General features: G+C 38.6%; 1 protein-coding gene across 6 annotated transcripts; it reads right to left on the bottom strand.

Annotated features, from left to right (window-relative positions):
• Nucleotides 1-41,527: 41,527 nt before the first annotated feature.
• Nucleotides 41,528-93,351, bottom strand: SPOPL (speckle type BTB/POZ protein like). 6 transcript variants are annotated; one of them, XM_040228525.1, is made up of 12 exons: nucleotides 93,087-93,351; nucleotides 65,138-65,297; nucleotides 62,603-62,739; nucleotides 62,300-62,421; nucleotides 61,874-62,025; nucleotides 59,879-60,006; nucleotides 53,699-53,876; nucleotides 53,563-53,618; nucleotides 52,460-52,582; nucleotides 49,313-49,455; nucleotides 49,170-49,223; nucleotides 41,528-45,811 (listed from the first exon to the last, which is right to left on the bottom strand). In XM_040228525.1, the coding sequence occupies exons 2-12, from the start codon at nucleotides 65,139-65,141 to the stop codon at nucleotides 45,667-45,669; spliced, it is 1,242 nt and encodes a 413-aa protein (XP_040084459.1). In that variant the 5' UTR covers nucleotides 65,142-65,297; nucleotides 93,087-93,351; the 3' UTR covers nucleotides 41,528-45,666. The 6 variants fall into 6 exon arrangements, with proteins under 6 accessions (XP_040084459.1, XP_040084463.1, XP_040084461.1 ...); XM_040228529.1 differs by lacking the exon at nucleotides 93,087-93,351 and adding an exon at nucleotides 58,139-58,235 and having other exon boundaries at nucleotides 65,138-67,385; XM_040228527.1 differs by lacking the exon at nucleotides 49,170-49,223.
• Nucleotides 93,352-144,179: the final 50,828 nt, after the last annotated feature.

Raw genomic sequence — 144,179 nt, 5'->3', positions numbered from 1 at the left:
CCTCAGGAGCAGAGTCAGCCCGTTTGTGAGTGCTAAGTCACTTCAGAGTCCAATTCTTTGCCACTCCATGGACTGTAACCCACCAGGCTCCTCTGTCCATGGGATTCTCCAGGCAAGAATACTGGAGTGGGTTGCCATGTGCTTCTCTAGAGGATCTTCCTGACCCAGGGATCAAACCCGTATCCCTCAAGACTTCTGCCTGCTGATTCTTTACCACTAGCGCCACCTGGGAAGCCCGTCTATTGACTAAAGGGACTGCCCCTTAAGCTGCTGTGAGAAGTAAGTGTGGGTGATTGAGAATGAGATCAAGGGAAATCTGCGGATGTCAACAAAGAAAATGTTGTCCCAACAATTTTCAAGGAAAGAACATGGAAATCAGAAAGACCAGGTTCAAATTCCAGTGCTGGCACTATCTACTTGACCTTCAGCTGGGCAATCTTCATGGCTGCTGAAATGTGTTCTCTGAAGCTTTGGTTTCCTTAGAGATATGGTGTGGGTGGGGGCATTGTGAGAAAGTGGCCACATGCATCAGGCCTGGCAATCTTGCCTCATTTCATTCAAAACAGTTCTGTTTTTATCTTGTTGGGAGTTTCCCATAACATCTCATTTGAACAAAATTTTTCTTGCTCTAAATTTGGTAAAAATTCACTAGACAGATCATTTCTGAGATTTCTTCTGGCTCAAACATTCTAAGATTCAGTAATTTCTAGACTTCGAGAACATGAAATTAATATTTCAGACTCCTGAATTTTCAAATCCGTTTCTTCTTTGGCTTTGGAATTAATCATTATCTAGAAGTGCCATCTATGAGAATAACATTCTCATACTGGCACTCTAAATGCACATAGGCATAAAAACCTTAATAGTTTTTCATGATTTACCAGGAAAATCAATCATTCTCTTTTCTGGTCAGATTTGTAAAACAGCAAGTGGGATTTGCTAGGCATATGAATGGCCTACAAAATCTTACTTTCCCAGCGAAAATTTCCAGTGAAAATCAAAACGTGGAAAATATTTTTTGCTTCCCACAATTTTCCAACAAGCAGAGGAGGAAGCACACTTTTCTGATAGCTCCCCCTTCACTTCATTTATAGATAACAAATGAGAGAGACGCTATCCTAATAGAAATCAGGAGACTCAAGGATTAATGATTGATATTTTCCCTGGAGCTGACTCCCCAACCCTGTTAGAGGCGGGCTCTCCCTCCAGCAGCTCTCCTGCATCTCTGATAATACTGCCTCACCCAGAGAAATAGCAGCGGCTACAGTGGCCACTCTCGTTTTCAAATTCTCAGATACTAGGACTTAGTGAAAATTGAGATTCCTGAGTGTTTTGGGAGGCATAGTGGACCAGCATCTAGGACAACTGAGTTCTGGCTTTGGTTTGACTGTGTGACTTGCTTTAGTCTCGGAGATGGGAATAATGATCCTGGCTCTACAAAGCTCAAGGGGTCACCATGAGATGAGATGCAAGAAGTTTCATTTCTGTAGGTTGTCTTGGCACTTGTGACTCTAACAAAATATTGGAGACAGGCAGTGTCTTAAACAATAGTCATTCACTTCTTTTCAGTTCTAGAGGCTGGAAAGTCTAAGATCAAGGTGATGGCAGATTCAGTTATTGGTAAGGGGGGGAAGGGCTCTCCTTCTGACTTACAGAAAGCCATCTTTTTGCTATTCCTTCACATCAAAGGAGAGAGAATGTGTGTGTTCTGGTCTCCTCTTCCCAAAAGGACACTAATCCCATCATAGGGCCTTCACCCTCATGACCTGATCTAAATTTAATGACCTCCCAAAGGCGCCATCTCTAATAATATGTTTTTAAATGTATCTTGGCTCAATTTGTTTATTTTTATTTATTTACTTTTTAGCCACCCACATGTGGGATCTTAGTTCCCCAACCAGGGATCGAACCCTTACCCGCTGCAGTGGAAGCTTAACCACTTAAAATGGAGTGATTAAGCAGTTAAACATAGAGTGATTAAGCCAACTGGACCATCAGGAAAGTACCAGCCCCAACTCTAAATATTATCACTTTGGTGGTTAGGGCATCAACATATAAACTAGTGGGGCAGGGACAGCAAGGATACATCGAGTTCATACTCAAGGCAAAGCACTGTAGAAATTACCCATATGTTGAAGAGTGTGGAATGATCTCATCAGCATTTATCCCAGCCTCTCTAGGATTCAATACTGTACTGTAGGTCCTAGAAATTAAAAATGACATGCCTCAGATAACCTTGCAACCAGTGGTCTGGTGTGATTGGGTTTTGCCAATCACATACATTTATGAGAGACTTGAGCACGGGATTGGTTGTAGTTAAGAGCCTGGGTTTTGCTGGTGCCAGCTGTTACAGGAGTGGCCTAGTTTTGCAGCAAGCAGCTAGAGAGGCAGCCTCTGGATGAGAGAGACAGTTTAATAATTGTGGTTGATCAGCTATTCCTTTGTCAGCCTGATTCTGGACTATGGCCTTGGGAGTCTCCTTGGAAGCTCTGCCTATAGTGAGTTCCCTCCATCCTCCCAGTGATTCTGTAAACTATGTAACAGTCAGCTATGAATCCTGCCTTAAGATCACTAGAGTCAAGAGATAGTTCTGCTTTTCCTAATTCAGTTGCTAGGAAGAAACAGGACTTCAGAGGGAGGTGGAAAAAGGTCTACCGATTTTCATATTGACGTTTAAAAGATGTTTAAAAATTATGTATGAATAAGCGCAGAGTGTCTCAGGACAGCCAGGCAGAATTAGAGTGAGGAAGTAACCTATGGATAAATCTTAAAGATCCTTGTATGTTTTACTAAGATCATTATGCCCTTAGTTTGCAGCTGATAGAAAGCAACAGAGTCATGTGTGTGTTTCTGAATGGTCAGCCAGGATAAGCTAGAATTACATATAACCCCAGAATCATAGTGGCTTATAATAGGGAAGGCTTATTTCTCTTGCATTCTTTCCACCTGTCTGATACAGTTAGGCTCGAGCTAGGACCCTTTAATAGAGCACCTACTACCTGGAACTTTGCAGGTCTCATAGCAAAGGGGAAAAGAAGTTAGAAAAACCCACATGGTTTGTGACAACAGGTCATGATACCACGTGAAATAAACCAGACAGAGAAAGGATCTAAAAAAGGTAATGACCTGTACGGAAAAAGAATCTAAAAAAGAGGGGATATATGTACATGTGTAACTGATTCACTTTGCTGTACAACAGAAATTAACACGGAATGGTAAATCAACTATGCTGCTGCTGCTGCTAAGTCGCTTCAGTCGTGTCCGACTCTGTGCAACCCCAGAGACAGCAGCCCACCAGGCTCCCCTGTCCCTGGGATTCTCCAGGCAAGAACACTGGAGTGGGTTGCCATTTCCTTCTCCAATGCATGAAAGTGAAAAGTGAAAGGGAAGTCGCTCAGTCGTGTCTGACCCTCAGTGACCCCATGGACTGCAGCCTACCATGCTTCTCCATCCATGGGATTTTCCAGGCAAGAGTACTGGAGTGGGTTGCCATTGCCTTCTCCGTATCAACTATACTCCATAAAAATTAATTTTTTAAAAAAGAACTGCATGTTGAAGTCTTGCTAACCTTGTTTAAAAGTCCTAAAAATAATTGCACCCAGTAAAACCTCAAATAAATATTCATACATTTTATAATTAAAAAAGAGAAAAGATTGAAGAGATAACATACTAACATTGAATTCTTATTCATTCCACAATACTAAGCACTTGTTATTCACCATACATCTTCTGGACTGGCTCCAGCATGGAGTGGTCCAGAAGATGGACAAGGTCTTTGGTTTCATGGAGTCTTTAGGTTAATAGGTACTTATTACATGCCATGTGCTGTTATAAACACCTTTCCATGTATTGTCTCATTTACTCTTCCTAATAATATTAGCCATAGCTTACAGATTAGTAAATTGAGAAGTAAAATACTTTGACCAAGTCCAAACAGAAAGTGGCAGACCAAATCTGCACCAAGGCAGAATTCCACTTGCTGACCCTTCATAGTAAATCATCACTCAGTTGAAATCATACTAGGCAAGCATGATGGAGACCTGTGGGCTAGAGAGAGGGGTGGGGGATGGGGGGCCTCAAGAGAGAGAGAACAAGGAAAAATACCTGGGTTTGATTATAGAGTAGATATGAGTAGTGAAGGAGATGGATCTCAGAGGTGTTAGGACACTTGGCAGATGAGTAAATGGATTAACTCCCCTTTAACTAACATAAGTGCATCAGAGAAAGCCCATTTGTAAGGGACAATAGTGACCTTGATGTGGGACACATACATTTGAGATTCCTATGTGAGGCATCTAGATTTATTTTGGAAAAGCTAGTTTAAAATTTAGGGGTGGCAAAGTGAGAAATAGAAGTATAGGGTAACTTGGTTGTGTAGGATTTTCACTGATGTCATGAAACAGAGAGGAGATGGTCTCCCAGGCATATGTGTGTGTATGTGTTCATTTGTGTCCAACTCTTTGTGATCCCATGAACTGTAGCCTACCAGGCTCCTGTCCATGGAATTTTCCAGGACAGGAAATGGGTTTCCATTTCCCACTCCAGGGGATCTTCCCCACCCGGGTCTCGAACCTGTGTCTTGCAACTCCTGCCTTAGCAGGTGGATCCATTACCACTGTGACACACAGATCAGTTTAAAAAGGTTAAAGAGTTGATGCTTAACTGCTATAGCCAGAGGAATATGTCCAATTGTACAAATCAGAGAGTAACTCAGTGGATTTTTTCCTATAGATGGGGACCCGAAGGGACTGAAATATCAGGTTTTTTAAAAGCTGAAAACCTGTTATGTTTTGGTTCTTCACAGTTTTTCTGCTATGTTGGTCCAGAATCTATCTTTATCCTTGGCGCCTATCTTCTCTCTTTCTGGAAATGACCCTTTTCTGTCATGCAAATGTCAGATAAGTATCCAAATGGTTTCTTTAGGAGAGTCTAGAGATCAAATTGCCAACATCTGCTGGATCATGGAAAAAGCAAGAGAGTTCCAGAAAAACATCTATTTCTGCTTTATTGACTATGCCAAAGCCTTTGACTGTGTGGATCACAATAAACTGTGGAAAATTCTGAAAGAGATGGGAATACCAGACCACCTCACCTGCCTCTTGAGAAATCTGTATGCAGGCCAGGAAGCAACAGTAAGAACTGGACATGGAACAACAGACTGGTTCCAAATAGGAAAAAGAGTACGTCAAGGCTGTATATTATCACCCTGCTTATTTAACTTATATGCAGAGTACCTCATGAGAAACACTGGACTGGAAGAAACACAAGCTGGAATCAAAATTGCCGGGAGAAATATCAATAAACTCAGATATGCAGATGACACCACCCTTATGGCAGAAAGTGAAGAGAAACTAAAAAGCCTCTTGATGAAAGTAAAAGAGGAGAGTGAAAAAGTTGGCTTAAAGCTCAACATTCAGAAAACGAAGATCATGGCATTCGGTCCCATCACTTCATGGCAAATAGATGGGAAAACAGTGGAAACAGTGTCAGACTTTATTTTTTTGGGTTCCAAAATCACTGCAGATGGTGATTGCAGCCATGAAATTAAGATGCTTACTCCTTCGAAGAAAAGTTATGACCAACCTAGATAGCATATTCAAAAGCAGAGACATTACTTTGCCGACTAAGGTCCATCTAGTCAAGGCTATGGTTTTTCTAGTAATCATGTATGGATGTGAGAGTTGGACTGTGAAGAAGGCTGAGAACCAAAGAATTGATGCTTTTGAACTGTGGTGTTGGAGAAGACTCTTGAGAGTCCGTTGGACTGCAAGGAGATCCAACCAGTCCATTCTGAAGGAGATCAACCCTGGGATTTCTTTGGAAGGAAAGATGCTAAAGCTGAAACTCCAGTACTTTGGCCACCTCATGTGAAGAGTTGACTCATTGGAAAAGACTCTGATGCTGGGAGGGACTGGGGGCAGGAGAAGAAGGGGACGACAGAGGATGAGATGGCTGGATGGCGTCACTGACTCGAGGGACGTGAGTCTGGGTGAACTCTGGGAGTTGGTGATGGACAGGGAGGCCTGGCGTGCTGCGATTCATGGGGTTGCCAAGATTTGGACACAACTGAGCGACTGAACTGACCGACTGACTTTATGTAGCAAGGCTTGTATGTAGACTGAAATACTAAGTAAAAAAGTTGGGCTTTCCTGGTGGCTTCAATGGTAAATAATCTGCCTGTAATGTGAGAGATCCAGGTTTGATCCCGAGAACCTTGAATGTAGCAAGGCTTATATGTAGACTGAAACGTTAAGCAAACAGACTAGTAATATAAATTCTATGTTTTGGCAAAGAGTGTCCCTGAATTGTTAAATAAATTCTTCACCCTAAAGCAAGAATAGAATTGTCCTGTACTTGGAAACTATGGCTCGTTCTTGAGAGATGCATGTGAATTCTCATCTAAACAATTATTCATAAGAGATTGATGCTAAAACTCGGCCTCAGTGCAGAAAAGCCAGGTTGAATCTGAGACAGTTTTGGGTGAAGTAGAAAAGAATAGCTTTGTTGCTTTGCCAGGCAAAGGGGGACACAGGGAGCTCTTGCCCTCAAAATGTCCCATCCTGGGGGAATTTGGTGATTATTTATAGCAATGGATCCAGGGTGGGGTTGCTGATAAAGATGATGTGTGTGCAGGGCCTGCACTCCTTTAACCTGGCCTCAGATGGTCTCCTGATGAGCTTCTGTGGTTCCAGAGGTTATCAAACTATGACATTCTTTCTGGAATGAAGAATGCCTCAGTAAGCAGTTAACTAACATCTTCCATTTGTTGGGAGTTTTAGTTTTTCAGAAGAGCTCAAAGATATTGTTATGTATATCTCTTGAGGAGGAACCAGGACCTTTCTCCCAAGGCTGCACTAGAGTTTCTTGACTGCCCCACCCTTGTCTCTGCATCCCCTCCCTTCCCTGATTAGTAAATGTTTGTTGCTGTTCAGTTGTTTGTTATTGTTCACTCTGACCCTTTGCAACTCCATGGACTGTAGCATGCCAGGCTTTCCTGTCCTTCACCATCTCCTGGAGTTTGCTCAGAGGCATGTCCATTGAGTCAATGATGCCATCCAACCATCTCATCCTCTGTCATTTCCCTTTCCTCCTGCCTTCAATATTTCCCAACATCAGGGTCTTTTCCAAAGGGTTAGCTCTTTGCACCAGGTAGCCAAAGTATTGAAGCTGAAGCTTCGGCTTCAACATCAGTCCTTTTAATGAATATTCAGGGTTAATTTCCTTTAGGATTGATGGTTTGATCTCCTTGCTGTCCAGGGGACTCTTTAAGAGTCTTCTCCAACACCTCAGTTTGAAGGCAGTACATGTGCAGAGGCTTAGCCACCAGACCACCAGAGAAGTCCTTCTCTGTGTGCTTTTTAACAGACTTAGGTCTGGAGAAGCAAGCGGGGAGGTACAGGGAAAGAAACATTTATTGAAGATGAGAAAACTTAGACTATTTATACCCTGTTCCAGATCTTCTTTATTATTTCACTTTAAACATGTTGATTAAAACTCCCATTTTCCATTTCTCTTTGTGTAAAATTTTTTAAAGCTATAAAGAGATAGTTCTTTAAAGATATAAAGATATTACATTATACAATTATTTAAATATGTAAAAATCTGAAAGAGCTTTGAAATTATATAAAACTTACTGATGAAAGGCATTAATTTCATCTTCATATATTTATTTACCAAATCTACGGGAGTGCTTCTGCTGGCAGGAATGTGGACTTTATTTACACTGAACTTCCAAAGGCTCCCCAAAGCAGTTGACCTTTCTTTATACTATTTGGCATCAACATGAAAAAAAATGTGCACACAATAAATATTTAACTTTCAAGTCATATTTTTCTTTTGATGTTTATCATAATTTCTGGGAGAAAATGTTTAGACCATGTTTTATCCTGAGTTCCCAGGTGATAGAGCCAGAGGCAAAACGTATGGACTAATATTTATCAAAGATTAAAATCTCCAGGGAACAGGAATAGAGACGGGGGTGGGGGGTGAAGGGGAGAAGCCAGCCACGACCTGCTCCATCTCAAGGGTACTTTTCCAAGAAGTGTTTCAGAAGACGGACACTCAAAATTGTCCACTACGTGCAGGAGAAAGGAAGAAGACTGTACTGCTTCTCCACTTCCATTTCTCACTGGTCAAAGGTTTGCATCTGAGTTTTGTGTTTACCTCCCTCACTGGCAGCTGTGCCTGCCTGAGTGGTCCGAGCATCCCCAGCTCTGCCAGGAGGAAGCCCAGGCAGTGCAGAGCTGTCAGATCACACCTGTGTGAAGTGAGATGGAGCACAAACAGCCTCTGGGGCCAACCTAGTGCCCCAAAGCCTCATGGGAAGGCCAGGCTCCCAGGAACTTAAGTGGGACTTCCTGGTAGTCCAGTGGTTGAGAATCTGCCTGCCAACGCAGGGGCACAGGTTCAATCCCTGGTCTGGGATGATTCCACATGCCACTGGGCAACTGAGCCAGTGTGCCACAGCTACTGAAGCCCACACACCCTAGAGCCTGTGCTCCAAGAGAAGCCACCACAGTGAGAAGCCTGTGGACCACAACTAGCAAAAGCCCATGTGCAGCAATGAAGACCCAGTGCAGCCAAAAATAAATAAAAATTTTAAAAGCCTTAAAAATTATTTAAAAAAAAAAGAATTTTAAATGGTGCTTAGAGGTGTCAGCTCAGAACGTAATATGTAAGTATTTCAGGGATTATTTTACTTCACAAAAATATGGGTATATTTTCTGTATTACTTTTCATGAAAATATAGTCCAAAACAATCCATCAAAATGGCACACTTATGAATTCTTGTAGCATCTATAGACACGAGACACTAAAAAAACTATTGTTGACTGAAAAAATAAATGCAAAACTTACAAGGGAAAATTATGCTTTATTCAATGGACTTGCTGAGGACTCAAGCTAGGGAGACAGCTTTTCAAATAGCTCTGAGGGACTGCTCCAAAGAGGTAAGGGAGAAGCCAGGATATAGGAGATTTTGCAACAAAAACCAGGTAGTTGGAACATCAATATTACTGTTGATTGAAGAAAACTAGACATCACATGTCAGTGAACTTAGAGCTTTTCGGTATATGGAAAGATACAAGAATCTAGGTTCATTGAAATCATTCCTTTCATACACACCTTAATTTTCTAGGGCCAGGACCTGCTTTTCAAGTCCAGAATCCCCTGGGGTGCACATTCCGGGGTGGCTTCAGGTGCTGCTGGCTACATGGCCCCAACATCCTTTGCTTTTGGATATGGCAGGTGACCTTCTTCATCCACACCATCTAGCCTTGAGTTCCCCAGATGCTGTGTCCATGTTTGTGGGCAGTGGCATTTCTGTATCACTCATTCATTCATTCAGCAATTATGCTATTGAGCCTCTACTCTGTGCCAGCCTCTCTTTTAGGCTCTGGAGATAAATGATGAATGCAGACAACTCCTTAGCTCTTGTAGTGCTACATGCTAAGGGAAGAAGCAGTTAATAACCAAGTACACTCATAAAAAAATAATTTCAGATGATGATACAAGAGAAATGTAACGGGGTGATCAAATGGTTTTGTAGGCTCTGAGATTCTAGATATGGGTTAACTTTTTCATGGCTGGTCACTGGTTTTCAACTCTTGCTATAAGTACAAGAGCATTGGCATGTCAATGCCTTTGCATTGAGGGGTGATTTTATCTTTTGCATCCTCAGTGTCTTCCTAAGAGTCCATTTAAGTATGTATGTTACTAAGAGACAGTCTTAGTCCAACAAAATAATGTCTTCTTGAGGAAAAGTGATATGATCATCTGAGCCATAAAAAGCCTTCTTTCAACACCCCCTCCCTACATCATACAAAGACTGAAGTTTCTACCCAGGAAGGTGCCCTATGAGGTGCTCTGTAGTAAAAGTTCAATAGTTTCAGAAGAAGAACTTGGCCTGTCCATTTTAACCAATTTTTTCTTTCATTATTAGTTGTTGTTTAGGTGCTAAATTGTGTCCAACACTTTTTCTACCCCATGGACTGCAATCCACTCGGCTCCTCTGTCCATGGGATTTCCCAGACAAGAATACTGGAGTGGGTTACCATTTCCTTCTCCAGGGGATCTTTCTGACCCAGGGACTGAACCTGGTTCTGCTGCACTGCAGACAAATTCTTCATCGCTGAACCACTGGGGAAGCCCTAGATAGATATTTGGAAAACAAAACTATCACTAATTCTAAATAGTCTCTATTTTTAGACTTTGCTATTTTCCCTGCAGTGTACTCCTCACACTCTCAAAGGAAAGAGCGACTCTATAGACTAGCCCACCAGGCTCCTCTGTCCTTGGGATTTTCCAGGCAAGATTACTGGAGTAGGTTGCCATTATCTTTACCAGGGGATCTTCCCAACCCAGGGATCGAACCTGTGTCTCTTGAGACTCTTGCTTTGACAGGTGGAGTTGTAACCACTGAGCCACCAGGGAAGCACCACCCCATCCATAGTTATGATTATTTCTTCTTGAAGTTGTCATTTTCACGAGATAGCTTACCCAAAATGTAAATGTTCTCTGAAGCTGTTTTAAATACTTTCATGACAAGTTCTGGAAATAAAACCAAATACATAGGTGCCAATAACCCATTTCCATCATTTGTGAGATGGCTATAAGTGTAAGCATGTTGACTTTTATTTCATCTCTCATCTTATTACATTTTCCTCAGATTCAGAGGAAGCCACGATTGAATACTCACCTTAAAAAACAGGAGTCTGGCTTCAGGCAGATTCTGCTGTGATAAGAATAGGCTCTGAAAACTACAAAGCACCCTTCTCAGAGCCCTGCTCTTGTGGCTGAAAAAAAGAAGAGAAATTCTGTGTGTATGTTTGAGAATATGGACAATTAGCATCACAACCTTTTGCCAATTCTTCCATCATTGTTCCTCCACATTAGGATGATAAGCCCTAATTGGAAATTTCTGGAAAAGAAGTGGATTAGGGTAAGGGAAGAGATGGAGGTGAGAAAGTGTGCCCATTCTCAGGCTAGTGCCTGCTGAAACCATGTTCTCCTCCATTCTTAGGCTCTCATGAATGTCTTTCATTCATTCATTCAACTAATATTAATGGCCAGTATTAATCCCTATGAAAACCACCGAGGAATCAACGGTCAGTAAAATGAACTTCATCCATGCTCAGGGAGCTCTGTCTTGTGTGGGCACCAAGTGGTGCACACATCACTGCAGAAACGAATCTATAACTTGCCAGTCTCAGAGAACAAATGGCTTGTTTGTTCTCAGAGCTATTTTCTGCTCTTCCCCTGATGTGCTGCATTTTCTCCGCCCTCTGGCTTTCTAGTCCATTCAGATGACAGAAGGTGCAGACTGGCAGGATTGAAGGGTGGGAGGAGGGGAAAAGCCACAAGCTGCTTCTTTTCACTCACTCTGTCTTCCCTGGCTAGCCGGGGCTGTCACTCTAACTGCCCGACGTGGCTTCTCACCAGAGTTCCCAAGCTGCTGCAGCTCCTCAGCTCTGATAACCTTATCCTTCCTCATCTCCTCTCCAGCCCCAGGGATGTCAAGGGCTTCCCATAGTCACTTCCCCTGTGTGAAGCATCTCTGGAACCATTCCCTTCATTAAGTTCCTTCCAGCATGAGTTTCCTTCCTGGGGAATCACATAATATACACCCTGATGATGGTCCAGAAAAGACATTTTGTACCAAGAGGCTATACAATGAGAACTCTGTCATTGTCATGGTCAGAGCAAAGATTGTTGGAGAAAGTGATGTTTGAGCTGAGATTTGAAGGCTGAAAACAGAGTTAAATAGGCAAAGGATGTGGGTAAGAGAGTTCCTAGGAGACAGAGCAGCCCAGGCAAAGACCCTGGGTCAGAGGAGCTAAGAGCCATCTAAAAACATAATTAAGAACAGTGGTACCTGAGTGTTGTTGGCTGGTGGCTCAGTGGTAAAGAAGATGTAGGATTGATCCCTGGATCAGGAAGATCCTCTGGAGGAGAAAATGGCAATCCCACTCCAGTATTCTTGCCTGGAGAATCCCATGGACAGAGGAGCCTGGTGAGCTGTAGTCCATGGGATCACAATAGAGTTGGACGTGACTTAGCAACTGAACAACAACAGCAACCTGAGTATAGGGGGCAGCAAGAAGAAGGATGGATCCACAGAGTTAGAAACAGATGGGATCATGTTGAGGACCTCATTTGACAATGGGAAGCAACATAAAGGATTTAAGCAAAAGAACCATATAATATGCATTTTTAAAAAAAGTTTTCTAGTAGCCACATTTTATTAATTTAAAAAATTATCTATTATTTGACTGAACTGGATCTTAGTTGCAGCCTGCTAAATCTTTAGTTGTGGCATGTGGAGACAGCAGCCCCGGCAAAATGATTTAGTTCAGTTCAGTTGCTCAGTCCTATCTAACTTTTTGCGACCCCGTGGACTGCAGTACTCCAGACTTTTCTGTCCATCACCGACTTCCAGAGCTTGCTCAAACTCATGTCCATTGAGTCAGTGATGCCATCCAACCATCTCATCCTCTGTCATTCCACCATCTCATCCTCTGTCATCCCATTCTCCTACTGCCTTCAATCTTTCTCAGCATCAGGGTCTTTTCCAGTGAGTCAGTTCTTCACATCAGGTGACCAAACTATTGGAGGTTCAGCTTCAGCATCAGTCCTTCCAATGAATATTCAGGACTGATTTCCTTTAGGACTGCCTGTTGGATCTCCTTGCAGTCCAAGGGACTCTCAAGAGTCTTCTCCAACATCACAGTTCAAACGCTTCAATTCTTTGGCACTCAACTTTCTTAATAGTCCAACTCTCATATCCATGCATGACTACTGGAAAAATCATACCTTTGACTAGATGGACCTTTGTTGGCAAAGTAATGTCTCTGCTTTTTATTATGTTTTCTAGGTTGGTCATAGCTTTTCTTCCAAGGAGCAAGAGTCTTTTTATTTCATGGCTGCAGTCACCATCTCAGAACATGAACTCCTTATTGCAAAATTCAGACTTAAATTGAAGAAAGTAGGGAAAACCACTAGACCATTCAGGTATGACCTAAATCAAATCCCTTATGATTATACAGTGGAAGTGACAAAGAGCAAAGGATTAGATCTGATAGACAGAGTGCCTGAAGAACTATGGATGGAGCAGAGAGTAAGAGAGAGAAAGAAAGAAAGAAAGACACGGGGTGAGCAAGCTTCGGTGAGCGAGGCCTGTAACTTTATTTTCAAAAATAACTTTTATACCTTGACTTGTACATAGAGGGAAATGAAAGATGCAAGGTCATGCAGAATCAGCCCAAACACTCCAGCAGTTTTGCCCTTATTGAAACCAGAATTTTTTCTGCATACCTTTCCCATAAACAATGTTGTGTACATTATCTTCTGGCCTTGGAGGCCTGTGGACATTTTATGACCCTCTTTTGATAAAGGCTGCTCAAACAGAAAACTTATTTTCCCTTGAAGTGTTTTTTCTTTATATTTCTCATCTATGTCAGCCTCAGAAAGTAAAAAACAGAGTTATATTTTCACAGAGCAAAGATGCAGTGAGTTACAAGAAAGAACCAATGAGCTCAAAGGTCTGATGTAGTTAATTCCAAGGTTACTGCTTGTTTTTCTTAAATTCCAACTATGTTAACTAATGCACTCCCAGGTCCACAATGGATAACGGGTATGGGAACTTAGCAGCAAGCATTGGCTCAACAGTGAAATCCTACACCAGCATTACTCTAACAGTTTTTAACTCTTTGAAAGGCTCTATATTTTTAGGCTTCCCATGCCTCTCATAGTGGGGAGGGTGTGAATAATCATATGCGTAGCTTTAAGAGTCTGGATAAACCTGTCAGGCAAGCTAGAATGCTAACGGGGGGGTTGATTTGAAATATTCCTTTCATGTCCAGGAGACTTATTAGCTAGAGCCCTAAGTTGATTTTCTCCAGAGAATGGTGGTCAGGGATAGCCCCCTGTTAATGTCAGAAGAGTTGGTGAAAGACATAAAATAGTAAGACAGACAGATTCCGGTTTTGGGGGTAGATGCTTGGGCAGGTCTCTTCCGCATGACCTTGTCATGGGTGGGATCGGCCCAGGGAGTCCCTCGAGTCCTGAAACCTTGCTTATCAGGTTTCCTTCACATGACCTTGTCATGGGTGGGATCTCCCGTGCTGGCTCCCAGCAATCAAGATCATTCCCAAGAAAAAGAAAGGCAAAATGGTTGTCTGAGGAGGCCTTACAAATAGCTGAGAAAAGAAGAGAAGCAAAAGGCAAAGGAGAAAAGAAAGATATACCCATTTGAATGCAGAGTTCCAAAGAATAGCAAGAGGAGATAAGAAAGACTTCCTCAATGATCAATGCAAAGAAATACAGGGAAACAATAGAATGGGAATGACTAGAGATCTCTTCATGAAAATGAGAGATACAAAGGGAACATTTCATGCAAAGATGGGCACAATAAGGGACAGAAATGGTATGGACCAAACAGAAACAGAAGATATTAAGAAGAGGCAAAAGGATTAGAAATGGAGAAAAGTGAATGGACTTAAGAGACATTTAGGAGATCAGTCAACAGGATCAGGTGATTGATGACTTAGGTAGGGTGATGGAGAGAGGGACTCCAAGGATGACTTCTGGGGTTTGGCTTACATTGTGGGGTAGATGAATAGTGTGCCATTCACCAGGACAGCAAACACTGGAGGGAGAATGGGCCTTGTAGGCACAGATAGGGTGAGGAGAAGTCAGATCAAGTGTTTGGTTTTGCTCACATTGAATTTATAAGTGCCTTCATTTCAGTTCAGTTCAGTCACTCAGTCATGTCCGACTCTTTGTGACCCCATGAATTGCAGCACGCCAGGCCTCCCTGTCCATCACCAACTCCCGGAGTTCACTCGAGTCCATGATGCCATCCAGCCATCTCATCCTCTGTTGTCCCCTTCTCCTCCTGCCTCCAATCCCTCCCAGCAACAGAGTCTTTTCCAATGAGTCAACTCTTCACATGAGGTGGCCAAAGTACTGGAGTTTCAACTTCAGCATCATTCCCTCCAAAAAAATCCCAGGGCTGATCTCCTTCAGAATGGACTGGTTGGATCTCCTTGCAATCCAAGGGACTCTCAAGAGTCTTCTCCAACACCACAGTTCAAAAGCATCAATTCTTCGGTGCTCAGCCTTCTTCACAGTCCAACTCTCACATCCATACATGATTACTGGAAAAACCATAGCCTTGACTAGATGGACCTTAGTCAGCAAAGTAATGTCTCTGCTTTTGAATATGCTATCTAGGTTGGTCATAACTTTTCTTCCAAGGAATAAGTGTCTTTTAATTTCATGGCTGCAATCACCATCTACAGTGATTTTAGAGCCTATTTCCCATGAAGTGATGGGACCAGATGCCGTGATCTTCGTTTTCTGAACATTGAGCTTTAAGCCAACTTTTTCACTCTCCTCTTTCTAGCGATATCCAAATGTATTTGTCTCTAGTAGGTAGATGGATAGATGGGGCTGGAGCAAATTGGTGACAGATTTCTATTTCTTCACTCCCTTGAAATAGGATTTTATACTCACGCCCTTTGCCATGTAACTTTGAAGTGACTCTCCCAGAGGGAGGAGCTGTTTCTTTCACTGATCTTGGCCTTGGCCATGTAACTTTTTTTGATCAGTATAATTTTGGTGGACAAGCTATAAACAGAGACTTTCACATTTGGCTTGACTTCTTGTGTTCTTATGATCTAACATGAAAGAGTATGTTTGGGGGATCCCTGGCCCTCCAGTCTAAACCCCAGAATGAAGCCATATGGAGTTGACCTGAACACAACCTGAAGCCTGGGTCCAGCCTGACTCAGCTGAGCACCACCTTGCTCAGCTGATCTGAAGACCTGTGAGCATTGCTGAAAACCACTGAGATGTTGAAGTTGTTATGCATCAGAAACCAAAGAATATTGTTCAAGCAAAAGGACCAGACACGATTCAAATGGACATGTACATGGTAATTATAACCATGGTATAGATGAGAACTTCCAGGGATCACATCTATTATGGAATTTGGGGGCATGTTCATTTAGGATAAGGCTGGACAAAGTTTTCTTTGACTGTACTCCAACTAGGCTGATCATCAGGTACTCTGGCTCCAAAAGTGTCACTGCATTCACACCCAAACCCTGCATTCTTTATCCATCTTTTGACTTACACATTTACAGTGCATTCTAACCGACCATATATCTTTGAGTGGTAATGGCTCTGCCTTTCAAATATTTGCTTTTTTTTTTTAATTTTTTTTTGTGGTAAAAATCTTATAATATAAAACATACTACTTTAATCATATTTAACTGTACAGCTCAGGGGCAATAAATGTATTCACAATGTCTTGCAACTCTCACCATCATCCAACTCTCAAATTTTTCACTATCCTAAACTGAAACTCTGTTCCCATTAACCACTAACCACCCATTCGCTTTCTTCTGACTCTGCCCCTGATGTCTACTAGTGTGCTTTCTGATTCTATGAATTTGACTATTACAGAAATCTCATATATGTGGAATCAAACAGTATTTGTCTGCACCAAATGTATATTGAAATGCATTTTTAAGATAATCTAACAAACATTTGCTTTTTCTTTAAAAAAATTGGGGGGGGGGTGCAAACACACACTGCTTTATTCATTTATGTTTGGCTGCACTTGGTCCAGCAATGGTGTCAGGAGTTCTCTGACACAAACTATTGTGTGTGACACATCTCTACAATTCAATTCGATTCTGACACTGTCTCTTTGGAGAGGAGATAACATCAGATTCCAGTGGGTAAGGGCTCAGTCCCATGGGTCTGTCCCCCCATGCTCAGATGCCAATTGCCAGGTCCAGGTTGTCACCTGTGCAAGTTCCAACAATCCTCTCCTTGGGTTTGATTGATTTGTTAGAGCAGCTCCCAGATCTCAGAGAAACATTATACTTACAAGATTACATGTTTGTTGGAACTTCCCTGGTTGGTGGTCTGGTGGTTAAGAACCCGCCTTGCAATGGCAAGGGATATAGGTTTGATCCCTGTTCCAGGAACTAAGATCCCACATGCAGTGGAGCAGCTAAGCCTACATGCTGCAGCTACTGAGTCTGCATGCCACAACTAGAGAGTCCACGCTCCAGCAACTAAAGATCCCACGTGCTGCAATTAAGACCCAAGACAGCTAAATAAATACATAAATCAATAATTTAAAAAATATATTTGTTAAAAAAGTATATTTTTTATAAAATACCTAATAACATAGCAAATACATAAACATAAAATACATAACAAATAACAAATGGCTATGTGTTATAAAATACATAAATAAATAAATCTTTTTTAAAAAGGTTTTCTATAAAAAGGTTATAACTCAAGAACAGCTGGATGGAGGAGATGCATAAGTGCAGGGTGTGTGAGAAGGGGTGCAGGGTTTTCAGGCCCTCTTCAGGCACCCCTCTTCCCAAATTTCCTTGTATTAACCAACGCAGAACTTCTCTGAGCCCCATCCTTTTGGTTTTTTATGCATGCATGCATGCTAAGTCATTTCAGTTGTGTCCGACTCTGTGTGACCCCATCCATAGATGGCAGCCCACCAGGCTCCTCTGTCCACAGGATTCTCCAGGCAAGAATACTGGAGTGGGATGTCATTTTCCTCTCCGTTTGGTTTTTTATAGAGACTTCATTATGTAGGTGGGCTTCCCTGGCGGCTCAGACAGTAAAGCGTCTGCCTGCAATGCGGGAGACCCGGGTTCGATTCCTGGGTCGGGAAGATCCCCTGGAGAAGGAAATGGCAATCCACTCCAGCACTCTTGCCTGGAAAATCCCATGGACGGAGGAGCCTGGTAGGCTACAGTCCATGGGGTCGTAAAGAGTCGGACACGACTGAGCGACTTCACTTTCACTTTCATGATGTAGGTAAGATTGATTAAATCACTGGCCTTGACAACTGATTCAACCTCCAGCCCCCTTCCTTCCCCAGAGGTTTCAGGTTGGACTGAACCCTCTAGTCAACTAGACCCCTCCTCAGGTCCTTTTCAAACGCCATTTCATTAACATAAATTCAGGTATGGTTGGAAGTGAGGGATTTGTTATAAATACTAAGATACCTTTATTGCTCTTTTCACGTGGGAATTCCAAGAGTTTTAGGAGTTCTGTGCCAGGAGAGGGGGTGAAGACCAAATAAATATTTCTTAATATATATATCACACAATGTTCAGACTCTCCTGGTGGTCCAGTCCTTAAGACTCTGCGTTCTCAATGCAGGTTTGATTCCCGGTCAGGGAACTAGATCCCACATGCCACAACCAAATAAATATATGAATAAATAAGGTGCCTTAAAACAAATAAATAAATCACAGTATCAAGCATCTAATATTTCCCTTTTGAGAAGGTTCAGTGCTTCCAGAGGTTCAGAACTTCTGTTTGTCCAGAAAGAACAGCAACCAAAAGGGAGAGACTGTGTCAATGATGAGAGCCGAGTGCATGCTGTGTGTCTTCCTCCGGGTTGTTTCCCCCCAGATTGAAATTAGGTTACAGCTCCAAGGGAATCAGGAGATTCAGTCAGCTCCCTAAACAGAAGCTCTCTCTGCACACGGTTCTTCTCTTGATCTAGGTTATTAAGTCCTGTGACTCAAAGTGCAGGCTCTAGAGTCAGGTAAGTGGGCAGAGTTGAATTCTGACTACTTTTCTAGTGTTGGTCTTGGGCAAGTTAATTTTTAAAACCCTCCTATTACTCATTTGAAAATGGAAACAACTGTCTTATTCATCTTGTATCACTATGAGGATTAAATGGAAAACACTCAAGACAATAGCTGACACATAGTAACCACTCAGTAAATAGCAACTCATTAACATTAGAGAGAATCCTAAAATCTTTCAAATTTATGGATTCCCCAACACCATCTCAACTGCACCTTAAAGATCAAAGATCAAAGTTAACACTGAAAGTTACACTGAATAATGAACTCCTTCTATATGCCTCTAAAAGTGAATTGCATGATCTCTCTTTTCTTTAATTAATTATTGATTTATTTTCAGGCTTCCCAAGTGGCTCTGTGGCTGCCATGCAGGAGACACAGGAGACTTGGGTTCGATCCCTGGGTTGGGAAGACAACATGGAGGATGACATGGCATCCCACTCCAGTATCCTTGCCTGGAAAATTCTATGGTCAGAGAGCCTGGCGGGCTACAGTCCATGGGTTGCAAAGAGTCAAACACAAGTGAGCACACACGCACATAGTGTGCATGTGATTTTGGCTGTGCTGGGTCTTTGTTGCTGCTTACAGGCTTTCTCTAATTGCAGTGAGCTGGGGCTACTTTCTAGTTGTGGTGTGCAGTGTTTAGTAATTGCGGCATGCAGGTTCAGTTGCCCCTCGGCATGCGCAGTCTTCCCAGAATAGGGATCAAACCAGTGCCCCCTATAGTAGCAGGCAGAATCTTCCACCAGTTAAGGCCCACATGATCTCTTGCTGAAATCCATCTTAGACTCTCTGTAACTATTAGTGTTAGAATTATAAAATCTCCCCTATATTTACTAAGGCTTATAAAGAAAAAAAATGATGTCATTCTCCAATTTGGCGATCAGTCCTGATAATGTGTTCAGTAAGCTCTTGACAAATCCAAGTTACAAAGACAACAGCTTTACAGCCATTTCTTTTTATCTTGTTTGTAATATTGCCCATTAAATAGAAGATGTCCACTGCCAGGTCTTGTTCATTTCAAAGCAAATTATAAGAGGTGACTCAACTGTGCACCGGGAGAAAGAATCCAATGTTTGACCAGTGGGCCACAAAGACATCTGCTTGACAAGTTGACAGATCGAAGAATTGAAACTTGGTGAATCTTAATGCCATCTGTCATCTTCCACAGTGTTCTTCATTTATTTCTTTGTGAAGGAATGACTAATGATAATTCCAACTAGAGGGCCATTTGCATATTCAAGCTCAAGTGTTACATAGAGTAGAAGAGATGTCAGTTCGTTGAGAGGACAAACTCCTTCCCTCCAGACTACAATGCTTCTTTTCTACCCACTGTTAATATTAGGCTCCCTACTGAAACCCAGGGAGACAAAATAATCATTCGAGAGCTGAGCCCAAATCTATTTGCTCGTTTCCAAGAACAAGAAAAAAACAGTATCTTTTTCTCCTATTTTAGACTAGATTTTTTTTTTCCCTAAATGTGCTCTGTTAGCTGCCATTGTTCATAGGGAAAAATGATCTGGATAAAATTGGCCTAATCAGCTCTTAATCTGTGTGTCTAAGTGACTGATTACACCTCATGTTACCCACAGAAGCAGCTGCTGACACCTGGGTCCTTTTGAAAGTGCTGCTTCTGACATCAGTGCCAGGTACATGGCCCTGGAGACTCCAGCCTCCGGAGCATAGAGAAGCCGAGCCATTGCATCTGGTGGAACCAATCATAGCGCCAAAAGCCTGTTCTGTTCTCCAGATGAATGAGCATCAAGATAGCCATCCTTCCTAGATTGTGAGCAGCTGCTGGCCAACACTGCCACCTTCCAAAAGGAGAGATTTGGAAGGAATGAACCCAGGCTATGCCAGTCTGATTTGTTAGACAGTTTGATCCCGGGAACAGATTGGGAGGACTTGCTGCTGCTGGGAGACTGCACAGGGCTCTTCCTAATTACAAGGGAAACAACGAGCTGATTGGAGGTTGGAAGAAGCAGTATCACTCTCTAGCTGGCCACATGCTATCTTCAGCTCTCCCTCTGCCAGACTGAAGCCAATATTCCTCTAGGCTGTCAATAAAGTCCACTTGGAAGAGGTGAGTGGGGTGTGAAGGATGAATTGGAAGTGTCCAAGCAGGTAGAGAGGAGAGTGTGTTTTTGGTAGAAAAAAATCTCTTAAGTCAGGCCAAAACACCATGATGCTTGGGTAAGTTTCTGAGGGCAGCAGTAACAAAGTACTGCAAGCTGGGCAGACAATAGATCTGTTGTCTTGCATTTTTGGAGGCTAGCAGTCTGAAATCAAGGGGTACTCAGGGCCACAATCCCCAAGAAGTTTGTAGGCAAGAATCGTTTCTTACCTCTTCCAGCTCCTGGTGGTTCCTGGTATTCCCTGGCTTCTGACCGAGTCACTCCAACCTCTGCCTCCATCACCACTTGGCCTTTCTCACTCTGTCACTCATGGCCTTCTTACAAGGACAGCAATCATCACATTAGGGTCCACCCTCATCCCGTAGACCTCATGATCCCTTGAAATATTCACAATGACTTTACTTCCAAGTAAGGTCATGTTCACCCATGTCAAACTTTGACTTTTTTTTTGGAAGACAAAATTTAACCACAACATTGGTACATGAAGAATGAATAGGAAGCATCTAAGTGAACAAGGAGGAGAAGATATTTCTGGTAGAAAGACTATCATAAGTCAGGCCCAGAGGGACTTGTAACACCATGATGCTTATGCAGAAAATAAGCATTACTCAGCCATGAAAAGAAACAAAATTGGGGCATTTGTAGAGATGTGGGTGGGTCTAGAGAGTGAGGGTCATACAGAGTGACGTCCAAAAGAGAAAAACAGATATTGTATATTAACACATATATGTGGAATCTAGAAAAATGGTATTGATGATCTTATCTGCAAAGCAGAAATAGAGACACAGACATAGAGAACAAACGTATGAACACCAAAAGGAAAAGGGAAAAGGTGGGGTGAATTGGGAGACTGAGACCGACATATATATACTAGTGATACTACCTATTTATACCATGTATAAATAGTATAAATAGATAACTAATGAGAACATACTGTATAGCATAGGAAATTCTACTCAATGCTCTGTGGTGATATAAGTGGGAAGGAAATCTAAAAAAGAGGGCATCTATATATATACATAGAGCTGATCCACTTTTCTGTATAGTAGAAAGCAACACAATATTGTAAAGCTACTGTATTTCAATAAAAAATTTTTGAAAAAGAAGAAAAGCAATGCAATAGTCTGGGTTCCCCCCCTCATTCTTCAGTCTCATCAACTCCTCTCTTCCCCTGTGCTGAGACTTAGAATACTTGTGACTATTTGTCCAGTGTGCACATAGGGGTCACTAATATAATCACAAGTCACCAGCCCACCCTTAATATTTTGCTGGCCTCAGGATAAGATGCCAAATAGAGAGCCACATATCATGTGTCTAATTATTTAAAGTTACATTTTAAGCTACAAGTTTCAAATATTCATAAGTTATATTGTCCTATTTTGACAAATATTCCTTCATTACTACAAGCTTTAAAAATAAATTGGAAAGCTATCGTTTTGATTTAATTGAAAATTGGCAAAAGATCGAAGAAGATCTGCCTGCATGTTCTGTAGAAGGGTTGATGATGTTAGATGAGCCATAAAATAAAACATTTGTAATTCATAAATTATCATATATTTATTCCACAGAATTTCTTTTTCTTGCCTTAATTTCAGAAAATATACTAATCATGTTGCTGTTATCAAGCTTTTCACATAACTTGTGTTTTATTGACAGTATTGCCAAATTAGACCAATTTCTTGGGTGATTATTGTTCTTAGGTAGTTTAATATTAATCTTAAGAAACTTCACTGAGGTATGAGCAACTGGAATTTTCAACAAAATGCTTAAACAAATGCCTATATTCAGTTATGAAACATTTTCTATGTGGCAGGAACACTAGAGATTTACCTTCTTGGCAAATTTCAAGTGTTTAAGACAGTACTACTAACTATAATCAACATTTTACACATTAGGCTCCAGAACTTATTCATTATTTTAGTTAAAACTTTGTACCCTTTAACCAACATCTCCCAATTCTTCTGACCCAGAAGCCCTGGAAACCACCATTCTATACTCTGCTTGCGTGAGTTTGACTTTTTTAGACTCTCGAGGATGCGGAAAAGAGGTAACACTTGTTACTGTTGGTAGGAACGTAAACAGGTGCCGTCACTAAGGGAAGCAGTATGGAGGTTCCTCAAAACATTAAATATAGAAATAACAGGACTTCCCTGGTGGTACAGTGGATATGAATCCACCTGCCAACGCAAGGGACATGCGTTTGACCCCTGGTCTGCGAGGATCCCACATGCCGTGGAGAAGCTATGCCTGTGTGCCACAACTACTGAGCCCACTCGCTGCAACTAGTGAGGCCCATGCGCCTAGACCCTGTGCTCCCCAACAAGAGGAGCCATCGCAACAAGCAGCCCATGCACTGTAACTGGAGAGTGGCCACTGCTCTCTGCAACCGGAGAAAGCCCGTGTACAACAATGAAGACCCAGTGCAGTCAAAAATAAAAGAAATAAAGAAGTTAATTAATTGAAAAAAGGATTTTTCATAGAAATGTCATGTGGTACAGCAATAGGTAAATAGGTAAAATAATACAGCCTAGTTCAAGTTTCCTTTGGTAGACTAGGAATTCTGGAGACTATAAGTCCTTCAGCAAAAAATATTGACTAAAATAAAGTACCAATAATACCTCTTAATCCAGAAATTCCACTTCCCATTTTCTACACAGAAATATACATGAGGAGGCAAAATATACATGATATCCATACTTTATAACATAGAAAAATCCAAGAAATCAAATGTATATTTTACCCTTCCTTTACTGAGAAGCTGAGGTAAAGCTATATTACAGAATTCATCAAGGCAATTTTAAAAGGATGAAATAGGCATATGAATATTCATAATGCAAGATTTTCAATACATACCTTACATAAAATAAAAGGCAAATTGAAATAAAATTGATTTTTATTTCAAAGTTAATGCTTGGGTTATGTTACAATTATATCTTTTGTTTAGGATATTGGGCTATACTTCCTGTTCCTCTACATCTTTCTGAACAGTTCAGTTCTGAAGTTGCTAAGTGGGACAGAACAAGGTAGGCAGCCACACCAGAGAAAAGAGCAACTATAGTGGCCCAGAGTGTAATGTTAGGGTCTGAACGGGGCAAGGAAGATGCCCATGTGAACTTGAGGGGGTGGCAGAGATAGGAAATAGAGTACACTCTGGAAAATTGATCTGGGGCTCTCTGCTGGTTCAGAGGTTAAGAATCTGCCTTGTAGTGCAGAGGACATGGGCTTGATGCCTGGTTGGAGAATGGGTGCTACTACTACTGAGCCTATGTACTGCAGCTAAGACCTCATGCAGTCAAATAAATAAAAATAAATATTTAAAAAAAGGAGAGTGATCAAATAAGTATATTAAAGATAGTGGGAGATAGGTTTATACTAGCAAAAAGATGGTCTGTAACTATGAAAGGGAGAATACTAAAATGAATCCTATGGTTTAGTATTGGATTTGGAGGTATCAGTGTGAACTTGTAGTGTTCAAAATACACAGATAAACACAGAATAAACACTGAAAAAATATGTAAATATATATGTACATGTGTACATGAATATTGATTTTGATTTCAAAGTTAATGTTTGGGTTATGTTACAATTACATTTTTTGTCTAGGATATTAGGCTATACTTCCTGTTCCTCTACATCTTTCTGAACAGTTCAGTTCTGAAATTGCTAAGTGGGACAGAACAAGGTAGGCAGCCACACCAGAGGAAAGATCAACTATAGTGGCTATAGTACACAATAAATGTACATATGTACATATATATATATTCCCTCACTCTAATCCTTAAAAGCATCTCAGCCTTTCCAGTAGCAATAAGCATGCCAAGTACTCAGATCCTGCCTTCTAAATGCTATTTTCCACTAAAAGGACCTGGGATTCCTTGAAAAAAATGCTTGATTCTAGGCTGAAGCAGGAAGAAAAAGTCAGAAACATCTCCCTGTATCAGGAAGCAAGGAAATGCTTAAAGACTGCTGAGACATGAAAAAGAACACAGAGGTCAGCTTGGTGAAGGAAGCCCTCACTGGGCAAAATCAGGGACACTGTGACCATCAAAAGAAATAATAATAGTAATGGATTATAACCCATTGCATACAATAGAAAATCATGTTCATATAAATATAAATAAATACATAACCAACCAAAAAAGTCTCATGAAGCATGGGATACTTACATGCTTTCAAAGTAACTCCTCACAAAATGTTTAGTTTCAAAAAGATTAAAAAGCTACCTTTCAGTGGAAAAGCCCTGCTGACAGCACATTATTAAATAATCAAGGTGAACATAATGGGATAAATGGGAATCATGTGTCACCAAATATACAATGAGAAGAACCCAGATTTACTTCTGTGATATTCCTGCAGTGTATTCCTGCATATAACTTCAATTTAATCATGAGAAGAAGAAAAATTCTAAACCAACTTAAAAACTCAAATTGAAAGACATTCTACAAAATAATTGGCCATGAATCTTCAAAACTGTAAAGGTTATGAAACTCAAGGAAAGACTGAAGGAGACACAAGACACATTGTTACAATCAAATGCGACATGCAAAGCTGAAAGGCAAACTTTCAAACTTTTGTCATAAAGAACATGATTATGACACTTGGCAAAATGAGAATGGGGTATCAGTTTAGATGGATTTAACGTACTGATGTTGATTACCTGATTTCAATGGTGCTATTGGCTAGCATCCCTGATGTAGGGAATTCACATAAAAGTATTCAGAGTTATGGATTATCAGGTCAGTAACTTCCTCAGAACAATGCAGGAGAGTAAATTGTTTGTTCTGTACTTGGAACTTCTAGTTTGCAATTGTTTCAAAAATATTTTCTTAAAGATAATTATACAAAATAATAGTACATAAAGTCTATTCCAAATATAAAAATAGAAAAACAAAACTATGTATAACTTTACATATAGACTTATGGAAATATGTAGAAAGAGCTTTAGATGTGAACAGTGGTTATTATATATTTGGGAAAAATAGTTGGTGGGGGAAGTTAGGAAGGATTCTTGTTTGTGATTCAAAATATTTCTGTATTGTTTAAATTTTTATTCAATGATAATATATTGCCTGTGTAAAATGAGAAGGAGGAGATAAAACTATCGCTATTTGCAGATGATATGATTATTTACTTAGAAAGCTAAATTAACTTGAAAACTTCCTCATGCATGCAGTAAGAAAATTCAATAAGGTAGCAGAGTAGAAAATTAATATACACAAATCAATGCATTTCATATATACCAGAAACAAGTTACAAAATGTAGTAGAAGAAAAAAATCCCATTTCTAATTCAGTCAAAGAAGGATATAATTTATAGGGGGAAAAAATAACAAGATGTCAGTACTCCCTAAATTGATTTAGAAACATAATATAATTGCAAAAATGCCAACAAGATACTTTTTAAAAAACTTCAACAAGTGATGCTAAAGTTTACATGGAAAAATAAATGAGAAAAACAGCATGAAAAGTTCTGAAAAAGAGAAGCATTGAAAACGGTCTAGAACTATAAGATGCTAAAACAGATAATAAATTCTTCATAATGAAATAAAGACAAGAGAACACTTCCCTGGTTGTCCAGTGGTTAAGATTCTGTGCTTCCTCTGCAAAGGTGGAGGGGTAGAGGGGGTGGGGGTGGGGGGTGGGGTAGGGGTTGGTTTGATCCCTGGTCCAGGAAGATCCTGTTTAGGGCACAGTGCAAAAAAAAAAAAAAAAAGACAAAGGAACAAAATAAAAAATAGAACAAAATAAATATTCAGAAATAGATCTATATAAAGATGGCATCTGTAATGAGAGGCAACAAAATCGGCTTTCCAGTAGGTGATGTTGGAACAGCTAAAAAAAATTCTGTGAATCAAATAATTCAATATTAAAAAATATATAAAGTTACTAGAGGAGAATATCAGGAAAGTCATTTGTAAACTTGCAGTAAGTTCTTTCTCCCTGAATCAAAATCTAGACACTATTAAAGAAAAGATGGGTACATTCATCTCCATAAAAATAAAAACTTCTACTCAGTAAAGAAAAAAAAAATACAAGAAAAGACAAAGTATAAGTGATTAAAGTATTTATTGTCAATTTACATTAGTGCTAATTCTTCTAATACATAAAGAGCTTTTACACAAATGATGAGATTACAATCTACACAATCTACAACATTAAGTAAAAGAGGAGACTGAAAAAGCTGGCTTAAAGCTCAACATTCAGAAAACAAAGATCATGGCATTCAGTCCCATCACTTCATGGGAAATACACGGGGAAACAGTGGAAACAGTGTCAGACTTTATTTTTTTGGGCTCCAAAGTCACTGCAGACGGTGATTGCAGCCATGAAATTAAAAGACGCTTACTTCTTGGAAGAAAAGTTATAACCAACCTAGACAGTATATTCAAAAGCAGAGACATTACTTTGCCGACTAAGGTCCGTCTAGTCAAGGCTATGGTTTTTCCAGTAATCAGGTATGGATGTGAGAGTTGGACTGTGAAGAAGGCTGAGTGCCAAAGAATTGATGCTTTTGAACTGTGGTGTTGGAGAAGACTCTTGAGAGTCCCTTGGACTGCAAGGAGATCCAACCAGTCCATTCTGAAGGAGATCAACCCTGGGATTTCTTTGGAAGGAAAGATGCTAAAGCTGAAACTCCAGTACTTTGGCCACCTCATGCGAAAAGTTGACTCATTGGAAAAGACTTTGATGCTGGGAGGGGTTGGGGGCAGGAGAAGAAGGGGACGACAGAGGATGAGATGGCTGGATGGCATCACTGACTCGATAGATGCAAGTCTGAGTGAACTCAGGGAGTTGGTGATGGACAGGGAGGCCTGGTATGCTGCGATTCATGGGGTCGCAAAGAGTCGGACACGACTGAGCAACTGAACTGAACTGAACTGAAAGGGGAAAAAGAGATATATATGCTTTTTATGGGGAAAAAAATGTTCCTTAAATGAAAAAAAAATTAAGCTTTATTCATATACATATCTTCCCTGGTGGCTCAGCGGTAAAGAATCTGCCTACCAATGCAGTAGACCCAAATTTGATCCCTGGGTCAGGAATATTCCCTGGAATAGGAAATGGCAACCCACTCCAGTATTCTTGCCTGGAAAATTCCAGGGACAGAGGAGCCTGGCAGGCTCCATGGGGTTGTAAAAGAGGTGGACAAGACTTAGTGACTAAGCAACAATAGAAATATAAATTAATACCATACTAAAATAAGACTTTAAGCATATTATGTTGGGAAAATTCCAGCCATTTAACAATGTATCATGTTGGTGAAGCTGTAGGGAAACAGCACTTTGATTCATTGGCAGAAGCACGAATTACTCCTGTGGAGGTAACCTGGCAATTAACTATCAATCATGCTGCTGCTGCTGCTAAGTCACTTCAGTCGTGTCCGACTCTGTGCGACCCCATAGATGGCAGCCTACCAGGCTCCCTCGTCCCTGGGATTCTCCAGGCAAGAACACTGGAGTGGGTTGCCATTTCCTTCTCCAATGCATGAAAGTGAAAAGTGAAAGTGAAGTCACTCAGTCATTTCCAACTCTTAGCGACCCCATGGACAGCAGCCTACCAGGCTCCTCCGCCCATGGGATTTTCCAGGCAAGAGTACTGGAGTGGAGTGCCATTGCCTTCTCCATCAAACATGCAGATGTATTTTACCTTGACTCAGCAACTTCATTTCTGTGTATGAACTGTGGATTAAACATAAATAACAATGCAGGTTGGACCTCAGGTTCAGGCGACTGGAGAGGTATATGATCTAATCCATGGTTTTTCAGTTTTCTGTACCATGAGTATTTTCCTAAAATGACATTTTATGCAGGATGAGGGTGCTAGCTTCCCAGAAGAAAAGAGATAAACTCTATTTCACAATTCTGAGAAAATTTCCCTTTCCAAGCTGACCATCATTCACTGTGTATTGCTCTGATTTCAACATTGGTTACAATTCAGTATAAGATCCAGTGGTCTCTAAGCAGAAGCTGTTTTCTGTCTGATGTCACCTGTAGTCATCTTGTCCAGAGCGACTGAGTCCCCTGCAGGTCCCAGCAGAGAGGATGAGAGCCATGAGTAATTTCTCTTGCTTTCAGCCTTCCCTGAATGACAATGAAATCAAGGGGAACTGATCAGGGAGAAGAAAAGGATAGAGGACTAGAGAGAAAAGGAGTAAGAGAAGATGAGCTAAAAAATATAGGCCTAAAGACTGGTAGACAGAAGGTCACTTAACCTGAGGCAATTTGAAGAAGAAATTCTCAGCCTCCTTCTCACAGAACAAACTCAAAGCCTGAAGAGGTACAAACATTGGACAAAAAGCTAGGAAATCACTAAACTTGAATGTAGACAAGAATCAGAGATACATTTTACTATACCTAGAGCTGCAAAGGAATAAATATAGCCATCACATAAAGATCTTCCTGCAAATCTGAAAATCAACAAACGTTTTGGAGAGGAAGGGAAGGGATAAAACGCTACCTGGATGGAAAACACAAACGAGCAGATGTCTGATCCAGGAGGAAGGAACACGGATCATGTGAGGAATGCTGACTTTACAGGTTAACAAAACGCTCACTTTCATCTGTTTGCTCTGTGGGCCTTTCATTTCCATGGCTTCTAGTTCAGGAAGTTGGTTCAACATTTTTTTTAAGAATCAAGAAACCAAAGCATGGGTCTTCTTATTTTAAAAATCTATTGTTTCAGAACTTATGGTGGCCACAGGGAAGGGATAGTTAGGGAATTTGGGATGAACATGTACATACTGCTATGTTTAAAATGGATAACCAGCAAGGACCTGGGCTTCCCTGGTGGCTCAATGGTAAAGAATCCACCTACAATGTGGGAGATCTAGATTCAGTCCCTGAGTTAGGAAGTTTCCTTGGAGGAGGGCACAGTAACCCACTCCACTACTCTTGCCTAGAGAATCCTCATGGACAGAGGAGCCTGGCGGGCTGCAGTCCATGGAGTCACAAAGAGTTGGACACTACTGAGTGACTGAACACACAGCATAAGCACCACAGCACATGGAACTCTGTTCAATGTTAATGGCAGCCTGGATGGTAGGGGAGTTTGGGGAAGAATGGATGCATGTATATGCATGGCTGAGTCCTTTTGCCGTTTATCATAACTATCGCAACATTGTTATATAGCTATGCTGCTGCTAAGTCGCTTCAGTCGTGTGCCACTCTGTGCGACCCCATAGACAGCAGCCCATCAGGCTCCCCCATCCCTGGGATGCTCCAGGCGAGAACCTTGGAGCAGGTTGCCATTTCCTTCTCCAATGCATGAAAGTGAATTGCCATTTCCTTCTCCAATGCATGAAAGTGAAAAGTGAAAGTTAAGTTGCTCAGTCGTGTCCAACTCTTCGTGATCCCATGGACTGCAGCCTACCAGGCTCCTCTATCCATGGGATTTTCCAGGCAAGAGTACTGGAGTGGGGTGCCATTGCCTTCTCCACAATACAAAATCAAAAGTAAAAAAAAAAGAAAAAAAATCCATTGGTTCAGCCTCAATAAAAATGAAAGTCAAATTGAAAATAAGTAGCTCTTCCTTAAATTGATCTGACCTGGTCCATCTCCTTTTACTATACTATGGTATTGGAAGTCATCCTTTCTCCTAGGGAAGCACCAAGGTCTTTGCTCCTAGGACATGAGAGGTTATAATTGCAAAACTGAATAAAGGAGATCATAGCAAACTACACAAGGTAAGATGACAACTGTCCCTTAAGTGAGAACTGATCCTACTGTAAATTGGTCTATCAGACTGGCTTGCTGAGGGAAAAAAAAAAACAACAAATAGTAGAAAGACTTTGCTTCTTAACTTTCACTTTTCAATGTGTACTTAATGACAAGGTCTATAGATAGAAGTTTACAGAGACTTTTGAAGGTTAGTAATGCAGAATGAGTTAAACAAATCCTTAAAAGCAGTTTGCATTTAAATTACAATGTGAATATCCACAATATCAATATTTCATTTGTAATCATTGCAATAAAGAGCACCTGGTTTTATCTCAGAAACAATTCTAGCCCAATTTTGGATTTGCAAGACATAAAGAGGGTTTCCCTCCACTGGAATAAAAACAAGGAAGAGAGAAACTAGGATGCACTCTTTACCTATCGCACTAACAAAGAAAATGTCACAACTTTTCTTTTGGCATCTCAAGGTCCTGTGTCCTGGCTGCCCCATTTTGCTGGGAGGAAATAAGAAGACTTGAGAGATCTCTTGCTAATTTCAAAGAGAAAGTCATTAAGCACAAAGGTACCCAACAGTTTTGGCCAACATCTGCTCTAGGAGGCAGCTGATCCATTATGGAGAATTAAGAGTCTGTAGCTAAGGAACTAACAGAAAAGTCAGTTTTTGAGAATAGTCCCATCTGTGGAACCATTCGTTTCATGATTAACTGGAGATTCTTAGTGGTGCCAGCAGTGAGCTAACATCCCATTCTAGAAAAACTGTTCTATGCTGTACTATCTAACTTGTCTGGGGGTGGTGTCAGGTTTGAGAGTTTTTAGGTTTATACCACTTTGGCAGGGGCCAGTGGGGGAGTCTTTAGGCAAAAAAAAAAAAAAAAAAAAGAACTAAATTACCACTGCCACATTTTCTAGAAAAGTGAATTTTTATTTTGAATGAGAAATCACACTAAATTACAAACTTTTAAAAGGTGATAAATACAGACATCACAAAATCAATACAAACACAATGCTTTTTATTAATTAATGGCCTGACATATTATATTTTTCTTCTTCCCTACAGTTTGCATAATCTTTGAATACTTCTTCATATTGATAATTCTGTAATATATTATCTCAAAAGAAGTAACAGAAACATAATTAAGCCTGAAAAATTGCTGATGAAACCTATGTTATCATACTGATAGCTTTTTCAAAAAAGTTCAGCCTCACAACTTGTTAGTAATGAGATGTTGTTTGGATGCATAAAACACGACTTAACATGGTTTTACTGCATCTGTAGTACTGCTACTGGTTTTGTGTCCCACACACCATAGAAATTTTGATGAATTTTATACAAATCCATCAAGAAAGAAAAAAATGACTGTTTATTGATAATTACATATGGGGCATTCATTATAAGGTACTATGTTCTTCTGGAATACAACTTCCATTATTCCTAGGTGTTAACAAGAACCAAATTCACCTCTCAAAAATTTATGCATCTGAGGGTTGGGAGACTTTCCCACAGGTCACGTGACTCTATACACATCACATATTATTTCTCCTTTATGACCTATATATGGGTTTCCCTGGTAGCTCAGCTGGTAAAGAATCCGGCTGCAAAGCAGGAGACCCCAGTTTGATTCCTGGGTCTGGAAGATCCCCTGGAGAAGGGATACGCTACCCACTCCAGTATTCTTGCCTGGAGAATCCTCATGGGCAGAGGAGCCTGGTGGGTTAGAGTCCATGGGGTTGCAAAGAGTCATACATGACTGAGCGTGTCAGATGCTAAGCCCAGCACAGCACATTACCCATCTATTTCAATGCCAGGTGCAGTAGGACATGTTTATATCAGGATACATTTAACCCTACACCTTCTTTTTACACTGTTTCTGGGAAGTTGGCATGGTGGGCCATAGGATTATTCCTGGAAGTCATTCCTACACCAGAACCAGTTAGCAATGATTAACTTTTGTCACCCTCCTCCAAAGATCCCACAAAACCCAAACTAAATGTGTTCCTAACTCAATCTTTCCCTGGTTTGGAGGCTGCCTAGGGCCACTCCAATACAATACCACCCCACCCAATACAAGGGAAAGAGTGTTAGAAAGTTGACGTGAAAAGAAACAACAGTCTTAACCAATTGCAGTCCGAACATCTTATTTTGCAAATTTTATGAAAACACATGAATATGCAATCAAATTACACTCTATCCCAGAGTGTTGGAAGGAGCTCATGGGTACAAGTGAGGGGCTTTGAAGCAGAAGATTTATTAGTTTCATGGGAAACTCACATTCACACACTGGCCATATTAGCACAGTTTGGAAATACTGAGTCTACCACTATGTCCATTCTCATGGCCATCGACCCGGTTAGGGGCTCAGCATCTTCGTTCTGCAAATGTTCTCAAACTGTTCTCTCCCTTTTCCTAGCTTTCCACATTAGCCTCATCTTTCTCCATTTTGTTTTTCTACTTCCCATGTCAGGATCTTAAACTAATGGCCAACTGTCTCATTGAAAGGTGAAAACTCTTCATTCTCCAAAAGTAAATTTCTAAGAGTTGGTGTTCAGTTTAGCTAATGATGGATCCTGTGGTGGTGATGAGAGCTACTTTCTCCTATAGCCAAGTATGTGCCTGTAGGTATGTCAGTGTAAGAGTTGCATTCACATGCACTCTGTCATTCAATCCTTCGAACATTCTTATAAGGTAATAAAGTTATTAACATTTTAAACAATGGGTCATTAAACTCAGAGTTTAAGTAATTTGCCCAAGAACACACAATTGGTAAGCAGTGGAGGATCCCATTTGACTCGCAGTTGCTTAATTAAATCTGTGTGTGCTTAGGAAACTAAAGCTGTTTGGCGGACCCAAGTTCTAATCATATGGCCTAGAATGAGTATCTCTCCAATGTCTATGCAGCTCTCTTCAGTCACTGTTATCAAGTTTACTAAATCCTTCCTCTAGGTCCAAAGTGTGTCTATCTAGCTCCTTAAGGCAGAAAGTTACACATAGGAGACTTTGTGCTATACACCCATTCAATTTCTAGCTTCCTTCCCGTCTTGACAATACACTTTCCGAAGCACAGGAGATAGGGAATTACAGGGAGGATATGGACATTTAAGATTTTTCTTCAGATGTTAACAGCCCTCTGATATTTATAAATAAAGCACATTTTGAATATTCAGAGAGAAGGAAAAGAACATGTCTTCAAAATACTACAAATATCTTTCCAAGGGAATAAACCTGAGACCAAGCTGATGAAAAAATTATGAAAGAAAATACAAATAAAGTAAACTGAGAAGTAAAGTGTCAGGCTATAAGAATGAACATGATGACAAAAAAATATTAATGGAAATTTTTAAATTTTTTATTTAATTTTTTGACCTCACTGCATGGCATCTGACATCTTAGTTCCTCAACCAAGGATCAAATCTGTGCCCCCTGTACTGGAAGCAGGGGAGTTGTAACCACTGGACTGCCAGGGAAGCCTCAATGGAAATTTTTAAAATGATTAACAAAATCCCCTTGTCTTCATCCCTGCTAGGCCTCAGGGAAAAGCTGTTGGTACTTGCATTTTATTCTCCTGCTAACTTTTTATAGCAAATCGAACCAGGATGCCCTTGTTTCCTACCACCAAATGTGTAAACTTAACCATCATCTGCTCTGATTCCATTTCCTTCCCTCTTGTTAAACAGACCAGAACAAGTGTCTTTTTTTTATCTATTTAAGGTCAATTTTATGTTATTGAAAATCATCCCAATGTGTATAGTCAGAAATCTTACATAGTCCATTAACTTGATTCTTATATATTCATGTTTTCCCACTCACTGAAATATTCCCATTAGCTTAACAATTATTTTGTTATCAGAGTAGTAGATGTACATTATACAAAAAAGGCAAACAGTAAAACTTGTGAGAAAGAGCAGCTCCTACTTAACTGCCACTCCTGCTTCCCAGAGGCAAACTCAGCCAACTCTCAACTCCTCCTTCTTTCCTATTCCAAACTTGCTGTTGCAGCTATTTATTCTTTCTTTTTTTTGGCTGAATCTTGGCATGTGGGATCTTAGTTCCCCAATCAGGGATTGAACCCGTGCTCCCTGCAGTGGAATGACAGAGTCCAAACCACAGGATTGCCAAGGAATTCCCCTATCATTTCTTTTACTTTTTAGTTTCAGACATTATCTATCAATTTCTCACTAAGAAAGATTAAGAACATCACAGTTTGTAGCTATGGCAATATTCAATGTTTACATATCATGGTACTTCCCAGTTAAACTACATAGTATGATTTGACTACATTTCTTCCCTGGAGGATTATTTCTGTTCCCTAGAGTTAACAAACGTTTTTGTATATTTGCTTAGTTTCTAGTTATCAAACATTAACTTACTCACTAACTTTGCACAGAATTCTCTAAATAAGTGCAAAAACAATAGAAGAAAATTCAGATCTAGGGGAATAGGTAAAGAGAACTGAAATTGCAAATATGCAGTTAAATGGAAAATATTTTATTTTCCTTCTTTTAATTTCTTTAAAAGATATTGGCTGTTTAGAACAATAACAATAACATGATAATTTTGGGGCTTATAAGGTATATACACTTGGAGGAAGAAATGGCAACCTGCTGCAGTATTCTTGCCTAGGGAATTCCATGGACAGAAGAGCCTGGGGAACTACAGTCTATTGGGGTCACAGAGAGTCAGAAATAATTGAGCAAACACAAAACCACCATAACATATATAGAAATAAAGCACATGACAAGGGTGGCACAAGAGATGGAGGAGGTAATAAATGAAATTAAATAGCTATACTTTTTTTTATAACTTACATGAAATGATGCAACATTAATTATAAGTAGACTGTGATAAGTTAAGAATATATATTTTAAGTCTAAAACAACTACTAAAAATGCAAAACAATAAAGCCTAAAAAGTAAATAGAGGAAATGAAATAGAATATTAAAAACCTTTTTTAAAAAGGGTGAGGAAATTTAACTTATAGCAACTACAAAGAAGGAAATAAAGTAGGAAATCAATAAAATAGAAAATAACAATAAAAAAGAATATTCAAAAGATTATTAAAAAAACAAAATTTGATCTTCAAAAAGATTAATTAAAGCTGATAAACTCCTCCCAAGATAGTCAAGAAACTAAAGGAAAATAAATACCAATATTAAGAATGAAAAATGGGTATCACTACAGATTCTATAAACATTAAAAGGATACAAAAAGGAAACATGATGAGAAAAAAAGATGAGAAACAATTCATGCCAATTAAGTTTGACAACATACATAAAACCATCATAAGTAAAAAAACACAACTTACCAAAATGTTCATGAAAAGAAGTAAAAATCTGAATTGCTTTATATTATTAAATAAATTGCATAAAAATAAAATTTCTAGAGAAAATTTCTGGTCTAGATAACTTCACTGGTGAATTCTTTTGAACATTTAAGAAGGCAATACTGCTGTGTTACACAGTCTCTTTCAAAAAATAGAGGACAAAGGAACATCACCTAACCCATTTTAGAATAATTTAGCCAGAATAATTGTAATACCAAAACCTAATTCAACTACTACAAGATAAAATGAAACAAAACACACATATACATACCAAAATGTCTCACAAACACACACACACAATTCCTTAAATACATACTGGCAAATTTAACCAGTAAAATATAAAGAGTATCTTATAGCCAATTTGGGTTTATTCCAGAAATTCAAGATTGGTTTAAACAATTTGAATTTTTCAATGTAATTCACCACCTTAAAAGAATAAAAGAGAAAAACATGTAATCATCTCAACAGATAAAAAAAGAATATTTGCCTAAATTCAACACCTGTTCATGAGAAAACCTGCAAACCTGGAATGGAAGGAAGCTTGTATTTGCTAAAAGCATCTATGATAAGTTGCAGATAACACCATACCTAATGGAAAAATAGTAAACTTTTCCTCTTTAATTCAGCAAGCTGGGAACTACACTCACTCTTTTCACAACTATTCAACATTGCACTGGGGGTTGTAGATAGTAAAATAAGCCCCCTCCTCAAAACAAAACAAAAAATATAAAGAATAGAAAGGAAAAAGAAAAACTTTATTTGGTTCAAAAAGATAAAAATTTATGTTGAAAATCATAAGGAATATACAAAAAAACAAAAACAAGTGATTCCTGCAAGAGAAATCAGCAATGGAGGAAGAAACAAGTGGATGAGATAAATATCAATATGGGAGAGTTAAACCCAAACACATCAACAATCATACTAATTGGAAATAGAATAAACACTCCAAGTAAATTGCAGAGGTTTTCACACGAAAAAACCAAGATCCAACTATGTCCTCTTTATAAGAAATATGCTTAAACATAAAGACAGGCAGTCTGAAAGCACAAAAAATGGAAAAAGATATACCTTGAAAACAGAGTAAGAAAGCTGATGGGATGATGTTAACCACTAAATCTATGTCAAAAGGAAGAGTAACACTGTAGGTAAAGATCTTTTATGAAGATAAAGGATCAACCTAGCAAGAATATGGGCTCTCCTGGTGGCTCAGCAGTAAAGAACCCACCTGACAATGCAGGCGACATGGGCCTAATCCCCTGCAGAAGAAAACGGCAACACATTTCAGTATTCTCGCCTGGGAAGTCCCATGAACAGGGGAGCCTGGTAGGATACAGTCCATGGGGTCACAAAAGTTGGATGTGACTTAACGATTGAACAATGACAATTGGGATCTTATTTCTCATAAATGATTCCTGCCACGACTTATTATATTGCAGATTGTCTCCAGATTTTCTTAGCTATTTTACTAAACTAGCATTAAATTTTAAATTGAATTTGGGTCTTTTAGGAAAGCAATTATATGTACCTTTCAAATATAGGTTTCCTTTCCCATACTTCGGAGAAGGCAATGGCACCCCACTCTAGTACTCTTGCCTGGAAAATACCATGGACGGAGGAGCCTGGTGGGCTGCAGTCCATGGAGTCGTGAAGAGTTGGACACGACTGAGCGACTTCATTTTCACTTTTCACTTTCATGCATTGGAGGAGGAAATGGCAACCCACTCCAATTTCTTGCCTGGAGAATCCCAGGGACAGTGGAGCCTGGTGGACTGCCGTCCATGGGGTCGCACAGAGTCGGACACGGCTGAAGTGACTTAGCAGCAGCAGCTTCCCATACTTAATATTTCTTCATAGCTATTTCATTGCTTAAACTTTCTAGAATAATTAAAAACAAAAACATATTGTCAAACTACTTGTATTTTGGCCCTGATTCTGGGGAACTGCCCTAATGTGTTGTCCTTGTGAAGTTTTTGGCTAATGGTGTGAGGGTGAGGTCTCAATGGTTTTGAAAAATCTCTCTCATACTAGGTTTCTGAGAATATCTTGTGCAGAATTCAATTAGAGCATTATATCATAATACTGAACCATCCTCAGAGTTTTAGGTTAACCTTAGGTGACTTGGTTTTTCATTACTGCTTTCTAGCTCTTAGGATTTTATTCAGGATTTTCTTATGTTTATAATACAAATGGGTGTGTAAGCCTCACTTTTGGGTTTTCTCTTAGTAAAAGGGGGAAAGACACTAGGAACTAGCATTTACTAGGCTATTGCTACCACTAGGATAATACATTAGTATCTTACATATACTCATTTTTTTTTTGCAGTTTTGTAAGGATTTCTGGTTTCATATTACACTAGTTTGATTAATAAAAGTATTGCTGAATTTATCTTTCAGTATTTACTTCAATGCACATATCATGGGAATTATGAACTTCCTAGAAAGTTCAAAGAATTTCCATATAAAGTCAACCTATTAATAGTTCCAAGACTTTTGTGGAGGTAATTATAATTGTTTCCATTTTTTCCCCTTGATTGTCAATTTGGCCAGTAAGAGCTTAAAAGGCCTTTGCTGACTGCAGTCCTATGTATTCATTCAGAATTCTCACTTGTATTCATTCTTACTCCCTTCAAAAAAAGACCTGCACACAGAGGCACAACACGTAAACAGAAAGCACTGCTTTTCATCTCTACTGAATTTCAGTAAAATCACCATCTCCTCTCACCCCTGAGCCTCCATACTTACTCCCTTATAAAAACTCTCTCCTCTCTGCCTGGCTAGCATAACTATTGTTGAGATGTACTACACAATACCCACTGCTCTCCTATTCACAGGCTCATATTTTATTATTGATTTTATTTAACTCCATAGGAACAGGGATGTCTCTTACACACCACAAATGAGATAATCACTGAATAGGTTTATCTGATAGTAGATACATTTTGTCATACTACTTCTGCTAGATCTTTGTGATGTTCTTTGCTTTCTTCCTTTTTCATTTCCTACTTGGTTCTTTCCCCTGACTTTGCCACACACACAGTATTTTGTGCTTTTGAGAATACATATTAAATGCTACCAGTGGATAGCTTAACTATTTTTAAAAAGTGCTTAAATGTTTATAACTCAGTTTACAAATGAGAAAACATTTTAAATTCTCTATAGAATTTTGCACTTTTATTTCCCAATTCCAGCCCCTTGTTTCTCTCATCTAGTTTCCTATTTACAGTAAGTGATCACCATCATGTTTTACATTTTATATTTGTGAACCAGCCGTCAGGGTTCATCAGTGAGGGAAGGGAAGGAGGACCTTCTGTAGGGTTGTGGGTCAACTTTAATGTTTTTATTTGTAAGTTCAGCTCAGCTCAGCTCAGCTGCTGCAGGCTCAGTCTACCCCATGGACTGCAGTACCGTATTTGTAAACAATGTTACAATTGCTCAGACTTCCTTCTAACTGTTTAATACTCATGGCCAATCCTTTTAAGCCTCAACTTGCTACCCTTGAAATTCTTTTGATCACTTATCAGCATTTCCTGTGCTTGGGTACTATGTTAATACACTGCCCCTGTATAATTTGTGTTAACTTTAGAAGTGAATTACTAAACAGCTAAGAAGGCTTGTTCAAAATTTTTTTCACTTAAAAAGTATTGCCTAAGAAACACATTTTAAATTTTATTTAAATTTATTGCTTACTTACACTACTTTTGTTAGAAACATTAATCACTCCTTCTATTCCAATTATTTTTGAATCAAGTATGCAAACTCCTCTGTAAAGTCATGGCTGCTCCAATTTCAAGTGGGCCATCAGGGTTTTCCTTCACATCTGCTATTTCAGAACTCCTCTGCTCTTCTCAAATTTCTGAAATCAGCAAACTATAGCAGGGAAGTCAAATCCAGCCCCTTGCCAGCTTTTGTATAGTTCTAATGGAACAGTCACCTTGAGTTTACATCTATGGGTGCTTTCACATTGCAGTGGCATGGCCAGTGAGTAAAATATTACTACCTAGTCCTTTAGAAAGTCAGTTCTTTGTCTGTGTGCATGCTCAGTCATGTCTGACTCTTTGTGACCCCATGGACTGGAACCCACCAGGCTCCTCTGTCCATGAAATTCTCCAGGCAAGCATAATGGAGCTGGTCGCCATTTCCTACACCAGGGGATCTTCCCAACCCAAGAATGGAACCCACATCTCCCGCATTGGCAGGCAGATTCTTTACCACTGAGCCACCTGGGAAACCCAGGCTCCTAGGCTTTTTCAATTGCATGCTACTTTCAATTTTTCTTATGCTTGCAAAATTTTCAAATGACCCCCACATACTTCAGGCATTATAAAGTACACATTCTAAAAACCTGTTGTGTCGGTTATATCAGTCTTCATGACAGGGGCTGCTTTTGTGCGTGTGTGCATGCTGCAGTTGCTATTCGTAAACCCTGCAATGTTTTTTCTTTGCACTTACCCATTAAAGCCAGGTCTGAATTTGGACAAGAGGTAAGATTAGATACCAGAGGAATGGTTTGGCTCTGATGTTACAGACTGGTCAGAACTATACCTGGATCCTTTAAAAATGGGAATTAAGGGGAGAGAGCAAGAGATGGAGGGAGAAGGGGAAATGAAGTACTCAAAACAGGGATGACAAGCTCCTTTGCCACTATCCACTGCAGATGCATGCAAACCTCAGCACAGAATTTAAGAAGGTAGCAATAATGTAAATGCCTCTATTAATGTCTTCTATCTAAAAATAGTGATCAAAGCAAATACCAGTCTTCTCTTAGAAAAGAATGAGGTGACAGAATGAGGAAAACACAACATTCAAGAGTTCTAAAGTAAAGCATGAAGGGGGCCAACTGCTGCAGAATAAGGGAGAAGGTCATATGACCACTTGTCCTATCTTACTGTAGCTGTATAGGTAGTATTTAAGTGTTTCAACCCTTTTATTATTTTAAGGATAATTCAGTGTGCGTGTGTGTGTGTGTGTTGAGTATATAGACTTTTCACTGTATATTTCTGTCACTTTGGCCATATATGTGTGTATGTTTGTATGTAAATTTTTGGCCACATTTGGTGGCATATGGGATCCTAGTTTCCTCACCGGGGAGAGAAGCCACGCCCCCTGTATTGGAAGGCAGAGTCTTAACCACTGGATAGCTAAGGAAGGTCTTGGTCAAAATTTTTAAGCACTAACTATGTTGCTGTTACCAAGTTGGTCCAGTAATACGCTGTCCCAAAGTTGCTCTTTTTGACAGCAGCAAATAATTAGCTGAAATTAAAAAGGGATAGGAGGATCAGGGAAAGGAAATATTTAAGTGCTACATTAAATTACATAATATGAACATTAAGTCACTCAAAAAAGGTGGTGAAAAATGAAAGTTGCTTAGTCGTGTGACTCTTTGTGACCCCATGGACTGTAGCTAACCAGGCTCTTCTGCCCATGGAATTCTTCAGGCAAGAATACTGGAGTGGGTTGCCATTTCCTTCTTCAGGGGATCTTCCCTACCCAGGGACTGAACCTTGTCTCCTGCAAAGAGAGATTCTTTACCATCTGAGCCACTAGGGAAGCAAGTACATATATATACAACATCCCCAGATCAAGGAACAGGTCTTTAGTAGGTTCCAAAAAAACACTAACCTCCCTATGTAGAAAAGACAGTTACTATGCATAATTCTAAAGGTTACCACATCAAACACATAGCTCTTCTTGTAAAGCATCACAGTAATCTGAAAAAAGAATCATTCATACTTTTCAAATAAACACAAAATAAACCACATAATTCTGAATAAGTAGTAACAACTTTATTTTAACTCAACGTGCTGAAATGCAAAAAATATTTTCAGCAACAAGATACAAAAAGTATGTATCTCATCATTGACATCAGCTGATTAAAAATGAGGCTGAAAAGTTCAATGTGTCTTTATACATTTGAATCTTGAAAATCAATTCCCCCCAGAACTAATTTTTAAATAATTTCAGCAGACTTTTATTTTCAAAAATGGGACTCAATTTATATTTTCATTCTAAAAAACTGAGGGCAAAAATTAACTGGGTTACAGTATACAATGATAAACTCTAACAACAGAAAAAGATTTAAATATAAGAATTCTTTTTCAAACGTAAAGTCCACATACTGCAAACAGAAGACACGGTGTGGTGATTTCATTCTTAGTGAAGAGGAAATCTCGCATGGTAGGCACTCAATATTTGTTCAACTGGACCTAAAATTTACATCATTCCATTTTAACACATAAACAAAGTAGAGCTCATAATCTGTATAAAAGAGGTTTGCAAAATACTCTTTATGTGTGCTGAAAGTGCTGTCTTTATAATCTGAAAACACTAAAACCCACCCACCCACCTTGTTTTGCAAGAATACACTGAATATTTTCATTTTACCCATCAAAGAGCATGAACATCCAACTCAGAATAATTCACCTCTTCAAGCAGACTTGGCTTTGAGAAAAGCTTGCTGAGTTGGACTTAAAACAACTTACTGAAGTCCCTAGTGTTCTATTTTAGTTAACACTAGGAAGCATACAAAGATTCTGCTTAGATTTTGAATTTATGCACAAAACTTAAATGGGTAAATAAATTAGTTAATTACATGTCTGGCAATTTAAGCTCTAACTTAGTTTAAAAATAAAACAATAATGTTCATGACAAATTTTTAAGAGATCTTCATTAATATTTTTAAACTCAATTTCAAAACTGATGTCCTAAAAAGGCACTGTTTTCACATTTCATCATGCAGTAAATTGGTCACATTTTTGAGAATTATAATTTCCTCAATTGTCCCCCCAAATAAAGCACATTTAAATGGAATACATTTCAACTAACCTAAACTTTCAACATTTAACTGAGTCCTATTTTCAGAAATTCACTTTTGAACATACCACACACAAATCCAAGCAAATATACATATACACACATACACACGCACACACACATGCCTAATGACCACATAATACATGCAAGGATCTCCAATTACTATTTCAAGACAATGACACATGAGTATTCAAGGAGGTAACAATGGCAGGCCATATGTGATGGCACCTTCATATTTGTGCTCCAAGTATCGATACACACGAAAATTAAAAAATGAAAAAGGCACAAATATAGTGTTTCTGTATCTCAATCTAAAGAACAGTTCTCCAATGGTTACTTTTATAATATGTAACGTTTAAGACCAGTAACTACTTTTCTAAGAAAGAGCTGTTTAGGTGACAAAAGGGAAACAGGAGCAGGCTTTAGTTCAAAAGGCAACAACACTGCTTTGAACAAAATCTGTGTCTACTGAAAACCATGTGTATAGTTTAAAAAAAAAAAAAGGCTATTAGAACACTCATTTCAGAATACATTAACAGTTTTACATTGCCTCAAGAACCCACAATACCAAAAATATACAAATAAATAAAAAAAAATCAACTACCATGTGATTCTGTTAATATAATTGGTAGGCATTATATTATCTGCAAAGTGGACATTTCTACAAACGTGGATATCCTTACAGCACAGTGTTTGACATTTTTGGTACAAAATGTGTTACCAAACCAAAAAAAAAAAAAATCTTTATAATAAAACCCTTCAGATTTGCAATAAACACAAAAGTAAGGGTAAGCTGAAATGTACATTATAGATGTTACCACTGAAGTCACTATGGTTAGAAATGTAGATTCAAGCAGTGAATTAATTCACAATGCGTCTGTGTGCATTTGATATAAATGGATATACCAGTATTTTTTTTTTTTTTTAAATATGTGACAACAAAATTCTAGGGCCTGAGAGGGGAATTTTTTTCTTCTAAGACCCTGGCAAAATCTCAAATCCTTAAAGTGTATATGTATGTGTGTTTTTTTTTAAGCTGCACACTGCAAATTTAAAAGGCTCAATCTTATGGTTTAGTTAAGAAGTGAATTTCTGCTCCTTATAATACTCTTACGTAGTTTTCTACTTCCTATAATACTCTTACATAGGACAGAGTCCACTCATATGTAAGAATCCTTCTTCTATCCCAAGGTAGTCTTTCAATATTAAATTTAACTTAATACAACAAAGACTCAAACTACAAAAGAAGAAATGAAGATATCTGAAAATACCATCTTTTCAAACTTCAGTTTGATGTGGATAACAAATGATTATTTGACAGCGTTTGTTCAATGTAAATATGAATCATTCTTGGCATATTAGGATTCAGTAAATACCTAATAGATAACAAAAATAATATCTATTTTAAAACTTTAGCTTCATTTTTTTTCCTTTTGCCCTAACTTCAAAAACTAAATAAACAAATTATACAAATTTTAATCTGGAGAATAGTTACATAGGTAAATATATAGATATATGCATTCTTTTTTTCCAGTGACACACTTTTTCCCCTTATGGTCAAACACAAATCTTGCCCAAGAAGCATACTGCCACTGTTAGAGGAAATCTGATGCAGCACTTGACAATGATCATTCCTGCTTCGCCATGACAATGCACTAGAACAGACCTCTGCTGTGAACAAACTGAAGATATGTATGTGTTTAAAGCTAAAATTCATTTATAATAAAGAACTGGCCTGTGAAAAGCAGTTTAGAAACAGTTTATCCTGTTCACATTATGCATTATTTCAATTATCATCCACAATGTTGGTACAGTTACTGAGACAGACAGGAGAAACCTAGGGAGGAAAAAAGGTTTCAGAGTGTAGCCTGACATATTTCTAAGGGTCCTCTCCTTTGGTCTTCAAATAATAGTTCATTGTTTTTAGAAGGAGAGTAGACTGTCTAGGATTCATTTACTGTTCAGGTGCCTTCTCCAAAGTGTGATAAAACAGTAGTAAATTCAATAATGAATATCTGAAAGTGAAACCAATGTAACTATAATTGGGAATATCTTTCTTATCTATTATCACAAACATCCCAGTTGCCTCCATCTTTCTTAAAAAATTCCTTCAAAAGTTAAGACAATTAATTATACCACATCAATTCCCTCAAAAGAAAGGAAAAAAAAAAAAAAAGAGTACCATTTAGCATATAAAAATTACACATTAAAAGTGCATATATATCTTCTTAATTGGCCCAGTCATTAAATTTATATTTGGTCATCCTTACTTTTAACATATAGAATTCTTCATGTAAATGTAGGTCACTACAAATTAAAAAAAAAATTAATTCAGCACTAAACATCCTTTCTTATTGAAATCTTAACCTCAATCAGTTCTCAATCATTGTAAACTTGGATAAACTCACAAAGAAACACAAGTAAAGGTTTGTTATGCTTCTCTTAGTTTGCTGGACAATTAACATACAAACATCACAAATTTCACTAAAAATTTGGGCCAACTCATTGCATATTTGCCCCCTGAAATGAAAAATAAATTAGAACTGAAGCAGTGTATTGCCATAACTTACCTTGAAGGTAAGCAGTTTCTCCTGTATTTATAGAACTTAGACTAGAAACATTACCAGTCATCTCCAACACAAGTGCTTTTTTAAAAGAAAACCTAGTTTTAAACTTTTAGTACAGGACAAACCCTACAAAATTCATCTGCCTTTCTCAAACTAATGGAAGATCCTTTTGAAACTTACTATCTTCAGTTATCAATATTACTGCATTATGGAGCTAGTGCAATCCTGCATAGCCTTGGTCACAATGACAAGGCACAATAAAAAAATTAAAGTATTATATGAACAAGAGAAGTCACTGAAGATAATTTAAGGCCTTGAAGTGAATTAGAGTATAATCAGTCTAATTTAAAGCTGAAGAATAAACCATAAATTATCCACCTGAAATGCAAGCAATATGCTTTTTCAGCTTCTGTTCTGTGGACAAGACAACAGAAACAACTCTTGCTTATGGTTTGTGTATTAGAATCCTTCTGGACCTGGAGGAGTTTAGTCAATTCCATTTTTCTACAGTTCATGGAGGGTTTCAAGACTGTTTTAGCCGTTTTCGTGGAATACCAAACTGTGGACACTGTGCAGATGCTAGTGCTCGGAAGGCTTCTGCTACCAAATGTGGGTGAGAATGAATCATGGACTTCCACCCGGATGTTTCCATTATGTCCGCTGCTTGGCTGAAAAATAAAAGTAAGAGATGTTTACTAAGAAGTACTTTGCAAAACGCATTGTTGCACTGTCATTTTTTTTTTTAAATTTACAGATTTCAAAATTCTGTCTCCTATGTATTCACACCACTTGAATTCATTAAAATATCATCTTTACCTTATTGGTATTTTCTGTTGTAACTGAAACTTTTCAATTTTTCTGCAAATTCTACTCTCCTGAAGTGTATGACACTGGTCTGCAGAGCTCTACTCCCACTGTTACCATTTCTACACTCACTCTTTCAAGAGCTCCTTTCTCTGGCTCTTACACACAGGTTTTCTCTAGAGTTCCAAGTTTTGCCCTCTACTTTTCTTTAGTATTCATTGTTCATCTTATCTCAGCCACTTTCACAATTTTAACTATCACACTCAACAATGATAAACAGTGATTTGCTAAGTCCTAGGCCTCCCACAAGGTCTGTCCCCAACCACCTGTTTTCTTTACTTGGACATGCCTTGAACGCCGTAAATTTCAGAATGAGGATGAGAACTCAACATGTCTAATCCCCAAATTCTTCCTCTCTCATTTCCAATAAGCTAATGCTTCCACCATCACCCAGTGATTCAAGTTGGAAACCTGGGAGTCACCCTAGATGCCATCCTTTCTAATCAATAATTAAAGCCCTATTTGAATTCCCAAAGGTATCCTGAATCAAGTAAGGCCCACATCTCATGCTTGAATTATTATAAGTCTCCTAATTTGTCTTCTACTCTCCTATCATGCTCTTCTCAAACCAGCTTCCATGCTACCTCAGGAATAAACACCTTAAAAAGGTCTTCTTCTGTTGTTCTCCAATGCTAGTACACAGCTTCTTTAGAAAGAGAAATGAGAAACGTTTCCCAGTTCTTCCCTCTAGCTTTCTACCGCCCATTCCATGCTTTGGCACTGTGTATAATATCAATAATAATAGTAACAACAACAATACTGAACTGTTTATTGTTAAAGGATGTACAACACGCTCTGAGTTAACACAATTACTCAAGCAACAAATCTAGTTATCCTTGCTCATCTGTCTTCTCTCCTTTGTACCTACCTACCATCCAAATAATACACAAATATTACAGAATGTCCATTCAAAATATATATGCTTTTATTTCCTTCTAGCCCCACTATCACTAATCAAGTCAAATTTTTATCTTCATCTCTTGCCTGAACTACCTTCAATAACTTTCTAACTGGCCTACCTATACATAACCATTCTCCTTAATTACCACCACCACCACAACCTCCCCACACTCAAGCATGTGGAGAGACTGCTAAAACAAACACCTGATCACATCCTCCTCTAGGTTAAACTCTTTTACTGTATGACCATCCTCTTTGAATAATGTCTAAAAGCCCTAATGTTATTTAGATCGCCTTCCATGATCTGATCTTTGCCTTTTCTCTCCAGCTTCTCATACTCCTCATCCCCATACTGTTCTTTCTTATCTTCAAACTGTTGTACACCTGTATCTTTTTTTTTTTCTGGGACATACCTTTCCACTTCTTCCCTCTTCTTCACCGAGGTAAGTCCTACTAATACTTCAGGTCTTTATACAACAATTCTTCAAAAGGACTTTCTCTGACACTTAGGTCAGGTCTTTTTGCTATATGCTCAGATGTGTATGCTCTGCCTTACCTATTATTACACTTTATTTCAACTACTTTGTTTAGTTCCTATATATCTCCTGCTAAACCATAAACTCTACGAAGGCATGAAAAACATATCTGTCAAATGAATGATCGACTATTGCTTCATGCATCTATACTTGGATTCAAGTGATGCTTTCTGTCTGCAATGCCTTTTATTTCCTCCTCAGTTCTGCTTATTTCTATTCAGATTTTAAGACAAAGCTCAGTCATGTTTACATCTAAACCTCCACCCTTAGTTGTGTCCTGCACATACCCTTCTTTATGACATTACTTACCATATTATAATGAAATATGCATGGATGTGTTTCTGTCATTAGATAAATTTCTTAACAAGGATTTTTCCTCATACTTGTTTCTGTATGCAGCACCTTAGCATAGTGCTTGACACAAAACTGATGCTAGGCATTCAGTTTAGTTTGCTGAACTAAACATTAGCTGATAACAATTAAAAAATTTGCCTGACATCAAATTACCAGTGTACTTTCACGTTTATAATTTCAACTCGCTGTTTAGAATCATAGAGATTGTTAATATACCTGATATTTTCATTGATTTAATTCAACAAGTATCTATTGACAGTCTCTATGTACACCATAGTTTCTACATGGGATACAGAATAAGCTTATATTTTTTTGACACTGTAAAATATTTTTACAGACTATAGAGATTGAATGTGGCAAAGTACGAAGCATCACAAAATTATTATTCAATTTTTCTAGGAACACATACCATAATATATTATCTATCACAGACTGACCAATATATATATATAGACTAGCTAGTATTTTAAAAGTATTCACTCATTTTTACCTTTAGAAAACAGAATTCACGAACTATTAAGAATTCAGTTAACCAACTTCAAATCTATCAGAACAGATGAAAGCAAGGGAATCATAAGTCAAACATTCATTTTCTTGTCTTTGACACAATCTTTTTTTAATTTCTTACATCAATTTTTGATAATTTCCAAGAACAGAGTTTAACGGTATATAGGCAAAAACTAATCAAAAGCAGATGCAAATTCTTCAACCTACTGACTCTCGTTTTGATTCTGAGTAACTGCAAAGAGTAAAAAAGTCACTCTAAAAGTGAGTGAAGAAGGGGGAGAAAAAGGGAATAATAAATTCTCATGCTTATGTCATTCTGAAGATTCAGGCTTAGAAAGATGTCATGACTACCCTGTTCCTTAGGGTTTTACCAGGGGAAAGATCAAATTGCTACCATTTCTGGAAGGCTAGGTAATTAACCTAATGCAGATGTGATGCAAGGTACCTGGCTGCCCTAAGAAGCAGTGGCATTCAAATGTTAAGACTTCCCAGGTAAATCTGGAGGGTACATTTCCTCATAGGATAAAATTAATATTTCCTACATATTTAGAAATGCTTTCTGAAGGGGAAGGCACAGGGTCTCTAGGAGTCACTGAAATACCTGGACTGAGCTACATGCTAATGTGAACATATATGCTTAAGAAAAGACAGTGTCCATCCCAGTTCAAATTACAAGCTGATCTACAAGGGAGCATAGCCTCAAGAATCCACTACATGGTTAAATTATTTTTTTTTAACTGGCAGTTTGGTTCATGTCATTAATATCTGGATTCATACTTATTGTAGATGAACAAAAGGCTATGCAACAAACACTTAATTTCATGTATGCAGATCAACTTTAAGTCAGAAACTGATGTCATCTTACTTGCTGTTCCAGTTTTTCCCATCTTTACACCCAAGCTGTCGAAGTACACTGCACCTGCATTGAAGATTTAAACACACTTAAGAAAAAGTCAGGTGAAAAACTGTTGAAGGTGTCATGTCCACTGAAATACAAGCACAGCTTACCTATTAATAAAGTCTATGGCTTGTGCTTTCAATTGCTCTGCACTGTGCAAATCTGCAAGGACAAGGGTATCAGCAACATTTTCTACTGAGAGGTTACTACACAAAGCTTCTTCACACATGACCTTCAGCCGTTCCAGTGCATACTATCCAGAAAGGAAAACACAACATTAAACATTTATTCAAACTACCAAGTTCTAAATACATAATATTTATAACTTAGAAAATGAAGTTAAAGCATAATATACATCGAACTGAGGGTACTTTAAAAGTCTTTATTTTAAATATAAAGAAAGTATGAGTTCCCGCATTCAAGATAAAGACCAATTTCTCTGAAGAAATTTCTATCTTAAGAAAATTTCTATCTGAGTTCAAGATAGAGGATGAAATGTCAACCCACTCCAATATTCTTGACTGGAGAATCCCATGGACAGAGCAGCCTGGAGGGCTGAAGTCCAAAGGGATACGACTGAGCACACATGCAAGGTACAGTGTATTTTTAAAACAGAGGCTTCTTTAAAAACCTGTTAGTACTCAACAAACAAACAAAAATACCTTTATTACTTAATATTCTTAATGAGTATATTTCTCTTTTCTAATATTTTAAACACCAGTCAGGACACAGCATATTGTCACTACTTAATCCTGAAGAAAAATGATAAAGCTTAATACTCATAACCATAACTTGTATTTGACATACATGTGAAGAGAACATACTTGGCAGCTTTACTGAGGTATAACTGACATACAATAAAATGCACATATTTGAAGTTTATACAGCCACATAACCATCATTAAATCAAGAGTGAACACAGTCATTATCCCCCAAATTTCCTTCTACCTCTTTGTAATCCTCCTTTCTTACCCCACCTCAGGCAAGACCTCTGATATGTTTTCTACTGCTAGAATTCACATTTTCTGAAGTCTTCTATAAAAGAAATCATACAATTTGCACTTGTTTTTATCTGGCTTCCAGTCATTATAATTATTTTAAGATTCATGCATGCTGTTGTCTGTGTATCAATAGTTCTATGCTTTTTACTGTTCAGTGGTATCCCATTGATTTGTTGATGAACATTTGGGTGTTTCCAGTTTCTAGCCGTTACTAACAAAGCTGCTACAAACATTCATATAAGTCATTAAACGGGCATATGCTGTCTTTTCCCTTGAGTATAAACCTATAAATAAATGCACTGGATAATATGGTTAAATGTAAAACTTAAAAAAAATTGCCAAACAGTCTTTCAAAGTGGTTGTATCATTTTACACTCTCATAAAGCAGTATATAAGAGTCCATATCCTTGACCATACTTGGTGTGGTTTTAATAATTTTAGTTGTTTTAACAGTCATAGATATATCTCATGGTGGTTTTAACTTACACTACCCTAACGAGGTTGAGCATTTTTTGATATACTGAATGGGCTACTGAATGGACACTATTTTAAGAAGTATTCAAATATTTTTATTTTTAGAAATAACTTTGTTTACTTATAATTGTTTTGAGAGTTCTTTATATAGTCTGAATATGAAAGACCTTTATCGTATATATTCTGGATAAAAGTTGTTCATCAGTTATGCTTTGCAAATATGTTCTTCCAGTGTATTCTGAAGAAGTTTTAAATTTCATTGAGACCCAATTTATCATTTTTCCTTTTATGTATATTTAGTGTCATAGCCAAGAAGTCTTTGCCTAGTGTAAGACTATGAAGATGTTCTCCTATATTTTCTTTTAGAAGTTTAAGATTTTTTTGGGTTTATAATCTATTCTGTGTTACTTTTTGTATATGATGTGAAGTACACACACAGAATTCGATCTTTCCAAGAGTTCAACCACAGTTCATCTTTTTGGGTACAGACTACCAATTCCTATAGCACCATGTACTGAAAAGACTATCATTTCTCCAATCAGCTATCCTTGCACTTTCTTATAGTCATACACGTGACAGTCTATTTCTGTACTGTCTATTCTGTTTCAATGAGTTGTCTATCTTGTCACCAATACAACAGTGTCTTAAATACTAAAGCTTTATGAGTTCTCCATTTTATTAATAATCTTTTTCAAAGTTATCTGGTTATTCTAGGTCCCTGCACTTGCATATAAAATTTTAAAACAGCTTGTCAATTGGTACCCCTCATCCCTGCAAAGGCAGGTTAGGATTTTGATACCAACATGCTGGTTCTCCTAATCAAAAGAGAAGTGACATTTTAACAATGTTAAAATTTCCAGTCCATTAATAAGACTTTCTCTCCATTTACTGAAGTGTACCTGAATTTCTATTATCAGTATATTATAATATTCAGCATACAGGTCTTGACCATCTTTTGTCAGACTCATGTCTACGTGTTTTGTATTTTTCATTCCATTATAATGGCATTTCTACATTTAAATTCTGAGACAGTTACAGATTTGAATAAGCTGTAAGAAATAAGATTCCATACACACTTGTCCCAGTTTCTTGCTTTGGTAACATTTTTTAAAATGAGTATAATTATCACTGTAAATACATATTCATAAATACACATACAGACATACACATGGACAGAAGTAGCATGGATATTAGTACTTTTGGAGAAAGCTCCCAATGGGCTTTAGCGTTTTCAGGATTGAGAACTACTGACTTTGAAATGTCCTGCCACTTTTACACTGTTTCCCTATCTTCAAGAATTTAGCACTGTAAAAGAACATTACAAAATAAGATGTTTTTTTCTCTACATCCTGTATTAAAAAATAAATCTATGAATATAGGATTAAATTAGAAAAAATATACAATATTTTCTTTTTTATAGATGAACGTCATGCACTGTATCTTAAGACTATCTCAAAATTGCAATAAATTATATGCACTACTGCGTGTTCTCATAAAACACACAGAGAGTAAAGATACACTCAAAACTACTGAGTCTGAAGTTAACATTCCATTTGTTCCATATACTCTAAATCAGCTCAAGATACTTTTATGTCTTATTGATTTAAAATTTTTCATTTCCATATTATCCCACTGTGTTATTTCATAATACTCAAGAGGCATCCACAAATAGTATAAATTAATTCAATACTTCAAGTTATTGAGGGTTCTCATTTGATGATAGCTTTCTAGATATGTCAAGCTTGAGGACATTTTTCATCTCTTTAAGACCTAATTACTTACTTTGTCTGCAGCTGCCAACAAGTTGTCAGCCATTTTGTCAAGGTTTGGCGCTTTCCCTGTGTAAATGAATCTCATCATTTCTTTAAAAACCTCAGGGTCTACATCATTTATTTCCACTCGATTCTGGTATTAAAAACACAGAAAATGTTGTATTTCAAAAAAAAAGCAGATAGACAATGAACCAGAGCAAAACTAACAATAGTTTAAAAGCCCCGAATCAGCACTTAAGCAATGTACAACTCAAATATTCATTAAAGTGTATTTTAAAAGTTAAGCAGGCAGGTCTAAGAAGAAGTATAACAAGTCAAGCACTACCATGTAGAAATAGAAACCCCAGTTTCTCAGTTAAAAAGTCAAATACAAATTAAAAAAAACAAATCTGTAAGGCCAAACTAAATCTTTATTCAGTTTCTGACCTCTATCTTAGAGGAAGATGGCTATTAACTTTTTTGGTTTCTCTAGTTCTGCAGAGACGAGAAAGCAGAGCCATGTAAATAAACTTAGGAAGGAGTTGCCCAGTTGGAGCAATAACGCTCACATGTAATACAACCAGCAAAAATCTATCTCTGGTCTTTAGTCTGACTACATTTCAAAATGGCAGGTAAAAGAGAAATATCTGGGAAAACCAAATGGGTAGTATTACAGTTCAAGTAGACTAATAGCAACACAATTTATGTCCTTTATTAAATATAATATACTTACTCTTATTATAGTGGTAAAAAGAATATACGAATTGTTTCTGTTCTAGAAAACAAATTCCAAAATCAACTCAAACAGTCTAGAAAGAAGGAATATACACCTTAACTGGAGAATTCTCAAATAGGTATGGATCAGAACAGTCCTTTCAGATAGTTATTCTTTTTAAATAACAACTATCCACTTATTTTGCTATTGTGACATGCCACAATAGCAAGAGCTGTTATTTGGAATGTTAGCCCACATTAAGCTACATCTATTTTTCTACTATAGAACCCATTTCACCCCATCCTCTTATTTCTTTCTAAAATCCTAACAATAAGAACATGCACTGTTACTTTTAAAATATACATTCCAATATTCTACATGTATATAAATTAGATGTGAGCCCTTTAAACAAGGTTTACCTTTTTGCTTTCTTCCATTTCATGTTCAAACATGGCATTAAAAACTGGGGATCGAGCTGTAACAAGATTAAGCATCATTATTTAAAGCAAAAATTTATGAAAGAAATGTAATGTATTACTCAAAAGTAGAAAGTACCTGCAAGAACAGATTTATGAGCTTTAAATTCTTGTCCTCTCACAAAAAAACTGCAATCTGTAAATCTTGTGTTTTCCCAGAGATTACCTAAATCTTCTGCTAGTCGGCATTCAGGCACCTTTAACATATTTGTATTAGTATGTCCTGATATATTTACTGAATCTTGGACCACACTCACCTAATAAAAAAAGGGACAGCAAGAATAAATACTTTCATAAATTAATATCAGTAGTTAGCTACTAAGTTTCAACCTAAACTTATCATTAAAATCATATAGAAAATTCAATGCACTCCTTATCAAAAATGCTAACATTTGGGAAGTGAATTTAAAGCCACAAATTAAAGGAGAGAAATAACACAGAAAAAAAAAATTGAAACAAATTGGACAATTTTAAGTGATATTTTAAATAAATAAATGGCTTACTGATTCCTGAGAATGCTGTTATTAAACTAATCACAAAAACTATTTCTCAACAACAAAAAAAGTCATAATATGATTCCAAATTCAAATAGGAGAAAATAGTTTTGTGAGGAGAAAGAAATTTAATTTTCTCTTTTATTTCCTCACATTACAGAACTATCAACATTTAAAGTTTATTAAACATATAATAAACACAGCATAACACTTATGACATTTTAGAATATGTTTAAAACTACAGACTATAATATGCAATTTGCGTGGCATTTTAAGTGTTGTCCCTACATATTTCAATGTTAATAACACTGATTTAAATATCTAGTAATACTAATTTAAACTTTAAAGTATAAGAATTCTCACAAAACAATGTAATTATTAATGTTCATGGAAATCTTTCATTTAAAGAAACAGTAAGAACAATATAACCTAGTTCAATTTGAAGACCTTTAATTTACCTATGAAATAATCAATAAATAAAAGTTGGTATGATTAAAACCAACAGTGGAAACAGTGTCAGATTTTATTTTGGGGGGCTCCAAAATCACTGCAGATGGTGACTGCAACTGTGAAATTAAAAGACGCTTATTCCTTGGAAGGAAAGTTATGACCAACCTAGAGAGCATATTCAAAAGCAGAGACATTACTTTGCCAACAAAGGTCCATCTAATCAAGGCTATGGTTTTTCTGGTGGTCACGTATGGATGTGAGAGTTGGACTGTGTAGAGAGCTGAGTGCCGAAGAACTGATGCTTTTGAACTGTGTTGCTGGAGAAGACTCTTGAGAGTCCCTTGGACTGCAAGGAGGTCCAACCAGTCCATCCTAAAGGAGATCAGCCCTGGGTGTTCTTTGGAAGGAATGATGCTAAAGCTGAAACTCCAATACTTTGGCCACCTCATGCGAAGAGTTGACTCACTGGAAAAGACCCTGATGCTGGGAGGGATTAGGGGCAGGAGGAAAAGGGGATGCCAAAGGATGAGATGGCTGGATGGCATCACCGACTCAATGGACATGAGTTTGAGTGAACTCCCGGAGTTGGTGATGGACAGGGAGGCCTGGTGTACTGCAATTCATGGGGTTGCAAAGAGTCGGATATGACTGAGCGACTGAACTGAACTGAACTGATGATTAAAACACTGCTTTTACATGGAGCCCAACATAATATGGATTAAATTATTTCTCATTGAACTGAACTGAAAGATGACTATGTTTTGAATGAAATCTTAAAATAGCACTAAGTTTGGCACAAACTTTAAGAAAAGGAATACAGTATTAATATTACTAGAAATTTCATATTATATTTAATAAGTGGAAGAAAATACTACCTCAACTAGGAAAGCAAATGTTTCAGAGTACATGAACCATCTTTCACAAAAAATGCTGTTTTGGTTACCTATGTTTTAAACTGCTAAGTTTTGTGGTTGCTTATTATGCAACAATAGATGACTGTGAATTTAAAGCCGTATTTCATAAGGTTTTCTTTAATTAATAGTATGTATGTACATGGACAAATAAATTATGTAGAAATTGTACACTAGAAATGGATAAAATGGACCAAATTACTAACATGCTAAGAAAGTATAATAGTCTAATATAAAATGCTTGAGAATATTAAGTCTCATTAGTCCTTACTCATCTAGATGTAATAACATCTATTTCATATGAATGAACAGACACTTCTAAAAAAAAAGCTTTATTTTCTGAGGATATTCTCATTAACCATTTTGTTTTTCTGATTTTATTAATCTTTTTGAAATCACATGCCATAAAAATCATCTAATCCAATCACCTTATTTTATTAAAAAGTTTGAAAAAGTGAGATCCAGAGAAGATAACTGAAGTGTCTTAAATCCACTGCTAGTCAGTATCAGAGGAAGACTAGACCTACATTCCCAGGTTCCCTTTTTTAGCATTCTTTGTACTATACAGTAGGAGAAAGCAATGGCAACCCACTCCAGTACTCCTGCTGGAAAATCCCATGGAAAGGGGAGACTGGTAGACTGCAGTCCATGGGGTCGCTAAGAGCCAGACAAGACTGAGCAACTTCACTTTCACTTTTCGCTTTCATGCATTGGAGAAGGAAATGGCAACCCACTCCAATGATCTTGCCTGGAGAATCCCAGGGGTGGCAGAGCCTGGTGGGCTGCCGTCTATGGGGTCGCACAGAGTCGGACACGACTGAAATGATTTAGCAGCGGCAGCAGCAGTGTTAATACTTTAATGCAGTTATGGCTCTAAAGGGATTTATTGCAACAATCTTGTAAGAAGTTTTTTCAAATACAAGAGCTAAGACATTATGCATACAAACAAGTCCTCCAATAAAAACTCTTCTATTAACTTTTAATTATTCAAATTGTTTCTAAAATTTTACAAATTACAAAACAGGGGAAAAATCTTCAGTAATTCTTACCTGATTGCTGTTATATTGTACATTATAACTTAATGATACTTAAATAAAAAATACTGGTATCACTATTCAGGGTTTAGTCAAGGGTCACAAAGACACTATTTACTTATTCATATTAGCACTGCTCTTGTAACTTCTAGTGAGCAAAAGCTGGAGTGAACTGAACAGTTCAATTACTTGCATAAAGTATGTAGGATGTAGTGGAGTCATAAGAATATGATCATATTTAAATTTAGGAGAGGATTTCTTAAGTTCTATTTATTGTTTAATTATCCTAACTCAAAACAATATATTTAATGTGAAAGTTCCACAAAAATCAGGTGATGGAAAAAAGATTTAAAAAAAGATATTTCATAGATATTGATGTTATATTTGACTATATAATCATAATTCAGAAGAAATTATATTATTGGCATACACATCTACATATAATTATCACAGCAGCCACAAATTTTAAGTAAGACAGAATTAATATTTCATATACTCTGAAGAGTATTCAAGGGACTACAGAGCAGAAATTAATGATCTAATTTAAACTGTTATGCAATGAGTTGTGATGATTATTTTTTCTAATACCTATAATCAAGAAATTGGTAAAATTTTAGCTTTTTCTAGTACATATTCAAATACAGGTAATGAACATTCTTATGAATGGAACTTAAGAGTAAAAAAAATTCAGAAGAAAGGCTGAGATTCTTTTCTGAAGTGGTTGTTCTTTTAAAAATAAAATGACAAATGCACAATACTCAAAACTGACAAATGCTGCAAAGTAATACCTCAAACCCATTTGACAGCTCTTTTTCAAATTTGCTTTTGGCTCAACTCTGAGGATATAATTCAGACTAAAGATGAACATGTGCAGGCTCTAATCAGCTATGACTGTCCTAGAAATCTGGGTCTCCTCTAGTGTGGAATTAAGGTGACTACTGGTTCCTATTTTTAAAACTTTCTCGATTCTCTAAACAAATTGTAAAGACTAGCTAGGAATTTACAAAGGTGCATAGTACTACAAATCTTGATGCTCTAATCAACTATTGAACCATCCCTCACACTGGCTCCAAAATGAGAAACTTCTAAGTAGTCCAATTTCATACCATTTTCCTGAATAGTGGGTCTTAGACTTTCTGGCTTTCAAATACCGGTATCCTTTTTTACCAAGTGGGTGATAGAAATATGGTCGTTCAGTTTTCCATTTTGTCATTTTTAGAGAATAAAACACAACTCCCATCCATTAACAAAAGTATATTTAAACAGAAAGGATAACTTCGTAACAGAAAAATAAGAGGAACAAATGTTCTAAATGAATTAATTTAATTTTATGAAAAATTCATTACCTATATTATCTGTTTGTATATAATCTTCTGTTTACCACAGACTAGCATGGCTCTATAGATTGAGACTATTTAAAATCTGTTGGATTGCAAAAGATAAATTAATCTAACCAATTTTTTATTTTTCCTACTTATTCTTCAATTCCTGTTTTCTGCATCACTTTGGAAAAGAAGAGGCAGAAAGAATTGTTTACACTGACAGAAATTTCTAGCTCTGGCTACTTGATTCATAGGACTTGCAAGATTACTTATGTCTTGCACAAAAGGGTAGCACCAAACTGCCTTACCTGTCTACAGCACCACTTGCAGGGGAGGGGGAGGAGGCAGTTCTTTAGGTAGGGCAGTGCAATGCTTCCTCCTCTTCTGCAAGCAGTGCTGGAGATGCTGTAGAAGGAAGGGCATCAATGAGAGGTATGGAAGAAATGGTGGAGGGCGGGAGGAAAGTTTGTTCAAAGCCCACCTATGTTAAATACAGTGCCCAAGGTATGAATGTCTGTATCCGTAAAGGTATCTATTATAGTATCTAACACTAAATGTGATCAACTTAAAATGTATGTCACTGGTGGGTTTTATTTTTAGGAGGTGACTAGCATGTAAAATTTAGCATGTGGATAAAAAATACACTTCAAAAACATGTGTCAAAATAAATCTTAGTTTCAGCCTTCATTCTGAATTTTTTAGTTGTCTAGGTTCCAATAAAATATACTTAGGGAAGCATACTTTAGTAAACAATATTTCAATTCTAAAAACAGAAACATTTTCTTAAAATTCACAAAAAGACTTTTAGCTGCAGTAGGTACATTTTTTTTTCCTTAACTGGATTACATAGCCTTTAATGTCCTTTAAATTCTATGATTATGTGATTAAAATAAATTAATATGTTGAACTACTAAAATTCTGAAAATACTCTACATTAAGAATGCTTAAATAACACACCCTATAATTATTTAGAATACTACTTAGAATATTTCTCTATTGGCAACAAATGCTTTAGTGTATATTTTTATCAAATTATTTAAATGATAAGCTCTGCTCAAGACACTTGTGCTATGTGCATTATCAACCAAATAATAGTATTCATAACAAATTCATCTTATAGTTCATTTAACCTGTCTAAGTGAAAATAAGATGCATTCTATTTGCACTATGTGGTCTCTGGGGCCATATTTCAATTATTCTTCTGACACAGCATAATGACATATAATTAGTTTATAATCCTGCCAAGAAATTTTACACATTTTCTATAAGAAGCGTCAAGCTAATTCAGTAGCAGTTAAGTAAGTTATTGTGCTTTTAAGACACTCATCTGTCTACAATAACCTACTGAAATATATTTAATGTTGAGATTACCCTATCATTTCAACAATTCATATAGATAAAGCTATATAATAACAATGACAGAAGCTAGTTCAAGCCTCAAATTAAGACAAATCATAAAGGTAAATTATTGGAAGGGGCAATGCTAGCAACTTTCTAAAGACGGCATTTCATGCATATGATTATATCATACATTTGTCAACAAAGGTATAGCTTAAAAATTTTTAGATGCCATTATTTATAATGCTAACATCTGTTTGAATAAATGAACAAAAAGCTTCCCAATCTTTTCTCAGGCACTTTCACTACCATGCAAGTATGGATTCAAACTGATAAGCCATTATATTTAATATCATCAATCTGAATATAACAAAAAATGCTGACCATTTAGAATTATTCAGAATGAAGAAGATATTTAAAAATTTTCATTTAAAATCATACACATCCAGAGTCTTTGTATGAGGAAAGTATGTGATAGTATAACTGTATAAACAATTTATAGCTAACGATAGGACTTTTTTCAGGCTGGCTACTATACTGATTTCTAAGAACTTGTCAGCTTTTACTTTTAGAATATTTATATAAAACCTCACCAATTATACCAGTTAGTTGATTTAAAAAGTGCAATCAATATTGTTCTAGTGCATATTTTTGCTTTACTACTAAATATAAACAAACACTGAGTTCCTTGAATAAAAAAATGTACCCACCTCACAAAATAATGTAAGCTTGTCATCTGGTAAAAGACCATTAGCTTCATCAAGCAAAAAATCTCTTCGAATGAATTTTTTAAAACCCCAGTCCTTCCCTTGTACAAATCGATATGCTCTTTGGCTTTCTGGTGGAAAACACAATATAAGTTTAAATAAAACAAGTATTCAAGAAACATTTTGCTAATAATAACAATTAAATGAATGTGCAAAAATAGGACTTGACAAATACATCTATCATAAAAATTACAGATATGTGTTTTCATAAGTAAAATGGTAAGAGTTACGCTACCTAGAACCAGATCATCTCACAGTACTACCACAAATTCTGGTTAACTATCAATGAGCTCACTTCCAGATTCCTAGATATCTAAGTAGAAGAAAAGCCAGATCAAATCTCAAGAAGTAAGAGATCTTTCAAACAATCTAAGCCCTTTAGTAATAAAGTATATCAAAACACATTGGCAAAGGCATAGTATTCACTATCTAATATCAGAACCAGACTAGAAATATTAATTTCTTGCTTCTTCCTTTAAAAAAAGGATGCTCTAAATCACCAGGGCATTCTATGAGCTTTCCTGGGATAACCATCCCACTGATATAAGTTTTATGGAACTAGAGAAAAATCCATTAACTGGAGAAAAAAGCTAAAAAAAAGTCCCTCATCATTTCTTAGGTCTTTAAACATAATCCCATTACCTCTAAAAACAATTTTCATCAAGGTCCACAAGATGGTTTTAGTGTGGTTGGTAAAATATTTAATAAATGTCTAAAGTAAATGTTTCTTATGCCTTATATATACTGGTTAATAACTATATATTATGAAATAAACAAGGTCCTTTATAGAAAGTATTCACTATTACTATACAAATTGAAGGTAGAAAACCAATAGTATATTCAATTGAGATACTCCATTTTATGGACTAAATGTATACCATTAAAAGTTTTATGTTGAAACCCTACCCACAGTGTGATGGTATTACGAGGCCAATGACTAGGATTAGATGAGATTGTGAGGGTAGAGATCCTCATGAATGGGACTTGTGAATTGAGACCCCACAAGCTCCTTTCCACCATGTGAAGACACAATGCAAGGTTGGCAGGTCTGTAAGTAGAGTCTTCACTAGAATCTTGACCATACTAGAACTCTGACCTTAGATTCTTGGCCTCTAGATTTGTAAGAAATAAATGTCTGTTGCTTACAGGCCATCCAGTCTTATGCTTCTTTCTTACAACAGCCCAAACTAAGACATTATTTTATCTTACATGTCAGAATTATAAAAATACATGTGAAACCATGTATTACTTCAGCAAGGAGATATATTATTTAAAATGTGTTTTGGAGAGTTTTTTTGTAATGATGTTACTTGATTTTGTTAATCCCTTCTAGAAATCACTTAAAATTTAATGCACAATGTATTTTCCTACTATATACACTGTACATTTTCTACAATGATCTTTTACTATGAAGTGCCAGGCTACATTTTCAGCTGGCTATAATTCAGAGGCTTGAACTGAATTTAACAGGTTCTAAAACTAACAAAAACCATTTCCTTTCAGTCACTGTTTAGCCCACTGCTCAAAAAAATTACAGTGACAAAATATCAGGGCATTGAAATATTATTATCTGGCAAAAATGGCAAGGAAGAAAAAGAAATGCTTTCTGAACACCTATTATATATGCCAGGCACTGAACCAGGTACCTTGTCCTAATAGCAGCTATTTTTACAAGTGAAAAATGAATGTCATTTTAGGACATGAAAAATTTAAATTTTAATATGATTGAAAACTAATTTTACATGTCTTATGAAGACTTAGTAAAACAACTGTAACTTTACCCTGGCATTTAAGATTACCAGCCAAAATGAAACGTTTTTGATTAAGCAGATTTTAGGGAAAAAAAATCCTAAATTTTTCTAGGTAAAAGTGCAAAAGTCACAGTACATCTACACAGTTACATAAAGATGCCTTTCAGTCAGTTTGGAAATCACTTACCCATTGCTTTTGTTTCTTCCCTTTTAGCATTCAGAAGGGAAAATTTGAATTTTGCTCGAACTTCACTTTTTGGACAGCTGACTAAAAGCAAATATAAGGACAAGTAGTCTTTACTTTCATCATCTAATCCCTTTGGATTTACTCTCAGGCACCTAAAATAAAACAACAGGCTCACATGGAGGAAGATAATAGTTTAAACATTCAAGAGAGACGCAATACTGAAATCATCTGTTAAATAATCTAAATAATACAACAGATCTCCTGTCAATATTCTCACAGTTCTTTATAATTCTCTATACTACTAGGAACTTATTATAAATCAAATGCAAAATCTGACAAATATCCATTTAGAAACTGTAACGATGAAACTATAAAGTGCTAATGATTACATCAAAAACAAATATCCGAAAAAACCAAAAATCTTACCATTTCATTTTGTCACTGGGGCTAGATGAGAATGTTGAACTTTTTAACACTTCACCCATTTCTTCTCGACAAAAACTGAAGTTATTAATGGTCCACATATAGGAAAATTTTACTACTTTAACCTGGAACATTCAGAAAAGGACTTTTATGATGATGACCTTTACATTCTTGACTTGTCACATGTTGAACATCCTGTGACTCATCTCCTAACACTTCTAATAACAATGCTAAAGTGCTTCATAATATTCTCAAAATAGTATACAGTATCTAGCATAAAGTAAGGCATTTTTTAATAACATGTACCTGTGTATAACACCAGCTTTCTGCTATAGGACCGATAGACATATCTCCAGAGAGAGGTGGGGTGGGTTCCCGAGACATTGCCACTTTATTGCAGTCTTCTAAGATGTATGCAATATCCCACACAGGTGAGTACTTTACTACAAAGAAAAGAAGTTTCATTTAATAATCACTAAGTTTAACTGAATCAAGAGGGAAGAAGTATTTAAACAGTCATAAAACAATTACTTTTTCAAATTACATGATGAGGAAATGTGATTTCATTTAAATTAATGAAAAATAATTTTTAAGAAATAAATCATAAGCCTTTATGCCATGTAATATTTGAATCTAAATGAAATTAATACTTACAGAAGCTATTTTACAAAGGCATACTTAAATTATCACAAATCAAAAATAAAATACTGTAACAGCAAGATCATAAACATAAAAATCACATGGAAACTTACTGACAGCATTGAATATTTGATTCACTTTCCTTCACTTTGCTATTGACATATATGTGAAAATCAAAAGGGTTAGAAAGTTAGAACAGCCCTGGAAACTACAAATATCACTTACTGATCTGTCAGAGCCCAAAGCTTTGATCAACTATAAACAAAGAATGTGACCTAACAGGCAATGCTGAAGAACTGTATTTCACAGAACTCTACCTCTATCTCAGACACACAGGTTCTCTGATAAGACTCTGTCCACATCAGTGTTTCCTACCAGATAACATCTACTGTATCATAAAATTTCTTCCCAATTAGCTCTTCTTGAACTATATCCGTTTGGACACACAATTAATCACCATAACCTGGCCAGAACATTAGTAACTAGATGATGCTTTCCAATTTGGAAAAGTCTATAAAAGAAAGAAGCAAAATCCAAAAGATATACATAATTATTGTACTTTCAGGGGTATGGATGGTTTCAAGATTACGCTCTAGTACAAAGATTCAAGTCTGGAGAACTCTTTTTCATTTAAGAATAATTTATAAGCGAAGAAAATCGTATGAGTCCTATAAGAAGAAACTACTAAAGGGAAAAAGGGAAGGATTTCATTTAAAATGCAGAATATTTGCTCTGAGTATCATGTTCCATTAAAGGAACAAGAATCAAGATGCCCCCATTCTTCTTCTCATTGTTAAAATACATATAGAAAAGAGGATTAATTATTACAGAGTTCTAAGGAGAAAGGGGCTATAGCAAAAAGATTCTACACTATGTCAGGTTTTTATTCCTTTATGATTAAATTATTTCCCCTTTCAATAATGGCATCTATACTAAATACTGACCCAAATGTTATTTATATAGGTTCCTCACATACGGAAGAGTTCCTATCGTTCACATACTTGCAGCACAATGCAATAAACTAGGGAACCAGCAAAGTAGCCAGACAAGAAAGTCAGGATGATAACACTGGGAATGTTCTATGAGGAGCACTTGTAAGTCACAACGACCATTAAAGGAGAGGTGAAGAGTGAAGGTGAAGATGCTCCTTAATGAAGCAAGAAGAGAGGAGGTAAATGGTTGGAGGTAGTCAGAGTGCCTCAGTGAAAAGTGAACACATAATTTAAGAGTATTGTATACTGTCACTTTAACAATTATTCACTTCTACATAAAAATTAGGTACTTCTATTAATGAAGTACCTCCAGTTGTTGTCTTCAATTACTTTTATAAACTACAATTGGTTATTTACGTTTGAAAACAGAACAGCAGACTGACAGTCACAACAGGGAGCTGAGATCACTAATAAGAGTAGTTGTTTTAAAGATGTTGATTCCCCTTCCACATTTAAACAGTTTTATTGTGGTATAATTTACATATCACAAAATTCACTTATTTTAAATGTACAGATCAATGATTTTTAGTGAGTTTAGCTATATAGCTGTGCATTCATATAGTTTTTTTTAGAGTACTTCCAGTATCCCCAAAAGTCCTTCCCACCCCCCAATTTAGGGAGCCACTAATGTGTTCCCCATAGTTATATGTTATCTAGAAATTCCATGTAAATAGAATTGTACAACATGTAGCTTTATGTCTGGCTTCTGCTTTTTTCCCTGAATATGTACCATGGTTTCCAGTTTCTTTGCACATCTCATAATACTTGGCTGAAAGCTGGACTGCAGCAACTCTGCATTATGATTTATTTTTCTATGCCTGGCTGTTTTCTTCTTAGTAACTTGCTAGGACTTCACTGCAGTATCTATCTCTATCATAGAGTGTAGTTGTTGCTGATACCTGTTTGGCTTTTCATTCTTTTTTTTTTTTGGCCTGGTTTGCAAAGCTGCAGGCTGTCCCCTTTCTTTCAAACCAAGTTTGCTACTTTTAGTTGACAAAGGCATGGTCTTCCCACCCTCTCCTGGCCCCAGATCAAGTCCACCTCATCCGGCAGCAAAGCTCTGACTTTCCTGGCTAGCCCCATTCTAGTAAAACTACCACTGTCGTCTACTAGGCTAAAGGTAGAAACAGGAGCAGAAATATGAGTTGGATATTTCTAAGAAAATTCACAGTTAATAAATGTACCAAAAGGGCAATGATTATTGACTTACCCATGTGAAAAGAGCCCGATCCTAGTCAATACTTTTGCCAGTGATTCTGAAGCAAGCTAATAAGCCACCATGACCAATCTTGAAATCAACAAACCAACAAAAGTATTTGCAATGCATAGAGCACAAAAAGGGGATAATTTCCCTAATATTTAATGATTTCCTAAAAATTAGAAAGAAAAAAGTAAAGAATATAAATTAATTCACAGAAAAAGAACTTCACTCATAATTATAGTAGTATAAATTAAAACTAAATTAAGAAGCCACGTTTTAACCTAGCATTATCGTAATAATCCAAAAAAAAAAAAAAAGGTGAGAGTTTAAAGATAGGCACTCTCATACATTTCTTGTGGGAATATATGTAACATTTTAATAACTTCCCTTCTCATTTTTTTATGGTAAAATTTCTGGCAAAAAGGAAAGGAAATGATGCTAATAATAAGCTACTAATTTTAAAAGTATAAAAATGCCTATGTGTTATTTGATGTCCATGATAACCAATTAGATGGTTGTCAACTAAGATTTCAAAAAAATTCAGGAAAAGATGAAGAAGCAACTTGCAGGAGAAAAGCTAAAAGCGGAGTGTGGGGGGAGGGAGAGTTGAATTTATAATTTGTAATTCATTTGTAATCAGTAGAGTATAAAAAAAAAACTCCATACCATTTTTCACTACAGAACAGTCCAAGATTCTTTTAAACTATCAATTCGGACAGCCAGGAAAACTACAGGGAAGCATATAAACATTACTGGCAAGTCTTTTCTAGGACAATTTTATAGCTAGTATCAAGGGGAAATTTTTTTTGGTCAGATTCATCCTAGAAATTTATCTTGGGACAAGTATTAACAACTATGGGAAAAGATAAGAATATGCCTTAAAGGACCTCACTTTAACTAGCATACATAGGCATACCTCAAGATATTACAGATTCAGTTCCACACCACCACAATAAAGCACTTATCACAAAGCAAGTCTCATAAAATTAGTCTCTTCTATAACTATGGAGACTAAATTAGCCACTATTAGAGAATAAAGTACTTTAGTTTATTTAGATTATTTTTAAAAACTCTCAAGAGAGTCATTTTCAACAACAGTGTAGTATTCCTAAGTGTGTTAGCTATCAAGCTTCCAGACTAATGGAATTAGTTGTTGAACTTGGAAGTACTACAAAGATGAATAACATGTAGTCCTTGTTTTGGAGAAGACTATAATACAGTAGGAAAGACAGGTACATGTGTGATTACTTTCAATATGGTAATATGATAGAGGAAGGTACAGAGTTAATAATGGAGCACTTCAGGACAGGAGGATGTGGTCCCTGAGCTGGGTTCTAAAGGAAGCAAACAAATTATAGAAGACCACAACTATAGCAGAGATTTTAATAGCAACAGTTCTATACTAAGACCGATGTGAATCATTGCTTTGTCATGAATTCTGTAATCTTACAGATACTGGTTCTTCCTTTTACCTATTAAAAGATTATAGTACCTCATTTCCCAATGGTTGGTGAGTGGATAACATGAAAGTTTATATATACATATATAAATATATAAAGTACTTACACTTAGCATAACGTGATTACTAGAACAGACACATAGCAAGGAAAACTTCACAGGTGACAGGTGAAGATAATTTAGGCAGTGGTGGTTAAGACTGGTAATAACCAAGATAATCCATGTATACAAAAAGTACTTAGAGGCTATCATGGGGTCTTCTACCTCTGGGTATAACGAAATAGCTGGCAAGAGAACTAAGTTATGCTATGTAGCAGAAAAACCTGGATAAAAATAAAGTAACTACCTATTCAGAGGCATTTAAGAGCTACTCAAGCAATCAGTACAGAGGGTCCAAGATTCCAGAGAAGAGGGAATAATCTGAAGCCAAGCTGACCAGTCTACAGATACTTTTTCCTCAAGAATATTTGCTGAGTCTAGCCACAATGTATAGTAAGAATCCAAGCTTTGCCTCAGATTCAGAACCAAATATGGAGGGCTGAATATAAAGTTACATGAGAATTTTCAATTGCTTAGGAGGTTGGTGTCCCTAATCTCCATTTTGTTCAGGAGTCAACTGTATTTGCTGTTTGGAGAAGACTTCAATATAGGCATCCCTCATAGATATTGAGGGTTCTAGACCACTGCAATAAAGTGAATAACACAAGTGAGTGACAGCAACTTTTTTCTTTCCCAGTGCATCTAAGTTATGTTTATACTATATTGTAGCTTATTAAGTGTGCAGTAGTATTCTGTTAAAAAAAAGTCCATACGTTAATTAAAAATATTTTCTTGCTAGAAATGCTGTCGTCTGTCAAAACAAGGTTGCCATGAACCTTCAATTTGTAAAAACAACAAAAACAAAAAACGCCACATTATCTGTGAAACACAATAAAGCAAAATGCAATAAAAGTTGTGCATGTATAAGTGTATAAAAAGATCTAGGTTAAAAAGAAAGAGAAAATATATAACTTACATCAGGTACAGCTATATTAGGATCAGATAAAAGAGATTTTAAAGCAAGAAGCATTAGGAGACATAAAGAGGAAAATAAAATGTGAAAAAAGGTCAATCATAAAAACTGTATGCAGTATGATTGATTAAAAAAAAATCACAGTGGGAGACTTTAATTCACTTCTGAAAGAACAATCTTAATGACATATATACATATGCAAACATACATATATGTATTCAAGTACTTAGGGGCTACTTTGGAAAACTGCAATATCTATTAAAGCTAAATAACTAAATACTTGAAACCCATCAATTCCAATCCTAGGTACACCGCCAAAAGCATACACTCACATGTTCTTCAAAATATGTGTACAAGACAGTTTATGGATTGGCCCTAGATATAAATACAGACAAAGCAATAATGCACATGTGACTGCCAAAAGCCGAAAACTACCCAAATGTTCATAAGTAATAGAATGGATAAACTGTGGTACATTCATATAGTGAAATATACAGCAATGAGAATGATCTATTACAACATGCAGCCTGAATGAATCTCATGAATCTCCTAAAGTTAAGCTAAAAAAGTCAAACATGCTGTATAAATCCATTCTAAGCTTTAAACGGGCAAAACTAACTTTAAGATTTAAGAAGTCAGAAGAGCAGAGGTATAAATGATAAGGAGTTGAGGAATTATGGATGATATCAAGTTTTGTAGTTTAGAAAACAGGTAAGTCAATGATAAAGGGGATCATTTAAGTCACAATAGAAAGCTGGGTTTTGGGACAAAAGAGTTTGGGAGTGAGGAAGGAAGTGGAATTATGAACACAGTCAAGAAGACCAGAAGAATATACATTTTTATACCTTTACAGAAGTAAACACAAAGAAAAATGATACAATTAGTCGAGTGTTTAATTATTAGCTCCCAGAAAGTGAAGAGGAACTAAAAAGCCTCTTGATGAAAGTGAATGAGGAGAGTGAAAAAGTTGGCTTAAAACTCAACATTGAGAAAACGAAGATCATGGCATCTGATCCCATCACTTCATGGGAAATAGATGGGGAAACAGTGTCAGACTTTATTTTTCTGGGCTCCAAAATCACTGCAGATGGTGATTGCAGCCATGAAATTAAAAGACGCTTATTCCTTGGAAGAAAAGTTATGACCAACCTAGATAACATATTCAAAAGCAGAGACATTACTTTGCCAACTAAGGTCTGTCTAGTCAAGGCTATGGCTTTTCCTGTGGTCATGTATGGATGTGAGAGTTGGACTGTGAAGAAGGCTGAGCGCCGAAGAATTGATGCTTTTGAACTGTGGTGTTGGAGAAGACTCTTGAGAGTCCCTTGGACTGCAAGGAGATCCAACCAGTCCATTCTGAAGGAGATCAGCCCTGGGATTTCTTTGGAAGGAATGATGCTAAAGCTGAAACTCCAGTACTTTGGCCACCTCATGCGAAGAGTTCACTCATTGGAAAAGAGTCGGATGCTGGGAGGGACTGGGGGCAGGAGGAGAAGGGGACGACAGAGGATGAGATGGCTGGATGGCATCACTGACTCAATGGACGTGAATCTGAGTGAACTCCGGGAGTTGGTGATGGACAGGGAGGCCTGGCGTGCTGCGATTCATGGGGTTGCCAAGAGTCGGACACGACTGAGAGACTGAACTGAACTGAACTGATGAGCCTAATCATGTAAAGATCCTACTATTATTCCAGTAGGTGCTTACTAAGAGGGAATAGCTCATGGATCAGAGGAAGTTTTCTCTGCAAATCCATTTTCAGTATTATACAGAGAAATCATTGTGAAAATTTATTTCATAATAATCCACTTCATAGCCAACTTTGTAGAAAGGGCTATCTAAAATGTGTAACTTTTTTCTGAATAGAAGGAATCTAATAATATCAAGAATAAACATTTTGTAAAGGCTTTCTCTTGATATATGCCAGGCTTAAGTATCTGTCTAATTTGACTCCCAAAATAACTCTAGGAAGAGGGTAATCACTGCTTCTGCCAATGTTACGGGTGAGTAAAATAGAGTACAAAAAGTTTTACGTAATTTGCCCAGGAGTATAATGCTAAAATTTGGCAATGCCTGCCTGGCTGCCTGGATTCAGGCCTAAGCTTATATTAAATTCTTAAAGACAATCTTTTCAGCATGTTACAAACAGAAAACACACACACATATACACACACATAAAACCAAAGAAATGAAAAGACAAAGCAAAGGTGAGTCATACTTTCTGCCAAACTCATATGATAGATAAATGGCTTTCTTATCAACTTTCTAATTTCTAGACATCTGGATCACATACTATAGCCAAAATGGAACCCTGAAAACAGTTCAAGGCAGTGAAGTGAGCACACTTACCCGTCTCTTTTATTTTCCAACATTCCAATGAGATGAAAACACATTTTTACAAAACAATGAAGTCATGACAGGACTGGAAAATAAGGATGATATTGGTATATCAGAAATTTTGAGAAGTTCAAGGTAGATAAACCGGGATAAATTAGCAGAAAAATCGATTAGATAGGAAAAGATTAGCAGGGAAACTAAAGGAGAAAAATCACAACAGACATTTGGGAAACAGTCCAAAAATGTAAAACAAAATAACCATGGTAGAAATGGAGACAATTTAGGAGACAGAATGGTACACTTAAATAAAACAAGAATAAGCGTCTTTGAAAAAATGGTCAGGAAACAATAATTCTTGTTAATTAAAAATGTAAATGATAAAATAAATTCAACGGGCAAGATAAACAATAAAATGTTACAACTGACGGAAACTACTCTTGAATAGACAGACTAAAAACGCAAGGAATATAGGAAATAAGAGAAGTTAGGAAGCTGGAGATCAGATAGAAGAGATCCAATATTCTAACAGGACACCCAACAGGTGCTCCTCAAGGGGATAAAAACAGAAACAGGGCTTCACTGGTGGTCCAGTGGTTAAGAATCCATCTGTCAAAGCAGGGGAATTAGGTTTGATCCCTGGTCTGAGAGGATTCCACATAATGCATGGCAAAGCCTGTGTGCCATAACTACTAAGCCTATGCTCTAGGACCTGCAAACTACAACCACTGAGCACATGTGCCTAGAGCCTGTGCTCTGGGACAAGAGAAGCCACTGCAATGAAGTGTAGCCCTCACTTGCAAGCTGAATAAAGCACATTTTCAGACAGCAAATACTTCAAGTTTGCCAGTCTATTTTGAAAGTTACTCAATGAACTCCAAACATTTTTGTATGACATGACTTGATGAGTAAAAAAAACCCACATGCTCTCAGCACACACGTCTATTTATAAATTAACATATTATTACACTAACATTTAAGTACAAAGCATATAGAATTAAAAATAATCAGATAAAATAAAATGATTTAATTATTAATATATTCTGACACCCCCTAAAATGATCTTGTTTTTATGTGGATGCTTCTTTTGAAGACCACAGCGCTAACCAAATGAAAAAAGAATCTAAAGAAAAAAATCATGGGACTGAAAAGACAATAGAATTGAATAGGTCTTGGAAGAGAAAGAAACTGAAAAAAAAACAAAAACAAAACTAGGAGAATCCACTAGAATTTGATATTTAGAAAATTTTCCATTGTACACAGGATTTCATTTTATTCTGTGAGGCCATTCAACTTTGTTCTATAGTAAATATTTATATTATCATATTATAAATATATGGGTTTAAAAGTTTTAGAACTGGCCTATAAATAAAGTAAGAGAAATTACAATTATAGAAAAAAATGCAACCACCTTGATGATGTAAAATTAACAATGAATAATAATTGAGAGACTGAAGAGAGGGAGGTAGGCAACACTGCCTAGACTAAAAGCAGGTACAATTACAGTGGGAAGTGGAACTGGGAGTGGGAAGGTAGCTTCCTATTCTTTTTACTCTTAATGTAAAATGAACCTCAATATAATCATGACATTTACTTTTAAGAAGTAGTATAAGTGGGGGGAGGGGGGCATTTAACATGATATGCCCTTTTAGAAAACTGAAATTGGCTTGCCATTGTCAGTTCAGTTCAGTTGCTCAGTCGTGTACTACTCTTTGCGACCCCATGGACTGCAGCACGCCAGGCCTCCCTGTCCATCACCAACTCCTGGAGTTTACTCAAACTCATGTCCATTTAGTAGGTGATGCCATCCAACCATCTCATTTCATTCTCTGTCATTCCTTCTCCTCCTGCCTTCAATCTTTACTAGCATCAGGGTCTTTACAAATGAGTCAGCTCTTCACATCAGGTGGCCAAACTATTGGAGTTTCAGTTTCAACATCAGTCCTTCAAATGAATATTCAGGACTGATTTCCTTTAGGATAGACTGACTGGATCTACCTGCAGTCCAAGGGACTCTCAAGAGTCTTCTCCAACACCACAGTTCAAAAGCATCAATTCTTTGGCACTCAGCCTTCTTCACAGTCCAACTCTCACATCCATACATGACTAATGGAAAAACATAGCCTTGACTAGACGGACCTTTGTTGACAAAGTAACGTCTCTGCTTTTTAATATGCTGTCTAGGTTGGTCATAACCTTTCTTCCAAGGAGTAAGCGTCTTTTAATTTCATGGATGCAGTCACCATCTGTAGTGATTCTGGAGCCCCCAAAATTAAGTCTGCCACTGTTTCCCTATCTATTTGCCATGAAGTGATGGGACTGGATGCCTTGATCTTAGTTTTTTGAATGTTGAGCTTTAAGCCAACTTTCTCACTCTCCTCTTTCACTTTCATCAAGAGGCTTTTTGGCTCTTTACTTTCTACCATAACAGTGGTATCATCTGCATATCTGAAGTTATTGATATTTCTCCTGGCAATCTTCATTCTAGCTTGTGCTTCTTCCAGCCTGACATTTCACATGATGTACTCTGCATATAAATTGAATAAGCAGGGTGACAGTATACAGCCTTGACGTATTCCTTTCCCTATTTGGAACCAGACTGTAGTTTCATATCCAGTTCTAACTGTTGCTTCCTGACCTGCATACAGATTTCTCAAGAGGCAGGTAAGGTGGTCTGGTATTCCCATCTTTCTCAGAATTTTCCACAGTTTCTTATGATCCACACAGTCAAAGGCTTTGGCATAGTCAATAAAGCAGAAATAGATGTTTTTTCTGGAACTCTCTTGCTTTTTCCATGATCCAGCGGATGTTGGCAATTTGATCTCTGGTTCCTCTGCCTTTTCTAAAACCAGCTTGAACATCAGGAAGTTCATGGTTCATGTACTGCTGAAGCCTGGCTTGCAGAATTTTGAGCATTACTTTACTAGCATGTGAGATGAGTGCAATTGTGCAGTAGTTTGAGCATTCTTTGGCATTGCCTTTCTTTGGGAGTGGAATGAAAACTGACCTTTTCCAGTCCTGTGGCCACTGCTGAGTTTTCCAAATTTGCTGGCATATTGAGTGCAGCACTTTCACAGCATCATCTTTCAGGATTTGAAACAGCTCAGCTGGAATTCTATCACCTCCACTAGCTTTGTTCGTAGTGATGCTTCCTAAGGCCCACTTGACTTCACATTCTAAGACGTCTGGTTCTAGGTAAGAGATCACACCATCGTGATTATCTGGATCGTGAAGATCTTTTTTGTACAGGTCTTCTGTGTGTTCCTGCCACTTCTTCAGAACATCTTCTCTTCTGTTAGGTCCATACCATTTCTGTCCTTTTTTGAGCCCATCTTTGCATGAAATGTTCCCTTGGTATCTCTAATTTTCTTGAAGAGATCTCTAGTCTTTCCCATTCTGTTGTTTTCCTCTATCTCTTTGCACTGATCTCTGAGGAAGGCTTTCTTATCTCTCCTTGCTATTCTTTGGAACTTTGCATTCAAATGGGTATGTCTTTCCTTTTTTTCTTTGCTTCTGGCTTTTCTTCTTTTCACAGCAATTTGTAAGGCCTCCTCAGACAGCCATTTTGCTTTTTTGCATTTCTTTTTCTTAGTGGACGGCCTTGATCACTGTCTCCTGTACAGTGTTATGAATCTCCATCCATAGTTCATCAGGCACTCTATCAGATCTAGCCCCTTAAATCTATTTCTCACTTCCACTGTATAATTGTAAGGGATTTGATTCAAGTCATACCTGAATGGTCTAGTGGATTTCCCTACTTTCTTCAATTTAAGTCTGAATTTGGCAATAAGGAGTTCATGATCTGAGCCACAGTCAGCTCCCAGTCTTGTCTTTGCTGACTGTATAGAGCTTCTCCATCTTTGACTGCAAAGAATATAATCCATCTGATTTCGGTGTTGACCATCTGGTGATATACATGTGTAGAGTCATATCTTGTGTTGTTGGAAGAGGATATTTGCTATGGCCAGCCAGTGCGTTCTCTTGGCAATACTAGCCTTTGCCCTGCTTCATTCTGTACTCCAAGGCCAAATTTGCCTGGTACTCCAGGTGTTTCTTGACTTCCTACTTTTGCATTCCAGTCCCCTATAATGAAAAGGATACCTTTTTTGGGTGTTAGTTCTAAAAGGTCTTGTAGGTCTTCATAAAACCGTTCAACTTCAGCTTCTTCAGCATTACTGGTTGGGGCATACATAGACTTGGATTACCATGATATTGAATGTTTGCCTTTGAAACGAACAGAGATTATTCTGTCGTTTTTGAGATTGCATCCAAGTACTGCATTTCAGGCCCTTTTGTTGACCATGATGGCTACTCCATTTCTTCTAAGGGATTCCTGCCCACAGTAGTAGATATAATGGTCATCTGAGTTAAATTCACCCATTCCAGTCCATTTTAGTTTGCTTTTATTCTTAGAATGTCAACATTGACTCTTGCCATTTCCTGTTTGACCACTTCTAATTTGCCTTGATTCATGGACCAGACATTCCATGTTCCTGTGCAATACTGCCCTTTACAGCATCAAACCTTGCTTCCATTACTAGCCACATCCGAAACTGGGTGCTGTTTTTGCTTTGGCTCCACCTCTTCATTCTTTCTGGAGTTATTTCTCCACTGATCTCCAGTAGCATATTGGGCACTTAAGTGACCTGGGAGTTCATCTTTCAGTGTCCTATCTTTTTGCCTTTTCATACTGTTCATGGTGTTCTCAAAGGAAGAATACTGAAGTGGTTTGCCATTCCCTTCTCTATTGGACCACATTTTGTCATAGTCAGCTCACATTAAATATACTTACCTATATATATATATATATATATGTATATACTTACCACCTCCATTACACCCCCCCCTTCATTTACTGTCTTTTATGACTGAGATTTATGTGGACAGTTTTGTTTTTACCTAAACTATGATCTCCATGAAGATTTTTCTCTTCATTTCTGTAGCACAAGGCCTAGAGTCTATTTTTTAAAAAGAAGGAAGGGACTAATCAAATGGTCTGAGGAATTAATGGAATAGCTAATTCAAACCTAGATGGAAAAAGAGAATAGCCATCTTGTAGCTCTAATTCACTTAAACCAGTTTATTTCAAGTTTACTAAGGTTCAGTAAAGTGTATATAACACAGAGAGAAAGGCTTCTCTTTGAAACAGAAACAGCTGTGACTTTCAGGAGAGTGATTAGACTCAGTGACATCACACCTAGACACAGATACTGTTACATCTTTGGGGAACAGGAATGGGGGTGATAAAGGATACAGCAATGGAAATATTCTGAAACCTCGAGAGAAAAAATAAACGCTGGCCAAGGGTGGAAAGACCATTCTTTCCTCCTGATTATATATACTCCTATATAAGAGGAAAGAGCTGGGAGAGCAGGAGGAGGGTTTTGGCATCCAGGAGTTATAGCTAATGATGATGAAATTACACAGGGCCTTACTCCCCGCCTTTCCCCACCACAGTGGTTGAGCAAATACTTCCTTTTACTTTATAGTCTACTTTGCTGTTGTTGTGTTAGTTGCTCAGTCACGTCTGATTCTTTGTGACTTCATGGACTGCGGCCTGCCAGGCTCTGTCTATGGAGTTTTCCAGGCAAGAACACTGGAGTGGGCAAGCCATTTCCTTCTCCAGGGGATCTTCCTGACCCAAGGATCAAAGCCTAGGTCTCCTGCACTGCAGGCAGATTCTTTACCATCTGAACTACCAGGAAAGCCCCATAGTCTACTTTACCTGGGCTTTTAACTTTTTCCTATTTTGGCTATTAACAGAGGCCTAAGTGAAGTAATTGTTTACAGTCTGAACTCTCTGCCCAAAATAAAAGGTGACTTTTCTTTAGAATTTGGTAATTTGAAGTTTCTGTAAATCAAAAGCAGACTATCTGTAACTTGATATGGTCCAAATAAGTAGTTCCAGCCTCTTACATAATTACAAATGGCAGACTCACAGCTTTGTATTTCTCTAGGGCAGTGATTCTCAAATTTAATTGTGCATGAGGATCACCAGGAAGGCTTGTTAAAGCAGAATATTGAGCCCCAATCCCAGGGTTAATGATTTAGTGGGTCTGGGTCAGGCCCCAGAATTTACATTTCTAACAAGTCTTAGGTGGTGCTGATGGTGCTGATCTAGGAATTTCACACTGAGGACCACATTTCTAGCATGAGGATTAGACCAGACCCCTCTTAATACCAATAATACATTCATCTCATCATCACTGCTGCAGCTATCCACTTGTCCAATTATGACTCAATATTCTTCACAGACTTCAGTCTACAGGCAGACTCAATATTCTACCTAGGTATTATCCTGAGACACTAGGCTAGTTTTCAACTTCTTTGTCCCAGGGTTTTATTCCAGTGTTATGGCACCTCTTTTGAAATCTATAACATCCTCTAACACCAATAGTAAGGAAGAAATTTAAATTATACATATATGGAAACTTAATTAGAACAGACAAAATAGACTTTTTAAGACCAACTGTTTCTCTATTTGATAAATCCTAAAAGTTATTAATACTTGCTGGGGAAGGTTTGTACACAAGCAGGAATTTAAAACCTCTGCTTACTGTTGCCTTATTATTCAACACCAAGGTTCTCCTTAAAAAAAAAAAAAAAAAAACATAGAGAAGAACCCCGGTGTGCACACACTGTAATCCCACAGAAATCACTACATTTCTGTTGATTTAACATATTTTTTAAAAAAAAGGATTAAAAATAAAAATCATTTAACATTTCTCAACATAGACACACTATAGCTTATCTTAATAAAGGCAAAAATGGGAAAAAGCCCTGTAGTCTGTGTTGAGAGAGATCTGGATTCTACCCCTAGTCCCTTTTGGCTTCAGATCACACATGCTCTTGCACAGCACTGAGCTTTGGGCTAAACAAAGCATTCGGGGCAAGAATCACTAAATCTGATCCAGTTTTATCATAAGCTTATACAGGAACCACTCATACACTGTAGACTAAGAGGTCTTGGTATCACTACATGATCTCCTCACAGGGCAATCAATGACCTTCTTGGGGAAAAAACAGACTATCAGTCACCTCAAAACCTGATTGCTTTTCCTGTAGCATTACATATTAAGGACACTCTGGAGTTTGGCAATCATTAAAAAAAAATCATCATTTAAAAACAACTAGATATGTATGTTATACTAGTTGCTACAAGCTCATTTGTTTTCTTATTACTTATGTAAAAAACTTAGATACAAGGCACAATAAGAAAATTAGAAGATAGATCTGTATTAACAGCCATATTCCCTTAAAAGTACATAATTTTACTTTTTAAAAGGAGGCTATTTCCAGAAATCTTATAAAGACAGTATTGGGATTTTAAAAAATCAGCCTTATTTAAATGCTTAGCATGGCACTTTATAACTATGTTCATTGAACTTTATGAAGTAAGACTTTAAATTATAGTGATATATAAACTGTGGTGAACCAAAAAAGGGCAAAACTAGCAGTCAGGAGACGACTCAGTATAGCAAGCTGCAAGACCATTACCCTATTTTTTTTTGTTCTTACTCATTCATTTGTTCCTTTATAGTCTATTTCTCTCAGCTCCTCCCCAATCACTGACTTGTGCTCTACACTGAGCTAAGGTCTGTGGAAACAAGGAAGGAAGACATAATATGAACTCGATCTCCCAAGTCCCTTCAAGTAAAACCTTTATCAGGGCTCTAATTTATAAATTATAACAACACTTTTTTCTCAAACTTGAGAGAAGCTATCTCAACGAACAAACAACAGATAAGTTAACCATATCTTTTCTTTAAGCACTAACAGTGTTTTAATCTGTCCACCTTAATTGGCACTTCTGTAAAACATTTACTAACCGAACACTTAAGTTTACTCCCATACCATTTTCTTCAGCAAAATGAATAATTCCTTAGCTACTACCCAAGAACTTTCATAACCAATGCCTTGCATACAGAATTAATCAAATGTAGTTATTAGTATAGTAATCCATAAGATTTTACTTCATAGTTTAGAATTTTACTCTTACATATATATTATCTCATTTGATCCTTTAAACAACTAAATGAAGTAGCTACTTCTATTCTACAGAGAAACTGAAAAATAGAAGTAATATGATCTAAGGTCACAGAGTTAAAAAAAAAAAAAAAAGACAACAACAACAAACAAAACCCAAAAAAGTAACTCAGAAATTGAATCCAGGATTCTTAATTGGAAATACTATGGTTTTTCAATTCATCAAACAGGGAGAACTCCTTGAGATGATTCTATTTTCAACTTTACATTAACTACTGCCTATTGTATAAGATGGCATATACTAAGCAAAGACATACTGACTAGATTTGAAGTCAACTACTGGAAAAGTATTACATATTTACTAGACAGCACATAATTGTTGCCTCCTAAAAATCAAAGTACCAGGTAGCATTTAGTATTACAGAATGATCCACAGAACACCATCAGGGTTAAGAATTTGGTTTCTGATTTTAGACTTGGGTAAAAATCATGCAGCTGTGTAAGTTCTCTGGGTCTCAATTTTCTTGTTTGTAAATTGGGAATAATAAATGGTAATATCTCAAATGACTACTATATTGAATGAGACTGTATAGACAATACCTAATATAGTGGCTGGTACACAGAAAGCACTAAATAAATTGGTTCAATGTGTATGAGTACTGATGTAAAATTCAAAAATAGAACTAGTTTACAAAACAGTAATAATCTCATGAACTATGAAGAACAGTTAAATTTGCCTGAATATGGTTTTGAGGTTCTGTTTTTGCTTTTTTAACCTTTATCATTTGGCTCTTCATCAGCTATTACTGAGCTGTGAATGCTGCTGCTCTCACAGTGCTTATCTCTAACAGCTTCCACCTCCCTTTTAATGCAAGTAACGTGGAGGTGTAGCTGTACAAAGATAAACTGATGCCCAAAGTGTCTCTTAAAAATTGCATAATCTTCAAGAGAACTTTCTGGAGTAATGGAAATGATCCTATATCTTGATTGGGCTGTTCTTACATAGGTGAATATACCTGTCAAAACTCATCAAAATGGACACACAGGACAAGATCTGTACATGACATAACGCAAATTAAAAAAAAAACAAAACTTTTAGGTTTATAACTCTTGAACAAGTTACTTTCTCATTCTGGCCCTTACCTTTCTCATCCTCAGAAAGGGAATAATTTCTCACTCAGAAAGAATATAATGAGTGTTAAGAGATAAGGTCCATAAAATACTTACAGTAGTTTCTGCACAGTTAGTTGCCAATTCTGGATCCATTTACATTAACCCTAGGCATTGTTCACATTTATCTGAGTCCTAAAACATTCATCCATAATAAAAGCTATATTTCCTCCCTTCCCTCTCCCTTTTCCTACTCTTCCCCTCATCTCTTTTATTTTAGGAAAAGATGGATAAACATTTGATTAAAGCTTTAGTCTCTACAAGGTATTATTTTTTAAAAATCATAAGTCATTTTTCTTCAAAGTTCTCCTTCTTCTCATTTAATTACAGTAAAAAACATGGCAATTGCCTGGTGAACCAGTGCTTAAGACTCATGCTTTCACTGCTGATGGCCAGGGTTCAATTCCTAATGGGAGAACTAAAATTCTGTAAACCAAGGGCATGGCCAAAAACAAAACAGAGTAGTTTACTTTTATTAGTTTTCAAGTCACTCTTTAAAAAGTGTCCAAGGAGAGAGATCAGTCCTGGGTGTTCTTTGGAAGGAATGATGCTAAAGCTGAAACTCCAGTACTTTGGCCACCTCATGCGAAGAGCTGACTTATTGGAAAAGAGTCTGAGGCTGAGGGATTGGAGGCAGGAGGAGAAGGGGACGACAGAGGATGAGATGGCTGGATGGCATCACTGACTCGATGGACGTGAGTTTGAGTGAACTCTGGGAGTTGGTGATGGACAGGGAGGCCTGGCATGCTGTGATTCATGGGGTTGCAAAGAGTTGGACATGGCTGAGCAACTGAACTGAACTGAACTGAAGCAATGTTTTTTGTTCTAGAATTTCAGGACACTGGAACAATTTCACATTCATCTAGCATTTACTGAGCAAACATTCATTAAGAACCTAAATCAGCCAGGCACTGAAGAAATACAGATAAGGTCAGAGAGCCAAATACCTAGCTAAAGCAGATCAAGTAGAACCGCTAATAAAAAAGTCTTACCAAATAACAAAATATTTAAACAAGAAATTCAGCTCCTCAGTTGTACTAGACTCATTTTCAGTGCTTAGTAGATGCAAGTGACCAAAGGCCACCAATAATGGAATGTGGGGATCACAGACCCTTCCATCATCACACAAAGCTCTACTGAAAAATGCTGCTTACCCATTCTATTCCAGGACCGCTCAATCACAACTTCAGCTTATATATAACCTACAATTTTCAGATGATACCACTTGCTGCCATCATTCTAATTTCATGAATCTTGCAAGCTGCATGAACATGGAACAACAGGCTGGTGCCCAAAGAGATGAAGGCAGAGGCATCAAATCTCTTACCATCACCTCAGACCAAGAGGAGTTAATTGCTCCTTATCATTAATGTCCCAGCCCACTTTTAATCATGGAGAGCCCCATCCTGATACTGTCACTGGTTATTATATATCTGAGATGGGTTCGGGAAAGAAGTACTTAAAATTTTACCACCTGTTAAGACAGACCTCACTATTATACATGTCTCTTACCTATCACTAGACCACACCATGGCAGCAGCTAAAAATAAAAATTCTACCGAACTACTAAGGCTTATTTTAAAGCAGTTGTTAACAACAATATTTCATTAAAAATTAGACATTACGAATGTTAAGTCAGACAAGATACCGGGACAGAAGACATAAACTAGTACTAACCTAGACAAAATTAGGAAAAACCATCATCCTTGAGAAAGATATGAGGAACTACAACTTTTGGGAACTCTTAAATTATAAAATCTAGGGGAAAGAAATTGTCTATATCTTTATACTCTGCATGTCTATAATCATTAAAATGGCTTAATCCTCTTTAAAGGAAAACATTTAGTATAGCTGTTTAGTTTACAGAGGGAAAAAAAAAGATGGAAAAAAAAAAAAAAAGGTAGGGGGGCAGACAAAGAGAAAGAAGTTGAAAGAGAAAGAAATGAAGTTGATCCATGAAGAACAATGTGTTAAGAGACCCTGGGTTTTAATTCAGTGTTTTCGAAATGATGTAACACATGGTCAACCTAGACTATATAAAAGGAGGCTATTGCCATCTACCTACCAGCCCTGACCTCTCGAGGAAAAGCTTTGCAAATCAGATGTCCTTATACCTCAAGAGAACACTTTAACTACATGAATGCCATCTCAGCTCTTCTGATAAGCTAATAATTTCAAGATTCTTATGACTAGCACATCAGTAGCTACTCAAGAATATGTATAGCACCAGTATCAATCAAAGATCTGCACTACCCAGGAACAGTACTTTGCAGCAGTTAAGAAATAAGATCAGATACTAAAATACTAGCTCTACAAACGCATAAGACAATGTTAAAAAGGGAAAACTATGAGTTCATCTGCAGTTATGAATCTCTATGAGTGTTTAAAAAGAAAAAATCAACAACTAATTATGGTTTCCAAAAGATACAGGAATGGTGCTTCCCTACATATGATTCTAACATGATCTATATTCACTGGGGAATGAGAAGAGACTTACCACACCCTAAGCCTCAAACAGATACACAGGTAAAAATATTTGTCACATCCTTGGTATTTGCTATACAATCTGATAATTTAAAAAGAAAATACTAGTAGCAATACTGTCTTCTGTGACACAAGAAAAATTTCACATATAACAGAAAATTAAGTCTAAAACAACATAGCAAACTGTGGGCATTTGGTAAAATTTGCTCAACTTTCAAGTTCTGAAAATTGAGTAAGCATGGCTGTGTAGACAGCACTCCCTTTATTTAAGGGGCAGCAAAACCTCACAAAATGAATGAACACAACCTACAATCTGGGTAGACAGTCAAGAGCAAGTGCATTTCAGCATTGCATAATTAGAGCTTTGGGGCAATCCTACAGACTAACTCAATAAAAGGCCCTACAGAACTTTTTGCCAGCTTGCAAAATCTTAAAACCTTTCTTTCCCATGTTTAGCAACAGCGAGGCAGAAATGCACCATTTATCAGAAAGTCAGTAGACTATACAGTGAAGCTGCAATTTTCATGACAGCATTATTTTCCTTAAATCATACTTACAATTGTTTTACATTCTGCATCTTACCAACTGACAAGGCAACCAGAATCACTTGATGAGGTTTATGAAAATGTACAAGTCTCTATTTTCCTTTGCTGTGCACACGGGAGGGGTATGTGAGTATGCCTGAAGAAAGGAATCATGTATATTTTGAAAAACCAGCCATACCACTTTACACCCACCAGAACAGCTAAATAAATCAAACAGTATTAAGCAAATGTTGCAGAGTATGTGGGAAAAATAAACCCTCATTCACTATTGAAAAGACACTTTGGAAACACTGGGTAACATAAACTGAAAAGGAACAAAAGTACATATGATCCAAAACTTCTACTACAGCAATTATGTGTACATGTGCAGCAAAAGATATGTACAAGAATACTCTATAGGGGCATTAGGCATTGTGATTCGAAACTGGAAACCACCAAGGTGTTCATCAACAGTAGAAGGGATAAATTACAGTATTTATATATACACAGTCGTACAACGGGATGGAATACAATAGAATGAAGAAGCTACCACACTATACACTACGCCAATGTATCACATGAAAATTGATTTAAGAAGCCATACACAAGGGTGTTGTTGCTGTACGATGTTACATGCATGTCCATGAGCATATGTTACATTCCAATAAAAGTCTACCTAAAATTGGAAAAGCAAATCAATATATAATAAGCAACTTTGATGCCTAAACATTTATAACACAATTGGATTTCCAGTGCCAGGTCTCCTTCATGCCAAAACCGGGACAGAACACTTAAAAAAAAAAATCCTCCCTCATGCTAATCTAAACCATTTTTACATTAAAACAAAGAAGGCTATATTAGGGTAACAGAATGCAACAGTCAAATCCTTTTTAGGAGAAGACACTAATCTGAAAAGAATTTTAACACCAAAGTTCTCCCTCTCCACATTACCTTGACCACACTCAGATCTTCACCACCTAAAAGGGCACTCTTCTCTGTCATTTATTTGATGGAAACATTTGAAAAGCAATGACCTATCCTAGCAGGGCAGTTATGAGGATTGAAACAAAAAGAGCAGATATATCAAGTCTTCAGTACTGTGCTTATGCACTCAATGACTGTTGCTGCTAAGTCACTTCAGTCGTGCCCGACTCTGTGCGACCCCATAGATAGCAGCCCACCAGGCTCCCCCGTCCCAGGGATTCTCCAGGCAAGAACACTGGAGTGGGTTGCCATTTCCTTCTCCAATGCATGAAAGTGAAAAGTGAAAGTGAAGTCGCTCAGTCGTGTCTGACTCTTTGTGACCCCATGGACTGTAGCCCACCAGGCTCCTCTGTTCACGGGACTTTCCAGGCAAGAGTACTGGAGTGGGTTGCCATTGCCTTCTCCAATAAATCCCAAATAGTGAGTCTTCCAGGTCAAGGGCTATTTCCAATTTATTACTGAAATACAGAACCCAGCATTTAACAGTTGGTCAATTTATGGAATAAATGAATGATGCGAGTGTAGAACAAAAAGAAATGAAAACAAGGCAAAAGTGGGAAAAGGGGAAATACCAAGAAGCTCAAAGGAAGGGCTTATTTTTATATCAGGGTAAATGACAAGATTTTAAATCTCAAATGAAGCCAACAAGGAACTTCCCTGGTGGTCCAGTGTCTGACAGCCCACCGGCCAACGCACAGGACATGAATTCCATCCCTAGTCCAGGCAGATTGCATATGCCACAGAGCAACTAAGCCCATGTGCTGCCCATGTGCACCTAGCGCCTGTGCTCCCCGACAAGAAAAGCCACTGCAGTGAGAAGCCCGTACACTGCAAACAGAGTGTAGCCCCTCAACTAGAGAGAGCCTAGGGTCAAGAAGGAAGAGCCAGTGCAGCCAAAAACAAAGAAAGAAACCTAAAAAAAAATGAAGCAACAGGAACTTCTCTGGCAGTGCAGAGGTTAAGCCTGTGCTTCCAATGCTGGGGGGTGGGGGCACGGGTTTGATCCCTGGTTGGGAACTAGGATCTCACATGCTACCTGGTATGGCCAAAAACAAAAAAAGTGAAGCAGCAAAATCACGTACATATTAAAACTTTTCAAATAAAAACTGCCTCATATATAAAAATAAAAACTTTTCCTCCATATATTTCACAGTGCAGAAGCCAGATGTCTTAAATACAGTTCTTTAATACCGAAACTCTTAAAAATATTTCCGAATGAATTCCTTATGAGGTTGACAGGAATCACAAGTATATAACAGGTTATATTTAAGACATCTGTCACAGCACATCAATATTCTGATTAAATATGTCATAATAGAAAGGAAAGCGGATTTCACTGAACCCTTATACAGTGGTATTATTTTTATGAATTTAAGTATCAAAATCGTCAAGACTGCAATCTTACGAATACATTAGACTTTCAAAGACAAATTAGTAAAATACTTTTAATCTCTATTGTGTGCAAAAATAACAATGAACTATTAGATCCTTTTCCCCTTCCTTTTAAGCATCTCCTTATTCTTAGATTAAGAATAAGAATCTTAATATTTAATTGTTTTTAATTAACCAACATTTACACAAAGCATTATGTGGAAAGAATTACTCTAAATGTAAATAAAACTCATTTGGTTCTTATAACAACTCTTACAAGGTAGGTACGGTTATCCTTTCCATTTTACACATAAGAACACTGAGGCAGAGACGCTAAGTAACCTACCTAAAGTCAGAAAGCTATTAAAAAGCAGACCAGATGCACTCTTAACTTCTATGCTATACTGCCTAGAGATCTCTGAGGTAAAATAAAACTAAATTTATCCTGACTTCACTTGATGTTGGGAGGTTAGTTATGTTGATGATCTTGGGTGATAACCATAAAGTGAAACAGCACTAATGGCACATTTCATAAATTCTAAGATACCCATTTTTATATATATATATATATATATATTTTTTTTTTTAGCATGTCTGAAACTGATGGCATTTTACAACTGCAACTGACAGTGCTCTCTCTCTCTGGCATACATAAAATAACAGTGCATCTGGTAATTGCTGGCCAAGTATGCTTCAAAAACTTACGGTATGGCCCTCATGGGTTAGCGCTAAGCAAGTAAGATAAAATATCTAAATTACTTCACAGGTCTGGTACAAGGGCTTTAAAAAGGGTATTTCTTCCCCAAAATGATCTATGACGAAATTCCAGGTAAACATAAGGTAAATTCCACTGCAGTAAATTGTCACTTTCTCAGGCCCATGTTGAACTAAATATACTGCTAGGAAAAATAACTAGTTTCATTATACAATTTGATGAAGAAATAAAGAATTTGGGGTGGGAAAAAGGCTGGCAGACAAAATAACAGCCAAAATGAGACACCTGAGAAAATAAAATCAACAGGAAAGCATCAAGATACCTCGCCAGTACCACTTGATTCAAGCCAGTTCTCAAACGCCACTGATAAAAATGTGCACTTAAGTATCTTCAGTTTTTTAAAAAATCTATGTTGAATGCAACCAGAATTTACCAAATATGCTTGGTGTATGACCATGCCCTACTTGAACTACTCTAACAAAACTGGACATGTTAAACTTAATGGCCATGTTGGATAGCTAACTGGTTAACAAAGGTTTAAACTGATCCTAAGAGTAGCCACCAGAAAAATGTAAAGTTCAATTCATTCAGGACTTCCCTGGTGGTACAGTGCATAGGAATCTGCCTGCCAATGCAAGGGACATGGGTTTGATCCCTTATCTGGGAGGATTCCACAAGCTGTGGAGCAACTAAGCCCCTTCACCGTAACTACTGAGCCCCCAGTCTCAAGTCCGAAAGCTGAAACTATTGAGTCCATGTGCTGCAACCAGCGAAGCCCGTGTGCCTAGGGCCTGTGCTCCACAACAAGAAAAGCCACTACAATGAGAAGCCCACACTGCAACCAAGAGTAGCTCCACGTGCTTTAACTAGAGAAAGCCCACACACAGCAAAAAGGAACTAGTGCAGTCAACAAATAAATGTTTTTTAAAAATTCAATTTATTTAAATATTCCTGAGTCAATATTTGCCTTGGTAATTTCAGGATGAATAATGTTCAATTTTTTCTTTGTCTGCTTTTGTCTTAGTGGTTAAAGCTACCTTTCAGGGTAATTTCCCACTAAAACACCAAAACTGCATCCAGATTAAAACTAAAAAATTCAAAAAAAAACCCAAAAAACCCAACAGTACACTTTACTTTAAAAATCACTTAATTTTGATGGGGCAGGAGGGAGGAGACTAAAATGCACTTCCACAAAACTGAAAATTTGTTCTGTAAATATACCCAGACAGGAAACAATGGTATCTTCTTTAACGGTGTATTAAATCTCAAATAATATTTTAAAAGCCTCATACTACTTTTCAGTTACACTACAACCTTTGAGATACTGCATCACCTAATAGCAGAGTGAAACCTCTCTTCTTTTGTATCCGTTATTCTTAATTATTTTTATTCCTATATTACTCATGCTTTAAGTGTATAAACAACCTATCCCAGCCATAGTTTGAGGCAATGTTATTTTATATCTGTAGATCAAATTTTTAAGAAACTATTCTTTATGTATATAAAGCTCTATTTCACATAGTTATATAATTCAGAATTTAATGCTAATAATTATCCTGTCCTCCTTTAGAACATGTAGGTAAGTCTGAAGAATATCTGAAGAGTTCTGCATTTGTATATATAAATAAAAGGCTTGGGAAAGTGTAAGAACCATAATATACGAAAAATATATAGTTGTCGTACAAGAATTTATTAAGATTTAAAAAACTAAGAGCCAGGGAGAAGACGAGCAAAAGACAGGAGGAACTAATAAAAAGACTTTTTTTAAAGTTACAATTGTCTTAATATAAAATGGAAGGAAGACTGCCTTAGCAGATTAGAATAATCTAATGATGTTTATACAAAAACTTAAGTAAGGATATCAGAAGCAAAAATTTTGATAGAGTCTATCCTGTTTTTTTTAAAACAGATGTCTTTTAGAACCTTTATTTACTGTGTTGGTAAACCATAAAGAAGGCTGAGTGTCGAAGAACTGATGCTTTCAAACTGTGTTGCTGGAGAAGACTCTTGCGAGTCCCTTGGACTGCAAGGAGACCAAACCAGTCAATCCTAAAGGAAACCAATCCTGAATATTCACTGGAAAAGAGCTCCCTGATGCTGGCAAAAGGAGAAGAGGACAGCAGAGGACGAGATGGTTGATGTAACAGGCATGAATTTGAGCAAACTCTGGGCGATAGTGGAGGACAGAGGAGCCTTGTGTGCTGCAGTTTATGAGGTTGCAAAGATTCAGAACTCCAATACTCTGGCCACCTGATGTGAAGAACTGACACGTCTGAAAAGACCCTGATGCTGGGAAAGACTGAAGGCAGGAGGAGAAGGGGATGACAGAGGATGAGATGGTTGGATGGCATCACCGACTCGATGGACATGAGTTTGAGTAAACTCTGAGAGTTGGTGAGAGACAGGGAGGCCTGGTGTGCTGCAATCCATGGGGTCATAAAGAGCAGGACACGACTGAGTGACTGAACTGAAATCAAAGAGTCGGATTCAACTTAGTGACTGAACAACAACAAAGCCCATTTTAACATAATTTCTCTTTCTAATACACTTTTTTCTTGTCAACTAAGGTTTTGCCAATTACAACATTCTTCATGAAGGAATCCCTGAAAATAAACTGTGTTCTACTATGATGTAAGACTTTAAGTCTCAGACCATTTAGACTATCTAAAATAGCATTTACAGTATCAGGGGACTGCTATTATTCCACTGAGACCCAAAGTATGATCACTGACCATATATCTGATGGATAGGAGTAAACTCCTAGCAATCCTTACCAAGGCCTTAATTTTAATTCTCTAAATTTGAGAAAAAGCTGTATGTATAAAATTTCTCCCATCCAAAAAAAAAAAAAAAAAAAAACCACATTAAAATGTAACCAAAATATTCAAGTTATACTATCAGTTACTTATTGATTCTATAAATATAGGTTATAAAATATAAAGCTAACCAGCAAAAACAAAACACCACCTAGGACAATAGCAAAGAAAATCCTTATATTTTGAAGGTATTCAGAAGCTATCTCTGTGTTTGGTGGCTAAATAGGTAGTGATGATATTAATCAAAACAGCAAACAGAAAGATGTACAAGTTCAAGAGACAAACTTCTGGATGGTATGGCCAAACTCTCTCATCTACCACTCCACGCCACAGCCGCAATCCCTCGCCTTTGAAAGCTTTCAAAATAAACTCCTCTGCCCCTGCATTACCCTTTCCATCCCTCCATTTGTCCTTCTGAAATGCTCTGCCCAACAGTCTACTTTCTTTTGAAAGCTTTCCCTAAGGCACCTTTTCTCTGCTTACAAGGCAGCCTGAATAAACTGCTATGACAGCACTAATCACACTACACACCATTTCCCTGTCCACTGCCCCTAGACTCCGAGGTCTAAGTGAATTCTGAAAAGTCTGATAATAGTTAATACTTGATAAATAGTACTTAAAAAATATATTCTATTTGAATATATTCTAAATGAATGAATGAATGAGTTTGAGATGCTTATAGAACACCCAGATAGTGATAAACAGAAACATGGCTCTGAGCTCAGGAAGGAAGACATGGTTCATGTTATAGATAACATTTTACCCTAAATCTGTAATTGTTGCTTTGGCAGATTAAAACAAAATTCATAATAGTTTATGGATGGACAGACAACTGAGACATTAAATGTTTTGCCCATAAAATACAATGTGTACTCTTTGTTGTTGTTTAAGTCCTTAGGCCATGTCTCACTCTTTTGTGACCCCATGAACTGCAGCCCACCAGGCGTCTGTGTCCATAAGATTTCCCAGGCAAGCATACTGAAGTGGGTTACCATTTCCTTCTCCAGGGGATCTTCCTGACCCATGGATCAAACTTGCATCTCCCATATTGGTAGGTGGATTCTCTACCACTGAGCCACCAGGGAAGCCCTGTGTTCTAATTTCCAACTTAATTCATTTCTCAGCTTCAATCAACATAGATTAGCCACACCCTCCTTTTTTGGTCTATTGCCTTGGCTTCAGTGATGCTAAGGAAAATCTCCTTCAACCTTTGGCTATATCGTCTCTGCCCACTTTGCTCCATTTCTTTTTCTCAATGTTAAATCCTGAAGAATCGTAGAGGACCACATCCCTTTATCCTCTCTATGTACTTTCTGCTTAGGCAATCTCATCCCCCACCTTCCAAATTAAGACATCCATTAACAGCTATATATTGATTATTCCCCACTGACTTACGATCAATATGTCCTCTATTACCAGAAACGAACACAAAACTGCTCTCCCCTCCCCCAGTATTCCCCTATATTAGGCACAGGAACCACCAACCCTGGAAATCAGCCTTCTCCTCTCCCTAGATCTCCAAATCGAATCCACCACCTAATCCTAACTTTACTTCTCAAATATTTGTCAAATTCAGCTACTTTATCACTGCCAAGTCTGGACCAAGATTTCATTATCTCTTGCCTAAATTACAAAAATAGTTGAATTCAATTCTGCTCAAAGTGTCATCTGTGGACCCATACTGATCCACAAACTCTTTGTTATTGGTATGAGACAAGGTAAATATTGCAACAGAGGGCACTCAGAAATTTTTAGAGCAATTTGATAGACACCACCACAATATCCATTTTATTGTACATTACCAAAGTACCACACAAACTATAAAGTAAAACAAAACAGGTCCTTCACCACAGATAAGTTTCAGAAGCACTGGCCTAACTGTCTCCTTGCTTTTTCTCTTGCTTATCTCCAGTATGTCCTCAACAGAGCGGCCAAGTGATGGTTTTACAGCAAAAATTTAAGCAACTTATTCAGCTGTTTGACATTCTCCAATGGCTTCCCACTACCCCCGGATTAATTATAAAAGACAGGTAAATCCCACTGAGATTTTTACAAAAAAAATTCTTTTCCCCAGAAAGGTGAAGAATCTTGTTTAAAGTAACCAACAAAGAATTGGAAGATTGGAAGGTCCGAGAGGCAACAAAGGATAATAGATTCTACAACCATATGACCTGGCTCCACTGCTTACCTAGCTGTGTGATTTTGTGGAAGTAATCTGATTCTCAGGTTTCTTATTTGTGAAATGGAAATATAATTAAGGCTCTTCAAAGGGGGATTGTTGAGAGGTTTAAACAAGTTAATATATATAAATAATTTGAAAGAATGGCTGGCCCAGTGCTTTAGAAGTATTAGTGATTATCATTATCTTTAACATTTTACTAGTGCTCTTAGATAATTTTATCTTCTTACTTGCTTATTGTCTGTCAGTGCCACATTAAGATATAAATTACAAAAAAAAAGTCCATATTATTATTCTCTAATAGAACTTTTTTCAGAGGACTTAAATCCTACAGAAACTGAGTTAAGTGACTATTTCCTCAGTTCTCTCTTTCTCAAGCACAGGGCAGAGCTGGCACCAATCTAGGTGCATAGAAGAGTAGTTAATTCATTACATACTTTGGATGCTTTAGAGCAATAGGGCCTGATATTTACTGCAACCCCTGCTGAAAAGGGCTGCTCTTGTGTATTCCCCAAAGTCTGGCATGATGTAGGTGCTCATTAAATATTTTTGGAAAGAATGGTTCTTTTCAAAACCAAAGGAATAGTGCTTAGCACAAAGTAGCTACTAATTGTTAATTTCATTCCACCCCCTTCAAAGTTTCTACGAACTTTAAAAGTATGATTCTACCCGATTCATTTTTCTTGAACTGGGGGAGTCTGTATTATTTAATGCCAAAAATGCAGAATACAGACAGTAGGAAAACCAAGAAATAGAAACCAATGTTGGCAGGAACTATGTGGAAACAGTAAGAGGTGGAAGATAGGTAGAATTTGGATGTGCAGGGGAAAGAGCAAAGGTTATTCTAGGCCAGGGAACAGCATAAGCAGCAGAGGCAGTGTCACCCAAAGTTTAAAGAACATTCCATTGGTGATACAAAAAAAAAAAAAAAAAAAAGATTTTAAGCTATCCACAGGCAAAATATTTTTGAAAGTTCCATATGCACATTTTTATGTGTAATTAGGACAGCAAACTGTGATTCCAAACTTTTACTACTTATAACAACATTAAGTTAACAGAACTTATTTGGACTTTTTAAAAAAGTGAGTTGTTAAAAAAAAAAAAAATCAAGAAAACCATGCACAGGAAGCAAGCAAATATGACAAAATTAGTCAGGATTTTAAAGAGTAAAACTTGGGGAACATTAAGACACAGTCATGTGAATAAAACCCATCAATAAGAGAAAAGCAATGTCTTCTGAATGAAGCCAAAGCTCTATCCTTAGTAGCAATTCAACATAAAGGACAAGCAGGTAGGAAGTATCTTAACAGTTTTGAGTATTGTAGTACTACAATTTTCCTCAGTAAAATCCTCATTTTCCCCTATGATAAATATGCTACACAATTCAATTTCAGTTACTCCCAAAACAAAGATAATTTTAAATTTCCAAATAGATACTTGAAAATGATACAACATATAGCCTGGTAACTTACCTGAAAATAAGGAGCTAAAACTATACTTTTCACACCAGAAGGAACTACTTTATACAGTAACAAAATATGAATCATAGCTACATCAAAAAAGCTGTTAAAAAAAGCAAGACAGCTTTCCTTCCCTCCACTTCCTCTCTCAAAATTAACCTACCAATAGCCAAATCAAGCTAAGAGATGATGACAAAGAACACTTATTGAACTTTTATCAGGCACTGTTGTATCTTACCTGAATTAAGTTATGCAATTATCACCACCATTTTATGAAGTACACTCCTATCCACATTCTACAGCTGTAAGAATATGAGGCACAGAGAGATTAAAAAAACTTGCTCAAAGCCAGATATGGTAGATGGAAAGGCAGGGATTTAGATCCTGACAGTTCAGTTAGAGTCTGAGCTCTTAACCACTGGGCACCATTTATCTCAAAAATAGTAGGATGATAATTTGAAATATTCCACCTTTCCCATTATGACAGGAGAGATGTAATGTTTCAAGGTATGAACTTTTTTATTAGTTAAATTTCCAGCCTAAGAAACAGGAGGTTCATCAGTTTTATGGAAAAGCTAGGAAGATGAGTATTATAATGAAATAATATAGGCCCAGGAGTCTTTCAAATACAGACAAAGCACCAGAAGCTTCAGAAGTCTGGCTGTCAATGACACTATTCACAGAGAAAGATGCCAAAAGTTGGGATAAGCAGGTGAACCCTATTTTTACTCGATCTACTGCTTTGAAGGAGAAAATCCTGCCCATCCCCTTGCCTTTCTGTAATTCAGTTACACAAATGCATAGATTCAAGAGGAGTGCGGGGAAAGGATGGCAGAGGGAGCAGAAAGATGGTAAGTCAGGACGTCGTGGACCCTGACCCGTAGAGTCCGTCTGATGTCCCTGGTGAGGGAGAATTCTGAGAGGGCAATGCCCACCTGGGGGTAGGGAGGTTGAGGGCAGGGCCACCAGGGTGGAGGCACCGAGGGGTCCGGCTGGAGAGCTGAGAATTCATCGTGAAACGGGGTAATGGAGATACTTTCGAGGGTATACTTTTGGGAGAAGGAGGTATGGACGTGAACGCGGGGGTGGGGGCAATTTCTCGCTCTAGGCAGGGCTCAGGGTGGGAAAACAGACAAGGAATTAAAGGGCGGGCGCGGAGGTCTACAGTTCATAAAGGGGGGAGACTGGGCAAGGCTTGCAGAGGAAGGTCGGGGGGATCCTGGTAGAAGGAAGCAGGGAGTCAATGGGGGAGGGGTGATTCCCAGGGGAAGCAGACACTCCAGGGGCCAGGGAGGTCCGGGGGGCGGGAGGCACACCTCAGGAGCGGGGCTCCTGGGCCGAGGAGGAGGAGGGTGCCGAGATGCGGGAGGAGGCCGCTGGTTCCAGTGCAGGTGAGTCCCAGGGAAGAGGGGGGAGCAGGCGACCACGGCTGCGGCCGGGACCGCGGCGGGGGAGGGGCACCTACCCGGACGTGAGGGGTAGCGGCGGGCAGTCCCAGCGGCGGCTCCGCTCCGGCTGAGATGATGGCGGCGAGTCCCTGTGGCGACCGCCTCCGCCGAGCCGCATCCCTCCGCCCCAGTCCGCCCTTCTCCCCTGCCTCCCGCTTCTAAACTTCTTCCCCGGGATAAACAAACCCGCCGCCAGGGGCGGCCGCCTCCGTCGCTCCCGCCCCCACGCAGCCCCCCCCCGCTCCGGGCCCGTCCGGGCCCCGGCTTCCGAGTTGCGACTCCAGCCCCAGCCCCAGCCCGCGAGAGCGCGTGCGCGCGGCGGCGGCGGCCCGCGAGGCCATCCCTCCCTCCCTCCCTCCTGCGCCGAGCACTTCCGGCCCGGGCCGGATCCGCCGCCGTAGTTTGAATGTAGCCGGCGCCGTTTGCGCCGGGCACTGGCTCCCAGCCTGCCGCGCTCCACATCCCCGGCCGAACCTCGCCTGGTAGGGACTCCCTCGCTTCAGTGCAGCATAAAATTTTCCTAAAAAAGTCACTGATCCCCCCTAATAGCTTATCTAATTGACCTAGGGTCAGTGTGACAGGCGGCTGCTGTTTTCTGCGCACGGTTTTCTTAGGGCTGTACCAGGCTGGAAAGCCAAGATACAGTTTGTACCTATCTCTTCCTGTGAGCTCAGAACTATATGAATTCCTAAAACAAAAACAGCAGTATAGACTTCCCTGGCGGTCCAGTAGTTAAGACTCTGCGCTTCCACTGCAGGGGGCGCGGGTTCCATCCCTGGTGGAGAACTAAGTTCCCGCAAGCCACTTAGCGCGGCCAAAAGGGAAAAACAGCAACAACAAAACAGGAGTATACAGTCTCTTAATAGGGATAAAGAGAACAGTCCGGTAGGCAAATGAAGTGCCACGGTGGAAGCGTTTTCCATAGGAGGAGATGAGCTTATCAGGCTTAGGAAGGGAGGGGGTCCGCCCAGAGAAGGCTCAAGGATGCTTGAGAAGCATAGCAGAGCAGGCGTCCAGAGACTGGACGTTGGTAAACAGAGCTATAGCTAAGCAAATGTCTTAAAAGATGAGGTGACTGCCTCATGGAGTTCAGAGAATGTAATCTTATTTATGTATTTAACACAAAAAACGTGCGTGGAATACAAACAGCTCCAGCCAGATTTTCAGAAAGGAGATAAGATAGAATAATCAGGTCTCAAAGTTGCCTTAGGCAAAGAGTTAAAATACAGAAGTGAAAATGAGCATTGATGTATCGGGGACTGTAGGGAGAGGAAATATTAGTGCAGAATTTCATGTTCTCCAAACATGAAAACCAGATAGTATTATTTGCTGTACTCATTGTGGGTGTGTGTTAACTTTATGGTATGTGACAGAAACAGTACAAATTACATGTAATTTTTGCCCAGGCCTTTTAGCTGTGTCATCCTCTTATCACTCATGCACTTTCTTTAATTGACCATTATTATGCACTCATAAATGTAATATGTTCAAGGAATTGAACTGCAATAAATCCTTCAGTAGATTTCCAACTGTGAGTTAAGAAATGAGTGGTACTTACTTGGTGGCTCTGGATACTTGACTGAATTCTAGTTGGGGAGTGGTTCAATATACTTGCCCCCACAGGATGTCAAATTGCTCCTCAGGGTATTATTATAGTCTTTCCCCTAGGCTTGCTGTCTTTGCCGTATTAGGATATACCATTCTTTTTCTGCCAGTATTTGGTGAATTTTTCCACTGATAAAATAACAGTAAATAGTAAGAGATGACACCACCCTTATGGCACAAAGTGAAGAACTAAAGAGCTTCTTGATGAAAGTGAAAGATGAGAGAGGAAAAGTTGGCTTAAAGCTCAACATTCAGAAAACTAAGATCATGGCATCCAGTCCCATCAGTTCAGTTCAGTTCAGTCGCTCAGTCGTATCCGACTCTTTGCAACCCCGTGAATTGCAGCACACCAGGCCTCCCTGTCCATCACCAACTCCCGGAGTTCACTCAGACTCATGTCCATCGAGTCAGTGATGCCATCCAGCCATCTCATTCTCTGTCGTCCCCTTCTCTTCCTGCCCCCAATCCCTCCCAGCATCAGAATGTTTTCCAATGAGTCAACTCTTTGCATGAGGTGGCCAAAGTACTGGAGTTTCAGCTTTAGCATCACTCCTTCCAAAGAAATCCCAGGGTTGATCTCCTTCAGAATGGACTGGTTGGATCTCCTTGCAGTCCAAGGGACTCTCAAGAGTCTTCTCCAACACCACAGTTCAAACACATCAATTCTTCGGTGCTCAGCCTTCTTCACAGTCCAACTCTCACATCCATACATGACCACAGGAAAAACCATAGCCTTGACTAGACGGACCTTAGTCGGCAAAGTAATGTCTCTGCTTTTGAATATGTTATCTAGGTTGGTCATAACTTTTCTCCCGAGGAGTAAGTATCTTTTAATTTCATGGCTGCAATCACTTCATGGCAAATAGATGGGGAAACAGTGGCTGACTTTGTATTTTGGGAGCTCCAAAACCACTGCAGATGGTGACTGCATCCATGAAATTAAAAGACACTCCTTGGAAGGAAAGTTATGACCAACCTAGACAGTATATTAAAAAGCAGAGACATTACTTTGCCAACAAAGGTCCGTCTAGTCAAGGCTATGTTTTTCCAGTAGTCATGTATGGATGTCAGAGTTGGACCATAAAGAAAGCTGAGTGCTGAAGAATTGATGCTTTTGAACTATGGTGTTGGAGAAGACTCTTGAGAGTCCCTTGGACTGCAAGGAGATCCAACCAGTCCATCCTAAAGGAGATCAGTCCTGGGTGTTCATTGGAAGGACTGATATTGAGCTGAAACTTCTTCTGATGTGAAGAACTGACTCATTTGAAAAGATCCTGATGTTGGGAAAGATTGAAGGCAGGAGGAGAAGGGGATGACCGAGGATGAGATGGTTGGATGGCATCACTGACTCAATGGACATGAGTTTAAGTAAACTCCAGGAGTTGATGATGGACAAGGAGGCTTGGCGTGCTGCAGTCCATGAGGTCACAAAGAGCTGGACATGAGTGAGTGACTGAACTGAATATGGCTTGTAACTAACTCTAATAAAAATGTGATTGGGAATTCCCTGATAATCCAGAGATTAGGACACCTTGCTCTCACTGTGGAGGGCCCAGGTTCCATCCTTGAGGGAGGGAACTATGATCCCACACGTCTTGGGGCATGCCCACCCCACAAAAAAGAAAAGTTTGGCAGAGTAAAAGATGACTCTATGATCATCATAGATTAAAGATTTATTACCAATCCCCTAAAGAACTTCCTTTCTTGATTTCCTATCTGTTGGATACCTATTGGAAACCTAGATTATTAAAAGAGGTTTTAGTTTATTACTGCCATAAGTGACTTTTAAAAATAGAGAAATAAGTAAATAACAGCTTTATCACTGGTGTAGAGCATAGTGAGCTTCCAGTCATATGTCAAGTTTGCATTGCTTAAGGCGTTAGCCGTCCTGACCATCCAGCTCCTTAGATGCCAAGAAACTTTATTATAACTGATTTTGCTGCTCACTGTCAGTTTTCTATAGGAAACCAGTCAGATTCTCAGTGGACGTGGCTGATTCGGAAACTCTTATTGCAGATAATAGGTTGGCAGTTAGCACAGATGAGAAGAGCCATTCATTCTCTGAGCTTAATGCACACAGAGGACGACCAGATTTTGAATCTTCTTGACTCAGCCCTATGAGACTCTGTCTGAAAAGCTATCCATGCACTCCGCTTTGATGTTTTCGTGGCTGCGGCATCATATACCTCTTTTCTAAGTTAAACATCACAGTTCTTTCCATTTCATGACATAACCGACTTACCAGTGTCTTCCAAAAACAGCACCCTGTTTTCTACTATTCTTTCCAATTCTAACTGTCAAAACCTATAGCATTCATAAATCCTATACTACGTTCTGTTTAGCAATAAAACAGAAGTAACGTGCTTATTAGCAAACAGTATCCTTCTTGAATCCTAAGTGACATGTTCTCTGAGCTTCCCTGGACGTTTTGCCTTGTACCCTTACCCTACTTAATGTGGTTCACCAAATGCTTCTCTTCTAGTGAGCTGGCTTCTGCTAACCATATTCCCTCCTATCTTAAATTTTTTTCAAGGGAACCACTCTGGTCTTACTTTTCACAAGCTAACACTTGTTATCAGACACTTAACCTTTAGTTTTAGGAATTTAGGTGGAAAGAAAAGAAAAACTCTTTTGGTATTTATCTTTCACTGTTGTTGATATTAGGCCTTTTATCTGGAGGAAAACACTAAAACATTTGTTGAATAGCCTGTCAATTACATGTAATCTCATTTTTTTCCCCTTTGTCTCCATTTCTTTCTTATCTCTGGCTTTTCATCTTGCATATAAATTCCTAGTTTTGTAGTACTTTTACATTATATAATATTCACTTTTTAAGGATCTAAAAACCTAAGGAACTCTAGCATTATACTTAGAACCCTTGTGTAGTGATGCCCCCTAAAAAGGGCAAGTTTGATGCACTTATCACTTAAAAATCACTCCAAGAAAACTGAGAATAGGCCCCAGAACTCTGAGAACAGATTCTTTTATGTCTTTTAAGTCCTTCCTTGACATTTTCTATTTTCATGTCCTCAGCTATGATATGTCAAATATTTTGAGATGTTCCCTTGTTTCAGACACATTCATGTATTTAATGCTTTCATTCTTTGCATACTCTGTCTACTGTAGGATAAAGGATTTTTGTTGTTTTATCACCATGTGGAGAGTAAGAGTTGAGTTGCAGCAGTTTACTACTTGGCATACTGTTACATTTTCTAGAAATCTAACTGAATATTAAATTTAACCAAGTTTGTAACATTTTGAGGCTCTTAAACCACCAATAATCCATAGATTCTGGATCCATAATGCTCAATGAGTGAGACACAATACCTCTACCTACACAATACATTGTCTTGGAAAAATCTTGGTTACCCTACTTGGAAGTCCTCTATTCACAATGTAATGTGAGAAAACAACAAAAAATGATCTCTTCTACAGGATTATCCAAGGCCCCTAGGCGCACCCTGAGAACTCTCACCCAAGGTCACTTACGGTTGCTGGAAATATTTTTACTGTGCCAGGATCCAGGCGGGCGCTGCTGCCATGATCTAGTAGTCCCTGATGATCCCTCCCTTCTTCAGTGTGGCCAGCTAAACTCTCTCTCCTCTGCTGGTGCCCCGACCTTGCCCCTTCTCAGCTTCCCAGGTAACCTGAGAAGTTGCGGTTGATTCTGCGGTTGATTTTCTTGGAGATAGTCCCAGGGGAAGCCTGGAACGCTCCACTGTGCTCTCTAGCCAGGGTCACCAGCCTCTGCAGCAGCCCCCAATGGCTCTAGAGGTGCAGCCGCTGTCTCCTCCTCTTATCTCTGCTCAGTCATCACAATGTCTCCAGGTCAGGGTCTTTGGTCCCCTCCCAGAGAGACACACCCTAATGCCTATCAGGGCAATTTCTGCTTAGAGGAGTTTATTTAAACATCTGCTTCTGGCACGCCCACTGGGTGGGTCTCAGACTCTAACCTTCTTCAAAATTGGGGTATATCACTCCACTTTCTTCTGACCCTAAGTCAAGAAATGGCAGCCCCATGGCTGTTTTTTCTGGACATATTAAGGGGCCCTGCCTCCAGCAGGATCTCGGATGGGCTTCAGTTTCACTCAGACTAAGCACTCCTTCTACAAGGGGATGCATGTAGAACTGGGCCCTGCTCCCAGACCAGCAATCTAGAAGTCCCACAGGGCCCATTGGGTGAGCTGCAGCGGTGTTCCTGGGGCTGCAGAGCAGCCAATCAGATGCTAGTGAACCCAGGAACCTTGGAATCTCTGGGCCTCAGTGTTCCTTGACTTGCTGCTTCCTCCTGCCCTACAGCCTCAGATGGATTGAGTTCTGTCTTACTTTCTGCTGCCTCCCTGCCTTAGAAACTACGCCCTGCTGTCTAGCTGTTGCCAAATCTGCATTCATACCCCTACACCACACTGAGTGGCCGCCTGCCTCCAGATGGTTTTCTCTGCTATTCAGAGCCCTTTGCCGCCAGCGTGCTTGCCAGATTGGAAATCCTGGTATGGCCATTTCCAAAATTAGAAACCAGACAGTGCCATCTGTATCTAGGGACACTGCGCCTGCACATCCCAGCACCCAGTGAAGCCCAGCCTTTGTGAAGGTACCTGCCAGACACCCTCCCTGTAAGCCTCCCTCCCGTTCCCTGCATTTCTAGCCTAGGTGATTTGGTATTTTTGCCTTACCCTCCCTGCCTGTCCATCCCTGCTGAAGTTTTAGCACCCTTGACCTTCTCTGTCTGAACTATGCCAGGCTGGAGAAGGGCCAACTTTAGGGCTATATAAATCCTAGATATAGAGGCCTCTTCCCAAACATGAAAAGATGTAGCCACACCTTACATGAAAAATACAATGTTTTGTTATGCAAAATGAGATTCATCTAATTTTCCTTTCAAAATATTTAATAATTTCATTTTGCAATTCTCTATGTATTTTAGAGCCAAGACATTTTCTTTTCCAGCTCTCAAAACAGTTTGATAAAACCTGGAAAAACTTACGGGTCCTGGGCACTGTGCCTGTAGTGAGAACCTGAACCCTTAAAAGGATTAAAAAATGGCACTGGGAGGGGGGAGGCAAGCTCCTTTTCCCCCCAATCTCATCATCACTGAAATCTTTCTCTTCCCCAGTTTTTATTAACTGGGTTTCTCTGTTTGATCCTTGCCTTGGTCACTCATTTTTTACCCATGCTGCTCATATGTGTTGTTGCTGTTTAGTCATGTCTGACTCTTTGCGACCCTATGGACTGTAGCTCACCAGGCTCCTCTGTCCATGGGATTTCCCAGCAAGAATACTGGAGTGGATTGTCGTTTCCTTCTCCAGGGGATCTTCCTGACCCAGGGACTCAACCTGCCTCTCCTGCATTGGCAGGCGGATTCTTTACTGCTGAGCCACCAGGGAAGCCCTGTTCCCAGTGTGGGCTGGCTGGTTTGGATTGCACAGCATCACCATCCTGTAGACTCCCTTTCACAGCACTCCTTCCACCACTGAGGGCCTTGGGGTATTGTCTTGAAGCCCCCTCACCCCCTGCGACTGCAGCTTTCAATTATGGCACATGTGTGCTTGACCCTGTAGGTATGACAGTGATGATGTTTTTGGACTGGACTTTTGTAAGTGTGCAGCTCCATCCATCTCTCTGCCTTCCCCCACCCCCGCCACCCGCCCTGCTGTATGAGACAGGTCTCCTTCTACAGTTTGGATGTACAGTCTTACCCTGTCTGCTAGGACTGACCAGCAAAGCCCACTTGTGTCCAAAGCAGAATAACTACCAGAAATCACACTTTGCATTTTTCTACTTAAATACCTGCTTACATCTCTGTGTTGTGTTTTGAGTGTCTGCTTCCCCGAAGGAGGCGCTATTAATGCCTCTGTGACACATGGCCTTACTGCTACACTTCTCTGCAGGTTTTCCTGATTATTCATTATTGCAGATTGAATTTATATACAAGAAACCAAAATGTCCCCAGCAATTACCCCAGATTATATCTCTTCTAAGTACTGTTACTTAGCTGAAATAGCCATTAGAAGTTTGGCTTTTACTTTCCAGGATTCCTGGATTTTATTCTAGTGACTCTTATCTTTTCAATATATTTATTAAAATTGAATTATGAATATTCAGTGTATAGAGTGAACCACTATTGCTTCTTCAGTCTCCTTTTCTTAACATTTTTTTCCCCAGAAAGAAAATTAGGCTAGCCTTTTAAAAATTGTGTTCTGCTGCAGTCTACAATTTTGAGAGGAGAGGTGATGCATGTTTTTATTTTCATGTTGTCAAGAGCTCAGCAAGAATTTGCTTCTATTTTGAATGTGGAGCCTACTATGTGCAAAACAGGTGTGAAAAAGCCCAGCTTCCTTTCTGAACACCTATTAAAGCTGTTTTCTTTCTTTTCTTTTTTATTTTTCTCAGTTGTAATCACTTAACCATAAAATGTCTGGATATTTATACAAAATGTTACTGTGCTTCATTAGTCAAGTTGACTTTCTGAGTTTGATTTTTATTTTAGTGATTTATTTGTTTGAGCCAGGACAGGCTTAAGATATATTTTCCTTTACTTGAATGAAAACATGATTTAGGTCCTGGAATATTCACTTAATGCCGTGCACTAATTCGTGGTGTCCCTCTTTTGGCATATGCTATGATTCTGAACCTGTTTGCCTTCCCATCCACCCAGTACCCTTTTCCCTTCTCTGCTCCACATCTTAAACAGCTCTTGCAGACTATTTCCCAGGCTCCTGTGTCAGCTGGCTTCCTGCTAGATATTCAACAGGAGACATTGTCAGGATCCTTGAAGGAAGGAGAAGTGGAGAAGCTGGTGTATTATTCCCCTCTTTTTCTGCCTTAGGCACCCTCCCTTGCAGCAACTGTGATATCTCCCAGGCTCCAACTCTGCTGGACAAGCCTACCACCGAATCAGCCCTGGCAATACTGTCTCCTCCCTCTGGCCTGTTTAAAAGAGTAATGGCTTCTTGTGGTTGCTAATCCCTGAATTCTCAGTTTTTCCATCATTTGTGCAATGGATATACCAAATCTTCTCTGTTGAAAGTAATGAGTGTGGTTTATTTTTTTCTGGTTAGACTCAGCACATTTGTCCATTTAATGTTTTTGTAATGGTCTTTTCTTGTTTATAGGGGAAGGAATGATGTTCACAGAGAAGTAATCATTTTATTTTACCTTATTTTTTGCTGTACCATGCGCCTTTCAGGATTTTTGTTCTGCAACCAGAGATTGAACCCGTGCCCCCTGCAGTGGAAGTGTGCAGTCTTAACCATTAGACCGCCAGGGAAGACTTGGGAGGTTGCTGTTAAATGGTCAAGTCATGTTTGACTCTTTGCAGCCCTCTGATCTGCAGCACGCCAGGCTTCCCTGTCCCTCACCCTCTCTTGGATTTGGCCCAAGTTCATGTCCATTGAATCAGTGATGCCATCCAACCATCTCATCCTCTGTCGCCTCTTCTTCTTCTGCCTTCACTCTTGCCCAATATCAGGGTCTAACTTAAGGATCTGTTTGTGTTCCTCCACTTGGCTTGGCTAATGTCATTGTTCGTTTAGCTCCTTACCTCCCATACTTGCTTTCCAGTATGTATGGTACTGGGCTGGTAATACCCAGCCCTAGCCCAGTCCTTCTCCCATTCTCTATCCATAAAGCACATGACATCTGTCTTCTGGAGTCATATCCATATAGATGCACAACAGCCTGCTTTAAAATATTTTAAATCCCCTTTTATATAATGTTCTGAACAAGAGTGTGACAGCTGTAGGATAGCAGAAAGGGCACTAGATTATCCAACCAGAAGCTAAACTTGTGTGACCTCACTCCAGTATCTTAAGCCTCTTTCTGCACAACAGCATTCTGGGTAGTAAAACAGGGAAAAAAGATGACTTCTTCATCAGAGCTGTGAAGAGCAAATGAGATTAATGAAAGGATTTTATGAATGATAAAATGTAAGAAGTTACTTAAAAGTGGTGAATAAGACTTTTTTCCCTCAAAACAGATGTAATTTTGAAAGTTAGCACAAAGGTATTTCTCAGTTGGAATTTATACTGAAGTTTGATAGCGTCACACAGCCTTCTTGTAACACTGGATTTCTCAATCTTGGTTCTATTGATGTTTGGGACTGGATAATTCTTGTTGTAGGAGGCTGCTCTGTACATTGTAAAAACGTTTGGTGGAATTCCTGCCTCTAGCTGCTAGATGCCAGTCACACCTTCCTCCTCAGTTTTGCCAACCATAACATTTCTAAACATTGCCAAACTACACTGAGAGAAAAGGTGGGGCAAAAAGCATAAAACCTTAGGTTGAGAACCACTGATCTAACCCAGTCCACTTGGAAAAATGGGTTTTTCTACTCTTTTAAATTTTTATTTTAGGAAAATTTTAATTTTGCTATTCTTTTTATAAAGGCACCTCTTAATTTAGGCTGTTAAAAATTTTTTTTGACTTTCAAAGAGATTTTGGAAAAGGACTTTAAAAATGCAGTTCAGTCATGGAACGTACCCTCTCTAACATTTCAGAGATCCATAAACCCTGTCACTGATTACTGTCATAGCAGTCATGTGTCTTTTACTAAGTATTTATGTTGGAGAGACTCATCTTCCTGCTGAATACTGTGGTTGGACTGCCTAACTAAGTGGACTTACTTCATACAATTAATACTTTTTGTTATTTTTATTAGATATTAAAAAACCACACTAATACTTTATTGACTATCATATGCTGATATCTTTTGATGTCCTTTAAGGCAAGGGACCTCTAATATTAGTAGGAACCTATATTTCTGTCATAACTCAGATATTCTGGGACTATACTTATATAGACTACCTTGAGTAGCAGCAAAGTTAGAAATTTATGAGCATGACTGCTAGGTCATAATCAATAGAATTTTTCATATTATTGGTTCCTAATATGATATTCTTCACCATTGGATTTCTAGGACACTGGAAACAAACTGTAGCTGTTTAAGATCCAGAAATTACTGGGAGTTCCCTGATAGTCCAGTCATTAGGACTTGGTATTGTCATAGCCATGGCCCAGGGTTCAATTCCTGGTTGGGGAACTAAGATCCTATAAGCTTCCTAAGCTATGAGGAACAGCCAAAAAAGAAATATCCAGAAATTATTATTTTAAAAATATTGATGCCAGATGTCTGAAACTATCTCTCCTAGCTTATGTTGTCAGCAAGTTCCTAAAGCCAGTTTCCTGTCTCAACTCTGACAGTTAGCTTTCTTACTAGCTTAAGAAAATGTTGATCGAAGCAGGTTGTAAAACAGGAGAAACAAGTTGTAGCAATAGGGCTATTTTTGCTGGGAAGATAGAAGAGATGTATGATCCTTAACATGAATATTTTGCTAAGCTTTATGTTTCCAAGATTGGTAAAAAGGTTGCTGCATCAGGAGAATTAAGTTCATTTCCTTATCTATGTTTGTTCCCACCCCCCGACCCCTGCATTCTGGTTAATCTTCTTTGGGAACCTATGGAGCCTCTTCAAAAGACTTATCAACATGAATAATAATATCACTATAATTAATATTGTAATGGGATGGAGTGGGCACACAACTGTTAGTGCCTGTTATTGTGAGACCCTTCGTGGGAGGTTAGAAGTCCTACTCTGCCAATAGTCAGCCTCCCAGTGCTGCTCCCAGCATACATTGCAGTGAAAGGACCTTCTCGCTAGGGTCCTCTGAGTCCTCTAGGCCCTAAGGCCTGGGCCTGGCAAGTGAGCTAAGGGCCCAGGGTCAGGCTAAGGGCTGTGTCCCACAGAGCTCCAGACCCCTCCCCATGGCCTCCCACTGGCCCGGCCCAGGCCTCGAGGTAACAGCGAACCTCTCCTTCATCCTCATCTCTGTAGCCTAATGATGGCAACAGTCTCCATGGGTCCCAGTCTGCAGAGGCCTCAGCACCTGGAATATATGGACAATGCTATTAAGGTGGCGCTAGTGGCAAAGCACCTGCCAATGCGGGAGATACGAAGAGACGCTGGATCTATCCCTGGGTTGGGAAGATCCCCTGGAGGAGGGCATGGCAACCCACTCCAATATTCTTGCCTGGAGAATCCCATGGACAGAGAAGCCTGGCAGGCTACAGTCCATAGGGTCGCACAGAGTCAAATATGACTGAAGTGACGCACTCCGTTAAGGTAGCAGCTTCAGGTAGCTTCAATTTCTCTGTTCAAGTTTCAAATGTTGGTACAATGTAGATCTATTGTCTACCCCTGGGAGGTGGCCAGAGGTCAGGGTTAAGCTGCAAGGATGCTGCACATCATTACTTCAGGTCCTCCTCTGTAGTTGGGGCTATTCTCAAACAAGGACAGTTGTGAGCTGGAAATGAACATGAACGGCATTTGCTGCAACTTGCATTCCTATTGATCCTGTACACATCGTCCTCTTCAGTTTAAATGAAAAAACCTGAGTCCTGGATGCCTGGTTTGCTCAGTGATAACACCTGAGCAGGGTCTGGTACTCAAAGTGCCTCCAGCTGAGATCTGCCTCCTTGTAGCCAGGATTTGGACCTCAAAGGGTGAAGCTGAGCCTTGGGACCTTGCACTCTTTTGTCAGACCAGGTAATAATATTTTGTTTGGTGGAGGTTTATAGGAACATCATTCATTACCTAGCCATGACCTGACCTCAAGAGCAAAGGGTCTGACACCAAGAAGTGTGCAACAACTAACCACTCCCCTCCCTCACCTTTCCTATAAAAAGAGATTTGCTAAGTGCTTTTGAGGAGTTTGTGGCATAGTGGTAAAGAATCCGCCGGCTAATGCAGGAGGCACAAGGGATCCCTGGGTCCGGAAGATTCCTTGGAGAAAGAAATGGCAACCCACTCCACTATTCTTGCCTGGGAAATCCCATGGACAGAGGAACCTGGTGAGTTATAGTCAGTGGGGTTGCAGAGAGTCGGCTAAGCAACAGCAAGGCATGAGCCACCAGTCTCTTTGCTATGGCCCTGCAATAAACCTTTCTCTGATCCAAAGTCAGACATTTTGGTATTGTTTGGCCTCACTGTACATCAGGCATACAGACTTGCATTTGCTAAAAATATTATATATTGCTCTTACAGATTTTTTTCATAAAGTATTTTAGTAAGAACTGTCTTATAATTGCGGTAGGTAGTAGGAGTTTATGATCTAGAAAGTGTCATTAAGCTGAGCCAGAAAGTTTGGGTCCTCTTATTTGCTATCATACTATTGAATTTGAATGACTTTGGACCAGGCCTACCTCTACATTCACTGTCATTGCCCCAGTTTATCACATATTACTTCTGGCTTATAGCTTCACATCTTCTATCTACCCTGTGTACACATTTGGATCTGCAGACTCTGCCAGAACAAAACTTTGGCTAGCATTCCATACTATAAATCAATATATTCCCCAGTGGAAGTCTCTTCTTTCTGGGGAAGGAATCATTTGAAGTATCAGTGTTTGCCTCATCCATTTTTTGAGATCTGAGAAGCAAAAACTATAAATATATATAGAAATGGCCTAGCCAGATTTCCCAGTCTCATCATAAATATTGGATGAAAAATGTTGATGATGGATTACTTCAGATTCCTCCTTGCTACCTCTGCTTAAGAAAAGCTGTATGGCCAAGATGGAATTATAGGGATTAGATTTACCCTCCCACCTGTAACAATCAAAACAAAACACACACAAAAATGAAAACAAAACCAAAGCAGACGAAATACATGAAACAGTGGTTTTCAAGACACTGGCTATCAGGCAATGAATGACAGTGATTCTTGAAAGAAAGAAACAAGAGATGAGACCAACTGTCGCCCCAGTGTATTCACTTGAGAAAGTTTTCAGGCCATGGCATATGGAAGAAGAACTGAGGTAAAGCCCAATTAGGACCCTGCATTGAAGAGATGGAGGTTGGAGTCTAGAGAGATCAAGACAGAGTTGAGATGAGTTATAAAGAGGACAGAGCTACCAGGAGAACACTGGCAGTCTGCAGAGGGACCCTTATCAAATATTCAGCAGAGTCCTGATCAGCATATGCCAATGAGGAAACTACACGAGGCCCAGGAAAGAATCATCTGGAAGCATGAGAGTCTATGCCATTGTCAGTTCTTAGGAGCCATATGGAAAAACTCATAATTCATAAGGCACTGGGTAGATTATTTAAGAAGGTCCTGCCTCATTAGTGGGAAATAATTAGCCTTATACTGAGAACTGCTCCCAATCTGTCAAGCTGTAAAAGCAAAAACTGAAGGGATCAAATTGTTTCCAAATAACTTACCATCATTCCCGAGCAAAGCTCAAGAAAATCTATGAGAATTCAAAAGCATCAGGTACCCAACAAAATAAAGTCCAGAAAGTATGTGCATGTGTGATAAGTTGCTTCAGTTGTGTCCGACTCTTTGTGACCCAATGGACCATACCCTGCCAGGCTCCTCTATCTGTGGAATTCTCCAGGCAAGAATACTGGAGTGGGTTTCCATGCTCTCCTCCAGGGAATCTTCCTGACCCCAGGGATTGAACCTATGTCTCTTACATCTCCTGCATTGACAGGTGGGTTCTTTACACTAGTGCCACCTGGAAAGCCCCTACAAAGTATGCATGCAGCCAAAGACTACCAGGCATGCAGAGGGATAGGAAAATACAACCATAATGAGGAGAAAAATCGGTAAGTCAAAAGTGACACAAATTGATACAAATGATATTATTAGCAGAGTACAGTAATTCAATTTAATGTAACCAGCTACTAAGTCGCTTCAGTCGTGTCCACTCTGTGCGACACCATAGATGGCAGCCCACCAGGCTCCCTCGTCCCTGGGATTCTTCAGGCAAGAACACTGCAGTGGGTTGTCATTTCCTTCTCCAATGCATGAAAGTGAAAAGTGAAAGTGAAGTCACTCAGTCGTGTCTGAGTTTTTGTGACCCCATGGACTGCAGCCTACCAGGCTCCTCCGTCCATGGGATTTTCTAGGCAAAAGTACTAGAGTGGGGTGCCATTGCCTTCCATATTCAAAAATTTATGCAGAAATTTAAAAAAAGATCTCAATTGTATTTCTAGAGATGAAAAGTACAGTATCCAAGATGAAAAATACACTAGATGGGATTAACAGCAAATTATATATATCAGAAGATAAGATTAGTGACCCTTTTATGGATCACAGCCTTGTCATGGCAAAGGGGCTTGCATAACTCAATGAAGCTATGAGCCATACCATGCAGGGTAACCCAAGATGGACAGGTCATAGTGAAGAATTCTGATACAACTTGGTCTACTGGAGGAGGGAATGGCAATCCACTCCAGTATTCTAGCCATGAGAACTTCATTTTCCCAGTAGTTGTGTATGGATGTAAGAGTTGAACCATAAAGAAGGCCGAGCACTAAGGAATTAATGCTTTCAAATTGTGCTGGAGAAGACTCTTGAGAGTCCCTTGGACAGCAAGAAGATCAAACCATCAGACAATCCTAAAGGAAATCAACTCTGAATATTCTTTGGAAGGATTGATACTGAAGCTGAAGCTCCAACATTTTGGCCATGTGATGAGAAGAGCTGACTCATTGGAAAAGACCCTGATGCTGGGAAAGATTGAAGGCAAAAGGAGAAGGGAGTGGCAGAGGATGGGAAGGTTAGATAGCATCACCTACTCAATGGGCATGAATATGAGCAAACTCCAGGAGATAGTGAAGGACAGGGAAGCCTCATACGCTGCAGTCCATGGGGTTGCAGAGTCAGACATGACTGAGTGACTGAATAACAACAACAAGATTAATGAGTTTGATGGCATAGTAATGGAAACAATCCAGAAAGAACCCCCCCCCCACACACACACACACTCAAAAAGAATCCAGAATAATTAAGGAGCATCAGTGAGTTGTGGAGCAACTTCAAGCAGGCTAATAAATGAGTAGTTAGAGTCCCCATAGGAGAAAAGAAGGTAGGGACAAAAAAAATTTGGGAAAATATGTCCCCAAACTTTCCAAACAGTAAAACCTATAATCCCACAAATTCAAGAGCCTTAATGAAACTCCATTACAAGAAACATGAAGTAAATAAATTACACATAGGTCTATCATCACAAAATTGTCCAAAAAAATAGTGATAAAGGGGAAGAACCTCACTATCTAGAGATAAAAGATATGTACAGAGCAATAAAAGTGAGAGTGACATGAGTTTCCTTTTTTTAATTCAGTTCAGTTCAGTCACTCAGTCATGTCCTTCAATTGAAAACACAGTGGAGGAACATCTTTAAAGTAATGAAAGGAAAACTTGTGAGTTTGGACTTATATGTCCTGCTAAAATGTCTTTCAACAAAAGTGGTGAAGTAAAGATATCTTCAGACATACAAAAGCTGAAAGAATTCATTAGAAAAGTTACAAGCCATTCCTCAGGCAGAAAGAAATTAAGAATGAAATTAAGGAAAGAATTGTATGCACAACAGTATAAAATTGATAGTCATGTAACATATACAAAAATTAACTCAAAATAGATCAAAAACAAAAATGTAAGAGCTATAATTATAAAATTGAAAGAAAACATGATTATGAATCTTAATGACCTAATTAATTAATGCTTAATTAGGCAGCAATTTTTAGATATGATGACACAAAACAACCAAAGAAAATCTAAATACATCTGACTTCACTAAAATGAAAAACTCATTTTTTAGAGGACACTATCAAGAAAGTGAAAAGACAACCAAAATAAAGGCAGAAAATATTTTCAAATTATATATCTGGTAAGGACTTGAATACAGATTGTATAAAAAAGTTTTACAACTCAAAAATAAGAGGAATAGGGACTTCCCTGGCGATCCAGTGGTTAAGAATCCAACTTCCAATGTAGGGGACGTGGATTTGATCCCTGGTCGGGAAACTGAGATCTCACATGCCACAGAGCAACTAAGCCTGTGAGCCACAACTAATGAAGCCTGCTCACCTCAACAAAGACCCAGCACAGCCAAGAATATATAAATAAAATTACTGATTTATTTTTAAAAATAATATGAATAATTCAATTTGGGGAATTCCCTGGTAGTCCAGTAGTTAGGACTTGGTGCTTTCACTGCTGAAGATCCAGGTTCACTCCCTGGTTGGGCAACTAAGTTCCCACAAGTGGCATGGCCAAGAAAGAAAATTATGGTTAATTATATGCTGGTGACTCAGACTGTAAAGAATCTGCCTGCAATGTGGGAGACCTGGGTTCGATCTCTGGCTTGGGCAGATCCCCTGGAGGAGGGCATGGCAACCCACTCCAGTATTCTTGCCTGGAGAATCCCCATGGACAGAGGAGCCTGGTGGGCAACAGTCCATGGGGTCACAAAGAGTTGGACACTCCTGAGCGACTAAGCACAGCACATATCATAATAAGGATGTTTCAAGAATGATTATAATCAGAAGGTAACCAACTTATCTTCCCACTCTCAAATCAGTTGTATAAACTGTCCTCCATTTAACTTCTCTCATCTCTCCTTCATTCATCCCACAGCTCCACTGACACAGTCTTTCAAGGTCACCAGGGACCTGAGTGTCTAACTCATTGTCAACCTTTGTCCCAATTTTATTCACTCTTAACAATATCAAAAATAGTTTACCACTGCATCTTTTAACCCCATCCCCTGAACACATATCAGACCCATTCTACTCTTCCTATATGTTTCTCATGAAAGTTGGTAACACAATTATTTGTTCAGATGTTCAGGCCAAAAACTAAAGATTCATTTACCATTTTTGATTATTCTCTTACCATATTCTTACCACATCCAACCCACTAGCAAGTCTTAATAGTTCCAACCCCCAAATGTATCTGCATTTGCCTCACTCTCCAGTTTTTTATTCAAGTTAATCAAAGAGGAAAAGTGGAGTAATGCTGGGGATTAGATTCTATGTGGTCTTATGGGCCTTTGTATGGACTTTTGCCTTTACTCCAGTAAGTTGCAGAATTTTGATTGAAGTACTAACATGATCTAACTTAAGTCTTTAAAGATTGCTCTGATTTCTTTGTTGAAATTAGACTGGGGAAGGGGGCAGAAATAAACATAGGAAACTCACAAGGCTATTGCAGTTTTTAAAAATTGATAGTTTGGACTATCAGTGGTACACTGTTAAGCTGGTACCTCAGTGGGTGACTGGAGCTTAACCTCCTCAGTTAAAAATGGGGCAATCTGAGAAAGGAGAAAAACACCCCTTCCAATTAGTCCCTCTCCAGGGAGAGAGAGAGAAAGTAAATACACACCAACATTTGGGAAGCATTGACTGAGTCCTGCAGATCTGAGGAATGGGGCAAAACGCTGACAACATCTGATAGCAGGATATAAAATAAAGGTTTATCTGTAGGATAAATTACAATAAGCAGAATTGTTGGGTCAAAGGACAAGTATGTTTATAATTTTGATAGACATCTTCACTGGTAATGGAGGAGTAAGTGGTAGTTGAATTCTATTCTAATAAAGTAGATGTAACTCATGAGAGAAAAATAAAAATGAAATAATGATACCAGGAGTATGGTCTGAACAACTGGAAGGATGGGTATGCTGTTTCTGAAGTGGGTGAAGACCACTGAAGGAGCATGTCTCATTAAGAAGAGATAGGAAGTTTGACTTGAACATTTCCATTTAAAACCATTTATCCAGGTATCCAGATAGAGATCAAGTAGAATTTTGGATATGTGAGTCTGGAATTCAGAGGAGAGGGCTGGAGAAATAAATTCTGGAGTTGTTCATGTGTATGTGGTATTAAAAGCCATGAAACTGAATGAAATCACTAATATAGGCAGCATAGAGAAAAAACCATAAACTGAACCCTGGGGCCCTCTATTGGTTAGAAATCAGGAGAATAAGGCAGAACCCACAAGGAAAGCTATTACACAGCAGCCAGTAAAGTAGGACAAAAACCAGGTGAGTGTATTAACATTTTCTGATGGGCAGAATTGCAGTGTACGTGAATGCCAAAAGTAGTAACACAGTGCAAAGGGAAAAATTGGTGATGCAGGCAGATACTTCCTGGAGTGATGTCCTTGAGTAGGCAAAAAAGTATGGGGTTAGGATACTAGAGAATATGTTGGTCTAGATAGGTGCAGGGGCAGTTCATGTGTAGTAACAGGAAGGAAGGCTGTATGGGGCACAGGTACAAAGAGGTAGATAGATACTATAGCGAGAAGTTCTCTTTTGAAAAAGATAAGGACACTGGAAAAAGAGAAGGTCAGGGAACTGAGAGGCCATGGTAAATATGGTCACCAGCTATCATTGTAGGAGTAGTGTTGGATAGAATGACAATGAATCAGGGGATAAAATCTTCAAGGAGTGAGAAGAAATCTTCAGTGGGTACCCTTATGATAAGGGATACATGTTACGGTAGGAAGAAATGAGATTCAAAGCTGGAGTTTGGGGGAAGAGTAAGATAAATGATCTAGAAACAGTAAATAAAACAGTCAGGAGGATGCCTAGCCCACCACTAGGTCCAATGGTGAGAGGCACATCAGAGAAGATGCTGGTACTACTTGTGAGGGCTCCGGGAAAGCTTTGTTCCCAGGAAGAGACAGAGACATGTAGAAATGTAAAAATTCATGGATTAAGTTTTTGATTAAGTAACTAGAACATTATTGACGTTTAGTTTCTAGGGAAGAGGGATACTAAAAGTCCCCAAATGTAAGGGTTGGCCTATATAACATAGACTTACCCTGCCCAAATGCTAGGAACCACCCGCATTAGGAATCTAACAAGAGAAGAGGTTGAGGATACTCTTAGTTGGGTTCCTCCAGAAAGCAACATTGATTTCAAGTTGTTTATTTAGAGGTGCTAGTAAGACCAGTAAAGGAAGAGAAAAGTGATGCAGTGAAAATAAGGCAACCAGTGGTATACTGTTAAGCTGGTACCTCAGCAGGTAAGTGGAGATTAAACTAATAGGAAGTTAAAAATGGGGAAATCTGAGAAAGGAGGAAAACATATCCCTTCCAGTTAACTCCATGTGGGGAGAGAAAGGTAAACACACCAACATCTAAGAGCCATTAACTAAGGGCTGCAGCTCTGAGAAATATTGACAAAACACTGACCACATCTGTTACCAGGGTGTAGAGTAGAGGTTTATCTGTAGGATAAATTACAATAAGCAGAATTGTTGGGTATTACAAACAAGATCCTTTGTAATTTTGATAGCTCCAAATTGTCCATTACACAAAGTATACTAACTTACATTTATACCAGAAATGTATGTGTCTATTTCTTCATATTTTCCCCAAATTTATGTTCTGTTAAACTCTGCTTTTTGCCAATCTTCTAGTTAAACAAGTGTTTCAGTGTAATTTTAATTTTCATTTATCTTATTAGGAGTGAGGTTGAGCAACTTAACATATATTTAGAATTCCTTTTTATTTCTTTTTTAACATGCAAACTGCATGTTAGTATTCTTTGTTCATTTTTCATGTTATCAGTCTTCTTACTGATCTGTATGAGTACAAATATTTCTCCAATTCATTGTGTGTCTTGGAAATTTCCTTATGGAATTCTGTCTGTCCTTCTTCTCCATTGCTGGTCCAAGCCTCCATCAGCTCCCCCCTGGATTGGAGACCTAAGCTCCTACCAAGTCTCTGCTTCCACTGCTCTCTCCTGGACCCTAGTCTCTGTACAAGACAGGGTGGGCTTTGTCAAATAGGAATGAGATCATACTCAGCCTTAAAAACACCCCCCGGGCTATTTGCTACTTTTCAGCACGTTTAAATGTAAGCTGCACTCCATGGCTAGTATGACTGCATGAGTCACGTCTTACCTGCTCCTCTCAACTCATCTTCTACAGCTCTCCATCCAGAGAATGACCTTCTTTCAGACTCTTAAACAAACTGAACTTGTTCACACTTTATGGCTTTTGTGCTTTGTGCTTAACACTCCTTCTGGCAGGAATGTCCTTCCCTTAAACCTCTCATGGTTCACTCTCTACCTCGCTTGGCCTTCAGCAAGTGTATCACCTCTGTGAGTCTCCTAACCTTCCTACCAGAGTCAAAATGGCACACGCACGCATAGCCACATGCCTAGTTCTCAGGTCTGTCACTGCCTCTGTGCATTATCTCTGTTTTAGGATTTAGCATAATGCCTAGAATTTAATAAACTCTTAATATTTTATGTAAAAGTATGCCTCAGAATAAAAGGATACTGTCTTACATTCAGATTCTTTTAAATCTTTCACATTTTAGGGCATTTTTGAAATAATTTAAAACAAATAGTATTGTTTGGGGAAAACAAACTGAGATGGCCAAAATCAATGCTAATTTAAAATGCTTATATAAGTCACTTGACTGAATTGTTCCAAAGGGATAGAGAAAAAAGGAGGCACAATAATGTAAACAGCTTTAGTTTTTTGGCAGAGGTGATGAGTGATAAGGGTATGTATGCCTTTACAAAGATAATCATGTAAGCATGCTTTTAAGTATCACTTAAAAAGCAATGTAGCAAGTGTATTGTGAAGATAGATGAAAAAAAAAAAAACCCTATCCTAACAAAGAATTTATAGATAGATACAGCTTAGAATAAAAGTTACAGTTGATAGCATCATATTACACTTAAAGAATTCCCTCACTCAAATAATTTTGATAAAAGTAAAAACGAGACTACTATCAGAAGATGGTGAAGCAGCCTCAATCTCTTGAGTCTCTTTGTGAAGGATATTTGCTTGAAGAGCTACCCTGACTCAAAACAGACTTGTAGTGAAAAAGAAAACAAATTTTTGATTTTATTAAGCTGCTAGGACTTGGGGTTGTGTGTGTGTCTGTTTTTGTTTTTACCAAAGCACAATCCTAGCCTACGCTGACAAATACAGCTATTTACTCTACAATATTAATTAATCTAATTAATCTAATAATCTAGGAGTGAGTGAGTGAAGTTGGTCAGTTGAGTCAGACTCTTTGCAACCCCATGGACTGTAGCCCACCAGGTTCCTCCATCCATGGAATTTTTTAGGCAAGAGTAGTGGAGTGAGTTGCCATTTTCTTCTCCAGGGAATCTTCCCGACCCAGGAATCAAAGCCGGGTCTCCCACCTTGCGGGCAGACGCTTTACCATCTGAGCCACCAGGGAATCTCTCTACAATATAATCCTGAATTAATCTAATCATATAAAGGTAGATTCAAATAGTTGATATGTTTTTAGTCTCCCTTGTATTCTTTTAGGAACAGAGCAATGTATAAAATGGTACTTATATAAACAAGTAAATCTGGACATTTTGTCTAGAAATACTCACCTATAAGTATGAAATTTTAAAAATTCTACTTTTTAAAAATAAAAAAGTTCCATCAATCATATAGAATTTATACCAGTTTAGCCTAACTTTTAAAAAAGTATCATAACCACAGTGTTTGAAAAATAAATTTGCGGGTCTTCTCATAATTTTTATAAGAAATATCAATACCCAAAGATTTTATTCTAAAATAAGAAAAGAATATACATGGCCACATGCACTGGAGTTAAGAGTGTTAATTTACCAGAGAGAAGTCTTAGTTCACACTGTTAATGTCAAGAATCAAATCTTCAGTTTCATAAAACATGTTAAAACTGTATCATAGAAATACCTGTTTACTTTAATAACATTTTAAAACATGATGCATTTTTAACAGTAAACTGTATTTTCTATATCTTCATTTTCCACTGGACATGAGAATTTCCCAAAGACTGGCTTGAGACGCCACACAAGCTTCTTGCAAGTGAAAGTGTTAGTCGCTCAGTCATGTCTGACTCTTTATGACCCCATGGACTGAAGCCTGTCAGGCTCCTCTGTTCCTGGAATTCTCCAGGCAAAAGTACTGGAGTGGTTAGCCATCACCAGGAGATCTTCCTGACCCAGGGATAGAACCTGGGTCTCCTGCATTGGCAGGTGAGCCACTAAGGAAGTGCCCAAGCTTGAGACTATCTGGAAACTCCACTTTCCTCATTTTGGTGTCTGTTGTGTGGTACTCTTCTTCCTTGGAAAACCAGGATTTTAAGTGAGCTATGCTTGGTGGTGTGTGATGGCATTCTTTGGAGCAAGGGTAGAAGAGTGTAAACTCATCATTCCCATTTGGAAATGTTTAATCCTAGGTTTCCCATATTCTTTTTTAAAATATTAATTTATTTATTATAATTGGAGGCTAATTACTTTACAATATTGTGGTGGTTTTTGCCATACATTGACATGTATCAGCCACGGATATACATATGTCCCTCTGTCCCAAACGCCTCTCCCACCTCCCTCCCCACTCCATCCCTCTGGGTTGTCCCAGTGCACTGGCTTTGAGTGCCCTGTTTCATGCATTGAACTTGGACTGGTCATCTGTTTCACATATATACATATTTCAATGCTATTCTCTCAAATCATCCCCTTCTAGAGCCATCTACCAAAGGACACATGGGATCACAACAAATTTCTTACCATATTGTGCCAGCATGTTCTACCACATCTTTCTGTATAGGAGTCTTTTTGTTTGTTTCGCTGGTTACAATTCTTGACTTCAGAATCTTATTCCAGACCAGAATATATTCTCTATGATATGTAAAAATTCTATAATTATATGTGTTCATGTAAGGATCAGAATAATTACCAATAATGCCTCCTATTATTATTTACCACTGTATTAAAAAGAAAAAAATGTATTTTATTGCCTACAGTAATCTACAATACCTTCTTTTAATTATGATGTTATTATTGTGAAGATACTCTTGAATCATCGTCATCTAGCTTGGAAATTCCACAGAACTCAATTACTAAGTTAGTGTCTATGGCCTGGTTTATAATAATATAATTTAAATCAGCCATTGTTCCAGGAGAGAAACAGCATGGGGTAGTGGTAGATCAAGGCCCTCCACAGGAGGCAGTTGTCCTGGATTCTTGTGCTTTCTGAGTTGCAGAGAAATTCTAGCATGATATTGAACTTTACTCCATAAAATGAAGACAGAGAAATAATTATATGTTGATGATTAGAACACAGGGGATAAGGCAAGATGATCTTTTCAGGCCTCTTCTGATCCTAAAATCACTGACTTAGAATTAATGCCATATTAAGGATTACTTCCAACAAAGGTCCGTCTAGTCAAGGCTATGGTTTTTCCAGTAGTCATGTATGGATGTGAGAGTTGGACTGTAAAGAAAGCTGAGCGCCAAAGAATTGATGCTTTTGAACTGTGGTGTTGGAGAAGACTCTTGAGAGTCCCTTGGACTGCAAGGAGATCCAACCAGTTCATTCTAAAGGAGATCAGCCCTGGGTGTTCTTTGGAAGGAATGATGCTAAAGCTGAAACTCCAGTACTTTGGCCACCTGATGTAAAGAGTTGACTCATTGGAAAAGACTCTGATGCTGAGAGGGATTGAGGGTAGGAGGCAAAGGGGACGACAGAGGATGAGATGGCTGGATGGCATCACCAACTCGATGGACGTGAGTTTGAGTGAACTCCTGGGAGTTGGTGATGACAGGGAGACCTGGTGTGCTGTGATTCGTGGGGTCGCAAAGAGTTGGACACGACTGAGCGACTGAACTGAACTGAACTGAAGGATCAAAAGTTGTAGAAATTACCTTTTTTGGGTGGAGTTCTATTTATCCAGAAATAATGTCTATCTATCCAAAACCTCTAGTTATGTAGAAAACAATTATCTGTGCTTTTAAACAGAAAACATAAAAAAGTATCCAAACTACCAAAAGATCTTTTTAATTTTGTTGTTAAATAGTATGACTCTGGGAAAGAAAGGAAAAAAGAAAAAAAGCCAATGAATGAATGAACGTACCATAAATCAAGACAGCTCTCATAAGAAATGATATCTTACTTTTCCCTTGGAAGTATAACAGAAAGACAGACAAGGAATTATTCCAAGTGTCACAGGTCCAGGTGGGTTTACCTGTGGACTAAAGAGTTGGATTACAGAAGAAGGCTCTTTTGAGTTTCTTAAGTCATACTTTCATCCACTTTCTTAAGTCTTTTCTTACCAAAGAGAAGTAAAACGACAGAATATTTAGGTTTGGAAAAGCGCTAATTGCTAGAACACTCAGCCACCAACACTCTGGGTTCAGCTGGAATGGAATGGACAAAAAAAACAACCCCAAACTTCAGCGAGTTCATTTAAAACATACCTGCTTGAAATCTCTTTGATTTGTGGCTTTTTCTTGATGACTTCTCCAGACATCTGCTTTTATTTCCCTACAAGTTGTTTCAAAAGATAATGAAAGGTGGTTAAAAAAGATTTTTCAGGCTCTGTGGGAAAAAGAAAGTATAGATTATTTTTGTCCTTGCTTTGATCATTCTTTCCATGACTCTCCAGTCGGCTTCATAAACTATTACTGAGATCAAAACAACAATTCCTGTTATCACTCTGAACAGATATCTGTCTGAGTAAATGTGCAGAAGTTTCTTTTCATTGGCCTGCTCAGAGCAGAATTCTTAGAAATATACAACATAGAAGTCCTATAGCCCTATTCATTAAAAACTCTGATTTGTTACTGACAAGGGTTCCTTGGACTCTTAGCAGAGATAACAGCTTTGAAATGAGACTCAAGTGTCATTTCATTTTATATAGCTACAGATATGTTCCTGTTATCCTTAATGATCTCATTTTTTCTACTTTTATTGTCTCCAGTTCTTCCCAGCTGGAGACAATAATGTCCTTCACTTGCTGGACTAGTCTGACCCCAGTTTCCTAGAAGATCCTAACAGAGTCAGGATGTTAAAGCAGTTTTGTTATCACCACCTGTAGATTGTAGAATTACTCTTGCTAGTTTGTAACTGGCATGGCGGTAGGAAGCTCTTGGGGAGAAGGCGATGGCACCCTACGCCAGTACTCTTGCCTGGAAAATCCCATGGACAGAGGAGCCTTGTAGGCTGCAGTCGATGGGCTCGCTAAGAGTCGGACATGACTGAGCGACTTCACTTTCACTTTTTACTTTCATTCATTGGAGAAAGAAATGGCAACCCACTCCAGTGTTCTTGCCTGGAGAATCCCAGGGACAGGGGAGCCTGGTAGACTGCCGTCTATGGGGTCGCACAGAATCAGACACGACTGAAGCGACTTAGCAGCAGCAGCAGCAGAAAGCTCTTGAATTGGAGTACATTTTGTTGCAGAATTTTTTTTGCCACCATTAACCCCCTATATTAATTCAGATCATGAATATGCTCTGCTTTCCTTGCTGGACAGGATATACTCCCTGAGCTGGAGCTCAATTGGCTATAACTTCGACTGCCTACTTGGCTTGCACCAAGTCTCTTTCCTGTGGACTCCGGTTCCTAGCAAGAGCCTTGCTGTGAAGAGAGTTATAATCAACATCAGATGGAATCCGGATGCTATTCTTTGCCTGACTGATGAGGACCCTTAATTATCAGCTTTGAGGTTGCTGTGTCCTTTGGCGTTTGACTTCCTGGCTATTCTAGAAGCTAGCTACTCAAGACTGGTTGATATCCTTATGCCCTGTTTTTCAGTCTCAGCTTTTCTGCCTTTCCTGGTTATATATGTTGCTAAGGTACCAACGTACCTTAAGTCTCAGTCTGCCTTTTTTTTTTTTTTAATTGAATTATAGTTTATTTACAATATTATGTCTCTGGTGTACAGCAAAATGATTCAGTTATATATATGCTTACCTAGTGGTTCAGTGGCAAAGAATCCACCTGCAATGTAAGAGATGCAGGAAACTTGGATTCTATCCCTGGGTCAGGAAGATTGCCTGGAGGAGGGCGTGGCAGTTCACTCCAGTATTCCTGCCTGGAGAATCCCATGGACAGAGGGGCCTGGTGGACTCCAGTCTGTAGGGTCACAAAGAGTTAGACACAACTGAAGTGACTGAGCGCGCGCGCGCGTGTGTGTGTGTGTGTGTGTGTGTGTATCAGTTCAGTCAGTCAGTTTAGTTGCTCAGTCATGTTGACCCCATGAATCGCAGCATGTCAGGCCTCCCTGTCCATCACCAGCTCCCAGAATTCACCCAATCTCATGTCCGTCTAGTCGGTGATGCCATCTAGCCATCTCATCCTCTGTCATCCCCTTCTCCTCCTGCCCCCAATCCCTCCCAGCATCAGGGTCTTTTCCAGTGAGTCAACTCTTCACATGTGGTGGCCAGAATATTAGAGTTTTAGCTTTAGCAACAGTGAACACCCAGGACTGATCCCCTTTAGGATGGTTTATTACAGGATGTTGAATATAGTTCCCTGTGCTATACAATAGGACCTTATTCATCCACTCTATATATAAAGAATGCATCTGGCTTATCCCAAACTCCCAATCCAACTCTCCCCTACCCTCTAAACCCTTGACAACCACAAGTCTGTTCTCTATGTCTGTGAGTCTGTTTCTGTTTCACAGAGAAGTTCATTCTTATCATATTTTAGATTCCACATGTAAGTGATATCATGCCACATTTGTCTTTGTCTTCTAAGTTACTTTACTTAGTATGATAATCTCTAATTGCATCCATGTTGCTGCAGATGGCATTATTCCATTCTTTTTTATGGCTGAGTAATATTCCATTGTATATATTTGCCACACATGATTTTACCCATTCATTAATATTGCTTCCATGTCTTGGCTATTGTAAACAGTGCTGCTGTGAACACAGGGGTGCATGTATCTTTTCACATTATAGTTTTGTCTGGATATATGCCCATGAAAATAGATGGGGAGACAGTGAGAGACTTTATATTTTGGGGTTCCAAAATCACTTCAGATGGTGACTGCAGCCATGAAATTAAAAGACGCTTGCTCCTTGGAAGAAAAGCTGTGACCAACCTAGACAGCTTATTAAAAAGCAGAGACATTACCTTGCCAACAAAGGTCCGTCTACTCAAAGTTATGGTTTTAGCAGTAGTCATGTATGGATGTGAAAGTTTGACTATAAAAAAAAACTGAGTACTGAAGAGTTGATGCTTTTGAACTATGGTGTTGGAGAAGACTCTTGAGGGTCCCTTGGACTGCAGGGAGATCAAACTAGTCCATCCTAAAGGAAATCAGTCCTGAATATTCTTTGGAAGGACTGATGCTGAAGCTGAAGCTCCAATACTTTGGCCACCTGATGTGAAGAACTGACTCATTTGAAAAGACCCTGATGCTGGAAAAGATTGAAGGCAAAAGGAGAAGGGGGTAGCAGAGGATGAGATGGTTGGATGGCATCACCGACTTGATGGACGTGAGTTTGAATAAGCGCCGGAAGTTGGTGATAGACAGGGAAGCCTGGCGTGCTGCAGTCCATGGGGTCACAAAGAGTTGGACATGACTGAGTGACTGAACTGAACTGATGCACATGTGTGGGATGGCTGAGTCATATGGCAACTCTATTTTTAGTTTTTTGAGTAACCTCCATACTGTTTGCCATAGTGGCTGTACCAGTTCACATTCCCACCAACAGTATAGCAGGGTTCCTTTTTTCAACACCCTTTCCAGCATTTGTAGAATTGTTAATGATGGACATTGAGCAGCGTGAGGTAGTACCTCATTATAGTTTAAATTTGCATTTCTCTAATAATTAGTGATGTTGAGCATTTTTTCATGTGCCTATTGATCATCTATATGTCTGATTTGAAGAAATATCTATTTAGGTCTTCTGCTCATTTTTTGATTGGGTTTTTTTTTGTTGTTGTTGTTATTGACCTGTATTAGCTACTTAATTGGAGAAGGCAATGGCATCCCATCTAGTATTCTTGCCTGGAGAATCCCAGGGGAGCCTGGTGGGCTGCAGTCTATGGGGTCGCACAGAGTTGGCCACGACTGAAACGACTTAGCAGCAGTAGCAGCAACTACTTAATATTTTGGAAATTAACAAACATCATCAAATATCATCAAAATTAATGATGTTGGTAACACCATTTGCAAATACTCTCTCCCAGTCTGTATGTTGTTGTTTCATTTTGTTTATGGCTTCCTTTGCTGTGCAAAAACTTGTAAGTTTGATTAGACCCCATTTGTTTATTTTTGCTTTTGTTTCTATTTCCTAGGTAGACTGACCTAAGAAACCATTGGTATAATTTATGTCTGAGAACATTTTGCCTATGTTCTCTTTAGGCATTTTATAGTGTCATGTCTTATGTTTAAGTCTTTAAGCCATTTTGAGTTTATTTTTTTGTGTGGTTATAAGGGTATGATCTGATTTCACTGATTTACATGTAGCTGTCCAGCTTTCACAACCTGACTTGCTGAAGAATCAGTCTGCCTAATTTATGACACTGTGGTGTTTATCTGTATATGCACATGTGAGTGCATATATTTTCATTATTTTAAGATAAACGCTCTGAAGATTAAGGCATTATATCTCCAACTTTCTCTAGAATCCTCAGATCCTGATGTGGAAGAAAGAACTCTTAAAGCTCTTTTCAGCCCTTGAAGCCACTACTTAATTGACCCAGCTGATTGTACTTACTATTTATAACCTGTCCATCCACATTTGGATCTTATGACCTAAATGAATGACACTTCATGTATCTACCTGAGCCTAATAGAAATCACTGCTTACAATTCCATTACTTAAGATTACTGAACTCCCCTAAACTTCAGAAGGCATTCCTTCTCCTAACAATCCAGTTTATACCTAAAGTTGCTTTAAATTTGGCTTTTGACCCCATTTAGTAGAAAACATGACGCTGATATCTAAATAATGTGATTTTATTTTATAGTCTGTGACAGCTGAATGATATCAAAGTTGTGACTCTGGCACTGGAGTTTTATTTCCCATACTACAACTTTAGTAGTGCTTAGTTTCTTCCCATCTGTTAAAAACATTTTTTTTAAAATCAATACAACTTTTAGTTCTCCTTTTCCTCCTAGAAATCCTTCCCTTCCTGACATCTTTCCCAGATCATTTCTTCAATCCTGTTCAGAAACCTTCATTTTAAGCATTCATTACTCAGACCTTCCTCCCGCCCCCGCCAACCTTGTCCTTTGTAATGTAGATTAGATTTTTCTTCAGAACACCAAATTGATAATAATTTCAGTCAAAAGCACAATTAAGGCACATCTAGGTCACTGGAAGAGTTTCGTGATGTCCCTGTGTCCTATGCTCAGTGAGCAGCAGATGTCTGTGGTTCCACTGATAAGTGGCCAGACAAGGCAATGTGTACATTTTCGTCTTGGTCACTCAGAACTCCTGTGGGTATTGTTTTAAAATAGGTCGGCTTTTGTTCTCCCCTCAGGTACTAATCTGTTAATCTGATATTATTACTGATTTTCACCTTATGTGTATAGCAAGTAGTCCCCTGTTATCTGAGGGGGTATATTCCAAGACCCTCAGTGGATGCCTGAAACTTTGGATAGTATTGAATCCTAACTGCAGGGGTTAGAGCCGCTGTAAATAATTTGAGTATTGTACTCTGCCCTTCATATTCACTGGTTCCTCTGTATCTGAAGTTTTCCGGTATCTCTGGTACTTCTGTATCAGAGGTTCTGAACCTGCAGATTGAATCAACCTCGGATTGTGTAGTTCTGCATGATTTACTACTGAAAAATGAATTCATGTGTAAATGGATCATGAGGTTCAAATCTGTGTTGTGAAGGAGTGAACTACACTCTATGTTTTTTCTTATACTTATGTACCAATGATAAAGTTTACTTTATAAATTAGGCACAATGAGATTGACAACAATAATAATTAAATAAAACAATTGTTACATTATATAGTAATAAAAAGTTTGTGAATGTAGCCTCTCTCTCAGCACATATCACACATTGGCTGTTGCTTTGGGGTTTGCAAAACTAACTCAGATTTCTTTTTCCTTCTTCGCAATTTCATGGATAGAAGATTCATTCTTACCATAAATCTTAGCAACCTCAGCATACATTTTTCTTTTCCTTTCTTTATTGAGAACTTCTACCTTTTCTCTTAAAGGAAGCACTCGAATGGTAGATCTGGATCACCACTCTTGTGCTTTGGGGCCTTCATTATGTAAAATAAGGGTGACTTGAACACAAGCACTGTGATGTCATGACAGTCATTCTGAAAATTGAGAGGGCTGCTAAGTGATTAATGGGCAGGATGCACTGGACATTGGGATGATTTGAGTCCTGGAAGAGATGGCTGAGATTTCATTACACTACTCAGAAAGATGCTCGATTAAAACTTTGTTTATTTCTGAAATCTTTCACTTAATATTTTCAGTTGATCCCGGGTACTGAAACCACGGAAAGTGAAACTGGATAAGGGGTAACTACTGTATCCTTTTCTGCTTTTCTGAGGGATGTTAGACATCCTATCCAACCTGGTCCACAGCTGTTATCCTGGAAATGTTCAGACACCATCATTCTGGGATTCCCTTTATCTCTGTTTTAAATTGAATTCTCTGTTTGCTTGATCCTTGTCTTCCTCTTTCTTTATTGAGTCTTTCTTTTCAACAACATATGTTCTTTGTTAGTTGTCTGAGAAAGGGTGTGTGAGAGGATGTCAGTCAGGGTCCAACCAGGAAAGACAGAACCAATAGGAAAGATACACTAAGGGATTTATTTCGAGAAACTAGCTTAAGTGACTGTGGAAGCTGGTTAGACAAGTCCAGAATCCATAGGGCAGGCTGTCAGGAAAGGCAGGCCTGACTCAGACACAGGCTGGAGCTGCAGGAAGAATTTTTTTCTCCTTCTAGAAGACCTCAGATTTGCTCTTAAAGCCCTTGAATAGACTGAATTGGGCCCACTGAGTATATCGAGAATAATCTCTCTTACTTAAAGTCAACTGATTATATATGTGTATTTTCCCTATTTTTTTTTTTTGAAATCCTAAAAATTGCTTAAAGGCTATAAGAAAAACTTGCTGAACCATCCTCATTCAATGAGAGTTTACCCCAGGTGACTTAGATATAGTACCTCTTCTTAGAGAGTCTTATGAATCTTTATTTTTGGTTCCTCTCTTCCCAGTGTCAGTTTAAAAATACTGTGCTCCCATAAACATGTCCCACCCTTTCTAGAGATGGTAAATGGATACAATTAATTGTTACTGCTTTTCTTATTTACATTTTATTTCTTGCCTGGATTTGAATTTCCTCTGGAAAAAGAAAAGATGTCTTAAATATGGAACTTCTCCAGATTACTACCTTCATCTACTGTGTTTTAATTCTCATTATTTTCAGTCTCATATTTTGGCCTTTTTCTGATCTTGCCTAAGCTTCTAAGGGTTTCTGATTGTAGCCATCCATGTATTATAAGCTATATATAAATTTGAACTTCTAGTATGAAAGTTCTAAGAATATGGACATTCTCTTCTTTAGAAAGCAAATTATAAAGTTTAGCATCCAAATTCCTGCTACTGTGACAAATTCCACCCTGAATAACATTCCAGCTTCATTTACATTAGCAGTGAGTTTCAGTTCATAACCAGTTGGCTTTAGAAGTACTACCATTCCCTTTCCACATCCTTATCTATAGCTTCAGCCTACAACCAAGTCCCTGAGACATATGGTTTTGTATTTCTTGGAAGGTTTGCAGCAATTCATTACTACACTCAAAATTCCTTGAGTCCAGCTGCAATGTGTAATTACTCCAATGCAAAGAGTCAAACTACATGAGAATGTACTCTCCAACAATTTCTAATTCATATATTCAAAGCAACAAACTCATGTTTATTTAGATTTTAAAACTAATGATACTTTGGACAGTAAGTATGGGGAATACATGAGTTTTAGTCAGCAGTGAACATTTGTTGTTGTTCAGTTGATAAGTTGTGTCAGACTCTTTGTTACCCCATGGACTGCAGCACACCAGGCTTCTCTGTCCTTTACCGTCTCCTCAAGTTTGCTCAAACTCATGTCCATTGTGTTGATCATGCCATTCACCATCTTGTCCTCTGTTGCCCCCTTCTGCTACCCTCAATATTTCCCAGCATCAGGGTCTTTTCCAATGAGTCGGCCCTTAGCATCAGGTGGTTAAAGTATTGGAGCTTCAGCTACAGCATCAGTCCTTCCAATGAATATTCAGGACTGACTTCCTATGGGATTGACTGGTTTGATTTCCTTGCAGTCCAAGAGATTCTCAAGAGTCTTCTCCAGCACCACAATTCAAAATCATCAATTATTTGGTGCTCAGCCTTCCTGATGGTCTGAATCTCACATCTGTACATGACTACCGAAAAAGCCTTAGCTTTGACTATTTGGAACTTTTTCAGCAAAGTGATGTCTCTGATTTTTAATATGCTTCTTAGGTTTAGGAGAAAAGGCAAGCTATACCCATTTGAATTCAGAGTTCCAAAGAAGAGCAAGGAGAGATAAGAAAGCCTTGTCCAGTGATCAGTGCAAAGGAAGAGAGGAAAACAATAGAATGGGAAAGACTAGAGATCTCTTCAAGAAAATTAGAGATACCAAGGGAACACTTCATGCAAAGATGGGCCTAATAAGGGACAGAAATGGTATGGATCTAACAGAAGCAGAAGATATTAAGAAGAGGTGGCAAGAATACACAGAAGAACTATACAAAAGAGATCTTCATGACCTAAATAACCATGATGGTGTGATCACTCACCTAGAGCCAGACATCCTGGAATGTGAAGTCAAGTGGGCCTTTAGGAAGCATCACTACAAACAAAGCTAGAGGAGGTGATGGAATTCCAGCTGAGCTAGTTCAAATCCTGAAAGATGATGCTGTGAAAGTGCTGCACTCAATATGCCAGCAAATCTGGAAAATGCAGCAGTGGCCATAGGACTGGAAAAGTTCAGTTTTCATTCCAATCCCAACGAAAGGCAATGCCAAAGCATGCTCAAACTACTACACAATGGCACTCATCTCATACGCTAGCAAAGTAATGCTCAAAATTCTCCAAGCCAGGCTTCAATGTATATGAAGCATGAACTTCCAGATGGTTCAAGCTGGATTTAGAAAAGGCAGAGGAACCAGAGATCAAATTGCCAAAACCCACTGGATCATCAACTGAAAAAGCAATAGCGTTCCAGAAAAATATCTACTTTTGCTTTGTTGACTATGCCAAATAAAGGCCGTGTGGATCACAACAAATGGTGGAAAATTCTGAAAGAGATGGGAATATCAGAACACCTTACCTGCCTCTTGAGAAATCTATATGCAGGTCAAGAAGCAAGAGTTAGAACTGGACATGGAACAACAGACTGGTTGCAAATCGAGAAAGGAGTATGTCAAGGCAATATTTTGTCACTCTGCTTATGTAGCTTATATGGAGAGTACATCATGTGATGCCAGGCTGGATGAAGCACAAGCTGGAATCAAGATCGCTGGGAGAAATCTCAATAACCTCAGATATGCAGATGACACCACCCTTATGACAGAAAGTGAAGAAGAACTAAAGAGCCTCTTGATGAAAGTGAAAGAGGAGAGTGAAACTGTTGGCTTAAAACACTACATTGAAAAAACTAAGATCATGGCATCAGGTCCCATCACTTCATGGTAAATAGATGAGGAAACAATGGAAACAGTGCCAGACTTTATTTTTGGGGGCTACAGAATCACTGCAGATGATGACTGCAGCCATGAAATTAAAAGACCCTTGCTCATTGGAAGAAAAGCTATGACCAACCTAGACAGCGTATTAAAAAGCAGAGACATTACTTTACCCATGTGGATGTGAGAGTTGGACTATAAAAAGGCTGAGCACCAAAGAATTGATGCTTTGAACTGTGGTGTTGGAGAGGACTCTTCAGAGTCTCTTGGACTACGAGGAGATCAAACCAGTTCATCCTAAAGGAAATCAGTCCTGAATATTCTTTGGAAGGACTGATGCTGAAGCTGAAACTCCAATACTTTGGCCACCTGATGGGAAGAACCAACTCGTTTGAAAAGACCCTGATGCTGGGAAAGATTGAAGGCAGGAGGAGAAGGGAATGACAGAGGATGAGATGATTGGATGGCATCACCAACTCAATGGACATGAGTTTGAGTAGGCTCTGGGAGATGGTGATGGACAGGGAGGCCTGGCTTGCTGCAGTCCATGGGGTCACAAAGAATTGGACATGACTGAATGACTGAGCTGAACTGAACTGAGGTATGTCATGGCTTTCCTTCCAAGAAGCATGTGTCTTTTAATTTCATGCCTACAGTCACCATCCACAGTGATTTGGGGCTCTAAGAAAATAAAATCTGTCACTGTTTCTACTTTTCCTGCTTCTCTTTGCCATGAAGTGATGGGACCAGATTCCATAATCTTAGGTTTTTCAATGTTGAGTTTAAAGCCAGTTTTTTCACTTTCCTCTTTCACCTTCATCAAGAGGCTCTTCAGTTCCTCCTCACTTTCTGCCATTAGAGTAATATCATCTGCATTTCTAAGGTTGTTGATATTTTTCCTGGAAGCCTTAATTCCAGCTTATGCTTCATCCAGCCTGGCATTTCACATGATGTACTCTGCATATAAGTTAAATAAGCAGGGTGACAATATGCAGCCTTGTCGTAGTGAACCTTTGGTAAGGATTTAAAAATATTTCTACACCAAAAGGACTTCTCAGCATCACTGCTACTTTCCAATAGAAGCTTTGTCAACAAGCAACTAGATCAACCAAAATGAAATATTCACAGTCAATCAGTAGTTGGGGAAATATTGCTTACTGTCAAACTATTTTTATGATATAAAACCCATTTTACAAACAACCTTATGTGGAATTCTAATATATAAAAAAAATAAAGAATAACTCAGGTTGATGAGTATGAGATGCACACAGAGAAGTGAGTTTAGCTTTCTCTTCATAGCATAATGGCCAGGAAGGCACATCTGTAGAAGTCCAGAGCTCTGCAGATCCATATTTAGGTTATTTGCTGAATAATCCTATTGCTTATTTTTTCTATGTAAGATGTAGCCAGTAAGCACCAGTCAGTGAGCCAATTTTTTGAAGGATTCATTGTACATAGTCTTAAACATCCAGGGGAAGAAATTGCCATGGAAAATAAAATATTTGAGCTTGGAGAGAATCTGAGAGAAAAAAAAAAAAGGCAGAAGGAAAAGTACTTGGAGCACAAATTAATATAATCATAAGCAAGTATTTTAGAACATGTTAAATAGAGTACACCTTATCTTATTTGATCCAGGAAACTACGTAAAACTAATCTTGGTAAGTATTATATACTTGACATTTGCTAAAAGAATATATCTTATATGTTATCACCATATACACACACAAAATGGTAACTATGTGATGTGAAGGATGTGTCTAACTTATTGTGGTAATCTTTTCACGATATCAGTTCAGTTCAGTCGCTTAGTCGTGTCCAGCTCTTTGCAATCCCGTGGACTGCAGCACGCCGGGCCTCCTTGTCCATCATCAGCTCCAGGAACATGATGCCATCCAACCATCTCATCCTTTGTTGTCACCTTCTCCTCCTGCCTTCACTCTTTCCCAGCATCAGGGTCTTTTCCAGGCAGTTAGTTCTTCGCATCAGGTGGCCAGAGTATCAGAGCTTCAGCTTCAGCATCAGTCCTTCCAAGGAATATTCAGGACTGATTTCCTTTAGGATGGACTGGTTGGATCTCCTTGAGAGTCCCTTGGACTCTCAAGTGTCTTCTCTAACACCACAGTTCAAAAGCATCAATTCTTTGGTGCTCAGCTTTCTTTATGGTCCAACTCTCACATCCATACATGACTATTGGAAAACCATAGCTTTAACTAGGTGACCTTTGTTGGCAAAGTAATGTCTCTGTTTTTTACTACGCTGTCTAGGTTGGACATAGCTTTTCTTCCAAGGAGCAAGGGTCTTTTAATTTCATGGCTGCAGTCACCATCTGCAGTGATTTTGGAGCCCGGGAAAATAAAACCTGTCACTGTTTCCATTGTGTCCCCAAATATATCTGTAAATCAAATCACCACATTGCACACCTTGAATTTACACAAAGTTATTTGTCAATTGTATCTCAATAAAACTTGGAAAACGCAAAAATTAAATAAAAGAAGAATCTTCTCTTGCTTATATAGGCTTAAATTCACTTTGTTTTTAATTGTTGTGTTTATAAGGCATTTGTCTCCTAAGAGTAGATTTGTGTTTCAGTCACAATGGCAATATTACTTCCTTTGTAGAACCTATCTGTGTGGCCTTGGCCAAATCTGACTGGGCAGAGCACAGAGCACCCATTTGCTGCTTCTTCTGACTGGTGCCTTTGGTGGCTGTGCCACATGGATGGCATTCAGAAATAACAGTTGTATATCTGTAGAGTAATGAGCCAGTCCTGGTGATTTTAAAGTCTGAATGTTTTTTGATTCTGCAACCAAATGAATGCAATCATGCATACTTAGCCTGTCCTGACTAGGCTTTCATCTTCTCATTAATTAACATATGGAGTTATATTTTTATAGGTACTTACTTGGGCAGCTATATAGCTGTTATAGGGCCTATAAAGTGAAAGTGAAGTCGCTCAGTTGTGTCGACTCTTTGCTTCCCCATGGACTGTAGCGTACACCAGGATTCTCAGTCCATAGGATTTTCCAGGCAAGAGTACTGGAGTGGGCTGCCATTTCCTTCTCCAAGGGCATATAAAGTTTAACCCAATATGGCTCTCCCTCTAAGGATCTTGTTATGGTTAATTCTTATATCTTCCCTTCTGCTCATCTCTAGAAATTTCACTTTTCTTCTTGGAACATTGTACTAGGATTAGATTTGCTTCCAGGGACTCTCCATGGCTTAGAAAAATGAATCTCTTGCTTGCCAGCATCTCCACGCACTCAAATTCAGTGCCAGGGGGGATGTGTGCTCTGTTTGATCAGCACTGATTTCTGAGCTGGGCCCTGGAAGAAGAAAACATAGATTTTGTCAGTCTCTATGGAGCCCGAGAAAAGGGTCCTGATTACAGCTGTGCTGCTACTGAGTGTGGCATTCAGAATATCTACTATGGTCACCTGGCAACTGAACTCAGTTTCTGCATGCAGCAAATGTGAAGGTCTGTTAAAGAGATGAGTTGTGCAATCTGTAAAGTATCTAGTTCTTGACTTGGAAGTGACTTTGATAACTTCTCCTTCCTCAAGAACATTGTCTCCTACTATGCACCCAGAATGTGAGGTCTACTCATCCCCATGACGGTCCTTCAGTATCTACCCTGAACTCATGGCGATGATTGGATTCAGCATTGTAACTGCATATGCCTGACTTTTCCACTTTGTCAACAGCCTCCTCCCTGGAATATACCCCACTGGGCATGGCATATCCTGTTAGGTAGACTTTAATCCTCTAGGACTCCTTCTCATAGTTTTATGAGCAAAGATTTCATTTAATTCTCCATCATTTTTAGCACTTAACACACTGTTAGTGGTTTAAAAGGATGACACGATGCCTTGACTAAGTAGGTATAGATTATTTATAAACTTGAAAGTACTTCTACATTGATTATCTTCTGCAATTTCCACAACTACCCTATGAGGAATGGCAAACCCTTCTTTGACAAATGAGGAAACTGAGGCATAAAAGGCTGAAGTCACAGTGATGGTGACAGTACTAGATTTAAGACTGAGTTCTCTTGACTTCTAGTCTCAGACATTTTTGGTTAAATATTGTCTTATCACATCATTATTCTCTGAAAACTATTCCCACCAGAAATCTCATTTTAATTAGATATTTTGTCTCTTGAAACTCTATAGAGTGTCTAGTGTTTACAAAACCATGCTGGTCGGAGGCCAGGTTGCCAAAAGTAACTAAAAGATATAAAGACAAAGCCAATAGGAACATTTTTTTGAAGACTCTTTGAGACAGGATGGTGCAATTCAGATCCACCTTGACACTAAGTTGCTGAAAACTGTGTCTGTCATGGGGACCACTGGGTGCCTTTCTCACAGCCACTCCAGCTTGGTTTTACAACAGTGTTCAAATAGTGAGACTCTGTCCCAGAGCATCGTTGGGCTTCCTGCCATATCTATGGATCTATGATCATGGTGTTAATTTTAGAACACGGAAGAAATATTAATGAGCATGAGTCACACTTTACAAATGAGGATAGAGGATGTGAACTTAAGTGACCTGTTCTATCAGGGCAGTGGAACCAGGCAGGCTTCTTTATTCATTAAGTGATTCACTTAGAAAACATTTATTTGAAACCCTATTTTGTTCCAGGAATTATTCTGGGTACTGGAAATACAGCTGTTGGGGGGTGGGGGGAGTCCAAATCACTGAATAAAGTTTATATCCTAGTGGAGGAAGGAAAATAATAAAAAATTAAATTATAGAGTATATTAAATATAGCAACACATAAAAAAGCATATGTTTTTGTTTGGGTTGCTGCAACAAAATACCACAGACTGGGTAGCTTAAAAATAACAGATATTTATTTCTTATAGTTCTAGAGGCTGGAAGTCTAAGTTCAAAGCTACAGCATAGTTATAGTCTGGTGAAGTCCCTCTTGGGCTTCCCAGGTGCCTAGTGGTACAGAATCTGCCTGCCAGTGGAGAAGTTGCAAGAGAGGAGGGTTCTATTCCTGGGTTGGGAAGATCCCCTGGAGAAGGAAATGGCAAACCTCTCCAGTATTCTTTCCAGGGAAACTCCATGGACAGGAGCCTGGTGGGCTATAGTCCACGGGGTTGCAAACCGTCAGCACGACTGAGCATGCATGCAGTGAAGGCCCTCTTTCTTGTTCATAGTCAACAGTCAACATGTTCTCATTGTGTCCTCATATGTTAGAAGGAGTTAGAACTCTGTGGGTTTTTTAAAATTAACAGCACCAATCCCATTCGGACTTCCCTGGTGGCTCAGATGGTAAAGAATCCGCTTGCAATGCAGGAGACCTGGGTTCGAACCCTGGGTTGGGAAGATCCCCTGGAGAAGGGAAAGGCTACCCACTCCAGTATTCTGGCCTAGAGAATTCCATGGACTATATAGTCTCAAGGATCCAAATTTATTATAAAGCAAGCTTGCCTTATTAAACTTGAGATATATGGGGTCTTTTTCCTATTCACGGGAGATGAGGGCAACATTTTACAGGGCTGCCCCCACCCCTGACTTCTGGGATTTGATGTTAGCTGCCCCTGGTTATTTCAGTACATTCTCCATACAGGCAATGATCCTTTGGAGGATTAACCGCCATCAAACTGGGTAAGTACTAAGTATTGGATTCCTACACCTGTGTAAATCTAGTGCTCTGTGGGGCCGAAGAGCTTTCAGGTAACTTTATTTATTTATTTTTCTTGTGGAATGAAAAGATTTTCTGAGAGTAAGTTTAAAGGTAGTTGAATACACATCAGCACTTGATCCCTATCCTTTAGGCATTGGATCTCAGATTTAAAGAGTAAGAATCAGAATAACATGTATTTAAGCAAACTCTTTTCACTTTTCACTTTCATGCATTGGAGAAGGAAATGGCAACCCACTCCAGTGTTCTTGCCTGGAGAATCCCAGGGACGGGGGAGCCTGGTGGGCTGCTGTCTATGGGGTCGCACAGAGTTGGACACGACTTAGGGACTCAACAACAGCAAGAATCAGTAGGAGTTATTTAAAAATGTAGATTCTCTGGTGTTCAGAGATTTAGCTTCATTCACTTTGGAATGGAGCCTATGAATTTGCACAGCAGGTGATTCTGACGCTGCTTCAGGATGAGGAGAGACACTTTTGACATGGATGAATGAGTCTGTTATACAGTGTCTTTGATTCAGGAAGAAAAATTAGTAGTGTTTGTGTGAAGTTTATGGGCCGATTATGATCTTGAAAGAAATCCTCAAAGTGCATTTTGTTAAGCCAAACAAACTGTATGTTATAGAAAAGAGAATGTGAATACATACAAGGGAGGTTTTTCTAATAACTAGCTTTATTAAGTCATAGGAAAGCAGCATGTGGATAAATGTGGGACTTGTCATTGAAATAAAAACAAAGCATCAGTTTGAGATGATACAGACTTTTTCTGTGCGAAATAAGATTCTGCTAGTTGCTGTCTAAAGCCATCATACATAATTATTATTATTTAGGGCCTGTGGCTTGTGGGATCCTAGTTTCCTGACCAGGGATCAAACCTGGGCCCCCTGCAGTGGAAGCATGGAGTCCTAACCACTGATCATACATTTATTAAAAAAAAAAAAAAAAAGCAGAAAATATATACAGAGGTAACTTCTTAGGTCCCTAACAATTTGTAGATCCTTTGAATGTTTTCAATGTACTTGAAAGACAGAGGACCCGCCCACATTTTCATCATGATTTTCCCCTACTTTCTTCACCCCAGGGACTTCCTGGTGGCACAAAGCAATTTGAAACCCTTTCCAGATATTCTGGTGAAAGTTTCCTTCTTACCATGGTAATACAAGACTGAATCAGAGTTGAAATGACAGAGATTGCTACTAACTTTGAACAAGACATATAAACCACATGAATGACAGGAGAACCTATTACAAGAAGGATCTGTATTGGGTAATTTCTGAACTCTCTAACTCTGAGTTCTAAAACCCCAAGTTCACATATAATCAATCATATCTACCCTTGTGTAAAACTGCGTCCTGTCATTCCCTGAATAAACTCAGGGGCAACATGTCACACAGCAATAACCCTATCTCTTTTTTCCATCTTTTAAATGATTAATGGATAGCAAATACTTAATTCTACCAAATGCCTCATTACAATCAAGGAAAACAGTTACGACAGTTTTCAAAAAGGAAGGTTTTAATTTGCATGTAATATGCCTTTCAAAATTCATTTCAAAATGCACTCACTGTCTTGTTTTGAATTCTTAGTGTCATTTTTCCCCCTCTGGCTCTTCTGTATGTAATGATTTGTCAGTCAATGGCATTCCTATAGGTACATCTCTGTCAGAATTCCAAAAGCACATTAGCAGTGGTAAAACAAAGCCCTCAGAGGCAGGCATATTTTACTGTAAGATAACATTCCCCTTTTAGGCATTGTTTGCCGTGTGTCTTTGAACACCTAGGGATTGTATTATCTCATTGTAGCAGAAGGCTTAGTGTTTTCTAATGTAATTATGTGATGAGAGAAAGTGGAGTTTAGAGTGAACTATATTGGGCTGCTTATGTTTTTAAATGACAGTATAATAACAATACAGTAAAATAGGTAACTATAACATACTACGAGAATAATATACAACTACATCTAACTAGAGGTACTGAGGACTTCTAGAAGAAGTCTCTGTAGTGATTAAATAGGATAATCTTAAATCAGCTTAATTTATTGTCTTTTGTTGTTTTGTTTAGTCGCTAAGTCATGTCCGACTCTTTGCGAGCCCATGGACTGTAGCCTGCCAGGCCCCTCTGTCCATAGGATTTCTCAGGCAAGAATACTGGATTGAGTTGCCTTTCTGTCTCCAGGGGATCTTCCTGACCCAGGCCACTGAGCCACCTGGGAAGCCCTAATTTATCATCTTTTCCTGAGGCAAATTTTTCCCCTATAGAAAGCTGCTGCTGCTAAGTCTGTGCAACCCCATAGACGGCAGCCCACCAGGCTCCCCCATCCCTGGGATTCTTCTCCAGGCAAGAATAGTGGAGTGGGTTACCATTTCCTTCTCCAATGCATGAAAGTGAAAAGTGAAAGTGAAGTCGCTCAGTCGTGTCCAACTCTTAGCGACCCCATGGACTGCAACCTACCAGGCTCCTCCGTCCATGGGATTTGCCAGGCAAGAGTACTGGAGTGGGGTGCCATTGCCTTCTCCACCTATAGAAAGTAGTAAATCTAAATGAGACATTGGATATTTTATTTAATTTCATTATATTTTTTGCAGTCTAGCATTATTTTCTTTCTTTTGATTAAGCACCATTGTTTTCTTTTGGGAATTCTTACTGTTTGCAGTCTTGTTAATTGTCCACTCTGCCCTCAGCTGGTTAAGGTATGAGTAGTCCATAGTTGCTGAATAACACAGGGAGCTCAGCCTGTTGCTCTGTGATAACCTAGAGGGGTGAAACAGGGCTGAGAGGTGGGTGTGCTGGGAGGGAGGCTCAAGAAGGAGGGGATACGTGTATACTTATAATGGATTCACATTGTTATACAGCAAAAACACAACACTGTAAAAAAAAATATCCTCCAATTAAAACTAATTTTTTTTAAAAAAGTTTGAATCCATGACCCAATCAGGTATGTTCCTTCCCAAGATTTGACTCTTTTTAAATATGTTAGTTGCTTCAGTCATGTCCGACTCGTTGCGACCTCATGGACTATAGCCTGCCAGTCTCCTCTGTCCATGGGATTCTCTAGGCAAGAATACGGGAGTAGGTAGCCATACCCTTCCTCAGGGGATCTTCCTGACCCAGGGATTGAACCTGGGTCTCCTTCATTTCAGGCAGATTCTTTACTGCCTGAGCCACCAGGGAAGCCCTTCATATAATTAAAAAAAGATACTTGTTTACTTTTTGGCTGTTCTGGGTCTTTATTGCGCATGTAGAACTTTGTGGTTTCAGGGCCGTGGGGCTGCTCTAGTGCGGTGCATGGGACTCTCATTGTTGTGGCTTCTTCTGTTGTGGAGCATGGGCACCAGGGCATATGGGTTTCAGTAGCTGTGGCATGTGGGCTTATTTACCCCCTGGCTTGTGGGATCTTCTTGGATCAGGGATCATATCTGTGGTGCCTGCATTGGTAGGTGGACTCCCAACCACGGGACCACTAGGGAAGTCTCCAAGATTTGACTCTTGAAAGGAGTGATAGAAAGAGAAGAAATAGAACCCATTCATCCTCTGAGGGACCCTGATAAAACCCTGGACTGGTTCTTACTGCTTGCATCCCTGGAATTCTTTCCCGAGCACCATTCTGCACTTACTCCTTTGGTCTGTGAGTCACTCCATAGCCTTCTAATAAGTCCTTTCTGTTATTCAGGTCTTCCAAAAACTTCCTCGTTTGATGGACAAGAACTTGCACTCCTCCTCAATCTGTGTTATCTTTCTAAAGGGTTCTATATATGGAATATTTACTTCGTTCCATGGATTGTATGTTTGAGTGCATGCTTGTGTGAATGCATGTTGGTATGTGAGACACATGTGCAGATACCAAGATTTCATCAACATTTTTATGAGAACGTGGTCTTTTCTAATTAAGGGCAATTGCTGGACTCAAAGCAGAACACAGGCATATTCTAAGGAGTCTCCTTTAAGCACCCTATCCATTCATTAGTGAATTTGTAAGCCCTATTTTAGTCAAATGAAAAGAGAAACATTCTTTTTTAAGTTGTTACACAATGCTATACACATACGAATCTCATAACAGGTTTGTGCTTAATATCCAGAGAAAGAGCTTAACTAATTAAATTCTATTAACTACTGTGAATTAAATATGAAAAAGATTGTACAAGCTTAGCAATAACAACAGTCCTGCAGTGTCAACACAGATTCCTTAAAGGGCTCAAAAGAATCTAGAAAAAGATGTTAGTCTAAAGTTCTGAGGCCTGGAAGGTCTGAGATTTTGGACTTAGTCTTGAGTCTTTTATTAGATGACCTGTGATGTTTATTTTTTATTTGACCCTTCGTGGTTGTAATTTTCCCAACAGTGGAGGGAAGATAACAGTTTGTTACTTGTGTTTTGTGGCCATGCCATGTGGTATGGGGAATCTTAGTTCCCGACCAGGGATCAAACCCGTGCTCACTTCAGTAGAAGTACAGAGTCTTAACCACTGGGCCTTCAGGGAAGTCCCAAAGATGACAGTTTTATTTATCTGCCTCACAAGATTGTATGAAGATCAGCTAAGAAACTCTCCCATTATGCTAAGTGGGATAAGTCAGACAGAGAAAGACGAACACCGTATGACCTACTTATATGTGAATCTAAAAACACTGAACTCACAAAAACAGGGCTTCCCTGGTGGCTCAAATGGTAAAGAATCTGCCTGCAATGCAGGAGACCTGGGTTCGATCCTTGGGCCAGGAAGATCCCCTGGAGGAGGGCATAGCAACCCACTCCAGTATTCTTGCCTGAAGAACCCCATGGAAAGAACAGCCTGGCAGAATACAGTCCATGGGGTTGCACAGAGTCAGACACGACTGAAGCAACTAAGCAGCAGCAGCAGCATAAAAACAGGGAGTAAATCGATAGTTGCCAGAGGTTGAGGGGTCGGGGGGATTGGGAATGTTGATCAAAGGCTTCAAACTTTCACTTATAACATGAATAAAATTATCAATGCTGTATTACATAATTGAAAGTTGCACTAAGAGCTGAGCTTTAATGTTCTCACCACCACAACAAGATGGCAATCATGTGAAGTGAAGCATGTGTTAACACTGTAGTAATCATTTTGCAGTGTATACATGTATCAGATGATCACATCATACACCTTACAAGTACACCATGTTATACAGGCATATCTCAGAAGAAATATTGTGGGTTTGATTACAGGCCACCACAATAAAGTGAATATTGCAATAAAATGAGTCACACCAATTTTTTGGTTCCTTACTGCATATAAAAGTTAAGTTTCCACCATATTGTAGTTTATTAAGTATGGTATAGCATTGTCTAAAAAAGCAATGTGCATAATTTAATTAAAAATTCTCTGTTGCTAAAAAGTGCTGATCATCATCTGAGCCTTCAGCACTTCTGTACTCTTTTTGCTGATTGAGGGTCTTGCCTTGATGTTGATGGCTACTGACTGGTCAGAATACTGATTACTAACAGTTGAGGTGGCTGGGGCAGTTTATTAAAATAAGACAGAAACGAAGTTTGCTGCTGCTTTTTCTGAACAATTTCTCTGTAATCAGAGAAATGTTTGATAGCATTTTACCCAGAGTAGATATTCTTTCAAATTGGAGACAACTAAATTTACATAATATTCTAAATCCTTTGTTGTCATTTCAACAATCTTCACAGCAGCTTCACCAGGAATAGTTTCCATCTTAAGAAACTATTTTCTTTGCTCATCCATAAGAAGCAACTCCCTGTCTGCTGAAGTATTCTTGTGAGATTGAAGCAATTCAGTTACATCTTCAGGTTCCACTCCCACTTTTAGTTCTCTTGCTGTTTCATGTGCAGTGTCTTCCTCCACTGAAATCTTGAACCCTTTAAAGTCACCCATGACAGCTGGAATCAGTTTCTTCCAAACTCCTATTAATGTTGATATTTTACTGTCTTTCCATGAACCATGAATTTTCTTCATGGCAACTAGAATGGTGAACCCTTTCCAGAAGGTTTTCAGTTTACTTTGCCCAGATCCATCAGAGCAATCACTGTCTGTGGCATCAATAGCTTTACAACATGTGTATTGTAGGTAGTACTTGAAAGTTGAAATTAATCCTTGATCCACGGGCTGCAGAATGGATGTTAATGTTAGCAGGTATGAAAACAACATGAATCTCATATATCTCCATCAGAGCTCTTGGGTGACCAGGTGCATTGTCAATAGGCCGTAACATTTTTAAAGGATTTTTTTTTTTTTTTCCTGGGCAGTAGTTCTCAACAATGGAATTAAAGCGTTCAGTAAATCATGTTATAAACAGATGTGCTGTCATCTGAGCTTTGTTGTTCCACTTATAGAGCAGAGGCAGAGTAGCGTTAGCATAATTCTTAAGCGCCCTAGGATTTTAAGGATGGTTAAGTGTGCAGTGGCTTCCCAGGTGGCAGTAAAGAATCTGCCTGCCAGTGCAGGAGATGAGGGAGACGGGTTCAACTCCTGTGTTGGGAAGATCCCCTGGAGGAGGAAATGGCACCCCACTCCAGTATTCTTGCCTGGAAAATTCCATGGGCAGAGGAGCCTGGTGGGCTACAGTACAGGGGGTCACAAAGAATAGGATTCAACTTAGCCACTAAGCATGGATTCAACGCAAGTGAGCATTAGTCCCTAACAAGAGAGTCCGCCTGTCCTTGGAAGTTTTGAAGCTGGGCACTGACTTCTCTCTAGCTGTGGAAATCCTAGATGGCGTATTCTTCCAATAGAAGGCTGTTTCATCTACACTGAAAATCTGTTGTTTGTTTAGTGTAGTCGCCTGTGTGAATTTTCTTAGCTAGACCTTCGGATAACTTGCTTTTTCACCTTGGACTTTCATGTTATGGAGATAGCTTCTTTAAACGTCAGGGACCAACTTCTGCTGACTTCAGATGTTTTCTGTGTAGTCTTCTTACCTCTCTCAGCCTTCATAGAACTGGAGAGAGTTGGGGCTTTGCTCTGAATTAGGCTTTGGCTTAAGGGAATGTTGTGGCAAGAATTACCAGAGTGTGACACAGAGACAGAATATGAGCAAATGCTGTCGGAATTATTATGCCAAATGGTAACCCACTCCAGTGTTCTTGCCTGGAGAATCCCAGGGACGTGGGAGCCTAGTGGGCTGCCGTCTGTGGGGTCGCATAGAGTCGGACACGACTGAAGCGACTTAGCAGCAGCAGCAGACTTGCTCAACATAGGGTTCTCACAAACCTTCAGTTTCTAAAAAAAAAAAAAACAATATCTGTGAATCAAAACAAAGTGAGGCACAATAAAACGAGGTATGTCTGTATATCAATTATATCTCAGTAAAGCTGGAAAAAAATGAGGTGCCCTTCAAGTAGTTCAAGGGAAATATTCTTTAAATTAGAAGCCCATAAAAGTAAAAGATAAGATGACAAATAAAAGAAGTAGAAAATAATTAAGTCACTGTATGCAAGGGATTACATGATTTGCACAGAGGACCCAAAATAAGTGAAACCATTGAAAAGAAGATTTAAAACAATGCTAATCACAGCTGTACAAAAATGTGAGGCTTCAACAAAAATGGACTTCTCTGGCAGTCCAGTGGTTAAGATTCCATGCTACCAATGCAAGGACAGCTTTGATCCCTGGTTCAGGAACTAGGATCCCACATGCTACAGTTCAGTTCGGTTCAATCGCTCGGTCGTGTCTGACTCTGGGACACGACCCTATGGACCGCAGCATGCCAGGCCTTCCTGTCCATCACCAACTCCCAGAGTTTACCCAAACTCATGTTCATTGAGTTAGTGATGCCATCCAACCATCTCATCAAGATTAAAAAAAAAGGGGGGGGGACTTATTTGAAAGCCAGTTTTACGAGGGGAGGCCATTTTTCTTTTAATAGATTATTTCTTTTACAGAGGAGGTCATGGGAACCCACTCCAGTATTCTTACCTGGAGAATCTTATGGACAAAGGTGCCTCATGGGCTACAGTCCATGGGATCACAAAGAATTGGACATGACTAAAGTGAGCACATGTGCATGCACCACCCCCCTTTTGCAAGCATATAACATGGGAATTATTATCTACCAGTCAATTACTATTTCTTAAGTTCTCTGCTAGCTACATTTTTATTGTTTCAGCCCCCCCAAATAAAGTGAACTGAGCACTGTCTTTATTTTACAGAAGAGGAAACTGAGATGCAGAGAAATTAAATTACTTGCCAAAAATGGTAGCTGAGATTCAAATTCCCTGTACATACACTTCCACCCAGAGACTGGCTTGACCACGTGACTTGCTTTGACCAGTGAGATATTAGCAAGCATGATGTAAGCAGAAGCTCAATAAGGGCTTTTTCTTTGAGGGCTTGTCTTCTCTGCAGTTCTTCCTGTTGGAACTATGAGACTACCCAAACCGGCCATGTGAAGGAGAAGGGAAGTGCCCAGAGGAGGGTCACAACCAAGACCCCAAACACATGGCCTCAGTTGATCACTGATCACTATAACAAATATGATAGAGTGATTCCCTGCTATGTGTGACGAGGACATTAGCATGTACGAGATATTTCCTCTCGTCTCACTCTATCCATCTTCCAGGTATTAAGAGTTCTTTTTTAACTTACAGAAATATATAAAGTACTTTAACAATGATTCTTTTTCCCTGAGAACTTTGTAGAACTGTGCTCTGTTGTAAAGGGATCTGAGGGCAGCACGGTTTCTTTCCCTGTGACACTGATTAGTTTTTTGTGTATTTTCCTTGATTTGTTTTTCTTTATCTTTGATAATGGCCTAGCTAGCACATAAAGGATAGCATACCTAGAATGTAAGTTGGTGTTGACTGCTAGACATCAAGTTTACTTCAAACACAGCATATTCCTTTAGTCTGTAGCATTTATTTTCTTCATTTCGGGAAACTTTTCTTGTTCTGTATTTTCATTTTTTTTTCCTGCTTTATTTGTTTGTTTCCTTATATCCCAATATCTTTATGTTAGATCCTCTTTAACTTTCTTTCTTAACTCTTAGCTTCTTTCTAATCTCTTAGATCTTTTTTCCTCCTCTTCTTTCTCCTTCACCTTCTTTTTGCATTTATTATTTCTAGCCTTTTCTTTGTGAGAGCAATTCCATAGTCAGCAGAGCCTTTTTTCTTCCCTTTGCTCTTTCTAATTTGTTTATCTCTTCTTAATTTGGCCAAATTCAGTTTCAGTTTTTACAACTCAGAATCATGGCAAGAAACAGAATTGACCTAGAGATACTATGAAAAGGATTACTGTTGGGATGAGGATGAGGTTAAGAGAAAAAAAACCCAAGAAATAGTTAGATCCCAGGGACTAACAACTGCTTGAAGATGCTACCATCCCTAGGACTATAGCATAAGGGGAGGAAAGGGTGTTCCTGGAGTCCATTGACAGTGAACACATGGAAGAGGGGATCCTTCCCATGTAAGCTAGAGTTGTGGAAATGGCAACCCACTCCATTAATCTTGGAGGGAAAATCCCATGGAGAGAGGTGTCTGGTGGGCTACAGTTCATGGGATCGCTAAGAGTCAGGCATGATTGAGCACGCACATATGCATGGGAGCAGGGAGAGAGAGGGAAGAAATACCTAAGATTTTCCCTCCTCCCACCCTCTAATTTCCAACCCACTTGGAAGCCTGAGGACATGGGAACAAAGGTGGTGAGTCTCAGGGGTCTGCTTCGCCTGGACCAGAGCAAGGCAGAAGGGCAGGGAATGGTGGTGACAGTGGTGGGTGGAGGTTGGCCAATGAGAATAACCAGCACAATCTTGTCAACTTATGTTACTGTCTTAGAGAATCACAACGATTTTAACTCTTCACCAAGTCTCAAATATTTACTTCTGTTCACTGGAGAGTGTGTGTCTGCATAAGCACAAACACACACATACACACACACGTGTATGTGTGCATAAGTACATGTGTGAGTTTGCCGAATATCCACCAGTATCTTCATGAAGCCTGATCTTAACAAATTTGAGGGACGGTATAATCTTTAAAGCAGGAAACAGATGGTATCTTAGAGGATCTCTGCAAATAATGAGTCCACTTCATTTTCTGTGTTCATCAGCTCTATTTTGTTTAAAGAAAGAGAGAAGAGCCACAAAAGTTTATAGCCAGAGAACAATATTATCCATCCTCAATTGTTTTTCTCAGACTAGCAAATTTCTTTTTATTTCATACTTTTGCTTTATTGATTTGTTTTTGAGCCATAAAAAGTTGAATTTTTATTCTTATTAAGTCCATCCATCGCCTGAAATAATTGGGAGATATTACCTTCTTGTTTTAAGTTAGAATTTCTTCTAAGTGGGACTCTTTTATTTCATATTAAATATTTGTTTGTTCTTGCCATGCTATTATTTTCATTTTGATCATGCTCAGGTAATACTCGAGTGATACAATGTTGATGCCTTCTTCCTACCATGTGAGGAAGATTTATTTCTTTTCCTCACATATACAAGTGGTGGGGTGAGTATTTTACATTTTATCCACTTTTCTATAGCCTGAGGGAATGGTAGGGTCAAAGGATCAGCGCAGCTGAGGGGAACATGTGCAATCTTCATTTTCTTTGAGTGCTTGGACTCTGTCCTATCTCTTGAGAGTTTCTCAAAAGCTTTGCACCAGTTTGCTGTGTTCCAGTCTAGGGAGACAGCCGTCCAGCTATGTTTGGCAATCACTGTTAAAGAATGTTGACATTGAATGGACCTTAACTTTATTACACTAACTGAAGTCAGTCAGACAAAGACAAATATTATATGATATCACTTATATGTTGAATCTTAAAAAAATGATACAAATGTACATACTAATAAAGCAGAAATAGACTCACAGATATAGAAAACAAATTAATGGTTACCAAAGGGGATAGTGGTGGGAGGAGGGAGAAGATATGTTAGGAGTATAGGATTAATATACACACTGCTGTATATAAAATAGGTAACAAGGACCTACTGTATAACACAGGAAATTATATTCAATATCTTATAATAACCTATAGTAGAAAAGAATCTGAAAAAGAATAGATATCAATGTATATGTATTACTCAATTACTTCACTGAACACTTGAAACTAACACATTGTAAATTAACTATACTTTAATAAAATAATTAATTACTTTAAAAAATCTTTAAAAAAGGAATGTTGATATAAGAACAGGTCTGAAGAGTTGTCTGAGCCACCAAGGAAGCCCAGAAACAGGAGAGCATCACAGAATTAAATAAGTTGACCTTCCTATGTGAAGTCAGAAGATGTTAGATCTAGACAGACAGCTAGTGTATTTCTGTGAGAAGAGATAGTTTACTTGGCTCTCTTTAAGTCTCTTATGGATAACTAGCAGCCACATAATTTCATTCTGATGTTGGCTTTATGAATTAGAAAGAAAGGATACTAACCGAGAAGTTGGGAAAGCCCATGAGCATCATTGTAGAAACAGAAACCCAAATTAAGGAGTTGGATAGACATGTTTCTAAACAGTACAGTGAGAAATGGGTCACTGAAAAGAGCTAAGAAATAGCTGGTTTAATTCCATTTCCATAAACTCCAGGAAGAAAACCACAGAAAGTATTAAGCTACACAGTTTCTTACCACTATAATTTGGTTATGTTTTATTCCCTGTTAGTAAAATGGCGTGCTGAAGTCCATGGGGCAAAGAGTCGGACACAACTTATCGTCTG

The sequence above is a fragment of the Oryx dammah genome, unplaced genomic scaffold, assembly GCF_014754425.2.
Source record: "Oryx dammah isolate SB20612 unplaced genomic scaffold, SCBI_Odam_1.1 HiC_scaffold_27, whole genome shotgun sequence".
Lineage (NCBI taxonomy): Eukaryota > Metazoa > Chordata > Mammalia > Artiodactyla > Bovidae > Oryx > Oryx dammah.
The sequence above is the reverse complement of the archived record's forward strand: the minus strand, read 5'-3'. Positions and strand labels throughout refer to the sequence as shown.

Bases quoted from the DNA above. Each gene is read 5' to 3' on its own strand.
- SPOPL (XM_040228525.1), bottom strand. The intron at 62,026-62,299 runs GTAAGATTTTTG...GTTTTATTTTAG, and splicing joins CCCAGTGACAAAATGAAATG to GTGCCTGAGAGTAAATCCAA. The intron at 45,812-49,169 runs GTAAGATGACAT...TTTATTTTTCAG, and splicing joins GGGAAAAACTGGAACAGCAA to CCAAGCAGCGGACATAATGG.